At 60.9% G+C, this 137,002-nt stretch overlaps 5 protein-coding genes across 9 annotated transcripts; 4 read left to right on the top strand and 1 right to left on the bottom strand.

The window, feature by feature from the left end:
• The first annotated feature begins 3,114 nt into the window (after positions 1-3,114).
• On the top strand, positions 3,115-11,738 carry ABHD17A (abhydrolase domain containing 17A, depalmitoylase). The gene is made up of 5 exons (XM_036069987.2): positions 3,115-3,264; positions 6,730-7,266; positions 8,510-8,704; positions 10,973-11,152; positions 11,254-11,738. The coding sequence occupies exons 2-5, from the start codon at positions 6,935-6,937 to the stop codon at positions 11,477-11,479; spliced, it is 933 nt and encodes a 310-aa protein (XP_035925880.2). The 5' UTR covers positions 3,115-3,264; positions 6,730-6,934; the 3' UTR covers positions 11,480-11,738.
• A 9,645-nt stretch (positions 11,739-21,383) lies between these two features.
• On the top strand, positions 21,384-33,252 carry KLF16 (KLF transcription factor 16). The gene is made up of 2 exons (XM_036069988.2): positions 21,384-21,996; positions 30,957-33,252. The coding sequence occupies exons 1-2, from the start codon at positions 21,534-21,536 to the stop codon at positions 31,256-31,258; spliced, it is 765 nt and encodes a 254-aa protein (XP_035925881.2). The 5' UTR covers positions 21,384-21,533; the 3' UTR covers positions 31,259-33,252.
• Positions 33,253-40,037: 6,785 nt separating this feature from the next.
• Positions 40,038-63,644, top strand: REXO1 (RNA exonuclease 1 homolog). Of its 5 annotated transcripts, XM_078058087.1 has the most exons (18): positions 40,367-41,878; positions 42,109-42,195; positions 42,562-42,614; positions 53,151-54,880; positions 55,671-55,775; positions 56,609-56,819; positions 58,857-59,020; positions 59,336-59,467; positions 59,583-59,706; positions 60,409-60,522; positions 60,679-60,816; positions 60,951-61,064; positions 61,235-61,308; positions 61,503-61,613; positions 61,996-62,111; positions 62,208-62,346; positions 62,533-62,653; positions 62,732-63,644. In XM_078058087.1, the coding sequence occupies exons 3-18, from the start codon at positions 42,584-42,586 to the stop codon at positions 62,818-62,820; spliced, it is 3,513 nt and encodes a 1,170-aa protein (XP_077914213.1). In that variant the 5' UTR covers positions 40,367-41,878; positions 42,109-42,195; positions 42,562-42,583; the 3' UTR covers positions 62,821-63,644. The 5 variants fall into 5 exon arrangements, with proteins under 5 accessions (XP_077914200.1, XP_035925885.1, XP_077914213.1 ...); XM_036069997.2 differs by having other exon boundaries at positions 40,367-42,195; XM_078058079.1 differs by having other exon boundaries at positions 40,368-41,878; positions 42,109-42,614.
• A 4,161-nt stretch (positions 63,645-67,805) lies between these two features.
• On the top strand, positions 67,806-84,964 carry ATP8B3 (ATPase phospholipid transporting 8B3). The gene is made up of 27 exons (XM_036069989.2): positions 67,806-67,859; positions 68,414-68,505; positions 68,895-69,008; positions 69,946-70,044; positions 70,260-70,321; positions 70,660-70,732; positions 70,826-70,896; positions 71,223-71,305; positions 72,621-72,779; positions 72,991-73,079; positions 73,578-73,768; positions 73,842-74,050; positions 74,913-74,944; positions 75,039-75,195; positions 75,614-75,802; positions 75,880-75,992; positions 77,621-77,785; positions 77,887-77,998; positions 78,857-78,932; positions 79,182-79,299; positions 79,519-79,903; positions 79,985-80,208; positions 82,056-82,139; positions 82,295-82,534; positions 82,736-82,874; positions 83,140-83,267; positions 84,332-84,964. The coding sequence occupies exons 1-27, from the start codon at positions 67,811-67,813 to the stop codon at positions 84,962-84,964; spliced, it is 4,086 nt and encodes a 1,361-aa protein (XP_035925882.2). The 5' UTR covers positions 67,806-67,810.
• Positions 84,965-89,562: 4,598 nt separating this feature from the next.
• ONECUT3 (one cut homeobox 3) lies at positions 89,563-109,067 on the bottom strand. Its single transcript, XM_036069999.2, has 2 exons — positions 107,891-109,067; positions 89,563-89,855 (listed from the first exon to the last, which is right to left on the bottom strand). Exons 1-2 carry the CDS (start codon positions 109,065-109,067, stop codon positions 89,563-89,565), a joined length of 1,470 nt encoding a protein of 489 aa, XP_035925892.2.
• Positions 109,068-137,002: the final 27,935 nt, after the last annotated feature.

The raw sequence follows: 137,002 nt of genomic DNA on the forward strand, positions 1-137,002 counted from the left end.
AAAGTAAAATATTAAAAACAAACAAACAGGGGTGCCTGGCCGGCTCGGTTGGGAGAGCATGCTACTCTTGATCTTGGGGTCATGAGGTCGAGCCCCACGTTGGGTATAGAGATTACTTAAAAAAAATAAAGTCTTAAAAAAAAAAAAAAACAAGCAAACAAACTAAAACCAAACCCAAAGGCCTTTGTACTGGTCTCTGTACCACAGGGCTGCAGTTTTGTTTGTTTGTTTTTTGCCGAGTCGACCAGTCTCTTTATTCGGTTTCCTGTTGCTGCACTTTGAGGATGTTTTTCCGTTTTTCACAATTAGAGACAACAGAGGGACAGACAGCTATGGACAGAACCTCATTCCATATTGTTTGCTTAGATCCTTAGAAGGAGAATTCTTTTCCCACCCCTCCCTCCCTCCTTTCTCTCCTTCCATCAACGTTTATTGAGTCCCTACTGAATGTTAAGCCCTGACCTAGAAACGCTGGAAACACAACAGGGAATGAAACAGATGCAGGTGCCTTTCCTCTTGGAGCTCACTGGCTAGGCTGATGCTTCTAGAACTTTCTGGATGATGGACACATTTTCCATCTGTATCATCTAGGAGCTACCAGCCCCCATGTGACTCTTGAACACCTGAAATGGTCCCTTGCAACTGGAGACCTGAATTCTAAATTTTACTTTTAATCAGTTCATTTGAATTTAAGTAGCCATGTGGCACGTGCAGCTTCCACAGTGGACAGCATGTGGCTAGAATTCACAGCTCCAGGGTGGGAGCATTTTTAAGACCCTAGATTCCTGTGGCCTGTTATCTTCCACATAGGCTGAGTGTCTCAGGTCAGGAGAGAGGGAGAAGCACAGGGCGAGGACTGCCTGAGGTCACGAAGCTGCCATCCACCGTCGCAAAGGCTGTCCTATGGTTTGGGGAATCATCCTCATGCCATGTGTCAGGCATCATGGGGGACAGTTGGGAACATGGTGGTTGAAAGCCTGGGCCACTGCCCCAAGGAGTTCATGGAATATGGGGAAGACAGATGATAAACAAGGAAACAACCCAATACAATGAATGGAGATGGAAGTCCTATGATGGCAATAAAGAGGGTGATGGCACAGGGGTGCCTGTGGTGGGAACTCTGGCTGGGGGTGGTCCAGAGGCAGGGGCTCTCTGAAGAGGTGATGTTTGAGCAGGGGCCTGAAGATGAGGAGGTGCTGGCCCTGGGGCTATCTGGGGACAGGGCACAGCAGGCAGGAGGTGTGGCTGGTGCAAAGGCCCTGAGGTAGGAACAAGCTTGGGAAGGCCAGCATGGCTGGGGCAGAGGGAGCAAGGGGAGAAGGGTCTCTGTGGTACAGAGACCAGTAGGAAAAGTGGGCTAGCGGCTGGACCATCCAGGACCTTTGGGAAGGGAGGAAAAGGCAAGTGACTGTCCTGAAACACGGGGAGCCTTACAACAGCGCTTTTATCTTGGCAGAGTTTTTTTCTGGTCAGTAGAGGGAGCTCGGTAAGGCTGGGCCAACTGCATGTGGATGGGGATGGAGCCTCATCCCCACCTCCAGGGCCCACCCCTCTTTCTCTGATACCTGCTTGTGTTGTCCTGAGGGGTAGAGTGGTGTAGCCCAGACGGAGAGGGGCTGGAGAGGAAGGAGGGCCAGGGAAGGAGGCTGTGGACAGGCCTCTTCCTGTTCAAAGAAGTCATGAGGAAATCAAGGAAATTGGCAGGAGTCTGGCATGGTTGTGACCTTTGGAGCTCAGAAGCACTTCAGCTGACACTGGGAGCCTTGAGGGAGGCAGGTGGGTAGGGGGGCAGAGTCCCCCTGGACAGCCTCCTGGCACGCAGCTGGGGGAGGTGGTCAGAGGAAACCTCAGGAAACCACCCCTGGGCAGTCTCCACTCCTGAACCCAGGTCCTCTCCAGGCCTCTGTCAGGACTGGGGCCCTGGGGGAGGGCTGGCTGGGAGGCTTATCTCTGTAAACAAAACTGAAGATTAGAGTCCCTCGGGGAGGAGTGCGGGCTGGGGCTGCAGGCAGGGGGTGGAAAAGGAGCGCAGGCTGGGGGAAATTCGAGGCAGGGTGGGGGCCTGGTCTGCTCTGTCCCTGTCACCTCTTCCGCAGGCCTGTCCTGACCACTGTCTCAACAGAGGTTCATCAACGAACTCCTGCCACACTCCCTTTCTGCAGCCAGCCCTCATCCTTATCTGTCTCTTGTTTCTTCCTCGTGTAATATTCTGCTCCCTCCCTTCAGTGTGAGCTGAGCCTGGACTAGGGTGAGGAGTATGAGGCACTCCCCAAAGGCACAAAATTTAAGGGACACCAAAAGCTCAGCTGCAAAGATTCATAGGATTTTATTTTATTTTATTTATTTTTATTTATTTGACAGAGAGAGACACAGCAAGAGAGGGAACACAAGCAGGGGGAGTGGGAGAGGGAGAAGCAGGCTTCCCGCGGAGCAGGGAGCCCGATGCGGGGCTCGATCCCAGGACCCTGGGATCATGACCTGAGCCGAAGGCAGACGCTTAACGACTGAGCCACCCAGGCGCCCCGATTCATAGTATTTTAATGCGATATTTAAAAAGCCGAAATTAATGCAAAATAATCCATGATGAACAAAATATCAAGATTTTGGAAAAGGTAGGATCCGACCCTGCACTTGCATGACCTTGCCTCCCTCTCCTCACCCGTTCCAACAAAATTTCCTTTCTTTTTTGATAGTGCATTAACATTTTTATCCCGATGACTGAGTTTTATGGCGCCTCTGTAAATTTTGCTTCCAAAGCGAGTGCCTCACTCGCCTCCCGCTAGCTCTGGCCCTGGAACGAGTGAAAGAACGAATGAATGGCTGTATCTCTGCGCAAAACCAGGGCTGCAATCCGGCGCTCGGCCCGCGCGCCCCGCCACGCCCGCCCACAGTAGCAGGCCTCGCCCACCCCAGGCGTGCCCCGCCCACCCCGGCCATGCCCCGCCCCACCAGCGAGTCAGCTCCTCCCTTAAGCCCGGCTCCGCCAACCACAACCCGGACACGCCCACCCCGCGCATGACCCCGCCCCCCGATCCCCGGGCGCACGAAGCGCCAGCGCCCGTCCGCAGCCCCTGGGCCCCCGCGCGCGTCTCTCGTCACTTCCGGGGCGGTGGCGGGATCGAGGCTCATTTCCGCCCGTGGGGGTGCGGCGGCGGCGGCGGCGCAAGAGGCCGGGCCGGGGCGCCGAGGGACCAACGGACGCACGGGCGGGCGGCCGGGAGCCATGGAGCGCGGCCCCGGGGTAGGGGGGCGCGGGCCGCGGCGGTGAGTGCCGAGCAGGGGCGAGCGCGGCGGCGCGGGGCGACCTCAGTGGCACCCGCGGCCGTTTGGGGAGCTGGGCCTGCCCGCGAGGCCGGGACAGCCAGGTGGGACGCCCCCGAGACCCCTCACTCCTGGGGAGGCCGCGGTCCGGGCTGTAGGACCCGCGGGCCAGGCCGGGCATCGCGGGCCAGCGTTCCGACCCCGGCGGAGCCCTGTCCCCGGTCCTTTGAGTTCTCCGACGAAGGGTGGGCGCCCACCCTCCGGGTGACGCGCTCCCCCCACTCCGGGGCGAGCGCCGTCCGAGTCGTGGACTGCCCACGCCCCCAGCCGCCGACCACCCCCACCTCACCGCCCCCCGCCCGCCCGACACCCGGGCCCGCCGCAGCATCCCGTGGCGGAGCCCTGCTTCCCAAACGTCTCCCGGACGCCTCTGCCCCTTCGCAGGCATCTTCCGGCCGCCTGGAACACCTGGGTGGGCTCCCCGGTCTCCGCTCCCGTTGGATCTCCAGGTTGCAGCCCGGAACACACCGCAGCCCCTAACCCGTGGTGTCTGTCCTCGGCCCAGGACTCCTCCAGGACGGAGTCCAGACTCTGCAGCAGGGCTCTCGGGCGCGGCCTGACCCAACCCTGGCGCCCTCTGGGACCCCTCTGGTCACCTCTTCCTCCCCTTGTCCACTCAAGTGGGAGATCTGCAGTTCCTGGGACTCGCCGTCGCCTCTGGGGTTTTGCTCTGCCCTGTTCCCTGTGACCCGGCCACTTTGCACCTTTCAGACTGCACCTTCTTCCAGGCAGCTTCCCACCCCGACTGGCTGGGTGAGGTGCCGTGGCCATCGTTCGTATTTAGGTCATCCTAGATATTGCAGTTGCTTGGTTCCTTGTTGGTCCTCAGAACACCAGCAGCCCTCACTGGGCCTGGCGGGGGGGGGGGGCTGGTGGCAGAGTGCCCAGTGTGCACTTGTGGACGGAACTGCTGGGGCACTGGGTGCCAGGGGTTTGTGTCCACTGAGTGAAGCAGTGGGTGTGCACTGCCCGGTCAGAGCCCCCGCTCTCAGGGCTCACTCACTGACACTCATAAGTGGCACGAGGGAGGTCCAGGTATGTGTGGCCCAAGAAAAGACTGCCCTCCTTCCCTGTCAAGCCTGGCAGACTCTGTAGCTTCCCCCATTTGTCTTTACCGCTTGCCATTTGCTCATTCGTTTTGCCAGTGTTTACTGAGCAAGAGCAGAGAGCTGTCCTGCCCTCATGGAGTTTCTCTTTGATTGTCCGGGGGGTGGGGGGTGGGGGGGTTGGTTAAACATGTAAATACAAGCTGTGGTGAGTGCTGTGGAGACAGACCTGGAACTATGAGAGCATGGGGCGTCTTGACCTGGTTTGGAAGGCCTCTCCAAGGGCGCTGGAAGGGAGATCCAGAGGGTGGACAGGATAAGGGGCAAGGGCCATCTAGTGAGATTGGGGGAGGGGTTCCCTGGCAGGGCAACGGCATGGACTTTGGCTTGTCTGGGGAGATCGATGGGAATGGGGTACACGGTGAGTGAGGCTGCAGAGGTTGGCCCTTGAGAGGCTGTGGCGGGGGTTCAATTTCTAGCCTGAAAATAGCGGGAGGCCAGGGGCATCCAGAAGAAAGATGGTGTGCTTGGGTTTGTGCTGGGAGAGGAGTGTGGCTGCCGGGCAGAGTGGTGTGGGGTGGGCAGCAAGCAACCAGGCAGTGCAGTGGGCCAGGTGAAAGGTGGCCAGCATGTGGACCAGGTGTTGGTTGGAGGAAGACCTATCAGACCCCACTGGAGGGAGGAGTCAAGGATGACATCCGTGTTTCTGGCTTGGGCAGTGGGGCTTGTCCACCTGGGTATGCCCCTTCATTTCCTCAGTTGCCGGGGGGCTCCTACCTGCCCACCTGGCTCTCAGCCAGGCCTTCCTCCTGAAACCGATATTCACCGGATGTGCAAACGCCAGCCCCTCTCTGCCTCCCCAGCACCAGTGGGGAGGTGTGGATCTGGATCTCTGAGAATATGTTGAAGGGGAGGGCATCCTGTGCTCTGTAGAGTGTCCATCGGCATCCCTGGCCTCCACCCATTCAGTGCCGGGAGCACCCTTCCCCGTTCGTCACAACCCAAAATGTTCCCCCGTGTTGGCCAGTGTCCTGGGGGACAAACCTCCTGCATCTGAGAATGAGAATAATAGTTAATACTTGCGCGTGCAGTGCACATCCCGCCGGGGAGTTCTGCAAGTTCAGGGACACCGTGGCTTTCACAGCTCCCGCCCACTCCCCCCGTGTGCCCCAAATCTGGGCAGAGGCAGGCTGTGGCTCTCTCCAGCCCTTGGTGGCAGATCACAGGTCCGCAGGGGGCAGGTGTGTCCCTGGCCCAGTGGTTTGCGAATGCTCTGGCCCCAAAACTGCACGTGCCGGGGTGCTCTGCTGCTACGACCGAGCTGTGAACGTCCCCCTCGTCCCGGTCTGTAAGGAAGGGCCTACTGCGCGGTCAGGTCTTTCTCAAACCTTCGGGTTCCTTTCAGTGTTGGCAGCGCCGTGTGGTATTGAGTTGCTCTAGTGATTTAGCTGCAGTCTGTGACGTGTACTGTGTGTGTCTCTGAGTCGTGTCCCCCCCCCCCCCCGGCCCCGTCCACTGCCTAGTTCTCTCCTTTACTCCCCCTGGGAGGTGAGAGGTGTCTCCACTGGGAAGTGAGGAGACAGAGGCCCAGGAAGGGAGTGAGCCTTGCCCAAGGCCACAGAGCCCTAAGTTGGTAGAGCTGAAGCAGGAACTCCTTCAGGCTCCAGGGCCCCCTCCCCCCAGCCTGGCCCCGGCACAGGGGAGAGCCATTGTCCCAGCTCAGCCTCTAGATGTATCCTGCTTTTGTTACCAGAGCCTTTGTTTGTTGTATGTCCCCTGCCTCTGGACAGTGCAGTCCTGCCCCGCAAGGCCTGGCCCCCTGGAGCATGCTCCCAGGTCTCTCCAGGCAGCAGTCTATCCTTCCCTTGGCTGCTTTGTGTCACTTGGGGGTGGCCAATGACTCCTTGGATAGCACGGAGATGGGCTGGGGGGAGAGTCTGGGCCAGCTGTGTGGACAGAGGCGTAGGGAGGGTGACAGGGTCTGTGTGAGCCCAGAGCAGGGCTGTGTGGGGGGACAGCTGGGGTGAGCCAGGGTTCTGATCGCCCAGGACAGCCTGTGGGCCAAGGCTGGGCTGACGGGTGGGGCTTACATGGCAAGAGTCGGTGACTGCGCTCTGGGGCAGGGTATAGCACATGCTGGTCTGGTCAGCTTTGGGTCCCACAAGGTCCCTTGGGAGGTACCTGAACCCTGCGGATGACGAGCTGGGCCCACAGGTCCATGGGATGGAGGGTGGAGCAGTTTGGGCAGAAGAGGGTGGACTGGGCTGTGCGGAAGGCCAAGAGGCTTGGTACGGATGAGGTTGGGTCACCCGCCTCCTAGCGGAACCCCGAGGGAACCCCACCTCTCTCTTTTCCCCTGCAGGGCTGCCCTCTGCACGACATGGAGACGCAAGTCTGCGAGGCTCCCGAGGGCTCGGCTTGGACCACGATGGGGCTGGGCTGCGGCCTCCTAAGGGGGCTCTTGTCTGGGGCGGTGGCTGGGGGTTGCCCTCCCCCCTGCCCGCGTCTCAGAGCACCCCCACCCCTCCCCTGCCACGCGAGGCCCACCCTGGGGCCCGGTGCCCGCCATGAACGGCCTGTCAGTGAGCGAGCTCTGCTGCCTTTTCTGCTGCCCGCCCTGCCCCGGCCGCATCGCTGCCAAGCTCGCCTTCCTGCCGCCAGAGCCCACCTACTCGCTGGTGCCCGAGCCCGAGCCGGGGCCTGGCGGAGCCGGGGCCGCCCCTTCGGGGACTCTGCGGGCCTCTGCCGGCACCCCTGGGCGCTGGAAGCTCCACCTGATGGAGCGTGCGGACTTCCAGTACGGCCAGCGCGAGCTGGACACCATTGAGGTCTTCCTGACCAAGAGCAGCCGGGGCAACCGCATCTCCTGCATGTACGTGCGCTGTGTGCCCAGCGCCAGGTGAGTCTTCTGGATGGACCCGGGGTGGGGCCTGGACACCGCGTGGAGGGGTGGGAGGACCGAGTAAGGGAGGCCTGGGAGGCTCCTGGTGCAGGATGGGCTCCGTCCTTGGGCCTCTTGTTTCCTGCCAGAGGTCTCCCTGGAGGGCCAGCGCCCAGGTGGGAGTGCAGGTGCCCTGGGGACTCGCCTTGCCAAAGGGTGGCAGATCACACCCACCAAGAGCAGGCCTCGTTCCACCCAAGGCCACGTGGGACTGCCCTGGGCCCTAAAGGCGGGGTGTCCTTCTGGCTGCAGCCCCGTCCTGCAGATAAGTGCCCCGAGGCGCGGGGAGGCGGTTCCGAGGGGCCATGTCACACCTGCTTGATGAGGGGCTGCCTGCTTCAGGGTCTCGGTGCTCACCTGCCCAGGGAAGGGCTCCTGGGTGCTTGGAGCTCAGTGAGGCCTTGGCGTTCGCTTTGGGGCCAGGGCACCCGAGGCCTGGCAGGTGGCTCAGGCCAAGTCTGACTCCTCCTTTCCAGGGTGTCCTTGGGGCCTGGAAGTTCAGCTCTTCCCTGAGTACCGCAGTGGGAAAGAGGTGGGGCCTTCCAGGTGTTTCTGCCTTTAGAACAGGTGGGGTTCTTACTCCAGGTCTGAGTTCAAAGGGCAAGTGTTTACCTTTTAGCTAGGCTGGGGCCCAGGGGTGCTGGAGGAAGAAGATTGTAGGAGTCCATTGGCCAGGATCCAGCCTGTCGGTGTGGCCTGGGGCAGGTCCTGATCTGCCAGCAGCCTTGCAGGGCAGAAATGAGTGCTGGGGTCATGTTCTCTGGGAGTGGGAAGAGGTGCTGTGAGTAGGGGGCTTTATTCATTTGTGGGGGCAAGGGTGGGTGCCGCTGCCACCTTCTCCGGAAGGTTCCAAGCTGTGGGCATATGTGCGTGCCATCCTTGGGCTGTCAGAGTGCCTCTAAAAGGAGCGATTCCAGAGGAGAGACAGCCGCTGCCCAGGGGGAATACCCGTGGCGGTCACTGTGCTTGCTCAGCCCGCACTGTGAGTCCACCCTGTGCCGAGACTGCGACCGATGGTCCCAGCGGTCCCCTTTCCCAGAGGGGACGTTGGAGGCTCTGCTGGCTGTCCCCTGCCCAAGACCACACAGCCAGGAGGAGCTGGGCTCTTGGTGGCAGAGGCGGCCTGTCTCCCTCAGGACTCTGGTCCGTGGTGGTTGCGGGGCCCTCTGACCTGTCTTCCCCCACCCCCACCCCGCCCTAGGTACACGGTTCTCTTCTCCCACGGCAACGCAGTGGACCTGGGCCAGATGAGCAGCTTCTACGTCGGCCTGGGCTCGCGCATCAACTGCAACATCTTCTCCTACGACTACTCGGGCTACGGCGCCAGCTCGGGCAGGCCCTCCGAGAAGAACCTGTACGCCGACATCGACGCCGCCTGGCAGGCGCTGCGCACCCGGTGAGCCCCCGGCCTGATGTTGGGGTGCGGGTGACCGCCCCGGGCTCAGGCCAGTCTCCCCGGGTCCTGGCCGGTGGCCTGCAGGGGAGGGAGCCCTCCGCGGCCACACTGGGTGGCCCCTCGGTGTGACAGGCAGGCTTGGTGTGCCGGGAGGGGGGGTGGGCACTCTTCTCCTCCTGGGAACCCCTTGCCTGGCAGGGGTGTGGATGGGTGGGGGCTGTCCCTGGGGCAGTGGAAGCTCCGTCTGTACTGGGTGGATGGAGGACGCAGGCCTAGGAGCTGGTGTGTGAAAAGACGGAGATCCTGCAGCGAGGGAGCATTTGATGAGCAGGGTAGAGTGGGGCTGCTTTGTCACGTTCTCAGGGCTGGCCTATGAGGCACGAGCGGCCATGGACTGTGGTCTCCTCTTGGGGGTGGGGCTCCTCTGGGCCTGGAGGGTTCTGGAAGGTTCTGGAGGGTTCTATCAGGCAGCTCGGTGTCTAGCACAGCCCTGGGGGCCAGTGGGAGGCTAACAAGCAGAGGCTAGGTCCTCCCTGGGTGTGGGCCCCCAGCACATACTGTGTGCTTGACTCAGGGCCACCGAGATCTGGGCCACGCCTCCCTTCCTGGACCCCCACATGCTGCTCATCCAGCTCCTGGGCAGCCCCCTTCCCACCCTACCGCTTGCTCACTGAAGCACATTTGCTTGGTGTCTGAGAATCCAAAGAATCCTCTGGAAGGAGACCACCGTGACTGACTCTGACCCTCCTGGAGGTGGTGCCCTGCCTACTGCCTTCTCGGGGCTGCCCCATCTCAGCCCTGCGTGGCCGACCCGCCCCACCCGTTCCTATAGGGACCAAAGTCAGCTTGCCCTGGGGAGGTGGGGACCCTGGTTGCCGAAGTGATGCATCAGGCAGTCCGGGCTGCAGGCCCCAGGAGTGGGGTCCCCTGGCACCACCCTGGCACTGGGGACCCATCCTGGGCGGCGCGGTGCAGGTACGTGCTGCCCTTGGCTTTCTCAGCCCTTCCTGCTGTTCCTGCTGGCTGGGGGTGGCTGGCAGATCACACCCTGCTCTGGGGTGAGGGCTCTGAGCTCTGTCCATTCCACCACCTGTCCTGCTCCCAGCACTGTCTTCCAGAGACCCGATCCCTCAGGGAGAGTCAGTGGGAGGGCAGGAGGCTTGGACCCGAGTGGTGACCAGGGGCTGGGGAGGTCTGGGGAAGAATTGTTGCTCCATCTGGCACCTGTCCTGTTTTTCCAGTTGGAGATGTCCAAGGGTTAGGGCTGGACTGGTGCTCGGCGCAGTGGTGGCCGCTGGCTGAGGAGTGGCGGCCAGGGTGGTAGGCGTGAGGCCAGGCAGCTGTGACCTGGAGTGCTGCCAGGACAGAGACAGGTGTGGATGGCCCCTGGGTAGACAGGGAGGTGGAGTCTTGCCGCCTGGGTAGGTTGCACAGGTGAGATGCAGAGGGGTATCCCCTTGGTATATCAGGATCCAGGTTTGTGGGAGGAGAATCATGGAGGCCTTTCACCCGGGGAGGGTGGCCAGTGGGTCCCCATGCAGATGGGAATGGGCACTTGGAGGCTGTGGAACTGGCTTGGGGCTGGGTCAGCTGTGCTAGGGGTAGGGTGTGGTGCTAGAGGAATCGTGGGGGGGGCGGGTGGCAGGGTGGGGGGAAGGGCTGGGGCCTGGACGTGGGAGGTGGTGCCCACCTCCACGCAGGAGCCGCCGTTCCCGCTCCCCTGTGTTGTACTAAGCACCTAACTGGGCATGCTAGACACCGAGGGGCTGCAAACTGGCTGATAAAATCAAGGGACACAGCTACCATGATTTCTCATGGCCGAGGGGATGGGTGATGCCTGGAGGAAGACAGGTTCCCTGCCTGTGCTCCCAGGACTGGGTGTGTCCCTGGTCAAGTGTGTGGGGGGGGATAGGGGCTTGGTGGGGGGGGGAGCAGGAGAGGCCTCAGGACCCCCCAGAAGCCCAAGCATGGCCTTGGGGCCCTCACCAGGGGCACTCCATACCTGTGATCCAAGTTGATACTGTTGCTGAAACAGGGTTGGGGCCAGGTGGGGCTGCCGCTGGGCCAGGCCCCTGCACATCTGCCCAGGCCCTGCCTCCTCACTGAGCAGACCTGTTCATTGTTGGGGGGCAGGGGTGGTGAGTAGGGGGGGCTCTCCATTGCCTGGAGGCTGCGCAGGGAGAGTGGGGGACTGCCCCAGGAGGGCAGGGGGCAGCAGGGGTGTGTGTGCTGCTTGCCACGCTGTGGCTGACCCTGCCCCACTGCCAGGTACGGCATCAGCCCGGACAGCATCATCCTGTACGGGCAGAGCATCGGCACGGTGCCCACCGTGGACCTGGCCTCTCGCTACGAGTGCGCTGCCGTGGTGCTGCACTCCCCGCTCACCTCAGGCATGCGCGTTGCCTTCCCCGACACCAAGAAGACCTACTGCTTCGATGCGTTCCCCAAGTGAGAGAGGGGTGGATGGGGGTGGCCGTGGCGGGAGGCCAGGGGTGGGGCTTCCGCGGGGCGCTGCGCCGCTCCCAGCCTTGACGTGCCCTGCCCTACAGCATCGAGAAGGTGTCCAAGATCACGTCACCGGTGCTCATCATCCACGGCACGGAGGACGAAGTGATCGACTTCTCCCACGGGCTGGCGCTCTATGAGCGCTGCCCCAAGGCCGTGGAGCCGCTGTGGGTGGAGGGCGCTGGGCACAACGACATCGAACTCTACAGCCAGTACTTGGAGCGCCTCCGCCGCTTCATCTCCCAGGAGCTGCCCAGCCAGCGCGCCTAGCCTGGCCCCGAGCCGTGCGGGGACTTCAGCAATAAGGTGGCGCCTGGACCTTGCCCCCGCCTCGGACCGGGGGCTGCATGTGAAACCCCCCCCCGGCACCCCAGTCCTCCAAGGCAGCTGGAGGGTAGGGGGCCGGGGCCGGGACCTGCCCCAGCCCAGGGGCCGTGGACGATGTACAGGCGCAGAGCTACGCTCTCCTTTCCTTTTGGAAGCAAAAAGAAGGAAAAACGTGAAAACAAATTAAAGATTTAAAATTTTAGGGTTCCTCTCCCTTTTGTGGTTCATGCATGCTTTCTCAGGGCCCAGTGAGTTGGACAAGGGGGCGGGGTTCGCCCCCAAACTCCCAGGACGTTTTGGTACAAATGCAGGGGTGAGGTCGCTGTCCCTGTGGAAGAGGGGGTGGGTTTGGGTCCCATCCGGAGTCCCACCCCTTGAGGCTACTGGTTGGGTGGTGATGGAGGGGTAGGCAGCGTTTGAACCCAGGACCCTTGCCGGCTTGATCCCATGTGCCTCCTGGGAGGGCGGTGGGCTGCCTCTGCTCTGGGGCCGGGGCCCCTTCCACTCCCATGTGGTAGATAAGGACGCAAGGTCTGGGAGGTGCAGTGCTGTCGCTGGGCTGCCTTAGCTGTCCTGCCTGTCCTCACCCCCGTCCCTTGCACAGAGAGCCAAGGGAGCCCGCCCTGGCCCTGACCGGCCCAAAGGCCCAGCAGGGTCTCCCCAGGAAAGGGGGCTGGGACTGGGGTACAGGGAGCACTCCTGCCTTGGGGCCATCGGAGCGTGTCCTCCTGGGGTGCCATTGAAGGCAAGGCTGAGCCAGGGTCTCCCTGGACCTCACCACCAGCCCCTGGAGTGTCCTCTGTGCCGCCCCAGAGCGAGAAGGGTCTCGGAGACGAGTGGCCTGTCGTCCGTGGCGACTTAGCCCGTGTTGCTGCAGCAGGCGGTGGGGAGGCCAAGACCCAGAGCTACTTCCACCCCCTGGTCCGGGGCTTCCTGGGTCCCGCGGCCCCTTTAAGAGAGGGCGGTGCTTCGTTCTGGGGGCGGGGACGACACGGAGGGGGCGCGGTCTGGGCGGAAGCGGAAATGGCGGGTTCCGCGCGCGAAGGTGGCGGCCGCGGCGGCGGCGGCCGACCGGACCCGGGAGGAGGCGGTAAGTGGCCGCAGCTCGGACCCCGGCAGCCCGCCCGGCGCCCGCGTCTTCCTTGCGCGCCTCGACCTCCCGGCCCGCAGGGCCCGGGCCCAGCGCAGACGTCCGTGTCGGCGTGGACAGCGAGCGGGGCTTTGCTCCGCGGGGCTTTCCGTTGCTCGCGGCTGGAACTCCGGACTGGTGCGCAGGGGACTTGGAATGCTCGCGAGGCACCTAAGGAGCGGGCCGCCGTCGCGGGGACGGGGGGTGGGGGCCCGCCCGCCGGGCCGCGCGAGGACGCCCCTCCCTCGAGGCCTGCTGTCCGGACTAACCCCGCCCCTGGGCCTGGGGGGTCCCGGCCGGTCCTTCTCTAACACAGCCAAGTGCCCTGGTCTGGGGATGGGCAGTGGAGCCTGCTGCTGGTGCCTCGTCCCCCCCGAGCCCCACGTGCCCCTCTTGCTGGGAGTCTAGGGCCTTTTTTGATACTAAGGGACGCGAAGAAGCAAAACTGAGTACACGCGAGATGTGTACTCAGTAGAGTAGAGAATGTCTACGGGCCTAGCTCTCATCTGCCCTCCCCACCACAGGGCCTTTGCACAGGCTGGTCCTTGTGGCTGATGGGCCCTTCCTACATACTGGCCTTGTGCAGATGACCCCAGCATGGCTAATGTTTCTCAACGGGTCTGTTGCTACAGTGTTTCTTGCCCAAAGCACAGCCCACCCTCCCCCTGCTGCTCTTGTCACAGAGCATGTTCTTTTGACCCCATCAGGGCCAGAGCTCCACAAATGCAGTAAGTTGAAAACAACTTGTTTAGAATTGGAACAAAAATGTTTTCAGATACACAGAGTAAAAAATTTGGAGTCCGGAAGGGTGTTCGGGGAAGACTTGGCATCCTTCCCACCCCTGACCTCCAAGGCCTGGCTCCCCTCTCCTGGGGCAGTTTCTCCTGTGTCAACAAAGAAAATCTATGCATATACATCTGATGTGTTTACACAAAACTTCACTCCCTTTACCTGGGATCCTTTTAGTCAACATAGCTCGGAAAGTGCTCTCCACGTTCTGACATAGAGATCTGGGTCATTCATTTTAATTGCTGCGCCATATTGTATTAGTACCATATTTATTGTTTCCTGTTGGTAGAAATTTAGGTTCTTTCTAGTCTTTTTGTAACAAGCAATACTAGATTGATTATCCTTGTACAAATGTCTTTGTATCCAAGTAGGACTATTTCTGTAAGCTAAATTCTTTAGTGCAGGAGTGATAGGTCAAAGGGCTTTTCATAGGTCTCTAAATGTGTGCCTGATCTCTTTAACAGGTCATACCAAATTGCCTCCCACCAAGGAAGGAAGGAGGGGCCTAGTGTCCTCCACCCCTGATGCCTGATTTTGCAGATCTGGTAGGGGTAAAATAGTATTTCATTGTAGCTTACTTGTGTTTCCTAGAAGTGAAATGAAACATATCAATAGTTTTGTCAGATTTATTTTTATGTTGATTATTTTTACCACTCATATAATCATTTCAAAATGGGAAAGTGTATTTCTCATAAACATGTACGTATTTAAAAGCCATTTGTATTTCATATTCTTTTTTTTTAATTATTTTTTTATTTTTTATTTATTTTTGAGAGAGAGAGAATGACAGAGAGAGAGAATGAGAGGGGTGAGGGTCAGAGGGAGAAGCAGACTCCCTGCTAAGCAGGGAGCCTGATGTGGGACTCGATCCCCGGACTCCAGGATCATGACCTTAGCCTAAGGCAGTCACTTAACCAACTGAGCCACCCAGGCGCCCCTGTATTTCATATTCTTCAACCATTTTCCATTGGGTTGTTGGTGTTATTGTTTGCTAGGAGCACTTTATGTATTAAGGAAATTAGCCCATTTCCTGTTAAAATCGTTTTTCCCCCAATCTGTAATTTGTTTTTGACCTAGGACTGTGTTTTTTTTTCCCTTCGATTTCTAAAAAATTCATATTATTTCTGCTAAGCATTTAAAATCATTATTAGTCATTATTAGTTTTTTTCATTTATGGCTTCTGCATTTTGTGTCATGCTCAGAAATATTTTCTTTACTCTAAGATTATAAAGCATTTGATGTGTTTTTCTGGAAATGTAACGGTTTCTTTTTTACATATATATTTAAATTTTTGGTCTAATTTTGGAAAGTGCTTCTGGGAAGGAGTGTGGTGGGAACCCAAACTGCTTTTCCAAATAGGTTACCCCGACTCCATTTCCCGCGGAAGCCACTCTTGCCCCTACTGACTGGGCTGTCTTTATCACACGCTGGGCTCTTGAGTGTGTGGGTCTGTTTTCAGACTCTGTATTGTCCCGGCTCACTCGGACTCCATTGTCTTCTTTGCTGAATGTGCCAAGACCCCGTCTCCCCTCGTTAAAGTCGGGAAAATTGTCCCCCTAGAATCCACAGCTGAGGACCCGAACATATTGCGTGTCATAGTAGTTCTGCATGACACGCTATGACAGGAAGGATTCTGAAAGCTTCACTGTGTGTCCCCCTCCCCTTCCCTTGGATAGTCACAGCGCCAGGGGTCACCTGCGTTGAGACTGAGTGCTGGTTGTTCAGTAGCGCCTGCCCGTTGCACGTAAGGGATAAACTGAGGCAGGCCGTTGTTGACCGTGGGCTCCTCAGGCTGGCCTGACCCGCGGGCTCTGTGCCTGGGGGATCACCTCTTTCTGGGTGGAATGCCCCTGAAGGGCTCACCATCAGCCTCTGAGGTGGGGTCAGACCATGCACAGCAGTGATGGGGGGAGGCCAGTGGTACATTCCAGGATGCGCCCCCCCTTCCTTTCTGCTTGGTATGGCCCATGGGCCAGGCTGCCTGGGAGAAGGGCCAACTTTCGGTTCTCCATTTTGTGGATTTTCCACAACACATGTGTTCGCACCCGGCAGCAGCATTCTCCTGCTGCTCAGCAGACCCCCGAGCATGTGCACCCTGGGCAGGGCGCCCCCCGGCTCCCCGTGACACCTGACCTGGCACAGCTTAGGCCCCCGGGTCCCATGGTCCAGGCGTGCCCGGTACCCAGAGAGCCCCCGGGACACAGCCGGGCACAGGCGCCTCTCTGGGGGTCAGGCCTGGGACCTGGTGTGGATGCTGCTCACCCCGGGGCTGTGAATCCCAGAGTGGACTTCACGTGGGGTCCCCAGCACCCGAGGGCCAGGCCGTCCACCCTCCTCTCCTTCCCTCTGGGGAGGACCCTGCTTCCCCGCATCGTCCCCAATAGACTGAGCTGGTGGGACCCACTCTGCTGCCTCTGTCCATCTCTGCCTGAACTGCAGGGCCCCCGAGATTCCCGAGGAGGCCGGGGGTTCTGTTCCCTCCACCACAGTGGCTGTGGCTATGAGAGGAGCTTTGCCCGGCAGGGCCCAGATGTGAGATGGGGCCTCTGGCGGGTGCCCCGCTGAGGACCCCGAGCACCCTGACCTAAGGTGTGGGCGCTCCCGCAGGGCAGGTTCAGGGTCGGGGTGCGGGGCCGGCCTGGGAGCTGTGGGACTGCATTGGAGGGAGTGCCAACCCAGCATCAGGGTCCCCTTCCATTTCAGAGCTCCTGTCTCAAGCCCAGTCAGTCTTTATGACAACCCTGGGTCACCAGGTTGCTGTCCCCACTGTCTCCACTTACAAGGGAAATGGCTCAGGCCAATTTGCTCCCAGAGAAGTCCTGGGACCCCCATGGGGCTTATGGCCTGGGCTCCCATGGTGCTCAGATAGCCTCTGGACACGGGTGCGCCCCTGCCGGACAGTGAGCTCCATGGTGCTGGACCCCAGTGCCTGGCACCAGGCCACCCACAGACCAGAGCCACCTGTGTGTCCGGAGCCGGTGCTGGTGAGACCTGGGGGGTCAGGGCCTGGCTGCCGTCACTCGGCTCAGTGGGGCCGAGCCAGGGTACTCCCTGTGGAGACCACACAGCCCAGCGGAGCACCTCTTGACCCTGTGTGAGAGAAGGGTCTGGAAGAAGTTCCTCTCCCTCAGCAGGTCGGGTGGAGACCAGGGGAGCGGGGGCCTGCCGGAGGCTCTGTGGCCTGGTCCTCCCACGGCCACGGCCTCCTAACTCAGTAAGGCCCGGTGGGGTTCCTTCTTTTTTCCCATTAGAAACAACGCAACAGTATACAGACATGCTAGATTCCCTAGGGGTATTTTGGGGGTACCTTTTTAGGAGTGGAATTGGTGGGTCAAAGGCACCACATTTACAGTTTGACAAGCAAGGGAGGGTAAAACTCCATGGTGCCTCCAAAATGAGCTGCTAATATCTTTTTTTTTAAAGATTTTTTTTATTTGACAGAGAGAGACACAGTGAGAGAGGGAACACAAGCAGGGGGAGTGGGAGAGGGAGAAGCAGGCTTCCCGCCGAGCAGGGAGCCCGATGCGGGGCTCGATCCCAGGACCCTGGGACCATGACCTGAGCCGAAGGCAGACGCTTAACGACTGAGCCACCCAGGCGCCCCTGAGCTGCTAATATCTCAATGCAGCTCTCATTATAAACAGGACTCCTGTGTTCACTCTCCATGTGTATTTTATTTTATTTTATTTTATTTTTTTAAAATATTTTTCACTTTGGCTTTTTTTTTTTTTTAAGATTTTTATTTATTTGTGAGAGAGACAATGAGAGACAGAGAGCATGAGAGGGAGGAGGGTCAGAGGGAGAAGCAGACTCCCTGCTGAGCAGGGAGCCTGATGTGGGACTCGATCCCGGGACTCCAGGATCATGACCTGAGCCGAAGGCAGTCGCTTAACCAACTGAGCTACCCAGGCGCCCTCCATGTGTATTTTAAACATTTATTTATTTAATTTTTAAGTAGGCTCCACACTGGGTGTGGAACCCAACACCGAGCTTGACCTCATGACCCTGAGATCCAGTCCTGAGCTGAGATCAAGAGTCAGATTTCAGAGCTCCTGTCTCAAGCTTCGTATTTGTTTTAAACAAATTCTTCGTATTTGTTTTAAAATTTTCATCTTGAGGGCGCCTGGCTGGCTCAACTGGTGGAGTGTGTGACTCTTGATCTCGGGGTTGTGAGTTTGAGCCCCCGTTGGGCATAGAGAGGACTTAAAAAATATTAAAATTTTCATCTTGGAGTACTTTGGCAGTATGGAGTCCCATGTACCCTTCACCCGGTGCCCCTCGTGTGGATAGCTCGTCAGAAGCGAGAAATTCACTTGTGTACATTTACATTAACTGCCCTCCAGACCTTAGTCCAGTCCCCTGGGCTCCTCCACTCAGGTCCTTCTCTGTTCCAGCACTTGTGTAACCATGTTGTGTCCTTACTCTCTCAAAATCTAGGACACTTCTTCAGTTGTTCCTTGTTTTTCATGACCTTGACAGTTTGGGGGACTGCTCAGGTATTTTGTAAGATGTCCGCTAATCTGGGCTGAGGTTAGACAAGGGTTATGGGTTTTGGGGAAGAACACAGAGTTGAGAGAGAGTAGAGAGTTGAGTCTTCCTGTCATCTCCCATCAGGGGTCCCTGACGCTACCCAGACGTCACCCTGAAGTTGACCTTGATCTTGACCAAGGGCTAAGGTGGGGTCTGCCAGGCTCCCCACACTCAGGTCATTGCCCTCCCCTTCCCTGCTCTGTTCTTTGGAAGTGAGTCCCTGAGTCCAGCCTACACTTGCGGGGGGGGATTTATTTAGAAAATAATTTTTCATATAGAAAAGCATAAAAAAGAAAGGACGCATGGCCTGTAATGAGACTGCTTGGTACCTGCTGACATTTTAAAAGAAGAACAGAGCGGGGCCCCTGGGGGGCTCAGTTGGTTAAGCCTCCTACTGGATCTCCGCTCAGGTCTTGATTTCAGGGTCCTGAGTTCAAGCCCCACATTGGGTTCCGTGCTGGGTGTAGAACCTGCTTAAAAAATTTTTTAAAAATAAATAAAAAGAATAAAAGTAATAAATACGCATGGGTTTCAAAAAAAAAGTCGAATGGTATAGAAAGTATTATTAAAACTATTAAAACCAAATGTAAAGTCTTTACTGTCTTAAAAAAGAAGCTAGGGCCATCCCAGCATGTGTATACACACGTACATATGTTCACGTGTGTTCACACACACACACTGCAGCCTTGGTTCTGAGCCTGTCCTGTCTGGGGCACCTTCCCTGTGGGCACAGGGGCCTGGGGCATCTCTGCTCACCTGTGGCCCCCAGGCCTGCCTCCCCTCTATAGCCAGTGACTGCCCCCTGCCCCGCTCTGGTCTTGCAGCCGGGTGAGTGCCCTCCTGACCCCGTGAGTGCCACCAGAGCAGGGTAGAGACAGGAAGAAGGGAGGGACTGGCTGCCACAAGTGCTCGGGCCGCCTCAGTATTTCCCCCAAACTCTCTGCTGTCTCAGCTTTGCCCACTTCTCCAGCCTCTGCTGGCGTTGATTTCCTCATCTGTGAAATGGGGGTGACAACTCAAAGGGTCATAGTGAGAACAGAGTAACAAAACAAGGCAGAGGTGAGCGTGGGGCGGGGATCAGCGGGCGCTGGGGCTTGTACACACGCGGGCTGCTCAGGGTGTGAGCACGCACGTCCCGTGGGTAGAACACAGGCCCCCGTACGGGGACTCCTGCCTGCAGACCGGCCAGCATGGCCCACAGATGAAGTCCACAGGCCCGAGATCCTGATAATCGCTGGGAGGCATGTCTTGTCCGGAGCCATGCAGCCTGCTGGGGCGACCAGGATGGCAGCCCTGACCCGTCTACTCACACCCTCTGCCCATAGGAAGAAGGCGCCTCCTTAGCCATCACCCCATGTCCCTGTAGCAGCCCTGAGTGCAGCCCCCTGCCATGCCTGCTGGAGGCCCCAGGTGGGGCTGCCTGTGGGGCGCTTCTCCCCACCCCCTTCCTCCACCCGGCAGGCCTGTGCCCACCCACCCAGCCATGCCCTTTCCTGACTCCCAGCTGCCCTGCCCTAGATCTTGAGCCTCTTGAGGGCACATTGTTGGGGGGATTGCTCTGGGCACAATAAACATCCCTGGAAGCAACAGATGGGTCCTGGCCTCTTTCTTGTCCTGCTGCTTGCCTCCGTGCCTGGTGTAAGCTCGGGGTGGGGGGGCCCAAGGTGCTGCTTGCCTTGTCTGAACTTGGGAGAGCCTCTTCTGTGGACTGGGCACCACCTATGGGCAGCGGGGCGCCTGAGGGCTGCTGGGGGACTGGGGACTCGCCCAGGCGGCTCACTCCGAGACCTTCAAGGGCACAGGGCACAGGGGGCCCAGGCCGGCAGGAATGGTGACTGCAGTGCCCGCCAAGTGCCCACTTGGATGGTCCACGGCCTGGAAAAACGGACTGGTCTGTCAAAGGGGCGGTACTTTGTCTGGGCAGCCTTTAGTCAACACTGTGTCTCTAGCTCTTCCCTGTACAGCCACGTGCAGGGTGGGGGCGGGGGGCCCAGACGGGAGCAGACGGGGGCAGGAGCCTTGCCGGTTGGCTGGCGGCCAGCGAGGCGGCAGAATGGAGAGAGAGTCGCGGATGGGGCCGATGGGGCCGGGGTCCCGGCCGCTGTCCACACGCAGGCCGAAGCAGCTGTGCTCCCAGGAGGCCGCTCTGGCCATCGCTCGGCCCCCACAGCCAGCCTAGGAAGGGGCGGGGCCGTGGTCGCCGCGGAGAGGGCCACCCTGTTGTCCCACTTCCGCGTGACCCCGGCCTCGGACTTCTGGCTTGGCTGACCCCGGCCATCTGCGCCGTCCCCATTGAGCTACCTGGCCCGGACGTCCTCAGGGTTTCCACAGGCCCCACTGTTCCCAATCCGAGTCCCAAGGATCCCTGCCCAGCGGCGGGGAGCGATGTTCCCAACCCCGTGTATTGGCAGGGCCGGAACGCTCAGCCTCGCCCAGCCCTTTGCAACCCCATCCGGCTCCTCTTCCCGACCCCCAGACCCCGCTCCTCTCCGGCGGACACCGGCCCTCCCCACCCCTCGTGGGGTGCGCACAAGTGACTCCCGAGGGGGGCGCAGGAAGAGAAACGAACGCAGGTTCGCCGGACACGGCTGGGCGGGGCGCCCCACTCCTCCCGTGCCCAGCCGCGGGGCTCCGGGAAAGGCGAGGGGACTCCCGTAGAAGGGGCGAAGGCGCGAAGGGTAGCGCGGTCCAGCAGGGCCCAGGTCAGGGTAAAGGAGAGGGGGAAGGGTCGCGCACGTGGCCGGGGGGCGGGGCTGGCCGCTTCCGCACCCCCACCCGGCCACGTGGGGAGCGAAGCCCTCCCCCATCGAGAACGGGGGCGCGCCCGGGGCCAGGGTGGAAGCGACCGGGGAAGGGGCGGGCTCCCGCCGGCCGCGCGCCCTGGCGTGGGGTGGGCACGCCCGCGAAGGGGCGGGGCGCGCGCCGAGAAGGGAGGGCTGCGCCGGGAGGGGGTGGGCCGTCCTGTGAGGGAGGGAGGGGCGTGCCGAGATGGGGCGGGGCGTGCCGGGATGGGGAGGGGCGCTCCCGGGAGGGAGGATCATACCGGGGAAGGGCGGAGCTTGCCGGCGTGGGGAGGGGGTACTCCGAGAAGGGCAAGGGGGTGCGCGCCGCAGGGACCGGAGGCGGGGTCTCCGGCTAGGGGCCCCGCGTGGGGACGGCGCGCTTCGAGAAGCAGGCGGGGACGCGCTCCAGGGCCGGAGTGGGCGCGCCGGGGGCGGCTCCTCCGGCCCAGACCCCGCCCCCGGCGGCCGCGCGCGGCTGGCAAGGCGGCGGAGGGCGCGCCGGGCGGGGGGCGTGGCCGCGCGCCCCGAGGGGGCGTCCTCCGGGCGGGGCGGGCCGCGGCCGCCCCCGCGGGCTCCGGTGCGTCAGGGCGCGTCAGGCGGGGCGGGGCGGGGCGGGCCGAGCGCGGGCGGCGGCGGCGGCGGCGCGCGCCGGCCTCCTCCTCCTCCTCCGCCTCCCGCACTCCAGCAGCCGCCGCCGGCCGGACGGGCACCGCTCCCGCCGCCTCCTTTCAGCCCGCTCGGCCCACGCCGCGCGCCCTTGCCCGGCATGTCGGCGGCCGTGGCGTGCGTGGATTACTTCGCTGCCGACGTGCTCATGGCCATCTCCTCGGGCGCCGTGGTGCACCGCGGGCGGCCGGGCCCCGAGGGCGCGGGCCCCGCCGCCGGCTTGGAGGTGCGCGCGCCGCGCCGCGAGGCCGCTCCGCCCGGGCCCCCGGGCCCGCCACCGCCGCCCCCCGCCGCCTCCGGCCCGGGCCCCGCCGCCGCCGCCGCCGCCGCCGCGCCCCACCTGCTGGCCGCCAGCATCCTGGCCGACCTGCGCAGCGGGCCCGGCGCCGCCCCGGGGGGCGCCTCGCCTGCCTCCTCCTCCTCGGCCACCTCGTCCCCGTCCTCTGGCCGCGCCCCCGGCGCCGCGCCCGCCGCCGCCAAGAGCCACCACTGTCCCTTCCCAGGCTGCGCCAAGGCGTACTACAAGTCCTCACACCTCAAGTCGCACCTGCGGACACACACAGGTGAGCCCCGTTCTCCTGGCCCGCGCGCGCGGTCTCCTGCGCCCCTTCCCCCTCCGGGACCCCAAAACTGCGTGGCGCGTGGGGGGCGGGGAGGGGGGCGCGCCCGGGCCGCCGCCGCGCCGGCCGGGAGGGCGGGGCCTCGGTGGGTGGGGCGCGCGCAGGGGGCGTGGCGGCCACGCGGTCGGGCGGCGCGCGGTTGGCGGGCGAGACGGTGGTGGCTGCAGGCGCTCGCGGGGCGCGCGGCGCGACGGGGTCCGTGGGCGGAATCGGGGCTCCCGGACCGTCCCCTCCCCCCTCGGCTTCGTTTCCCTTTTATTTCCTGTCGCGTTCGTGTCTGGGGAGTGGATGCCGTGGTTGGCGCACGCAGCTCTGAGATGGTTCTGTCTTCCCTTCTCCTGCCTCAGTTTCCCTATTTGTAGAGAGGGAGGAGGAGCTGCGTCGCCGCCTCCGGGGTGGCAGCGACAATTCACCCCAGAGGGCAGCAGAGCGCCTGGCGCGGGGGCCGGGGTGGGAGGCGCCCCACACATTTTTTTTTTCCATATGAGTTTTAATAAGGCGGAGGGCGGGGCTGAGAGTGCGGGTCGAGGCCTGAGTCTGGATGCGGGAGTGGGGGGCGGATTTGAGAGGGGCCCTTCGAGGGAGTCAGGTCTCCTCACCGCGTTAGGGGGCAGGGTTGGGGGGAGGTCAGTGACACTTGTCATCTCTCAGTGCCCAGCTGGGGGTGAGGGGATGGCTAGGGGAATCAGGCGGGGGCACAGTCACCCTTACACTGTCACCCCCTCCCTCGTCCCCCTCGGGGTACCGCCCCCAGAATGCTCTCCAAGCTGGGAGTTTGGGTTGGGGGTCAGGGGAAGGTGGGTCTTGCTGGCTGGCCTGGGCTTGAGTATTGAGGGTGGTCTTCCCTTGGGGAAGGGCAGGGGAGCAGGGGGGGGGGGGGGGCATCTGGGTACAGGCGGTGAGGATGCACTTGGATTCCGGCTCTGCCACTTTCTAGCCCGTGACCTATGCTGGGGTTCAGTGTTTCATCTGTGGAAAGGGCGTGAGGAGTTCTGCCTTCTGAGGGTCATTGGGGGGGTCACGTGCAGCCGTGGCGCTGTGGACACACTCCTGTTGTGGAGAGAGTGTGAGAAAGCAGGGCTGGCCCTAGTGGTGTGGTGGGGATCCCATGTGGGCAGCCCCAGGCCCCTTGCAGGGCCTCCAATGCCAGGCACCCTCCTCCCTGCTCTTCGCGCTCTCCGTCTCCTGCGCAGTCCCCATCCCTGTCCACGGGGACCTAGAGGCTCTGCCCCACTTGTGAGCACAAGACAGGATATGCAGCCAGGGCCGACTTGGGGTGGGGTCTGCATTTCCTCCTGGGGCCACCGTCCTTCCCTGAGCAGCCACTAGGTGTTACCCACATATGAAGGCAGTGAGGTCTGTGGGTCTGTGGGCAGGACGTCTGGGGTCCATGAAGATGGAGAGGCGCCTCTCTGGGGACCAGAGGGGAGATTCCGCTCTGGGTGTGGAGCTGGGGTCTGAGCAGGTCCCTGGCTCATTCTAAGTGAGTTTGCCTGTCTGAACAGCAGGGGTGCTGTAGTGGAGAGATTGTCCAGAGAGGGACCCCGTTTCTCCCACTCTTGTGCTCCTACACCTGTCCTGTCACCAGCCCTAGGTCACTGTTGGATGGTGAGGCCCCAAGGGCCTTTTGGACCCCCCCCAGTGTACTGATTTGGTTTTTCTTCTTTTCTGGGTCAGTTGGAGGGGGCAGCCAGGCCACCTCCCACCACAGGTCCCAAGAGACAGTCTCCAGGGCATCCTGGAGTCCTTCGGAGCCTCCATATGCCCCCAAGCAGTGGTGGCCGCCTCTCTAGGCCGGCAGGGGGCGGGGGGCACAGCAGGATGTCAGTATTGCCATCCACGTTTTAAATGAGAAATTTAGGTTCACAAGGCCCAGCCAGGGTCAGGGGGAGTGTCCCAGTGAAGGGTGCGAGTAGTGGGTGGGGCCGGGCAGGGTGCCATCCCTGATGGATCCCTAGCTCCAGTGGGAGCTGTGACTCTGGGTGTCCTGTCTCAAAGCCCTCCTTATAATATGGCCTGGGAACCCAGAGGGCACAGCTCCTGGACGGACCGACGGCTCCTGAGATTGGAAATCCCTGGCTTAGGCACCCTTGGTGTTCTGTCTCCCGAGGGTTTCGGACACCTGTGTGCTTGAGACTGCTTGTTCAGTGTGTCTCCGTGCCCCCCCGCCCCGGACCACAAAGCCCAGCTTAGTGGCTGTGCAGAGAGAGGCCTTTAGCTTTCCTGGCTCCTAGTAGAGGGCGACGCCGCTGTTATGCCTGGCTTGGGGGTGGGGAAGCCAGGCTTGCCCCGGCTGTCCCAACCAAGGCTAGCTTGGTGTTGCCCTTTGCCAGGGATGGGCCTGGGGACAGATGTGATGAGGAATAGTAATTACAAGTCAGCTGGGCCATCCCCAGAGGGCCTTTGGGAGAGAATCCCGCCTTCCCCTGCTTTGCCTGAGGATCAGTCTTCCTCCCTGTAAAGAGAATCCCAATCCCAGCCTAGCTCCATTTTACAGAGAAGCAGACTGAGGCACGGAGCAGGATCCTGGCCAGAGTTGAGTGTGGTACCCCCATCATCCCTGCTCCGCTTGGCATAGGGGGTGGTGAGGCTGGGAGGGCCACCCAGCTGCAGGGGCAGGGCTGTCCCGTGGTCCCCTGGGTCTGGCCTACAGCCCCAGCATGGAGCTCTCCTGTGTGGGGTGGGGAAGGACTTTGGAAGCTTCAGGAGAAGTTGACGCCGTTGCTATGGATACGGAGAGTGAGAGGAGAGATGGGGCGGGGGCGGGAGGAGAGACTGGCTGTCTACTCCTTGCTCTCCCAGCCTCCATATCCGGACTGTTCCCCTGCCCCAGAGTCCCTGGTGCCGAGCAGGCGGTGAGCTGTGCCCCTGCTGGGGTCTCGGGCTCCTTCCTGGCAAGAGGGAGCTCAGATCCAGAAGTGGAGCTTCTAGGCCCTTCCCCAGGGCACCGCGGACACCATTCTCTAGGGGTGTCCTGGGCACCGTGGGGGTTTCAGCAGCATCCCTGGTCGTACCCACTCGATGCCAGAAACATCCCCAGTTGTGACAGTGACACGTGTCCCCTGGGGGAGTTGCAGGATCACCCCCAGGTGAGAACCCCAGTTTTACTCTAAAATCCTGTCCCCTTAAGTTTGAGGAATATTAGGGGCGCCTGGGTGGCTCGGTCGTTGGGCGTCTGCCTTCGGCTCAGGTCATGGTCCCAGGGTCCTGGGATCGAGCCCCGCATCGGGCTCCCTGCTCTGCGGGAAGCCTGCTTCTCCCTCTCCCACTCCCCCTGCTTGTGTTCCCTCTCTCACTGTGTCTCTCACTGTCAAATAAATATCTTTTAAAAAAAAAAAAGTTTGAGGAATATTAGTGAGCATCTAGCGTGTGCAGGGTACTGTGGGGACATCCCAGTCCCTGTGCTCTGACACCCTGGACCCTTGGGAGGGGGGTGACAGCAGCAGTGATGGAGGAAGAGGCCCCTCAGCTGACACCATGGGGTCCTGTGGGGCAGGAAGGGGTGTGTCCCAGGAGAGGGGACCGCACCCTGGCTGCAGGGGATGGGGACAAGGGACTTGGGGTGTGAGTTTTGAGGATGAGGTGGAGGTGTGAGGTGGGGGTCAGGGCAGGTGAAGGGTTCCATTTAATCCCAAGGGCAGGGTGGAGAGTGGGCAGGAAGGCAGGCCCGGCTTTGCAGAGGAAAATCCGTTTATGGAGCAGGGATTAGGGTCCCGCGAGAGGGGTTGAGGAGGGCAGGCTGCCCGCATGGGAGCGAGGGGTGGGCCAGCCCACAGACTGGGTGCAAGTGAGAAGCCCCGGGACACAGAGAGTAGGAGGTGGCTAGGGTGAACCCTAGTTTTTCTGAGTAGCCCAAGGGGGCAGGGTGGGGGTGGTGGTATTCTTGGCTGAAGAGGCCCCCAGGGGAGAGGCACATGGGGAAACTGAGGCCCAGAGGGGAAGTAGCCACCACCCTCCCAGGGCCGAGAGGACAGCAGAGCTTCCCCCCCCTTCCCCAGGCAGAGCCGTGAGCTCCTCTGAGGATGGGGGTGGGGGGGTGTCAGGAGACTGGTGGCTTATGGGGGGCAGGGTAGGGCAATGCCAAGCCTGAGGGGGGCGGGAGTGGCCAGTGAGCTCCACCTGGCTCCCCCGTCCCACGGGGGGGAGAGCTGCTGGAACTGGCTTCAGGTGCTGGTGCTGTGACCAGGCAGTGGGGGAGGTCCCCCAACATTGTGGGGGGTGATAACCACCCGCCACCCAGGCTCCCTGATAAAGGTGGCCCAGATGGCCCGGGAGCTGGCAGATGATACCAGTGCAAGGAGCTGGCCTCCCTCGGAGGGAGGGCGGGGAGTGGGGGCCGCCCTGACTTTAACCCTCGCCCAGTGCTCTTCCAGAACAGCAGGGCTCCCGATGACACATGCTGTGGGGAGGGGAGGCTGTGAGAGTTGTTACCCCTCACCCCCAGGCACGAAGAGCCCCCAGGCCAAACGGGCCAGTCTGGGTGGGAAGCGAGCCACAGCAGTGTGGGTCTTCAGGGAGGAAGGAGGGATGTGGGGCTGCGGGGGGCCGGCCTTTTAAATAAATGGTAGTGATAGCACCTCCCTGGGCGGGTGGGGGGTGGACAAGGTGACGAACACACCATTAGCTGCTGCTGCAGCCCGCAGCCTGAGCCTGACTCTCCGGACCCGTGGTCTCCCCGCAGAGTATGAAGTGTGCACGGCATGTATGTGGGGCCTGTGCCGGCAGCTTGACGGTCAGGTGAGGGGGCAGATCTCACACCTAGGAGATGCTAAGCACAAGGATAGAGAAGCCGAGAAAGGGGACAGTGGAGTGCACCAGTTAGGTAAGGAAAAGCCAATATTAGGGGTGACGGTATACAGGGAAAGGGCAGAGTGACGTGGGGAGAGATTCCAGGCAGCGGGAACATGGTGGGTGAGGATTAGTGAGTGGGGCTGCAGAGAAGTCGAGGGAGGGTGAGGGGTCAAGGTAAACTCTTTCAGCTTTGATCTTGGGTCAGGGAGTAGCTCTGGGAGGTTGTAGGGCAGAGCACAGACTGGGTGGCTCAGCCACAAGCTGATGGGCTACTGCACTAGTCCAGGCAAGAGCTGGGTCTGGAGATATTCTGAAGGGGTTAGGGATGGGATTTGCTGCCAGGTGCCAAGCAGGCCAAGATGAGGGATGGAGATGGCCAGGAGATGCCTGTCTAAGCTCTGGTGGCAACAACAGAGCAGTTGAACGGGGAAACCTACAAGAGGAGTGGGGGATGTGGGGGTGGGTAGGTGGTAAGCCTTGGGTTTGGAGGGGCAGGGCCCAGGGGGGTATTTAAAATCACAGCACGGGGCCGCCTGGCTGGCTCAGTCGATGGAGCATGTGACTCTTGATCTCAGGGTTGTGAGTTCGAGCCCCACAATGGGTGTGGAGATTACTTCAAAACTAAGAAATAAAATCAGACTAGTGGAGCTTCCCATAGGCAGCGGACTTTGTAAAGCCATCAGAGTAGCCAGCTGGAGGTGGACCCCATGCCCTGCTTTCCAGACCTCACCTTCAACCTCTCCCCTTTTCTGCTGCACCTTCACAACTGTTCTTTGGGTTATTTTTTTTTTTTTTTTTAAAGATTCTATTTATTTATTTGACAGAGAGAGACACAGTGAGAGAGGGAACACAGGGGGAGTGGGAGAGGGAGAAGCAGGCTTCCTGCGGAGCAGGGAGCCCGATGCGGGGCTCGATCCCAGGACCCTGGGACCATGACCTGAGCCGAAGGCAGACGCTCAACGACTGAGCCACCCAAGCGCCCCATTTGGCTTCTTTCTGGACTACTCGGGGCGTCTCCGGGAAGCCCCTGGCGCTCCCTGCCATGGGCTGCAGCCCAGCCTTCCCTAGCTCTCCAGGAATTCTCCGTCACCTGGGCCCCTCCCCCCTGCCTATACCCAGTGGGTGGGCATTTGTGCAAGGGTCAGCTGCCCGACACACCTCTGTCCCTACCCCAGGGATGACTCAGGAGGTCATGGTGAAGGTTAGTTGTCAGAGCCCCGGGCTTTGGCCCCTGTCCCATGAAGTCCAGGCGGCCAAGCTGTCTTGGCCCAGGGACCATCTTCACATTACCCTCTATCGGGTCTCCAGGACCTCTTGGCCTCCATTTTTCTGAGCCAGCATGACACTGTGGTGACTCCAACTGTCCCCAGGTCACCCCAGCCCGGCCCAAGTCAAAAGGTCATGTCCACCGGCTCCCCGCCCACCACATCTTCTCCCGCCCGGGGTCCAGTCCGCTCCGGAGCGGCCGGCAGCGGCTAAGCGCCCCCCACCCTGGCTAGTGGACCGCGGGAGGCTGGCAGGGCCTGCTGTCTTGCCGGCATTCGCCCATCGTTGTGGGGGCGGGAAGCCTGCGCACCCGAGTCCCCGCCACCCACGTGTGCACGTGAGCTCCCCAGCAACTGGGTGTGGGGCGGGGCTGGCCGGCACGGAGCCGGCAAGTCGACCCCAACCCCCCCCCCCCGTCCGCCGCCCCCGCCCTAGCGGGAGCGGGACCACGTGAGCGAGGCCGGCTGGGCTGTGGATGTCCCTGCCGCCACCGAGCTACGAGCTACGTGCGGCAGCTGTGTTCCCGGCGGCAGCACGCGCCCTGCCCCAGTGCGCGCTGGCACCGCTCTTGCAACCTGCTTATTGCAAAGTGGAACTGCGGGGAGGAGGGGAGGCTGGGAGGCGGGTACCAGTCCCGCCACCGCCCGAAATGGGGAAGTGAGCCAACTGCGGGGCGCGCCAGCAGCGGGATGGCCCCCCCTTCCCTTCTGCTTTTCCCCGCCTGCGCCCTGCAAGATGGCGACAGGACTGCATGCCCCTCGGAGGGGCATCGCTCCCCCAGGCACCGGGTCTGGCCTAGAGCCAGCAGCCCCGCCCCCCAAACCGGACTCCCTTCCCCCAGACTGCAACCCTGGGGGCCTGTCACATCCAAGCACTCCACCGTCCGGGTGGGGCGGGGGTCCTTTCCCAGGCTGTTTTGAGCTCCGTGGTTCTGTAGAGGATGTCTGTGCTGAGATCCCTCCCCCTGCCTTTGGGATTGTTCCAGGGAAGGGTGCAGCCCCAGAGATTTGCGGTCTGCGAGGTCTTGGGTACACATGTGTACCCCCCCTCCCCCCGGGGTAGGTGACTCTGGCACACCTGGATTCACAGCCTTCCGGGGCATGCCCGCCTGCAGCTGTGAGAAACCCACAAGAAATCTTCATGGGGGGGCTTGCTGGACCCACCTCCTCCTTTGGTTTTGGGGGTGGCCGGCAAGAAGGGATGGGGGAGGGGAGGTTTTAGTCTAGCTCTCTGCTGGGCCACGGGTGATGGTAGGAGCCCCCTCTGCCTCTCCTGACTCCTACCTCCTCCCAGCCCTTCACCCCAGGACAGTCCCTTAGCTTTCAGAGCAGAGATGTTCCTGGCTCCCCCCACAGCCACACGCCTGTCCCGTGGTCCTTCCTGCCGGCTCCTGGTTACCTCTCCTCTGCACTGGGCCACCGTCGGTCCTGTTTGGGGGGCCTTTCTCAGACCCCAGGCCATGCACCCCTCTTTGGGTGTGTTCCCCGACACAGGGTCAGCCTGAATCACCACAGTGCCCAGCCTGGGCCCGGTGTGTAACCCAGGAGGTGACCACCCTGACCCCGCCGTGGCTGCCCCCGAGGCCAGCCCTCTCCCTTTGTACCCGGAGCTCCATCCAGTGCCACAAAGGGTGTCACAGGGGTGTGGGCGCCACGGCCCACGTGCCCACATTCTATCCACACCCCCACCACACACGCACCCTCCAGAACTCCTGGACGAAACAAGGCTGGGAGTCCAGGGTCCCAGGTACCCGGCGCAGGGCGCAGGGGTGCAAGCTCCGGGATCCTCACGGCCCCTTGGCGTGGCGGGGATCCACGGTGGACCCAGCCTAAAGGTGGGGCCCTCGGCGCTCCCGGGAGATGCTGACCATGCTCGCTGGGGGTCGGGCTGAACCGTTCTGGGGCCGACACCCCAGACCGGAGGGGTGGGTGCGGACGGGCGCTTGGGGCTGGCGGCGGCTGGTCGGGGCAGGATGGGCGAGGCCAGCCTGGGAGGTGGGAGGGGTCTGCGGAGGAAGTTGCCGGGTGGCGGCCCGCCCCTCCCCTCCCCTCCCCGTCCGTTCCGCGGGGGCGGGGTGAGGCCGGTGGCCACGACCTCCAGGCCCTCTCCTTCCCGGCGGCGCTGTGACCTGCGGGGGGGCCGTCTCTGCCAGGGCCTCGTGCCCTTCCCCACCCTCTGCCGGGCTGTGGGGCTGCAGGTGGCCCTGGGGGGCCCTTCACATGTCCCTCTCCCTCTAGAGGGGCCACAAGGGTAGGTGGGTGGACCGGGCATGGGAATCTGCCCAGACACCACCCCACACAACACCGACTTTGCGCCCCGGATGGTCATTTTCAAAAGGTGAGGGTTACTGGGGTCGCGAGCACCTGGGAGCCTCTGGTATGTCCCCCCCCCCCCAGCGGAGGTGGGGACAGGACCCATTTGCATAGGGAGAAGCCCCTGCAAAGCCCAGCATGCCTTGGGAGCGGGCGCGCGCGCGCGCGCGTGCATGCGTGTGTGTGTGTGTGTGTGTGTGTGTGTGTGTTCTGTACACCAGGAGATCTGTCTCCCAGGCTGTGCCGGGGGAGTGGGGGCGGGCCTGGTAGAGCTCAGCCTCTGCGGGTTCTACTTTTAACCCACGGAAACTGCTGCTGGAATTACTACAAGTTCCTAGGAAATAAAGGGCAGGAGCGTTCATTAGGGGCTTCGTGAGATGAGTGGGGGTGTTCTTTGCACATTTACACGTTTTAAATTCACACCCAGAATCCCGCCTCTAGAACCAGGTGGGCGCGTGGGGAGACCAATGACCAGGATCCTGTGGGTGTCCCCCAGCGCTGACTGTCTGTCTGTCCTCTGTCCCCTGTGCCCAGGCGAACGCCCCTTTGCCTGCGACTGGCCGGGCTGCGACAAGAAGTTCGCGCGCTCCGACGAGCTGGCCCGCCACCACCGGACGCACACCGGCGAGAAGCGCTTTCCCTGCCCGCTCTGCTCCAAGCGCTTCACCCGGAGCGACCACCTGACCAAGCACGCGCGCCGCCACCCCGGCTTCCGCCCGGAACTGCTCCGGCGCCCGGGCGCCCGCAGCACCTCGCCCAGCGACTCGCTGCCCTGCAGTCTGGCGGGCAGCCCCGCGCCCAGCCCCGCGCCCAGCCCGGCCCCCTCTGGCCTGTAGGGCCCTAGTCCAGCCCACCCTGCCGCACCCCTGCTGGGCCTGGGCATGGAGCACCAGCAAAACGCCTGCTGTCCGCAGCCAGGGGCGGGCCACGGACGACAGCCAGCGTCCCCGACACTGGACCGGGGGTGGCCCTTGGGAGGGGTGGCTGGGGCCCGCGTCTGTAAATAGCCATGTTGGATAACTCTCTTCCCATGTGTTAAACAGGAACCCCAGGTGGGCGGCCAGCAGGCGCTCCCCTACCCGCATGGCCACCTCCCTGCTTTGGAGAGGGTGGATCTGGGGGGAGCGGCCCAGGAAAGGGGCACCTGACCAGTGCTCAGACTCTGCCCCCCCAGCCCCCCTCTCCAGGTTGGGATGATGTGTGCAAAGAGCCATAGATGAACCAGGGGTTACCCCGGCACCCCCCCCCACCCTGCCCGGGGCCCCTCACCCCACTGAAAGCCATTGGAGATGTTCAGGGAACTGGGGTGCGGCCCCAGCCGCCCCCATCCGGGTACTCAATCTCAGGTGTCCACAGGTTCTGCCCTGCCATCCAGCTCCCCAGCAGTGGGGGCAGGGTGGAAAGGGGGGAGGCAGGGAGGGGGGAAGGCAGTAGGGTCCAGGTTTTGCTCCTAAGACTGGGATAGGGAGGGAGAGAAACGGGTTCTTCCAAAGAACATTTTGACTCACATGGAGGGGAGGTGGGTAACAGGCTGCAGTTGGGGCAAAGGCCTCCTTATTTATTTTCCTCTGTCTCTGCTGGTGGGAAGGAGGGGGGCAGTGAGCTGCCCCTCTCTGGGTGGGTGTGTGAGTGTGTGAGTGAGGACTGCTCCTGTCAGTCGAGTCCCCAACTTTGGCCTTCCACAGCATCGTGTGACAATCAGTCAATCCCTCCTGTTTGGGACCATGACAGCCATTGAGCATAAGGCACCCCTTCCCTGCAGGTGGAGGTGTGGGGGCCGGCTCCATCCTGCCACCAGCCCTTCTTCCCGGCAGGTACCCCTGGTCACATGGCCCCTGGACCAGAGGTTGGGGTCCTGCTTGCGAGGCAGGAAGCATGAGGGCTGACGCCTGCACCCCATGGGATAGCTCGTTTTTTTGGACCGGGTAGAATATTTTTTCAGGCACCAATCCCTTTCTTGACCTGGGCCCCATGGGTGGTCCGTTGTCCTCAGGGGGTGTGGGTGTTGGGGGAAGGTCTGCGTGATCTGAACTTAGGGTAGGGAGGGGTAGGTGCTGTGCGCTCTCCTGGCGTATTCCCGCTGTGGCTTTGGTTGGGTTTCATTTTGGACAGGGACTGAGGACCCCCGCCCTAGAATGGGAGAGGACCCAGGCTCCCTGTCCCAAGACCCTGAAAGGACCTGTGTCCCACTGTTGGCTGCAGGAGGTTTGTGACACCTATGTGTGTTCCAGAACCTTCCTGTCTCCCCATCGGGGGCTGGGGTTTTGGATGGCGTTGTTGTGGACCAGACCCGGCCTGGCAGGATCCAGGGATGGGTCCTGGGGGTCCTGGGGAGGAGGCCAGGGAAGCCCTTTTGGAGCTGGACTGGGAAGGGTATTCTCGCTCAGCCTCTGGGCGGATCCTTGCCGGGCTGGTCCATCTGTACCCTAAACCCTCCTTTCCAGCAGTGTTGGTGAAATGCCTTAGTCTGTGGGGGCAGGCTGGGGTCCCATTTTCCCCGTGTCTTTATGGACGTCCTCTTGATTGTCCCATCCCTGGCTGGTGCCTCTCCACAGGAGGTGGACTGTGGGTCTGAGGGCCCAGGAAGCTGAGGACTCCTCCCTGGCCCCTCCCCAGTGTCCAGGGGCCTGGAGAGACCTGTGCCCCTCCTCCCCCAAGGAGCTCGAGGTCATTGGGACCTGGTTCCAGCCACTTAGCTGTGGCATCTCAAGGATGGGGTAAGGGGGGAGGGCCCCGAGGGACTTGTGCTTTCAGGGGGCGCCCCCACTTCCCCCTGTCCTGCCTGGCCTCTTCCTTGTATTTAATTAAACAAGCCCTTTTTTAAACCCGACTCTGGTGCCTGTGTGGTTTTTCCCACCTCTGGCCTCCAGCCGGCCAGCCGAGTGCCCGTGTCCCACTCAACAGTGTAGCCCCCAGGTCACCAGCCTCCTGCCGGGGGCCCTGAAAAGACCCCACTAGCTGGGACACGAGACAACGCGCCCTCAGCCCTACGGCCTGGGGAGGGGGCTGCCGCCCCGCGTCACGCACGCCTCGCGCAGCTGCGCCCCCTCCTTCCCGCTCCGTTACCCGGCAACGGAGGCGCGGTGACACGGCGCCCGGGGGCGTCCGGCGCCCGCCCCCTTCCGGCTCCGGGAGCTGGGGGTGGCCGTGCCCCTGGGGCTGCTGGTGGGCGTGACAGCGCTCGTCCCCAGAGGGTCCCCGGGCCCCGCTGTCCCCGCGCCGCGCCGGGCTCGCGTGCCCAGCGGGTCTGCTCACGTATCGCACGCCTGCCGTCCGCCAGCTGCCGATTGGAGGGGACCGGGCGGGGGAGCCGCTTCGGGAGGAGGGCTCAGCGGCCCCGGGAGCATTGAGAAGTTGGTGAGGGTCTTGAACCCCTTTCCTAGGAAATAGATGCCCAGATTCCCGCGGTCTCCAGAGCCCCGAAGGCGGGTGTGGCTCCGGTGGGGGCGCACAGACCCTCCCCAGGGGCTTCCCCGATTCCGCCCCGGGGAAGGCGAAGGCCCCGCCATCTGGTGGCCGCCCCTGGCACTGCACCGCCGGCTCCCGCCGAGCCCTCCCCGGGGTCCTGCCCCTGCGGCCGCGCAGGTCGCCACAAGCTGGGCAGGGGGCCCTCGTCCTTACTCGAGGACGGCCTCCCTGTTGCATCCCCCTAGCCCCTGCTTCACTTTGTCCCCTTTCTACTGGCTTCTGCCCCGCAGGCTCGCAGACATTGCTCCTTGGACCCCCATCCCACTGTCCCCCTCCGGCTCCAGCTGGCTTTTCTGCCCCTTTGGGCAGAGTCCCTGGAATTCGGGGTCCACGCACGCAGCCCCTCCCGCCTGTCTCTCTTGGACACCATCCCACGTGCTCTGAACTGTTCGAGATGTCCCCTCCTGCCTTGGGGACGCTCCCTGGTCGTGAGGCCTCGGGGACCCCTGACCCTCCCGGATCGCTCGCACCCCGGGCTCAGGGCCCCCTCTCGCTTTGCTCCTTGTACGCTCACGTCCCCTTATGTGCCGACGACGCTCCCTGGTCGGACCTCCACTCGGACCCTCGATGTGCCCACTCCCCCCGCCAGGCTGCCCAGTCCCACCTCCCCTTCAGGCATCGGCACCTCCATCTTTCCAGGTGGCAGGCCAAAATCCTTGGGGTCACCCTTGACCTTCACTCTGTCTCTACCCACGTCCATTCCATCCGGAAATCTCCCTGGAGTTCTATCTTCAAAGCACATCCCAAATCGGCCCACTTCCACCCCGTCCTGTGTCTCCACTTAGTCCACCCCATCATCGCCCACCCGGACCGGGGCAGCCCCCTCCACCATGGCCTCCCGGTCGCCCTACAGTCCGTCCCCCCCTCAGTGGCCACCAGAGGGCGCCAGTGAGCACCGAATCAGGCCCCGCCCCCCTCTGCTCACAGCCCTCTGGGGCTCCCACCTCCCTGGGGGAAAAGCCCAAGTCCTCACCAATGTCCCCAAGGCCCTGCACGACCTGCCCCCGTCCCCTCCCTGCTCTCCACTCCTCCCTTTCTCCCCCTTGCCCACTCTGCTCCAGCCACGCGGACCTCCTCTCTGTTCCTCCAACATGCCTGCCCAGTGCTGCCCCAGGGCCTTTGCACAGACTGTGCCCTCTGCCTGGAATGCCCTTCCCCCTCTACTTTCTTCAGAACTGCTCAAATCCCAGCTTCTTCAGAGGACTACATGGACCACCTCTTCTCTCAGCCTCATACCCTGTTCTACTCCCCCCCACCCCAGCACTTAGATCACGCTATCTCGGGGCGCCTTTGGCTCGGGTCATGATCCCGGAGTCCTGGGATCGAGTCCCGCATCGGGCTCCCTGCTCAGCGGGGAGTCTGCTCCTCCCTCTGACCCTCCTCCCTCTTGTGTTCTCTCTCTCTCTCTCTCTCTCTCAAATAAATAAATAAAATCTTTAAAAAAAATCATGCTATCTCATTTCCTTATTTCCTGTTCTCTGTCTGTCTCCCCCACCGGGAGCACCACCCCCACCAGGGTGGGGGTCTTTCCCCCGTTCAGCAGTGTTTCTAGCCGTGTGTCTGGCGCATAACAGGCACTTGGTGAATATTTGCTAAATGGATGCCTAAGGCCAGTGAGCCTGGATAGAGACTAGGTGGGCTTCACCTCACACACCTTGTCAGGTCAATGCAGGGGCCCGCCTTTCTGTTCTTGGTGATGACAGGCGTTGAGGGACCCCTGCATGAGGGGCCCGGTCCGGTGGCTGAGGTGGGGAGAGCAGTAGGCTGGGAGGGGGTCCCGCGTGTGCTCACAGGGGTCCGTGGCAATCACCAGCTGGTGGACCGAGGGTGACCTACTGTTCACACAGAGCCTGGGATTTGCAGGTTTTTGGTGACATCTCCCCACGTTTTAAACATGGGCAACAGACAAATTTACATCATTTGAAAAACTCCTACTAAAAAAAAAAACAACCCTGGTGCTCAAACACACACACCGAAAACAAACACATGCGTGTCCACAGCCGCACAGTCCACGATGCCCAGATGCCCTTCGACAGAGGGACGGACACACAAAACGGACACACACGGGCATGGCACTTGGCCGCAACCAGGAGCGAGGCGCCCACACGCGCTGCCCCGGGGACGGACTCCGAGCCCACGACGGTCAGGGAGGGAGCCAGACACGGAGGCCACACGGGGTGTGAGTCCACGTGGGTGACACGTCCAGAACAGGCTCATCCACGGACGGGAAGGGGCCTCGTGGGGGCCAGGGGGGCTGGGGAGGGGATAGCTAGTGGGGACGGGGCTTCTTTCTGGCTTCAGAATATTCTGCAGTTACATAGAGGTGATGGTTGCACAGAAGAGTGAATGTACAGAATGCCCCTGAATTTTCACTTCTAAAATGATTAATTATGGGGGCGCCTGACTGGCTCAGTCAGTGGAGCATGTGACTCTTGATCTCAGGGAAATGAGTTCAAGTCCCACCTGGGGTGTAGAGATTACTTAAAAATAAAATCTTAAATAAAATAAAATGATTAATTTTGTTAATGTAAATTTCCCCTAAATAAAAAAGGAAAAATCCACTGCATGGAATAAAACAGAGGGGAGATGGGCGCCTGGGTGGCTCAGTCGTTAAGCGTCTGCCTTCGGCTCAGGTCATGATCCCAGGGTCCTGGGATCGAGCTCCGCATCGGGCTCCCTGCTCAGCGGGAAGCCTGCTTCTCCCTCTCCCACTCCCCCTGCTTGTGTTCCCTCTCTCACTGTCTCTCTCTCTGTTAAAAAATAAATAAAAAATCTTTTAAAAAAACCAAAAAACAAAACGGAGGGGAGGATCTGCCCAGGACGCCCTGTGGGAGCTGCCTCCCGTCTGTCTCTGCTGCATTTCTCATTTTCATCACTAAAGTCTTACCCCAGGTGGCACGCATTAAATGCAGTTTTCTGCCCCCATTAGAATGGAGGGCAGATTCATTCCTTCACATTGATCCATTTTACAGATATGTGTTGTAGATTCTGTGTCCAGCTGGGTCCTAACCCTGAGATCCCTGGGTTGATGAGGGTGGAATGCAGGCAGGTGTGAATAAAATCCCTACATTGTTGGGAGAATGGGAAGGTTTGTGAGGCTGCCATGGTGGGAAATCCCCAGGGAGAGATGTGACTGTCAAGCGGAGAAACCCACCTGCATCCTTCACTGCTTCCAACCCTCCATGGCTCCCCATCGCCCTCCTGGTTTGGACAACAAGGACCCTCACACATTCACAGCCTCCAGTTGTCTCCTGCCTGGATGCCTGCTCAAGAAAGAGTCGCGTGCAGGGGCACCTGGGTGGCTCAGTCGGTGAAGCATCTGTCTCGGGCTCAGGTCATGATCCCAGGGTCCTCAGATGGAGCCCTGTGTCCGGCTCCTTGCTCAGAGGGGAGCCTGCTTCTCCCTCTCCCTCTGCCCCTCCCCCTGCTCATGCTCTCTCTCTCTCTCAAACAAATAAATAAAATCTTAAAAAAGAGAGAGAGAGAAAGAGTCCCATGCCTAGAAACCCGCCTGCAATATTGTATGCACCCTTGTTAACACTTACTGCATTTCAAACCAGGGACTCTCAGGGTTTCAAACCCTGAGTGCACTCAACTCAGGGTCACAGAGGCAAGGGCTCTCTGCCCTCAGGACACACTGGCTAGCCAGGAGACAGACTTTGGACAAAAACTGAGATTGTGTCCTCTGGAGAGTCATCTCTGACCCTCCTCATCCCACCTGCCCTCCATTGCTGTACTTCTTAGTTAATTAATTTGTAATTGTGGTAAAAATACATAACATAAAATGTTCCATTTTTAACTCTTTCTAAGCACACAGCTCAGTGGCATGAAGCACACTCGCCCTGTCGTGCGACCACCCCCACCCTCCGTCTCCAGAACGTTCCATCTCCCCATACAGAGACTCTGTCCCCGTGAAGCACGGACTCCCCACCCCCTGCCCCAGCCCCGGCTCCCACCCTCTCCTCTCTGTCTCTGTGGACAGGACTCCTCTGGGGACCTCCTGGGAGTGGGGTCCTGTGGGGTGTGTCCTTCAGGGTCTGGCTCCTCTCGCTGAGCCCAGTGTCCTCGGGGTCCCTCCACGTCGTGGCAGGTGTCAGGGCCCCTTCCTTTCTTCTTCAGGCTGAATAATGACGTTCCATTACATGGATATACCACATTCTGTGTATCTACTCATCCGTTGCTAGATATGGGCTGTTCCCACCTCTTGGCTACCGTGAATCCTGCTGCTGCGAACAGGGGTGAGCAACTATCTCTTCAGGACCCTGCTTCCCATTCTTTTGGATATACACCCAGAAGTGGGATTGCTGGGTCATAAGGTAGGTGTACTTTGAACTTTTTGAGGAACCACCATACAGTTTTCCAGAGTGGCTGCACCATTTTTTAAAATTTTTTATTGTTACGTTAATCACCATACATTACATCATTAGTTTTAGATATAGTGTTCCATGATTCATTGTTTGAGCATAACACCCAGTGCTCCATGCAGAACGTGCCCTCCTCAATACCCATCACCAGGCTAACCCATCCTCCCACCCCCCTCCCCTCTAGAACCCTCAGTTTGTTTCTCAGAGTCCATCGTCTCTCATGGTTCGTCTCCCCCTCCGATTTCCCGCCTTCATTCTCCCCCTCCTGCTATCTTCTTCTTTTTTTTTTCTTAACATATATTGCATTATTTGTTTCAGAGGTACAGGTCTGTGATTCAACAGTCTTGCACAATTCACAGCGCTCACCATAGCACATACCCTCCCCAGTGTCTATCACCCAGTCACCCCATCCCTCCCACCCCACCCCCCACTCCAGCAACCCTCAGTTTGTTTCCTGAGATAAAGAATTCCTCATATCAGTGAGGTCATATGATACATGTCTTTCTCTGATTGACTTATTTTGCTCAGCATAATTCCAGTTCCATCCATGTAGTTGCAAATGGCAAGATCTCATTCCTTTTGACGGCTGCATAATATTCCATTGTATATATATACCACTTCTTCTTTATCCATTCATCTGTCGATGGACATCTTGGCTCTTTCCACAGTTTGGCCACTGTGGACATTGCCGCTATAAACATCGGGGTGCACGTACCCCTTCGGATCCCTACATTTGTATCTTTGGGGTAAATACCCAGTAGAGGCTGCACCATTTTGTAATCCCATCAACATGCAATGGGTCAGTCTTACAATTTTTTTATTTTTTATTTTTTTTAAAGATTTTATTTATTTATTTGACAGAGAGAGGCACAGCGAGAAAGGGAACACAAGCAGGGGGAGTGGGAGAGGGAGAAGCAGGCTTCCCGCGGAGCAGGGAGCCCGATGCGGGGCTCGATCCCAGGACCCTGGGACCATGACCTGAGCCGAAGGCAGACGCCCAACGACTGAGCCACCCAGGCGCCCCAATTTTTTTTTTTTTTTTAAAGTAAACTGCATGCCCAAAGCTCGAACTCACTACCCCGGGATCAAGAGTCGCAGGTTCTACGACTGAGCCAGCCAGACGCCCCATTCTCCTAATTTTTCATTACGATGTTGGCCTCCCCCGCCCCCCCCGCCCCCCGCTGTTGAGCCTCCCCTCGCCCCACCCCACCGACCCTCACTTGTCTGGTTCTACGCAGGTTCACCCAGGGCAGGTCCCGGCAGACAGCAGGCACTCGGTGTCGCGGGAACACTCGAGCGAACGAGGATTCCCGCGGTGGGCATCACACTGCCCACAAGCACGCATTGACAGCCAAGCGGACCCCAGGGCAGAGGTGAGGTCCCGGGAAGACGCGCCCGCAAGACTCGCCTCGTCCAGCAGGGGGCACTTCAGGGCAACATGCTAATAAAACGCCAATTAAAAGCAAGTGCACGACCGGGGGTCCTGAGGGATTTTTTTTTTTCTGATCAGGCGCGCGGTGGACAGCCCAGGCGCCGTCGGGGCCTCGGGCTCAAGATGGCTCTGCTGCCGCTTCGGAGGGCCGGGCGGCGGCGCCGGCGAAGCTCCCGGAGGCTGCAGGCCGGGCCGCCCGCGTCCTCCGTCCGTCCTCCCGCGGCCGCCTGTCCCGGCCCTTGCGTCCGCGACGCGCCTCGGTCCCTCGAGGGCCGGCGTTTCTGGTCAGGCGCGCCGCGGCCAGCCGCTCCCGAGGTCCCTTGCGGCGGCGTCCCGGGGGCCTGCGGGGGCCTCGGAGCAAGATGGCGGCGGCGGGGTCCGTGAGGCGCGGGCGGCGGCGACCGCGGCGCCAGTGAGCGGCCCGGGGGCCCGGGCGGCTCCGGGCCGGGGTCCCGCTTCGGGACGGACCATGCTACGCTCCACCGGTTTCTTCCGGGCCATCGACTGCCCCTACTGGGCTGGGGCGCCGGGGGGGCCCTGCCGGCGGCCCTACTGCCACTTCCGGCACCGCGGGGCCCGGGGCCCCGGCGCTCTTGGCGGCGGCGGAGCGGCGCCCCCCGCAGCAGGTAATGCCCGAGCAGGGCTCGGCTCCCCGGCCCAGGCCTAGACGCCCCCACTGGGGCCTTCCCGGCGCCCGGTGCTCGGCCCCGTGCCCTCGCCACACGCTGGTGGGCGTCGTCTCCCCAGCCGGGACCGGGACCGCCCAGCCCCGGGCCCGGCGCACGGCGCGGGATGTCGGCGAGCCTCCGTTTCCGGGAGCATACGATGTAAACGACGAGGGCCACGCCGTCCTAGAGCTGTCGCGAGCGTGGAGTGAGCAGCGCCGGCCGAGGGCTGCGCGCCGCTGACACCGGGCGGCAGGCCCCGAGCTCCCCGGTGGGGGAGCCCTTCCCGCCGCTCCCCCGGCCCCCGGTGCTTGCGGCGGGTCTGGTTGTGGCCGCGCTGTTGCCCCTCCGCGTCTCCGGTAGCGGCCCCCGCTGTCTGCAGGCGTGCGGTTGGGAGGGTCCCGGAGCACCTACTGCGTGTCAGGCGCGACTGGACGGGGAGTAAGTCCAGCCCGAGTGATGGACGGGAGGGGGACTAGGCTTGCAGGGAGTGAGCTCCTTTCCGTTGCGCGGAGGATGTTGATGGGCCGCACGTCGTGTGCTCGTGGTGACTGTCCTTGTTACGGCGGAGTTGGTGGAAGCTGGGAGGAATCGGGCAGGCTGCTTGTAGGAGGCGTGGGGTTTGAGCTGAGGTTTTGAGAGCGGGGGGAAGAAGGACGTCACAGGGAAAGGCTCGGAGGGAGGGTTAAGGGGTGGCATTCCTTCTGAGGGAAGCTCGGGCTCCCACTGGTGACCTCCGTCCTTCGGGACCGGCTCCCCCTTTCCATCAGACCCAGACCCCCTCATTTGGTCTCAGTGTCGAATTTCCTCTGTGTCTTTCCCCGTAAAAAATGATCGTTTCAGAACCTTCTTCAAAAGAGGAGTGTGCTGGCTAGAGTTAAGTAATAGGCCTGTTTTTCCATTTTGTCAGGAAAAGACAAGTAGGATTTTCTAATTTCTCACATGAGTCCGCTTAGCTCTGTGGCACCTGCAGCTCTGCAGCCAGCCCGACGCAAGCGTTCGCTGTCTGGTTGCACACCCGTGCTGGGCGCGGCCGCCGGGAACCTGCTGCGGAGGAGAACACACACGTGTGCCCGCTGGCACCTTAGCCTCAGGTCGTGCTCCTCCCAGCTCCAGCGGGGCCGCGGAGGTGGGGGGCACACGGGAGCCGGCGCCCGGCTCTGCTGTGGAAGCGCAGCGTCTTGACTCCGTTTATCTATCTCTTGGTACTGTGTGCAGTGCTTTGCAAGGAGCCCCGATTTCTGGGTTCCTCACGGTTAGTCCAGGGAGGGCAGGACCACACCCTTATGCCACTGACGGGGGGACTTGCCCCAAGTCCACATGCTGCCTTTCAGCCTTCTGAACTCTGGGGTGTTGATTTCTCGCCTCATGTGTTCTTCCCACGGTAAGTCACTTTTTACATTTCTTTCTGCCTCACAGATGCCCAGTTAGTTTCCCAAAGGATCATTTTTGGGAACCTGTTTGGTGATGTAGTTCTGTCTGCCCTGCTTGCGGTGGGAAAAATGCAACTGCCTACCCCTTTTCCCAGTAGGTCTGCATTTTCCTTTTGCAGGAAAGGAAAGGAAGGGGGGAGGCCTGCTTTGGGGTGGAACACTGCTTCCCCTGCAGAGGGGCAGGGTCACATCCCAGCTCAGCCTCTTTCTTGCTGTGGAGCCTCTCTGACCCTCTGTTTCCTTTTCTGCGGCATGCTTATGGGGTTGCTGCCCTCTGAGGAGGCCAGGGGAGAGTGTGTGCCTCGTCCTTTCCCTCCCTTTCAGCTTCCTCTGCTCCAGATTTTGACAAGCCCTGTTCCCTTTTGGCTGGAAGAGGCTGCAGCAGTCCAGATGTGCACGGCCCAAGCAGAGGTGCTCTGGCAAGGGTGGGCTAGGCCAGCTCTGCTTGGACTCATTTTTAAGCAACAAAGTTGCTAAGGTGCTGGGTGGGAGCCGCCTGCAGGTGGGCTGTGGGGTCCCTGTGAGGCCCAGCACCTCTGGTCTTGGGCCAATGGGCACCTGAGCCTTTCGGCAGAGTCTGAGGCCCGTGAGGGGGCTGGGCCGGGGATCCTGTTGCTTCCAGCCCTGCAGATCCAGCCCCACGCCCAGCCCACCCCATGTGGGCTTTAGGACTCCCACTTCCAGGCTCGGGTGTGGTATTGTCCAGTTGTGGCAGCACACGCTCGGGCAGGCTCTCTAGGACTCTCAATGGTAGGGATGATTGTCCCCATTTTACAGATGAGCAAACTGAGGCCCAGAGATGGGGAGCCACTCCTGTGTGCGCACAGCCGGTAAGTGGGGGATGGGATTGAGTCTGGGCAGTCAGGCCCTTGCCGCACTCCCCGCCTTCCTGCAGTGCGCGCTGCCCAGCACCTGTGTGTCCCCCCCACACACCAGGGCACCCACTGTGTGTCAGGCTCGGCGCTGTGCCTTGGGGGTGGCGGGGAACAGCGAGACCTGGGAAGGACGGAATTGCAGGACTTGAGCGCTGAGACCTGAGAACAGGCTGGAAGGCAGGAGTGGTCATGGCTGTGTGGTGGGGGCAGCCCTCCCCTGGGCCTCACATGAGGCCCTTGAGGGCCCTTTATGGTCTGGAGAGCAAGCGCTGCTTCTCGGGGAACGGAGGCAGAGAAATAAGCACTTCCCCGCAGACGGTGCGATTTATTTCCCCTGTGAGCTGCCTCAGAGCTGGAGGGCCACAGCCGCAGGAACAGGCAGCCCCCGGGGGATGACTGTACCGAGCAGGCCCATGGCCATGCTGCCTCTCAGCTGCTCCCTCTTTGGGCAGGGTGCCATCGGGTTTCATTTGGGGGCGACTTCCCACCATCCCGTGATGGTATTTTCTGAGATGGAATGGAAGTGTGGTCTCCTGCATCCAGCACTTTCTCATTACAAGTGAATGCTGGGGAGATTTCTCTCCCCGATACTGAGAAAGAACGGATTCTGAGAAAAGGTCAGCAGAAAGCAGCATTGCCTTCGTGTCTGGAGGCCTGGCCAGGGTATGCAAGGAGCCTGGAGTGCCTTTGCTAGCTGGGGGGCAGTGGGGCCTCCTGCTTAGTCTGGGCGGCGCAGGGGGGTGGGGGGGAGCTCTGAAGCTGGTTGGAGGAATAGTAGAAACTGGACATTGGGGCCCGTTGGGGCCAGTCATGCTCTGGGTGGGGAGCATCGTGGGCGCTGTAAGGCACTGAGCACATCCACCTGCTCCGTGCCAGGAGCACCCCCAGTCGTGACACCTCCTACCCCGGTTGTGACAACAGATGTCCCTAGACATCGCCTGGTGTCTCTTGGTCATAGGCTGTTTCTTGCAGAGGCCACTTTCTAAGCGTCCCCCCTGCCCCTCCCAAGATGCCGCAGCCCCCAGGGACCCAGCCTTGCAGGCCTCCCAGAGGAGACGCCTTCAGCCCCGCTGGTGGTGGTTCTATTGTCTTGTTGCTCTTGGTTTTCTGTCAGGATGGGATTAGAGGCGAGGTGCTGGGGTTTGCAAAGCACCAAATTCACCACTGACACCAGGCTGCGTCACCGTTGTGGTTTTGGGCAGAGTCCCAGCTGGTGAAGCCCACATGTTGCCTCTGTTCAAAGCACCTTTCTTCACGACTCGGAGTAACAAAAACATTGGACAATACTGACAAGTCAGAGGAAACGTGTTTTGGAAGTTGCCCCGAGTCCTGCATCTGCCTGCATGCTGGGCTCCCTCCCGGCCTCCCACAGAAGAGGCTTTGTGGCTTTTGTACGTCGTCAAGATCCCGCTGCACTGATTAAGTTGGACTCTGTTTTCTGAGGCGAGAGGCCATCCTGGGACTGTGCCCCCGGCTTCCTGTACCTGGCAGCCCCTCCGGATGACCTGAGACCCTTAAAAAATCCTGCCTTCTTGCCCTGATCTAGGCTTGAGCCACACACGAATAGCTGCGGTGGGTATCTGAAAGTGTTTCTGCTCCGCATTAGCAGAGCAGTGGGTCTCTCCCTGAGGTCCTGCCCCAGGGGATGCTGAGCAGTGTCTGGGGAAGCTTGTGGTTGTCAATTCAGGGGTTCTCCTGGTGCCGAGTGGGTGGGGGCCAGGGATGCTGTTCAGCCCCCCACAGTGCCCAGAGTGCCCCTTCCCCTACATACACAGATTCATCCAGCCCCGAACGTCCGTGGTGCCAAGTGAGATTGGGGAACCTGATCGGCACCCAGCCCCTGGGCAGGGTTGGTGGGGACAGCCAAGCCAGCTGAGGGGAGCTCGGGGCCTGTGCGTGGTGCTTGAGCATGCCCCCACCCGAGTTCTCCAGGGGTCCAGAGGAGAGGTGCAAGCGTCATGGCTGGCTTTCAGCCCTCGCAGGGGGAGTGCAGCCCCAAATGAAGGCATTCTGGCTTCACTTTCTGTTGTGCAGAGAGCCTATCCTGGGGGGTGGCCTGGCCTCCACCTGGTCAGCATTACCGCCCGTGCCTCAGCCCTTCTGTGAAATGGGTAATGACTTGGGCCCTCAGTGGACAGCGTCATGGGAACGTTCTTTGTCCCCTCCCGCTTCATTGTCCCCTCCCGCTCCCTCTGCACTCAGGGTCCCCTTTACAGAGCCATGCTTGGTGCTGCCGAGGTGGGCGTGCAGGATTCTTTCAGCTCTGCGTGCCTGTGCAGTGGGGAGGCCGGTTGGTGTGATCTGATTCACAACCAAGAACTGGATGCTAAGAGGGAAACAAAGAGCCGGAGGAGGCGCTCAGGTCACTGGAGCTGGGAACCATCCGGGCGGATCGCAGGGGGTTGTGGAAGGGTCTCCTGGCTGCCTGCTCTTCTCCTCCATGATAAGCTGCATCCTCCAGAGTTTGTGCCGTGGTTGGCTGGTGCCTTTTGAGGAAGCAGGCATGCGTGCTTGTCATTTGAGGGCCTTTGGTCTGTCGGCTTCCCCTAAGTATTGAGGTCTTCTGGAAATGGCCATGCGGAGGGCCTGGCCACGGCAGGCTGCATGGGGGCAGGCAGGAGTGGAAGCCGAGGAGCACCTCTGGGGGAACTGCCCTCGCGCTCGTGGCTTTCATTTGCTAATGGAAAACAGGGTGGGAAGCTGCTTAGGGTGCCCAGGACTTGGGTGCTCTGAGGGTGGGGCTTGGCTGTTTCACAAGCCGTGGTCTTGGCCTGGACCCGTGTTTACACGCAGGTACCCCTGGGCCTTGGTGTCTTCTGGATTGTCTGAATTCGGCATGTACCTGTGGGCTGGCGCAGGGTGTGGGAGGCACTTTGGAAGCTGAGGATGGGTGTCCCCAAGCACAGATATGGGCTGGGGTCCAGGAGAGAGAGCAGTTGGCCCTGGGGTTGCAGAGACATCAGGCAAGTGTCCCCAAGCAAGTGGTTCCTGAGCTGGGCTTTGAAGGATGAGTAGAAGTTTGCCTGGTGGCTGGAAGCAGGGGTAGGGGTGGGGGGATGATAATCCGGGATTGGGGCTGGGAGACAGGGCAGTGGAAGGCCTGGAATGTTCTCTTGTGTAGTTTGGAGGGACTGGGGGTAGGGGGGAAGGGAGGTTGCTCCCCAGCATTGCTGCCACCCCCAGCGGCTCCAGCAGGGGTCACTGTTGTCACGCTGACTCGTGATGGTCCTTCTGGAGGCTGCTGCAGTCTGGCCAGTCCACCCCAGACGCGGCGATAGAGGGCTGTGCTCGGAGCCGGTTGGCTTTCCTGTGTGGCTGCTGGGGGCTGTCTGTGTGTGTCTGGGGGAGTGGGTGCGCTCAAGGCACAGGGGGCCTGTGGCCCTCGGTCAATATTTCTTTCATTCACTCACTCCACGAACCGTTGCAGACGTTTGTGCTGGCCAGCTCACTTGTGGCCGGGGTGTAGAGGGGAGCCAGGCGGTCAGCATGTTGAGCTGCTGGACAGCAGGGGACAGGAGGGGCAAGGCCCAGGAGGTGACAGGGAGGGCTCGTCTGAGTGGTACTGGGACTGCATGCACTCCAGGCCCGTCCTGGTCATGCTTGTCCCTGTGTGTCCTAGAGGCCAGATCTGTCCCCTCCCAGTTGATGCGCACACATCACAGTTGTTTGTCCTGAGAGATCTGTGTCCCCTTCTCCAGTAAAGTGGCCTGGAGAGCCCTCAAAGGGCAGGAATGTGGGTACTATTCCAGGAGATGGACCTGAAAGCCCTGGGGCCCCCCTCCCCATGCACCCGTGCCCCAGCATTGTGCTGGATATCTAGGGAAGAGAATAGGCCTGTCCGAGCAGCTCAGTGCAACCGGTTCTGCAGGGAGGATCTTGGAGGGCTGCCTGGAGGAGTCGCTGAGACAGAGGCCATCAGGCTCTGGGCAGGAAGCTGGTCTCAAGTATGAAGGAGGGGTGGGGGCTGGCCCACCTGGAAAGCCTGCCCTCGTCACTCCTCCGCAGCATCTACCTTTGGGGTCAAGTAATAAAAGCCACTGATGCTCACGTGTGACCTTGGTATGTGGGCTCTTTCTTGGGGGACACAGCTGGCTCCCCTGTCTTGGCTCCACAGTCCAGGAATGGCCGTGAGAGGTGTGGCTTTCCTTCTCCCCACCCCCCGCTTTACCCTGAGGATGCTTCGGTGTTCCTAGGCCTCCGGCCGCCCAGGGCACCTCCTAGGAGCCTCCGTTGTGGAGGAAGGTGACCCCCAGGATACCCACTGGCACCGTGTTTGGGGAGTTGGAAGTGTACCAGGGCCAGAGTGAGAGAACTCTTGAAATTTTCTGTGTTGGGGCTATGAAAGCGATGTGGTGCCCCTGACGGGTGATGAGGGCAGCAGAAAGCAGACCCCTCCAGCTGCCCCAGGGGAGGCCCACTGCAGCCTGACCCCAGCCTGATCCCTCCGCTGCTCTTCTCTGTATTTCTGAGTGCTCTTTGTGTTTTTATCCTGTCCTGGAGGCTTCCCTCCAGGAAGTAGTTTTGCGGCATAGCTGAGCTCCCCTCATCTTTACAAGGGCCAGCAGGCTCGGCGTTGGGCTGACTCTCGTCCCGGTCCTCCTGGGACCAGGCCTTAGGGGTGGGGCAGCCCAGGAGCGGTGTGGCCAGTGATGCCCAGAGAGAGCCCAGTTAGGTGGTGGTCCCAGGGCTGGCTAGGGCCCTCTTTTCTTTCCTCTACCCTGGAGCCCTTGCACTTGCTTCTGGGGTGGGGGCTTTAGAGCTGAGGGGAGAGGGCAGCGAGGGGCTGTCCAGGGCTCGGAGCTTTGAGCCAGTGTGTGGAGCTGTCCAGCATCATCAGTCTGCCCTGGGGGTGGAGGTGGACCTGGACCCCAGGCCCTGCTCCCCCCGGCACAGCCCAGCCTCCTTCCTCATCAGGCACATAGCAGGTGTCCCCCCACATGCACTCTTGAGCACCTGCTCCTGTCGGCTGTTGCTCTTCTCTTCCTAGGTGTCTGGGGTGCCCCAGGCAGCCCCAGGACTCTCCCCTCTGCTCCAGAACAAGTGAATGGCCAGGTACTTTCACCCTGGGCTTCAGGCTCCTGCGCCATCCAGTGGGCATTTGGATGTCCCTGAGTGGGGCGTGAGGGCATCTTACCCTGGGGGTGGGTAGGAAGGCCCTCAGGAATAGAGACTCTAGGCCTGCAGGGGAGTAGTGATGGCCAGCTCTTCTGAGGACCTGGGGGGCTGTTCTGCCCCCCCATTGGGGGGTGGCCAGAAAAGCCAAAAGGGAGGGGTGGGTGCTCAGACCTTCTGAGCCCCAGTTGGCTCTGCCCCCCATTCCAGCCAAGCCAGGGCTGGTGGGTAGCTGGTGTGCTTTCTACCACCGTGGTCTTACCCGGGGGCATTCTGCCCTTCTCCTTGCACGGCCTCTGCGCCATACGCAGCTCCCGGAGCCCGGGTGGGTTTGGTCTCTCTGCTGACTAGCCCTGCTGTCCTGCTTATCTCCAGGGCCGCAGGGCTGTCTCCTCCCTGTGTCCTGCTGCCCCCACGCAGGGTCTGGAGGCCCTGGCTGCCCATGGGGTTGGAGGAGAATTCTGCTGAGGTCTTATCAGAGCACGGAAGCCACAGTGGGACCACTGTGCAGCTGTGCTTATCGTCTTCAGACCTTGGGCAGCGCAGGAGGAGGGCGGGGGCGACAGCCAGCCCCTTGGCAGAGAAGGTCGGTCAGCAGCGCCAGGACTCCTTTCCGGGTCAGGGAGGACCCAGGCTCTGCGGTCAGCCCTCTCACCGGCTGGGTGAAGCTTAGGGAGCAGCCTGGCCGGCCAGGGCTCGGCCTCCTTATCTGTGGAGTGGGCAGACTCGGGGCAGGACGATTGTGAGGGAAGGCCTGAGTGCCTCCTGGGGTTCATGGTGGGGCTGGAGGACCTCCCCCAGTGGGGCCTCTGCGCTTGGCTGTCTTGTTAATTCCACATGCCTTTGTGGGAGGGTGCGTGGCATTCTCTGGAGCCGGGGTGCGGTGGGAGCAGAGGCACAGATGGGGCCCAGGATAGGGTGTTTCCCGGCAGAGGGGAGGTTGGGAGGGATCGGAGGCGGCTGCCCAGGACTCAGGAAGCAGCGCTGCCCTGTCTGTGGCCCACTCAGCCCCTTGTGGTCTCCACAGTGACCCTTGCCCAGCTCCGGATGGGTTTTTGCACTCAGGGACCCAGGGCCCCGCACAGTGGGGGTTTGGCCTTTCCTTGTGGGGTCGGGGAAGCAGACCTGGTATCCACCGTGCTGGAAGCCTGTCCCAGAAGTGGGCCGTCAGAAAGAGTGGCAGGACGCCAGAGCCAGGGGAGGGCAGCTCTCTCCTTCAGCAGGGCAGGTCCTGGTGGGTGTGCGGCCTTGGTGGGCACAGAACCAAGGCTCAAACGCCTGAGGGGAAGGCTGGGCCTAGGTGGGCTGGCGGTAGGGTGTGGGTATGGGAAGGGGTATTTGGTGACTTTTTCCTTTTCCAAAAAACAGCCTAATTAATCTTGTTTACCGAATGCATGCTTACCAGGTGCAAACCCCCGAGGGAACTGCCCCTTGGCTTCCATCCAAATGAATTTCCTGATAATTAGAAGGTGCCTTCCAGGGTGCCCCATGGTCCTTCCTGAGCTCTCTGGGTGCCACCTACCCAGAGCCTTCTGATGTGCTCCCACGGGCAGGTGGGCAGCGTCCCTGGGGCACCCTGCCGCTTGTAAAACATTTTCTTGGGGAGCTTCTCGGTTCCGATAGGCCCAGTGAGGTCCTGGCCCTCCGAAGCAGGGTAGGGCAGGGGCTAGGTGCCAGGAAGGTCCCCCCTAGAAGCCTCAGGTAACCTTGGCTGGGGCTCAGCGGGCCTCTGTCTGCAGGGACCAAACTCTGGGCCCCATGTGTTCACTTTTAAGCCACAAGGTTGTAACAGAGTTCCTGGCAGCTGTGCTGGAAGCTTCCAGACCTGTCTGGAGCCCCTCAGGCTGCTGACACTGTCGCATGGTACCAGTGGGGGACCTGAGGCCTCAGGGGGCAGGGGTTGGCCTTGACCTTCTTAGGCCCACTGAGGGCGGTTTCTTCCGCTTTGTGGTTGGGGAGGCAGCCTCCAGCGGGGGCTGAAAACGCTCCACGTGGGCAGAGCTTCGGGGATGCTCATATCAAGGGGCTGGGTGCTTGGACTGGGCTCAGCCGGGAGCTGCAGCCCCTTCAGAGTCTGAGCTGCTGGGACCCCTTCCCATCTGAGAGGCCAGGCTACCTGAGGCTAGTGGGGGTGGAGCGGTGGGGCTGCCCTTAGGATGCCGCCACAGGCTCTGGGGTGGGAAGAAGACAGCCTTCCTCCTCGCGCCTCTGCCTCAGACCCCCCCACTCCCCCCGAGTTAACAAGGCAGCCTTCGGGCCTCTGCAGGCCCTCCTCTCTCCCTCCTTTGGGGTCTCCACCTAAGCACAGATTGACTTTGGGGAAAACCCTCCCTTTCAAAATGTGAAGTGGCCTGAAGTCCAAACTCTGACCTAATTACTTTGAAGCAGGGCTGAGGGGCTCCTTCCTGGCTGGTGTGCGTATTGTTGTATGTATGTATGTATATATGTATGTACGTATTTATTTACTTATTATTAGAGTGCGCGCACGAGCATGAGCAGGGGGAGGGGCAGAGAGGCAGAGGGAGAAGCAGACTCCCCACTGAGCAGGGAGCCCGATGCGGGGCTCAATCCCAGGACCCTGGGATCATGACCTGAGCCGAAGGCAGACGCTTAACTGACTGAGCCACCCAGGCGCCCCCAGATGTGCATATTGTTTGTAGCCCTTCTCCCTGGTGAGGGGTAGGGAAAGACCCCCATCTGTTCATCCCCAACCAGCCCCTGGGGGAGGGGTATTCCCATGAGGGGGGCTGGGCTGGATGTCCCCTTGAGATCCGCCAGTCAAGCCCCTCAGTGGACATGCCTGGTAAGTGCCCCCCCAGCTTGTGGCCTGTCTGGGCCTCTCTCTGCTGGCAGCCAGGACTTCTGAGGCATTGGCTCCTTTCTGTTTACTCAGGCGGAGTTGAGCTGGAGGGGGTCTCCCATTGGTGCCTTCGGACTGGTTGTGGGTCAGGGTGGGCAGGGAGGGTGGCCCTCCACCTCTGACCAGGGGTGGGTGTGCGTTCTGTCCCCGGGCTCCCCACCCCATATCCGGGAGTTTTCAGCTGTGAGAGAGGGCACGAACTGACCGCCCCCCTAGGGCCCTAGCTCGGCGGTGGTGGGTGTTGGACTTTGCCTCCCTGGCTCGGACCCACAGTCCTGGCGCTCCTTGGTGGTCTGAAGCATCACTTTTTCTAAATATAATCAAAACCTAGATTCCAGGTTAAATGCCAGACAACACACCCACAATGATCCCTTCCTTCCCTCGGGCCCCAGGCAGAGGCCCAACCACCAGGCCCTGCAAAGCCTCCTCTCCTGAAGGCTGGTGGCCAGCCACGATTTTCTTTACCCTGTGCTCTCGCTCCGCAATGTTGCTGGGAGTGTCCTGGGGCTACAGAAACACGTCACCGCAACCTGGGTGCCTTAAGGCAACAGACTCCTCATCTGACAGTTCTGGAGGACAGAGGTCCAGAATACGTCCCCCTGGGCTAACGCTGGGTGTGGGCAGGGCTGGCTCCTTCTGGAGGTTCCAGGGGAGACGCGGCTGTTACTCTGCCAACTGCAGGGCAGGAGATCTAGCCAGGTTCTCTTTCAGGACTTTCTAGAATCATCTCTGATAAGATTTCTAAAAAATTGTTATTTGAATATAGTTGACACACAATGTTATATTAGTTTCAGGCATACAACTTAGTGATTTGAAAAGTTCATACGTGGGCAGCTGGGTGGCTCAGTCAGCATCTGCCTTCGGCTCAGGTCATGATCCCAGGGTCCTGGGATCGAGTCCCGCATCCGGCTCCCGGCTCAGCGGGGAGTCTGCTTCTCCCTCTCCCTCTGCCTCCTTCCTCTGCCTCCTCCTCCTTCTGCCGCTCCCCCTGCTTGTGCGCGTGCTCATGCTGTCAAATAAATGAAATCGTGAAAAAAAAAAAGTTTATACATTAGGTTATTTTTTTTTTTTTTTAAACAGATTTTAAAATTTCAGATAGGAGAGTGCCTGGGTAGCTCGGTTGGTTAAGCGTCTGCCTTCAGCTCAGGTCATGATCCTGGAGTCTAGGGATCGAGTCCCGTGTTGGGCTCCTTGCTTGGTGGGAAGCCTGCTCCTTCCTCTGCCCATCACCTCGCTTGTGCTTTCACTCTCTCTCAGATAAATAAATAAAGTCTTTAAAATAAAATTTCAGACGGAATTTCTAATGATGAGCTCTTTAAATTCTGGAATATTTGAACATGGTATATTTGAATATGCTATGTTATTCCTTTCTTGGAACATTGGGCTTTGTTTGTTTATATTTTATTTAGTTTCTGTTCTTCTGTCTGTACGTGAGTCTCCTAGGAGTTTTTGCAGACAGTGGTTTCTTTGGTTGTGCTGGGCTCGGAGCTTAGGCCCTGGAACGCGGTACCTAACCGGAATTATCTATCCCACAGCCGCTGGTGGAGGTGGGGACTCTTCAGGTCAACGTAAACATTACAAGGTCAGGACACCAGGCCGGCTCCGTAGGAAGAGCGTGCGCCTCCTGATCTCAGAGTCGTGAGTTCAAGCTCCGTGTCCGGTGTAGAGGTTACTAAGAAAACGATAATAAACTTTTAAACAACAACAACATTAAGAGGACGTAGGCTTTGTTGTCCACCCCATTTGGTGTTTTCAGAATGCGATTTGAACATACCATACTTTTCTTTTTTTATCCCGTGGGACGGTGGCGTGGCAAGCCTTCTGCCTCCCCTTTTCCTTAGGAGCACTGTGGGGCTCCCCAGCGTGGGCGTCCGTGTTCTGGCATCTGCACGGCCCCGTGGACTTCACTGTAGGGAGTCCTACAGGGGACACCTCAGGGGTGGCCCTCTGCTCCCCGCTTTCCCAGGCCCTGGCCCTGGGGAGCCTGCACATTCCTGCCCCGCCCAGGGCCGCGTCTGTGCCCTGCCTGGCTGGCAGGCCCTCCGTGCACACCGTCCCAGCTCCGGCCTTCAGGAAGTAGCCTGCTGCGGCTTCGCTGTGGGCTGGGCCCACGGACTCCCATTCTCGCCTCAGCTCCCGGATTGCACTTGTCCAGTCCGTCAAGTCTCCATCCGCTCCGTTGTGCCGGTTGGACGACCCGTGCTGGGAGGTCTGGGGACCAAGTGGCCGTGCCTCGGGGGCCCGGTTCTGCTTCCTCACTGCGCCTGTCAGTCGATGCAGGATAGGGCCTGCATGGGGAGTGGGGCGCGCTCCGGAAACCTTGACCTGCTGGCAGATCGTCCCTGGGGCTTTGCCGGAGGCCCAGCCCCCAGTTGGTTCTGGTTCTCTGCTGGTCCGACGCCTCTTCCCCTGCTGGCCTTGGGGGTGAGGCCCAGACTGAGGCAGTGGCCAGCGTTGGCTCGTGCGCCTGTGCTTTAATGGGCCCATTCACTGCTCTTTTCCCCCACTTCCCATTTCAGGGCTTGGTTATGATCCGTACAACCCCGAGCTGCCCAAGCCCCCTGTGCAGAGGGAGAATGGAGCCCTGGTCAGAGGGGATGAGCCCCGCTCGGACATCCTGGAGCTGGAGCTGGTCAATCAGGCCATTGAGGCCGTGCGCTCGGAGGTGGAGCTCGAGCAGCGGCGGTACCAGGAGCTCCTGGAGACGGCCCGAGAGCACAGCTCCGCCGAGGCCCCCGCCGTGGCGCCCCGAGGCCCTGCCGCTTGCCCTGCCGCTGGCCTGGACGAGGACGCCTTTCCACTGTCCTTTGATTACAACCCTGGTGGCCGCCCTGGCCTCTTAAGCCCTGATGCCAGCTACCAGCCCACTCCTCTGGCCGCCGCCGCCGAGGCAGGCAGCAAGTACTCGCTGGCCTCTCTGGATCGGGCGCAGGGCCATGGCGGAGGGGGTGGCAGCACCCTGGAGTACGTCCCCAAGGCTGTGAGCCAGCCCCAGCGATACGGCCGCCCCGTCCCCAGCAGCAAGTACGTGTTGGACGACTCCAAGCCATCCACGGACCTGGAGTACGACCCACTGTCCAACTTCTCCGCCCGGCTGCTCAGCAGGGCCAGTTCCAAGGACGACAGGGCCCCCAAGAGGCCCAGGGGCTCCCGGGGTAGTGAACCCTACACGCCCGCCCTCAAGAAGCCCTGCGACCCCTTTGCTGGCTGCGACGCCAGGTTCTCAGACTCGGATGATGATGCCGCCGCAGCTCTGCCTGACGTGCCCATCACCACCAGCCCCCCGAGGTCCCAGGCGGGCCCCGAGAGCAAGGCCCCCGGGCAGCCAGGCTCCAGGGAGAGCCAGGACGCTGAGGAGGGCGGCCTGCGGGAGACCAAGGAGATGGCAGTGCAGTATGACGTGGAGGACCTCGGGCAGTCCCCCAAGGGTCCCGGGGGGACACCCGTGGCCAAGCCCAGCTCCCCGGCCAGGGCCTCCCGGGAGCCCGGCGGCTCCAAGCAGGGAAGACCCAAGAAGAAGAAAAGTGGGGCACTGCCTGCCCCTGGCCACAAGGACGGCGTCCGGAAGAAGGACAGGGGCAAAGACGGAGAGCGTGGGAGGCCAGCCGGGAAGCCCTGTGCAGACAGGAGGGGCCCACAGGCTGGCAGCCCCCGGCATAGGGCCGAGCAGCCCGAAGGGACCAAGAAAAAGCCATCTTCGGCCACCCTGGTGGCCAGCTCAGGGAAAAGCCGGCCCGACCGCGGGGGTGTCCACCAGCTGCCAAACAGGCCCGGCGGGAAGACCGTGTCGGGGAAGCTGGCCGAGCGGAAGGCCCGCTCGCTGGACGAGGGTGCCTCCCGGGACCCCCCCAAGCTGCAGAAGCGGGCCCTGAGCCACGCAGACCTCTTCGGGGACGAGAGCGAGGATGAAGGCCCGGGGCCCGCGGCGCCCCCCGCCGCCCCGCCCCACCTCAGCTCCACCTCGGACTCCGACTCCGACTCGGACTCGGACAGCAGCCTGGGCTATTCAGCGGCTCAGGGGCCGCGCAAGCGCCTCAAGGCCCCCCCGCCCGCCCGGCCCGCCCCCGCCTCCCCCTCCTCATGCTCCTCTTCCTCCTCGTCATCCTCCTCTGGGGTGGGCGGGAGCGTGGACTACGCTGCTCTGGAGAAGGAGGTCGACTTTGACTCCGACCCCATGGAGGAGTGTCTGCGCATCTTCAACGAGTCCACCAGTGTCAAGACGGAGGACAGGGGCCGGCTGGCCCGGCAGGTGAGCCGCCTCCACAGGGCCTGTGGCTGCAGTGGGGGCGCTCCCGTCCTTCCTCGGTCAGGAGCCCTTGGGGACTGCCTGCGGACCCCCCCGCCCCCCAGCTTGCCTTGTCCACAAAGAGGAGGCTTGAGGCCCACCCGGCAGACTCCCGGGGCGGTGTTCTGAGATCCACAGAGACCAGGCAGAGTTGTGCAGTGCATTGCCCACCTCTCCCTCCTCCCCCTGTCCCCTCCCTCTCTCCTCCGTCCCCCCCAAACCCGGGCTAGCCCCAGCCTTTCTGGGTCGGCCGGCCAGTGTCCTCAAGTCGGCCACCAGAGGGAGCTTGCTTTTCCACAAAGCTCAGAAAACTGCGGCTTCTGGGAGGGTCGCAGGGTCCCTCCCGGGCAGCCCTGTCCTTCACTGCCCTGCTCTGTTCACAGACCTTCCAGGGGGTGCGGGTCAGATTTCTCCACCTGGTTCCTGTGTTTCTGAGCTGCCCCGCGTGAGCGGGCGAGGGAGGGGACCAGGAGGCAGTGGTCTGGGTGGGAGGCCACTTTGGCTCAGGCCCGTGTCGCACTTGGGGCCGGGGTGTGTCTGCAGGAGATGTGCTGGGGGGCCTGTTTCCTCACCTGTGAGTGGGCGGGGGTTGGAGGTGAGGGCCCCACATCGTGTCTCAAGACCTGGGAGCCCCTCCCTCGAGTGCGTCACTGCCTTCCCACCTCACCCCGTCTCAGGTCTGGGAGCCCGCTGCATTGGTGTGGGAGGTGAGGCCCGAGAGGGAGCCTCGCTGAGGGACGGATGTGTGTTTCAGCCCCCCAAGGAAGAGAAAATCGAAGACAAGGGGCATTCGGGTTTGACCACTCTGTTCCCTGGGCAGAAGAGGAGAATTTCTCATCTCTCCAAGCAAGGCAAGGAGGTAAGAGTCTGCTTCTGGGTCCTGGGTAGAAGCTGGTAGGAGAGAGGCCCCTGTCTGCGAAACCGGATCCCCGTGTTCCCCGGCCGACGAGCTCCTGTGTCCTGGCACAGAAGTGCCTGGAGCCCGCCTCCGGTCTTCAGGCTGCGCTCCGTACTGGGGGAGTCGGCCACAGCGCAGGAAGGGCGACGTGAGGGGCGGCTCCAGAGCGGCCGTCCTCCAGCAGGGTCACACAGCACGGTTTGGCGCTGGCTGGGAGATGTGCCGTGTGATCCCAGAGAGGTGGCCCAACCTTTCTGAGCTGGTATCCACCGTGAAGACAGGGAAAGTGGTTGGTGGCTGAGGCAGCTAGCATAGGAGACTGGGGCAGAGGCTGGGGCTCCCGGCCAAGCACCTGGGAGCTCTGGTTGATTCAGTCGCTGGAGCCCTCCCCTGGTGAAGCTGGAGGCTAGAGAGAATTGAAACAAGCGGGATTGGATTGGTGTGCTAATCCAATCAGGGGGCCCAGGGATTCCCACCCACGTAGTGGGTGTGCCTCTTATCAGGGCCAAAGGCACGGCCTGGGCCTTCTGAAGGCAGAAGCCGAGAGAGCAGGGCCACGGAGGTGCTCCACTCCGGGACGGCGAGGCAACATGAGCTTGAGGCCCAACATGTTGAGCTCCTTGGTTCCCGCCTGGGTATCCAAGAGCTCAGAAGGCCCCAGGGCAGCTGGACATGCCCAGGCCCTGGAGCCCCGGCCTTCCTGCCCATGGCTGTACTGTCAGTTTTTTGCCCCACGTGGCCTGCTCTGGGTGTCCCCAACCTACAGCCACACCCTGGAATTTGTCATCACCCAGGCAGAGCCTGTGAGGAGAGGCCCAGCTCCCCCGGCCCGGCCTCCCACCGCCCAGGAGGTATGCTATCGGCGGGCCCAGCAGGCCCAGAGGGACTCTGCTACCTGGCTCCAGGCTACCCAGCAGCCGGCTGAGAAGCCCTCTTCCATCCATATCTCAGCCCCTGGCGAGAAGAGGAGGATCGCCCATGTTCCCAACCCCCGTCTGGCTGCCGGTAAGTCCCAGGGCACAGGGGTTGGGCGTGATAGGAGGGGCCCAAGGCCAGGCTCCACTTCTGCCAGCGATGGTGGCCTTGGACAGGGCCCAGCCGGGGCCTCAGCATGCTTGTCTGTGAGATGGGGATCAGGGTCTCTCCGACCGGTAGCAGGCGGGCCTGGTGCAGTGCCCAGCGGCTCTGGGCCTTTCCTGGCTTTGGTGCTGGGCTGCTGGCTGTGGAGAGTCGGAGGGGTGTCTTCTCCTATCCCTTGTCTATCAGACCCAGAGCCTCCCTCTGAGGCCCTGACCCAGAGGTCTCCCTGTGACTCTCCCTCTGTCCCTGCCCCTGGTCTTTGTGTCCTTGCCTCCCCCGGGCTCCTGGGGTATTGGAGGCGGGTGGCCCGGTGGGGGCCGGTCTGAGCGTGGGCACCGGGCCCTAGACAGCGATGCCAGAACAGGGAGCTGGCTGCAGGGTTGTGTGTGGGGTGGGGCACCTGGCTCCTGTCCAGGTGTGGCTGGAGGCACTCAGCTGACCTGGGGGGCTCAGGGCAGTCTTGCCCCCTCCTCCTGCTCTGAGGGGCACGCTCCACACTGCGGAAGCCTGGTCACGCCTCCGAGGTCCGACAGGTGGGACATTCGGTGGGTGTCTCTGGGTCAGCGGTGTCTGGAGCAGAGGAAATGGGAGGGGGGCTCAGGAGGGCTTGTTCAGATGCAGTCAGCCTCTCTGGGGGAGGCCCCTGCCGTCTGACCAGCTCCCAGGGGACTCCCTTGCTGCTATTCCAATACCCCCTTGATTAACTGGGGCCTGAGGGGCGGCCCCATGAGGTAGTCCTACAAATGCAGGCGCCCGTAGCCACCGCTGCTTTTCCCTGGTGCCGGAAACCTTCTTCAGCATAAGCTGTTGCATTCTGATCCTTCCCCGCCCCGGAACCCCCCGGTTAGAACCCGATGGCGAGGGGTGTTGGCTGAGGTTCTTGAGCAGCGGGAAGGGCAAGGACCCTGAACCGCATGGGGCCCGGGACGTGGCTCTCTCACAAACCCACAGCTTCTGCCCGCAGCCGAGTCGCACGGGTCGGTCCTGGCACACGGCCCTCGCCATACACGCTGGGGGTGGCGTCAGCCCGCGGGGAGTCCGGCATTTGTAGGCACTGGGGCCACCTCCCTGAGCGGCCGTGGGACCCACCTGAGGTCTCAGGAGTCCCGTCCGATGCTCCGGGGGCTGGGTTTCCTTTCCACGTGTGCCCAGGTGCTGCCTGAGAAGTCTGTCTAAACGAACCTAAGAGCTGTCTTTCCATCCCTGAAAAGCGCACGTTTTCTGCCCCGTCAGCAGAGGCTGACCCTGGTGTCCGATGGGCCACAGCCGGCTCGTGGTGCCAGCGTCCTTCCCAGGAGGCCGGGGACCCGGGCCCTCTGCTCTCCGTATCTGCTCCCGTTCATTTGTCACGGCCGGGCCCGAGAGCAGGGCTGGTCTGAGGCCCCGTGCACGCGTGCACCCAGCCCGCCTCCCCTAGCCCCCGCCGCCTGCCTGGAGCCCTCGGAAACGGCCCCACAGGCGGGTGCCCTCCTCCCTGGGGGATGGGGGGGAGGCAGGAGACTGTTTGGTTTGTGACCTCATCAAAGGGAGAGGCAGAACACAGGCCACGGCGGGCAGGCCGGCTGGTCACAATGACCGGGCCGGGGACATCCTATATTCTCTGGTCCTCAGCCCAGGAGCCAGGGCCTTTCCTCCCTCATACGTCAATGCCTCGGAGTTGGGGGTCGGAACATGTGGCAAAGGCTCCCCACGTGCCCTGCCACTCGCCGGACCACCCCGGCGGCGACGTTGCCTGAGCCGGCCTCCAAAGCCCCATTTGTGTTTCCCCCTTCTCGATGGACTTGCCCGAAAGCAGATAGAACCTAATGCCATTCCGCAGCCCGTGTCCCACAGCCCGGCCCTTCCCCCTGTGCTCCGAGATGCACGTCCTGCTGGCGCTGAATGACCGCGGCTGCTTGGTGCTCTGCAGCTCGGTGATGGGCGTGCTCTGCTCCCGCACTCACGGACCCTGTGCCCCGCCAGCCCCCACAGGTACCAAGAGGGCCCTCGCCGCCAGCAGCAGCCAGCCTCCCAGTGGCCCCGAGCCGGGCAGCCAGCCCCTGAAGGCGCGTACGTTGTCGGGCATGGCGTCCAAGACCACCACCACCGTCACCCCCAAGCGCGTTGCCCACAGCCCATCCTTACAGGTGAGTGTCCTGCTCCCCGCGGGAGCCTCCCCTGCCCACTCCCTCAGCTCCCCCATCGCTCGGGGCAGCTGCGGTTCAGAGACACTGAGCGGGGGGCACAGGTGCTTCCTCCTCCCCACCTGCCCTCAGTTTCTCCTCTGTCCACACTGCTGGGGTGGTCTGTTGGTGCTGATGAGCCAGCGGCCACCCTCCTGGTCACCGGAGCCCAGAGTTCCCAGCAGGGTCCACTGCGTGTGTGATGCCCCGTGGGTTTGAGAAATGGCGTCAGAGGCCCAGGCTGGGACATGCCACCTCCAACGGGTCTGTCTTCCCTAGAGTTTAAAGAAGCCCGTTATCCCCAAAGAGTTTGGGGGCAAAGTCCCCACGGTCATCCGTCAGCGGTATCTGAACCTGTTCATGGAGGAGTGTCTCAAGTTCTGCTCTTCAAACCAGGAAGCCGTAGAGCAGGTGTGTGACCCTGGCAGGCGGCCGCTGACCGCAGGCTGGCCGGGTCCTAGGCTGAGGGGCTGCTCCCGGGCCCCAAGCCCAGGACCCCAGGCCTGAACAGCACGTCTGTCCCCAGGCACTGAACGAGGAGAAGGTGGCCTACGACCGCAGCCCCAGCAAGAACATCTACTTGAATGTCGCCGTGAACACCCTCAAGAAGCTGCGGGGCCTGGTCCCCAGCTCCGCGCCCGGTCTCAACAGTAAATTGGGCGGGGGGAGAGGGGGTGGCCGGGGAGTTCACGTCTGGAAGAGTCAGCTTTGTGCCTTGAGCGCAGGACCCCAGGCTCCCCAGGCGAGGGAGCGGGAGCGTGGGGCCCCGGCCGGCTGGCTCTTTGCCGCTCGGAGCGTGGGGACTGTCGGACAGAAGGCCGCGGGAAACGCTTGGTGGGGCTGGCGGCCGGTCGGCAGGCTTCTGCGGACGATGATGCCGGCCCCACGGCCTCACCAGCGCCTCCTCTCGCTAGTAACCACCCTCCTTGGCTAGCTGGCGCTCTCGAGCCGAGGGGCCCCGCTCATGGGACGGCCTCGTCAGAGGCGCAGCTCCCGGGGCCTGCTCCGCACGCTCAGCTCCGGGAGGACGTTTCTTTCCTGCCTCCGAATGCACATTGATCCGTCAGTGCGCACACCGCCCCACTCTCCTGCTCCCGCCTCCGCCCCCACAGCTCCTGCGGGCAGCGTCCACGGAGCCCCCGGAGGCCCTTAGGTCGTCCCCGTCCCTTAGGACCACCACCCGCAGCTGCTTCCAGAGGAGTTAAGGTGGGGGCAGGGTGGCTGCCCCCAGGTCACAGGCGGTCAGGCCTCTCCTGACTGGGTGCTGAGGAGCCGGCCAGGGGACAGGCCACCACGGAGGGCAGGGGTGCACCCGGGAGTCTGAGCGTACTGTACCCTCCCCCCACTTCCAGAAACCGGCGGCCGGAGGGTCGTGTCCCATGAGATGGTGCTGGGGGGCAAGTTGGCCACCAAGACCAGCTTCTCGCTCAGCCGCCCGAGCAGCCCCCGGGTGGAGGATCTGAAAGGTGAGCCCGGTCCCTCCAGCGGTCCGGCCGGGCCACTCGGGGGCTCAGCGGTGGCTCCTGTGGCAGCATTCCCGCCCCGCCCCCGCCAGGCCTGCTCGCCTGCCCGGCCCTCCCCGGCCTTGCTGTGGGATGACCGCCTGTCCCGGTTGTCCCCAGGGGTCGCCCTGTATGGCCGCCTCAAGGAGTATCTGCTCACCGAGGACCAGCTCAAAGAGAATGGCTACCCCTTCCCGCACCCCGAGCGGCCAGGGGGCGCCGTCATCTTCACGGCTGAGGAGAAGAAGCCCAAGGACGGTGAGTGGGCTCGAGCACCCATGCTTGGGGGGCGGCTCGCGGAGGGCCTCTGGGTAGAGGGGGCGCGAAGGTGAGCAAGGGACAGACGCAGGGGGCTCGGGGCCTGATGCCTCGGCCGTGCGGCTGCCTCACAGCGTCCTGCAGAATCTGCTGCCGCTGTGGTGCCGAGTACCTCGTGTCCCCGTCGGGCCGCTGTGTGCGGGAGGAGGAGTGCTACTACCACTGGGGGCGGCTCCGCCGGAACCGAGGTGAGCCCCCCGCGCCCCCAAGGAAGGAGGCTGGAAGTGCCCGCCTCACGGGGCCCGCCCTCCTCTGCTGGGAAGCCTCTGCCCGGGCCGTCGGGTGCCAGCGTCGTGCGTGGGAGGCGTGGGGCGGGCCGCCTGGGGGCCCCCGGCCCTGACCGCCACCTCCCTTCCAGTGGCTGGGGGCTGGGAGACTCAGTACACGTGCTGCTCGGCCGCCATCGGCTCCACCGGCTGCCAGGTCGCCAAGGTAGGTCCCCCGGGCGCTGCTCGGCGCTTCCCCGCCTGGCCGGAGAGGAGCGCGGCTGGGCCGGAGCCCTGACCCCCTTCCCTGTCCTGTCATCCGTGTGCCTCTGGCAGTGGCCTTGGAAAGGGGGGCATCCCCTGGCCCCCGCCCGGCCCGAGCCCACGCCGGGCCCACCGGCCTTCCCGTCTCACTTGCAGCAACACGTGCAGGACGGCCGGAAGGAGAACCTCGAAGGCTTCGTGAAGACTTTCGATAAAGAACTTTCGGAAGATGCTCACCCAGGGGTCTTCGCCCTCGACTGTGAAATGGTGAGTTGCGTGCCGCGCGTGCTCGTGGCGGCCGGGCACCCGCACCCGCAGCTTGGAGCCGGCGTGGGTCTCAGGATAGAGCAGGTGAGGGGAAGAGCCGCGGGCAGCGGCGGGTGCCGGCCTCGCTCTGGCTCGGGCTGTGAGAGCGGGCTTTCCCCCCCGCCAAGCAGAAGCTCTGGCTTCGGCGCTCGGCTCGCCCCAGGCGCGCTGACGACACGGCTGCGTTTACTCGGGACTGGCGTACGCACCAGGGGGCTGCTGGGGCTTAGTGAGGGCACCCCGGGTTCACGCCTGCTCCGGCTCCCAGAGGAGCCCCCGGGAGCTCCCCCAGAGCTCGGGGTGGGGCGGGCGCGTTGTCACATGAGCCCTCCCGGCCGCGCAGTCCTACACCACGTACGGCCTGGAGCTGACGCGCGTCACGGTGGTGGACACGGACATGCAGGTGGTTTACGACACCTTCGTCAAGCCAGACAACGAGATCGTTGACTACAACACCAGGTGCGGCCCCGACCCCCCACTCCCCGCCCGGCTCCGGGCTCGGGAACCCCAGATCCCACTCTAGCTACCCTCAGGCCCCAACTCTGCCCACCGCAGGTTTTCAGGGGTGACCGAGGCTGACCTCGCCGACACGAGCATCTCGCTCCGGGACGTCCAGGCCGTCCTGCTGAGCATGTTCAGTGCCGACACCGTCCTCATCGGACACAGCCTGGAGAGCGACCTGCTGGCCTTGAAGGTACCGCCCGCCCCGGGCTCCGCTTGCCGGGGGTCCTGGGAGGGTGGCCGGGGCTGTCCTGGGCCCGGGGCCCTCAGCAGGGTGGGGGGAGGGGCAGGAGTTGGGTGGTCCGACCCCGGGCACCTTCCTACCCTGGCTCCCTGGGGCCTTGGCCCCTGCGGTCTCTGCCCAGCCGCCCGCCCGCAGGTCATCCACAGCACCGTGGTGGACACGTCCGTGCTCTTCCCGCACCGCCTGGGCCTCCCCTACAAGCGCTCCCTGCGGAACCTCATGGCTGACTACCTCAGACAGATCATCCAGGACAACGGTGAGCCGGCGGGCGGTGGGCGGCGGGGCCGGGCCTGGGGGGCGCGCCCACCCTCACGCACCCCCTCCCGCTGTGCAGTGGACGGGCACAGCTCCAGCGAGGACGCCAGCGCCTGCATGCACCTGGTGATCTGGAAGATCCGAGAAGACGCCAAGACCAAGCGGTGACCGCTGCCGCCTGCCCGCCTTCCCCGCAGCCCCGGCCCGGCCTCTACCCCAGGCCTCTTCCAAAACAGTGCAATAAATCTCGAGAGCTAACCCTGTCCACGTCGCCAAGACATGGAAACAGAGAGAGCGGGACGAGCCGGCGGCACGAGAGCCCCACGCCGAGACCACCTGGAGCCCTGCCCCCCACCCGGCCCCTTGCGCCGCCCCCGCCTTCTGTCCTCTGGAGACCGCTGCTGACTCCCGGAGGAGGCCGGGACAGACCCCCCCTGGCCCCCCCGTGGGCCCCGCTGCGTCCCTGGCAGCCAGACCTCCTGCCCCTCCTCCTGCCGGGCAGGCTTTTCGTGGGTGTGTTTGAGACAGGGGTTTTTTTTTATTTTGTATTGTTATTTTTATTATTTGTAATTTAAACTTGACGACTCGCACAGTTGTCTTTTCCCCGCCTGGAGAAGCAAGACCCTGGTGCTGCCTTCCCTGTTGGGGGCGGGGGAGGGGGAGAAGTTGGGGGGCCGGGAGCCGACAAGCTGTCCCCTTGGCAGCCACCAGGACCGAGAGTCCAGCCTGGCCTGGGCCAGACGGGTGGGAACTGGCCTCCCCGAACCCACCTGGACTCCGTGACCTCTGGGAACCAAGCCAGCCCCCCTGTCACCCCCCAGGGCCTCGCCTTCCGGACCCCTCCAGGGCCCATCAGCCTCTGGACCCTGTCTTCCTGCCAGAGCCCCACCCTCCCCAGGGGCTGTGTGTAAAGGCCTGCAGCCTCCCCAGGGCCCTGAGCCCCTCTCCCCCAACCCGAGGCAGGGACGGAATAAATGTTTGTATGGATTTTAGCTTGCGTGGCGTCTGGTGGTGTTCTTGGTGCCAGGTGAGCCCCGCGGTCAGCACCTGTGCCCCTAACCGGGAAGCAGCACACCCTTGTTCATCTTTCTGAGAACCGTCCCCGGGCCTGCCAGCCTGGCCTGGGGATGCAGACCTGGAGCCCTGGGGGCCTGGGCCCCTGGGGGTGCTGTGATGGTGGAGGCAGTAACCATGTCCTGTGAGTGGGGTCCACCTTGCTGGCCCGGGGGGTGGGGGGCTGGGCGTGGAGGGTCCCGGTGGGACCCGGAGAGCCACTGTGCCTTGCATGTCTGAGAAGCTTCCATGGAAAGGGAAGGGTGGCCGCTCACCGCCGTGTGCCTGTTTGCTGCTCCCAGGACATGCTTGTGTGCACAACGCCCAGCGATGGAATTGGCGGCTTTGTGAATTATGGTGCCTCTCGGGGGTGGAAGGGCCAGGGCTGCTCGGGTCTCCACCTTTAGTTCATTTATAATGGGAAGTGAAGCCAGAAATAACCTCGTGGAGGGGCAGGTACCGGAGTGCCCTAGGTCTGGAGGCAGGAACACACAGGTGCTGGAGGGAGGGCTGCCTGGAGGAGGCCCCCTGCATCTCTGTCAAGCTTCTGCTGCAGGCCCAGAGAGCAGGGTCCCAGGCTGAGGACACAGCAGCCTCTGCCCCCAAGGTGTCCTGGGCCATCGCTGCCAAGGACTGGTTGCCTCTGGATCCTGGGGGGCCCTCCAGGGGGAGTGTTGACCCAGCCACTGTTGTGTCCCCCTGACGTTCTTGTGACCGTCTGACTTTCTCCCACCTCTTCTGTAAATAAGTAGTTGTTTCCTAAATAAATGGCACGGCCAGTTTCTGTGTTTTTGTTTTTGTTTGGAGAGGGGGCAGCGGGAGAGAGAGAATCTCAAGCAGGCTCCATGCCTGGCGCGGAGCCCGACGCAGCGCTTGGATCCCAGGACCCTGAGGTCAAGACCTGAGCTGAAATCAAGAGTCGGACCCTTCACTGACTGAGCCACCCAGGTGCCCCCTGTTTCTGCCTCCCCAGAGCATACCGAGCCCCCCAGGGAGACCGGGAGGAGGAGTGCAAGCTTTCAGCTGGCCGAAGATGCTGACTCTTGGAGGCTGCAGGGCCTTTGCAAATCCCAGGGAGGGAATGGGGTTCGCGGACCCAGCAAAGTCCCTCCTAAAGACTATTAGAACAATTTGTGCAAGCGCCCCCCCCCCCCCGCCCGCCGCCGCCACCACCACCCCAGGGTCTTTCCCATTAACCACGGGGACGGGGCTGGGTGTTTGTTGAGTGAATGAATAAATGGGAGGTTTACCTGCTCTCCCCTCCCCAGGCCAAGGAGGGTGTGCAGACCAGGCTTCCAAGGAACAAGGAGTAGGGGGGTTGCTGCCCTGATGGGGGAGGTCACATCCTCTGTGCTGTTCTCACCACACCATCACTCACTCATTCATTCACCCAACATTTGCTCACAGGTGTTGCTATGAAGGGCTCCAGGCCCCAGGCAGAGACGGGAGGCTGGGGCATGGAATCAGGTGCAGGTCCCAGGTCTGTTGGATCAGGAATGCGCCAGAGGGAGGGATCCCAGGACTAAGAGGGAAGGGTGGTGAGGGTGGGAAAGTGCAGAAAAGGCGGGAAAGTACCAACTACCTTCCTAATTTTCACACTTCAGACGGTTTCTAAAAGTGAAAATAGGAAAGACAGCGCTCAATCATCTCTTCTGCCTGCCCAAGTTTGCCCCTTCCCTTGAACCCCACTCAGGGAGGCCCTAGAGTCAGCAGCCCCTCCCGCCCTGGCTCAAGTTGCCCACCTCTGGGGCCTGGCGATGACCCTGCCTTATGGCTGTCTCCCACGCCTGTCACCTTCAGGAAGGCCCCCGGAGCCCTGGCCGCCCGCTGGGTGAGCACACACCGGGCCAGAACCTCGTGGGCTTCCTCTAACGTCCTCCCCAGCCCTGGCCCAATACTACACCTGCATGAAGGTGCTCATTAAACAGGTACAGGATGAGTGAGGGACAACCCAGGCACACAGCTTAGACCTGTGATCACCTGTGCGGCTTTCCTGTGTTCCTAGCCCCACTCTGGCCCCGTCCAACCATGGCCAGGTCCAATCCACCCTACCGAGACCCTGCTCCTAAATTACAGGTCCATTAGTACTCTGGGCCTGCTGTGCAAGGCCCCGCCCACTGACCCTCCCCAGCCTACCCCTACCTTGACACCCCTCAACTCCTTGCAAAGCCCCAACCCTGGATCTGGGCCCGCCCCTCCTCTGGCTGGCACCGCTGCAGAGACCGCCCCAGGCTCCACCTCTGCCCGGAGCCCCCTACCTGGCCCTCTCCGTAAGGCTCCGCCCCGCCTCGCCCGCCCCTCGGGGCCCGCCCATTTGCAGAACCCCGTCCCCAGGCGGCCCCCGCCCCGGCCAGGCTTACAAAGCCGCCCCGCCCCCTCCGGTACCATCATTTACATAACCCGCCCCCAGGGCTGCCTCCGGCCCCTCGGGCCCGCCCAGCTGTAGAAGGCCCCGCCCCCATGGCGGCCCTGGCCCCGCCCAGTTTTAGAAGCCCCCGCCCCCAGGGCCGCCCTGGGCCCGCCCCCTCCCGCGCCGCGCCCGTGCCGCCCGTTTCAGGCCGGTTGGCACCGGGCTAACAGCTGCGCCACGTCCGCCTCCCCGGCCACCCGCGGACCGCCCGGCCCGGCCCGCGCAGGTGAGCGGCGGCGCTCCCGCTGCTGTGCGTCCCCGGGCGCCCGCGCACCCTCTCTGGACTCCGCCCAGCCTGAGGGTGTGAGGTCGCGGCGGCCGCGGCGGGCGTCGCTGGAGGTTAGCGCGGGGCGGAGGCCAGTGGGGGAGCCGCAGCGCCCGGGGTCTTGTGGACCCAGGTCTCCCGTCCAGGGGGGCTCCGGCGTCTGGCCACCGCCGCTGCGGGATGCTCGAGGCTTCTGATGAGCTGGACGTGGGAAGGAAGGGGGAGCCAGCACTGGGGGAGGGGGCGTCTTCTGCCCCCACACGAACTGGGAGTGGATTCTGCCCTCCGGCCCCATCTGCCCCCGCTGGGTCTCCCCGGCCTCTGGGTCCCGCTTGGCTAAGCCTCGCTCACCCCGGGCCTCACTTTTCCTCATTTGGTGAATGGGCACTGGCCCAGCTCGGGCTCCCGGGAGCAGCGGAACCGGCTCTGAGCCAGGTCCTCCCCCTCGGGGCCTGGGGACGCTGTTGACTCAGAGGCCAGCCCTGAAAGTTTGACTTCAGCAGGCAGCCCGGACAGGGAGAGAAGCAGAGGAGAGAGGGGGGATCAGACCTGGGATGGGGGGCGCTCCAGGTGGAGGGGGAGCCCAGAGGAGGCACCTGAACGAGCGTGGACGGTCTGAGAAGTATGAGCTGAAACCAGAAGGGTGAGGAGGCACCGGCCGGGCTTTGGGCAGAGCTACTCGCGGTGGAAGAAACAGCCGGTCAGGGGCTCCGGGAGGCGGGGAGCTGCTGCGTGCTTGGGGGGGTGGAGGGTCACATGGGGAGCTGCTGAGGGTCCCCTGGTTAGACTCAAGTTCCTGGCATGGAAGGGCAACAGTCAAGCATGAGCTGGATGGTGGGAGCGTTCCAGGCTCGTAGAAGGCGCCGTGTCTGCCCCCATCTTCCCCATCGCGGTCAGCTGCCCCAGGACCACGCTCAGACCTCTCTGAATAGCTTGACCCTCATATACACCCTTCCAGATCTAACATATAACCGTGGGGCCCCACTTAGTCAGGCAACAAACACTGATGGAGCACCTAAGTGGGCTGAGCATGTGTGTGGTGCAGGGATTGGGGCGGGAGGGGGCGCAGGACGACCAGGGAAGGGGTGGGTGTGGGCATGCCGGGAGAGGTGATGGGGTGGGGAGCAGTGGCCAAGAGGGAACCCTTCCTCCTAGGGGTTGGGCTCTAATGTGGGAAGACGAGGCAGGTTGCTAGCTTGGGGGCCGCTGGATGTGAGGCCGTTGTAGGTTTGGGGGTCAGCCTGGGCCCCACTGGGCCTGAGGACACCCGGAGAAGGACACAGCCAGTGGCTGGTGGTCGTGGGAGGTGACACTTCAGAGGGCCCACTCTCAGACCGTGAGTCCCCAGGTGGGCAGAGAATGGGACGATGGTCCAGCAAGGGCTGGGCCCCTGGTGTGACTTTGGGCCCTCTCCCCACAGCCCCACCAGCATGGGCAGTCTCTCCTACCGAGAGGACTTTGAGGAGGAGAAGAACACAGGTGCGTGTCCTGAGTCTGGGCGAGGGGGCGAAGGGGCATCACAAAGTGTAGTGGCTGAGGTGGGGGGACTGAGGAGGCTCCCCCAAACCCACACAACAGGCCCAGTGTAGGGCTCTTGTTTGGTTATAAATAGTCCCAAACCTGATGACTGAATGCCAGATTGGGATTCAGGGCCTGCAGCCCATCACCTTGGAGCCCATCACTGGGCCTCAGTTTACCTCCTCTGTAGAATGAATGGGTGTAAATGGGTCTCCCAGAGCCTGTTCTTGTAGCCTAGGTGGTGGCCCAGGGTGGCCCAGGGTGGCCCAGCCTAGGGATTGGCCCAGGCCAGGGCCCACTCCTCGGATTCCCTCTGGCTCCTGGCAAGCTTCCTGGGGGTTCGGGGGGGGAGGCGGGGGCTGCAGGGGCCATCCCGTTTTTTTACTGGCTCCCTGGCCATGCGCTGAGTGTCCCCAGTGCTGGGTCCCCTGGGGGCCCATTAGCCCTCCGCTGGGGTGTCGTTAGCCTGTGTTTGTCCGCGGCCCTGCACGATGCCCTGCTCGCTCTGGCTTCAGCATTCACCTGGGAGGTAAAAGCCAACAGCAGGGCCCACAACAGCCAGTTCAAGAAGAAGAGCTTCCTGTGCTGGCAGAGGCAGAAGTATAAGGTGGGCAGCCCCGGTCTCACGGCTCCAGCCTCCCCCACAGCACCCGCACCCCCATGTTAACCCTGAGGGCTGGAGCCTCGCCACTGTGACGAGTTCGTAAGAACCCTTGAAAGTGCAGTACGTCCATGGGGCTCTACCCCAAACCCCTTGCATGTGTCTCACTCTAGGGAATACGGGGGCCGTGGCTCTGCCCCGTGGGTCTTCGCACCCAGTGGGGCTCAGAAATGCCAGCTTAAGGCTTGGCATTCAGCGGGCACTCAGTAAACTCGGGCTCAAGACCTTGCATTCGGCAGGTGTTCAGTCAATGCTGGTGGCAGCCAGAGGGCAGGCAGGGTAGGTGGGGGGGCCCCCTGGCCTGGGGTGCAATGCTGTGCCGGCTTTCATTCCAGAGCAATGTCATCTACACTGCCAAGTACAACGTCTTCTCCTTCTTGCCCTTGAACCTGTGTGAGCAGTTCTGCCGCATCTCCAACCTCTACTTCCTTTTTATCATCATTCTCCAGGTGTGGCAGGGTGGGGGCAGCCCCAGGGGTCAGTCCCCGCTCACGTTGCCTTCTCCAGGGGCCCTCCCTGACATCCCTTGCCCCAGGGTTCTGTAGACCCAGGGCAGTTTAACTGTGCTCTTGTCTGGGTGCTTAGTGGGTCAATGTCTGGCTCCCACACGCATCGCTGGGGCCCTGCTGCCCAGGGCGGGGCCTGGCACAGAGGGGTGCTCAATGTATGTTGAATGATGAAGGTGCATGCACGGCTCGTTCAGGTCCAAGGAGCTGACCCCAGAGGGCAAGGAGGAAGCAGGGGTCAAGAGCATATTCTCAGAACCTGCCGGGCCACTTCCCACTGCCTGGGTGGTCTGGGCATGGGCACCTCCCTCTCTCAGCGGGGGGGCAGTTTCCAGAGCACCCTGACCCTCACCCAGCATCTCATTCCGTTCTGAGTAAAGATCCAATAAAAACTTATTGAGCACCTACTGCGTGCGGGTCCTATGCTAGGCATCGGGGACCTGGCAGTGACCTTGACACCTGTTTTCAGGTGGCTTGGGGACTGGTGGGGTGACATCACACCACGTGGTGGGCACCAGTGATGGGGACAGGGACTCCCCACCCAGGCTGGTCTATGGGCCACTGGAGGAGCTGATGGGGAGGAGCAGGGTTACTGGGAGGGGAACAGTGAGCGTGAAGGCCCCGAGGAGGGAACAGCTTGGGCTGAGAGGGCTTCCTGGAGGAGGTGACATGGGAGCTGGGCATGGAGGGGAGGAGGAGTGTGCTGGGGAGAAGTTCTGGAGAAGGACCAGTCCTGAGGTTTGGCCCTGGGCTGAGGTGGTCAGCAGGTGGACCCAGGAAGCCAGGTTGGAAGGCTGGGGGTTGCTTGGTGGGAGGGCAGGGGGAGGCGGTCAGGGTGGTGCCTGGGGGACGGACTGGCATGACCCACCCGCCACGTCAGGGTTTCCCCGAGATCTCCACGCTGCCCTGGTTCAGTCTCTTTGCCCCGCTCATGGGCCTCCTCATCATCCGGGCCACCCGAGACCTGGTGGATGACATCGTAAGTGTGGTTGGGGGTGCGTGGCGCGGGGGCGGGTGTGGGGGGAGGGCACTCACACGGGTGGAAGCAGAATCTGCCTCCTGCTGCTGACGCCGCGCGCTCTGGACAGACGCCCATGTGGACGGCTTGCTCTGCACCTGGGCCCTTACCTGGGGGGCCTGGGGGCCTGGCTGGGGGTGGGGCCGTCCCTCTGACCCGCCCCCCCGTCAGCCCAGGGGCGACACAGAAGTGACAGGATCGTCAACAACAGGCCGTGCCAGATCCTGGTGGGGAGGAGGTGAGGCCCGTGACCCCGAGGGCGGTGGCGGGGGAGGGGGGTGCCACAGGGAGGAGTACCTGGTTGAGTCCCATGGGACCCGGCCTGCCCTTCCTAAGTGGCTACTGTCTCTCAAGCCTGGGATGGGCCCTGCGGTGGGGGCGGGGGCTGAGGGTCTAAAGGGGTGGGGGGGAGGGCCTGGAAGGGACCAGGTAGTGGGGGGTCAGCGAAGGCCGGCCCTCTGGCAGGACTGGGGGCGGGCAGCTGCCGGTGGGAGCCCTGCTCTTTGAGCTGGGGGTGGCCAAGGCTGGGCGTGGAGGGGCCCCCTCTCACACCCGCCACCGCCCCCACCACCGCAGCTTCCTGTGGAAGAAATGGGCGAACCTGCATGTGGGAGACGTGGTGTGTCTGCACAGAGACAACATCGTCCCGGTGAGTGGGCGGGCTCCAGGGGGGGGCGGCTTCCTGCTCCGTTGCCTCTTGCCCCCTGGCAGTGCTGTTTCCTCTGACCCCCTCCCCACCCAGGCCGACCTGCTCTTGCTGGCCAGCTCGGAGCCCAGCAGTCTGTGCTACGTGGAGACCGCAGACATTGATGGGTGAGCAGGGGCTCATCACTAGGGCTTTAGGGCTCTGGGTGCAAGACCTTCCCCGACGGCCGGAGAGTTGGCACGGCGAGCCCACTTGGACGTTCTGGTCATTCGCCCCATGAACACTCGTGGGGCGCCTGCAAGCCGGCAGGGCCAGTAAGATTAGCCCCGAGCAAGGGACCCCCCTTCACGCCGACGTTCCCGGAGGCCCCAGTGTGCTCCGCGTGCGGCCACGCTGAACGCGGGAAGTGAGGCAAGGCCCTGCCCTCTGGGCCTCAGCCTCCCGGTGGGCAGCTGGCACACAGTAGGTGATTAGCTCCCCATCTCATCACCAGGGAGACCAACTTGAAGTTCAGGCAGGCCCCGCTGGTCACCCACCTCGAGCTGACCAATATAAGGAACATGGCTTCCTTCCAAGGTGAGAGTCAGCAGACCCGTTTGCGCCTCCTGGGCCTCCATCTGCCCCTCTGTGCAGTGGGTGCAAAAGTTCCCCACCTTGCTGGGCTTGGGGGACGGCTATGGGGTGTCTAGGGGGTGTTGGGGGCCAGGACGGCCTTTAAGAGGTGGGCTTGCCCCGGGCCTGTTTCTCGTCCTCTCAAACGACGCAAGCGCTGGGCGTTCCCTGTTGTCTACAGCACGAAGGGCAGCATTTTATCCGGCATTACGTCCTACTTGTAGCGCACGGCCGCTGAAAGCCAAACACGTTTGGCTGTTTAATCGAAAAGGCAGTCTGTGGACGCGGGCTAACGACCTACGTACGGGTGGCAAAGCCCACGGGACAGGGAGTCCTTGACGTTTCTTATTTTCTGCCTGGAAAGCAAGACGTTCCGTAGCTGTGGACACAGTTGGTGTTCGTCGTGCCCCAGGGGAGGCTTGATTTTTTTCCTGGCTTGTTGCAAAGGCACATCGCTGCAGTGGGTCCTGGAGCAGAATCTGTGTCCTGTGCTGGTTGCCTGTCTGTCACGATATCCAGGGAAAAGGCTGGCTTGTGTGGAGGGCGGCCGCACGGGTCCCGACCCCTCCCTCTAGGCCTCCACCTGCCCCAGCTGCCCCAGGGAGGGCTCCTGCAAGGCGTGGCCCCACCTGGCAGAGGAGGAGCCTGGGCTGGAGAGGTGCCGGGAGGAGCGGGCTCGCCCCTTGGCTCCCCTGCCCCCCCGCCAGGCCTGCCATTTCTACATTGGGACAAACCCAGGCTCTCGGCGCCAGAGCAGGCCTGTGGCCCCCCGGCTCGCTCCCTCCCAGGGCCCCAGCCCACACCTCATTGTCATTTTGACCCTGCCCCGGGCCAGCCTGTGACCCCGAGTGTAGTTTCTCAAACAGAAGTGGGGCTGGAGATACCCACTCACTGTGCGGTGGTGGCAGGAAGAGTGCCCTGCATTTGTCCCCTGTGGTGGCAGGGTGCTGGATGTAGGTGTCCTTTCCTTCTTCCCCTCCTCAAAGGTTTCCTGAGCACCTCCTGTATGCCAGGGGCGGGCTGGGCTCTGGGGCCTCCGTGTGACCGAGACGAGGCTGGCGCCTTCTCCCACGGAGCTCACAGACATCAGGGACACCAGCCCCAGTGACATGCCGGGGTCATACCCATGAGCGGGGGCTCCACGGGGAGGGCTTGTCTGAGGAGCCGTGAGGCCAGTGGGGCGGGTGTGGGCCGGGGCAGGCCCCGTGACGGTGGCCCCCTGCTTGGGTGGCCCAGCCCAGCCGAGCCCTTGGCTCCCTGACCGCCCACTGGCCCACAGGCAAGGTGGTGTGCGAGGAGCCCAACAGCCGGATGCACCACTTTGTGGGGTGCTTGGAGTGGGGCGGCAGGAAGCACCCCCTGGACAGCGGCAACGTGCTTCTGCGCGGCTGCAGGGTCCGGAACACGGACACCTGCTACGGGATGGTCATCTATGCTGGTACGGCCACCGGGCTGTGCGGGGGGCGGTGGGGGCTCCGCAGTCACGGGCAGGAGGTCCCCGGCCGGGCCCGGCGGAGCCAGCAAGCACCCTCATTGCGGCTGGAGAAGGGAGTGTCGTGTGCCGGTGGACGGACGTGGGGGCGGCTGGAGGGGAAGGGGGCGGCGAGCAGATGGACGGGCGCAGGGGTGAGTGGACGCAAACCCTGCAGGTTTCGACACCAAGATCATGAAGAACTGCGGCAAGATCCATCTGAAGAGAACCAAGATAGACCATCTGATGAACAGGCTGGTGATGCTGGTGAGGGGCCCCTGCCCTGGGCGCCGGGGAGGGGGCGGGAGGGGGAGGGGACGCCCCTGCTGTGCGGGCCGCGCAGCCTGATCCCAGGACAGGCCTGTGGGCCAGAGTCTTCCTGTGAGGTAACAGTCAGGTAGGAATGTCCTTAGGAAGTAAATGTTGATCTGGATGTTCTCCAGACGTGCAGGAGGCAATGAAATGCTCGCCTCCCTTCCACTGACAGTTAATGGTCCTTAACTTTTGGCTTAATTAACTTTATCTCCTTTGAAGTTATCATAATAATCATTTAATAGCAGCCACAAGGCCTGATGAGAGCCGCCTGCAGGCCCCCCTGCACCCCCTTGCATCCCCTGGCCCCAGCCCCCTCTGCTGGGCCCGTGGACAGGGCTGGCTGGGGAGGGGGCCGTCCTCGCGGCCCTGCGGGTGGGTCCCCGGGGTGTCCGTGTGCCGCCCGGGGCTCCCTACCTGCTCCCGCTCCACCGCCACCCTCCCTCCCCGCAGATCTTCGTGTCCCTGGTGCTGATCTCCCTGGCACTGAGCTTCGGCTTTTGGCTCAAGGAGAAGGAGTTCAAGGCCAAGCACCACTACGTGCCCTCCGGGCACCTGCACAGCGTGGCCACCGAGACCTTCCTCATCTTCTGGGGCTTCCTCATCCTGCTGAGCGTCATGCTGCCCATGGCCATGTTCATCATGTGAGTCCGGCCGCCCCACCCCCCGCCCTTCTGTCAGAGTGGGGGCATCGGGCGTGACCGGCGTGCGTTGCAGGGTCGAATTCATCTACCTGGGGAACAGCATGTTCATCAACTGGGATGTGCAGATGTACTCTGCGCCGCGGGACGAGCCCGCCAAGGCGCGCAGCACCAGCCTCAACGACCAGCTGGGCCAGGTGGAGTACATCTTCTCGGACAAGACCGGCACCCTCACCCAGAACGTCATGACCTTCAAGAAATGCTGCATCGGGGGTGTCATCTACGGTGGGTCCCCTGCCCCCTGCAGCGCCCAGGAGTCTGCCCTGCCTCCGGGCCGGCGGAGCGTGCTGGGGGCCTCGGGCGGGCAGCTACGGACGCGGGTGTCCACTGTCCTCACACCTGCCCCACGGCGGGACAGGACTCTTCTTTGGGTTTTCACAAACAAACCTTCCGCGTGGACACTCATCAGCATTTCCAGGTGTCACGAGAGAAGTCTTTCTCGGTTTCCTCCCAGTCGTTTGGAAACCAGAAAGCCACCGTCAGCTCAGAGACCACACAAACAGTGGTGCGCGGGGCCTCATCCGTCCTTGTCGTAAACTAGGGCACGTGGAGACCAGGGGGTGAAAGAGGGCCCGCCCGGGTGGTACGGGGGAGACAGGAATGGGCCCATGCCCTCCTGGAAACTCCACCCCACCCTCAGCCAGGGCCCGAGGGGCGATAGGGAGCAGCGGGGTCTGTGGCGAACAGCATCTACCCCCAGCCGGGTCTTCTGATGTTTCTAGAAGGGCTGAGGACCCAGGTTTTTATGTGGAACCACCAATTTTTCCAAAGTAGGCAGCGAAGTCCAAGTTGTAAGAAGATAACCATGAAGAGATCAAACACAGTGCACGCTCCGTGAGGCTGAGTTCTGCCCTTGGCTGTCCTCTGGGACCCCCAGGAGCTGTGGCTGCCTCTTGGCCTCCTTTGTGCGGAAGGCAGAGCTGAGGCTGGGGGTCCTTGGTTGCTTGGGGTGTCGGGTCCAGAGCCCCAGGCCCAGCTTGTCCGCTGTATCCAGTGGCCCCAGGAAGCCTGACAGTGGGGATTGGGGGCTGTGGGATCCCCGTGGGTCCAGGAGAGCTGAGGCCTGATGGGGGGGGTCTTTCCCCAGGCCCGGATGAAGAGGAGGAGACCCCACGTAAGGTGAGCCCTTGCCACCCTGCAGTGCTGGACAGTGGGGGGCAGGGGCGATCAGGGACGCGCCCACAACCCACCTGCCCCTCACCCCGCCACACAGGAGAACCCCTACCTCTGGAACAAATTTGCCGATGGGAAGTTTCTTTACCGAAACGCGAAGCTCATGTGCGCCGTTCGGGACAATGAGGACAAGATGGTGCGGGAGTTTTGGCGCCTGCTGGCCATCTGCCACACCGTGATGGTGCAGGAGAAGGACAGTGAGTGCGGCCACCCTCGTCCCGCCTGGGAGGGTGCTCAGGCCCCGGGGCCCCTGGCATGCTCCCCTGGCCTTAGAGATTGCCCAGCCCCATCACCAGGGCTCCTCTCACTGTCCCAAGCCCTGCCTCTTCTGGATCTCGGGGTGTCCAGGCCTGTGACTCGAGATCTGTTCTTGCTGGGAGGGAGAGGCCCTTCAGACCGGGGCCCAAGCACCCCCCTTCTTTTACGGGGCTGAGAGGTCATACCAGCCCAGGAGACCACCGTCCCGTAAACGTCTGCTGACTGTCTACTGGGTCCATTTCCTCCCCCGTGCTCTGGAGATGGAAGTGGGACCCGCCATAGATGAGTGGCGGGTCCTGATGGAGGGCAAGCTCCAGGGAAGGCGCCCTCCCACCCCATGGTTCCCTCTCTGACCAGACCAGCTGGTGTACCAGGCCGCATCCCCCGATGAGGAGGCGCTGGTCACGGCGGCCCGGAATTTCGGCTACGTGTTCCTGGCGCGCACACAGGACAGCATCACGGTGATGGAGCTGGGGGAGGAACGGGTGTACCAGGTCTTGGCCATGATGGACTTCAACAGCATACGCAAGCGCATGTCAGTGCTGGGTAAGTGCCCGTGCAGGGGAGAGTGTGGTGGGCCGGCAGGGTAGAGCGTGTGGGCAGCCAGGCCTCTCCCTCTGCAGTCCGCAACCCCGAGGGCTCCATCTACCTCTACACCAAGGGCGCTGACGTGGTCATCTTTGAACGCTTGCGCAAGAAAGGCATGAAAGAGTGGACCACAGAGGAGGCCTTGGCTGTGAGTCCCTGTGGGAGGAGAGGCTGTGGGGGGCAGGGGGCAGGAGGTGAGGGCACAGGGACAGGGAGAGGGGGAAGAGGAGGAGAGTGTGCAGAGAAAGGGCACGCACCAAGGCTGGCCGTGTACAGTTGTCCAGGTTGTGCACTGCACAACCCCCCGTGTCTGCGCACGCGCGCACACACACACCAACACACACGGCTGGGAAGGAGCTGAACTCTAAGCTGTATCTGTCCAGAGGGGACATCTTTTTCTAAGTCACACAAGGACACCCTGTGGTTGGACTTTGGCCCTGGACACTGCCCCCCTTCTCCTAGCCAGGCCTGGGTTCTAAGACATGCTCAGCCCTCCTTGCCTCAAGTCTTTTGCTCCATGGGTGACGCCCAAATTCCTCCACCCAGCTGTTGAGGCTCTATCTGTCTGTCTCCTACTGGTCTCTCTAGCCTGGTATCTCCTTGCCCCCAGGGGATTTTCCAGGACCCCAATTTCTGGCTTGCAATTTGCCCCATGCTCAGATGATGCCTCAAGACCTTTGTACATATAACCCCTCTGCTTGGAATGCCTTCCTCCACTCTGTCACTCAGGATCTTCTGGTCCTCAAGCCTCAGATGCAAGATCACCTCCAAGGAGATTTTCCTGCCCCAACCATAACATAGGGCTGTCATGTCATGTCCGGCGTCCTCTCTCTGGCCCAGCCCTGACCCTATAGGGCTTCCTAAGGGCTTTGCTAGGTCTCCAGCATCACCTAGCCCAGGGGCCAATGGGGGTGTTTATGGAAAGAAAGTCCTGCGTCCCTCCACTTGGAGCTTCCCACAGTGCCCTGCTCTGCTGGGAGTGGGGGGTGGTGTGGAACTCTGCTGGAGGAGGGAGTTGGGTGGCCGGCCTCTGATCTCTGACTCTGAGCTGGGGAAATGCATACAGAATAATGACACGGAGTCCAGGAGCTCGGCAAGATGGCTTGGCTCAGCTGCTTTGTAGAACAAATAGGTAAACTGAGGCACAAGAGCAGCGAAGGCCTGTCTGGTTCTTCGGATGTGCAAGGAACCCCTGTTGTGCCCAAGCCCGGCCTTTCAGACCCACCTCCAGTCAAGAACAAAAGCGAGACCTGGGGCTGCCCACTGGGGCAGAAAACCTGGGGCAGGGTGGGGGGTGGGTAGGCAGAAAGTAAGGAGCCATGAGGAGTACCTTCCTTGGGGTGTCCCAGAGGTGAGTGGGTGTTCTCCTGGGGGGCCTGGAGACGGAGTCCCACATGATCCTTACTGTTCCCGCCCCACCCCCAAGAGGCCCCTTGAGAAGTGAGGCAGAGTGTGGGGTCCAGACATTCCTAAGTCGAGGGACCAGAGGGAGGGTCCGGGGCTGCAGGGGCCCTGACTGGGGAAGGGAGGGTCTTTGGAACAGCTAGAAGTTGCCATGCGAAGCGAAGGGAGGTGTTCCTGGCAGGAAGAAGGGCAGGGGCAGAGGTGTGGAGGCCAGACAGAGCTGAGCATGGTGGGGGGGGGGAGCTAGGCGGTGGTCGGGGGTCAAGGTTTGGGGGACCCAAGCGGGGAGAAGGGCTGGAGGAGTGTCAGGGAGGCAGGGTGTTTGGTGACAAGGTGGTGCCAGGGCCCACCCACCCAGCCCCCCGCCGCCAGTCCTTTGCTGAGCAGACCCTGCGGACCCTGTGCCTGGCCTACAAGGAGGTGGACGAGGATGTGTACCAGGAGTGGTGTCAGCGGCACCAGGAGGCCGGCATCCTGCTGCAGAACCGGGCCCACGCCCTGCACCAGGTGTACGAGGAGATGGAGCAGGGCCTCCAGGTGTGCAGAGCCCGGAGGGCGGGGGCCCCGGCACCCCCCCCCCGCCAGGGAGCCGAGTCCCCACTCAGTCTGCCTCCTGCCCCCTGCACCCCACCCCCCAGCTGCTGGGAGTCACGGCCATTGAGGACAGACTCCAGGACGGCGTCTGCGACACGATCAAGTGTCTCAAGCAGGGGAGTATCAAAGTGTGGGTACTCACAGGGGATAAGCAAGGTGGGTCCCAGGGCGGCCACGCCCAGCGCAGAGAGAAGGGGGATGGGTGGGAGAGAGCTCCTCACCTGCCTGTTGCGCCACCAACAGCCTGTCCCACGTGCCCGGGCTCGGCATTGCCCTCCACCTTGCCCCGGGAGGGGAGAAATGGGAACCATTCAAAATGCTGGGGTCTCCCCGCCCCCCGACACCTCCTTGGGGTGGGTTGGCACTGTGCTGAGCACTTCCTGAGCGTTTGGCCCTTGTTACGCCTGTGTGATAGATGGGCCAAGCAGGGCTCCAAGAACTCTGGGGCGCATGCTGGAGGTTGCCCAGGGACTTGGGTCCTGTGAGCCCCGAATCTCCTCCTTTCCCCTGCGGGTTCTTTGGGGCCCCCTGGCCGTGTGTGCCAGCAGGGCTGCGTTAGGACTTACGTGCGCACCAGGCGTATACACACAAAATACTTAAAATGACATTTGCAGCTGACAAATATCCAAGCCGGATTATCTTTTTTCTTTTCTTTTTTTTCTTCCGATTTTAAAAGAAATTAAGTCATTTTTGTGGGTTCTCAGAAGTGCCCATGGGGCCTAGGCATGCCATGTGCAATGACCCCTTGGCCCTGGCCACCAGACTCCCTTCCTCCAAGAGCCTCGCTGGCCAGAGGACCAAAGTGGGGGCCCTTTTGCTCAGAGCTGCCGCCAAAAAATCAGGGCTGGCTGTCATTGGCTGGCCCGAGTCACGTGCCTTATTCTGACCCAATCCTCATGGCCAGGGGGCGGGGCATGCTGATGTGATTGTGGGGGCCTGGGTCTACCCAGCAGGGTGGGTGTGGCCCCCGCGGGGGGCGGGGCTGCCGCTGTGTTGAACCGGGCTGGTTTGCAGAGACAGCGGTGAACATCGGTTTTGCGTGCCACCTGCTCTCGGACAGCATGCTCATCCTGGAGGAGACGGAGATAGTGTAAGGGGGGGAGGGGCGGGGCGGGGGTTGCACCCATGCTCATTCTGGAGAAGGAGATCGTGTAAGGGGGGGAGGGGCGGGGGGGCGCGGGTCGCACCCGTGGCCCAAGAGTGGCTCCCGGGGTCTGCAGAGGGCCCTTAGTCTCTGCCTGGCTGGACTCCCACGGCGGGGGGCCAGGTCCAGCCGGGAAGGGGGTGGAGGGAAGCCTGTGCCCGCCGGCGCGGCTGAGCCCCCGCTGGGCCCCCACAGTCGCATCCTGGAAGCCTACTGGGAGACCAACAGCAACGTGCGGGGTGGCAAGGGCCGTCGGAAGAAGAGGTTCCTGCCACAGGTCAAGATGGCCATGGTCATTAGCGGGGAGTTCCTGGTCAGTGTCCGCTCAGGGCCGCCGGCAGAGCCCCTGGTACTGGGGAGGGGGCTGGGAGGAGCAGCAGAGAGATGGTTCTCGGAGGGGCCAGAGCAAGGGAGGGTCGCGGTCAAGTCCAGCCTGGCGCTGGGACGCGAGGCCGGGAGGAGGGCCGGCTGGGGCGCTCCCGGAGCGGAGGCGTGCACGCAGAGTGACGCGCCCCCTGCCCCCGGTGGCCAGGACCAGCTGCTGCTGTCCCTGCGCAAGGAGCCCCGAGCGCTGGTCCACAAGGTGAACAGGGACGCGGACGAGTCCTGGCAGGAGCCCGACGAGCAGAGGACGGACTTCCTGCGGGCGCGGCGCATATCCCTGATGTGGCGGACCCTCGGCATCCAGCTGAGGGGCACGGGCTTGGCGCCGCAGGTCACGGACTCCAACACCAGCGAGAGCCCCGACGTGCGGCGGGAGCGGGCCTTCGTGGAGCTGGCCTCCCAGTGCCAAGCGGTCATCTGCTGCCGGGTGACGCCCAAGCAGAAGGCTTTGATCGTGGCGCTGGTCAAGAAATACCAGCGCGTGGTGACCCTGGCCATCGGGGACGGCGCCAACGACATCAACATGATCAAGAGTGGGTGGTAGGCAGCAGGCGGGGGGGGGGGGGGCAGCCGGCTGGGGGCGGCCGGGCTGACAGGCTGCGTGTGCCCCGCAGCTGCGGACATCGGCGTGGGGCTGGCGGGGCAGGAGGGCACGCAGGCAGTGCGGAGCAGCGACTACGTGCTGGCCCAGTTCTGCTTCCTGAAGCGGCTGCTGCTGGTGCACGGGCGCTGGTCCTACATGCGGGTCTGCAAGTTCCTGCGCTACTTCATCTACAAGACGGTGGCCTGCATGATGGTCCAGATCTGGTTCGCCTTCTACAGCGGCTTCACCGCCCAGGTGTGCTTTCCATAGCCTCCGCCAGCGCGGCGGCCACTCCCAGCCTCCGTGCCCAGCATTCTCAGGGATATTTGGCAAACTGGAGCTCTGAAGTGAGGGCAGGGCAGATGCTCCGATGTCCATCCTTCCAGTGGGCAAGAGGGGAGAGCTAGGACCCCAGAGAAGAGAAGAGTGTGGGGGCTGGGTCCCTGACTACAAGGCTCTAGGCAGTATCATGGCGAAGATGAGAGGTGCTCTCTTGAGCTTTAAAAGGGTCCCAGGCCCTGATTTTTCCCTGCGGAAGGAAATCGTCTGCGAATAGCCAGCTGTGAGAGGGAGTGAGCTCCCTGTCACTGAAACCCAGGGGTTTGAGGGGGAGCTTTACAGAGGCACCCTAGATAAATATATATTGTTTGTTCATTTTACTTTTTATTTATAGATATTTTTCAGATGTTTCTGTAAGTGGAATTGTTTTCTTAATTTGCTTCGGGGATTGTTCCTTGCTGGTGTATAGAAACACGAGTGAGTTTTTGATTTTCGGTCTGTGCCCTGTAACTTTGCTGAATCTGTTTATTGGCTCTAGTAGCTTTCTTGTGGATCCTTTTGGGATTTTTCTGCATATAGAATTATGTCCTCTGCAAATAGAGATAGGTTTACTTCTTCCTTTTCTATTTGAATAGCATTTATTTCCTTTTCTTTCCTAATCGCTCTGGCTAGGACTTCCAGTGCAATGTTGAATAACAGTGTTGAAAGCAGGCTTCCTGTTTTGTTCTGGATCTTCGCAGGACAGCGTTTAGGTGTTTGGTTTTTTTCCCCCCACATTTGTTAACTGGAAGAACTGTTGCTTCTCCTCTGTTTATTTATTCAGTATTTACTTCTATCAGGGTAGACTCATGGGTATTTATTTTACTGTATACTTTGTTGCTCAGATTGTCCCTGATTTGTCCCGTTGACATGTGCCTGCCCCCCTCTGAGTACACCCCCCACCTTCTGGTGCCGTAGGAGGCTCCGCGCTCGTTTTGGATTTCCCTGCTGCAGCTCTGGAATCAGCCATTCCCGTAAGGAGTCCTGGCTCCTGGTAGTTAGATGCCAAGCTCTAAGTGCCAGGTGTGCTCGCAGGGACTGGGATGCTAGCAGATCCCTCTCTCAGTTGACAAGAGCGGCAAAGTGTACACGTATTGACCCCGTAGAGACACACACTGGATCTGTCTTGTCCGTATCTGTCCAGCCTCGTCTCTATGTTTGTGTATATTAAAAACTACGAGTTCACAGCAGTCCAGCTGATTCCAGTCCCACGGGACAAGGCTCAGCTTAGCCTTTTCCATGTACTCATTTGTGAGTCTTTTCTCCAACAGTGAGAAACTTCATTCTTGTAAAATTTCTTATTTTTAACTTTTTTGTTCAATACCAGAATGCACATAAGGTGGTTTTCAGAGCTGATGCTCATGTTCTGTTAACTGGATTGGATTCATCATCAGGAGAGCTACTTGTCCGTGAGGGCTCTTCCACATAGTGATCCCCCTAAACCTAAAATGACCCAAACCCCCCACATCCTCTAGCCATTTTCCCTCCTATATTTCTACATTGAAGCCATCCCATTAAAACAAGGACTCAGAGGTGCAGTTTTGCAATAATTGGACCCCGCTTTTCCTCTCTGCCTTTTATCTTCCAGCCTTCATCAAGCCTCATGTAGCCCAACCCTGGTTTAGCACCAACCTTCATTATAACTTGACCTCCCAGCTCACCTGGAAGCCTCCCCAGGGGTCCAGCTAGTTTGGGCGGGTCTCCTTGGGTAAAGACTTGTTTCTCTCTCTGGCCACTGGCCGGCTGAAGGCTGACCGTGTCCCCCTCCATCTCCTCCCCACCAGCCTCTGTATGAAGGCTGGTTCCTGGCCCTCTTCAACCTGTTCTACAGCACACTCCCCGTTCTCTACATTGGTCTCTTTGAGCAGGTGAGCAGATCCAGGCCTTGTCTCCTCCTTCCCTGGAGATGCTCCCATATCTGCCCTGCAATTCCCCCCCCGGGGGCCTGGCACGGGGGTGGGGCTGTCCCCAACTCCCCACCTGGTTCCAAGAGCCTGCCACTCCCCCCATGCCCCACCCCCAGGACGTGAGTGCCGAGCGGAGCCTGGAGCTGCCCGAGCTGTATATCGCAGGCCAGAAGGACGAGCTCTTTAACTACTGGGTCGTTCTCCAGGCCCTCGCCCACGGCACAGTCACCTCCCTGGTCAACTTCTTCGTGACCCTGTGGGTCAGCCACGACTTGGCCGGGCCTGTCAGCTTCAGCGATTATCAGTCTTTCGCTGTGGTCGTGGCCATGTCGGGCCTGCTGTCCATCACCATGGAGGTAGGCAGGGCCGCCAGCCTGTCGCACCCCAGGGGGGCCTTGGACACGAGCCACTGAGGTGTCCCCGCTCAGTGACCCTGCCAGGGGGCCTTAGCAGGTGGCCTTCGTGGACCCTGGGGACTCAGCCCCCACCCACTTCCATGGAGCCCTGCCCCGGGGTTCCTGGCACCACGCTGGCCTAATCCTCCCTCCCCTCTTCAGGTCATACTCATCATCAGGTACTGGACGGTCCTGTCCGTGCTGGCCATTTTCCTCAGTCTCTGCTTCTACGTGGTTGCAACTTGGGCCAGCCAGAGTTTCTGGCTCTTCCAAATCTCACCCAAGACCTTCCCATTTCTGTGTGAGCCCCCAGCAGGGAGCGGGGTGGCGGGCCCCGGAGAGGGGTGTATCCACGCCCGAGTGCCCCCGGTGCCCCCTCCGAGCCTCTGTGTTCTCAGCTGTGCAGGGGTGCCATGCAGGGGGGTTGGTGCCTTCTGGGCATCTGCACAAAGGTGTCCTGGGGGCAGAGGGAGAGGTGGGAGGTCGGGTGTCAGGAGGAGGGGGCACCCAGCAGGCTCTGGGGAGGCTCCACCTGGGGCCGGGCTGTGACCCTGACCCGTCACTAGATGCTGACCGTAACGTGCTGTCACACCCCTCCATCCTGCTGGTCATCCTGCTGAATGTGTCACTAAACACCCTGCCCACACTGGCCCTGCGTGTCATTTGCCAAGCCCTCAAGAAGGCAGGCCCCGAGGTGAGGGGGCTGGGGTCCCCATCGCACACTCCTGGGACCCCCTCAGCCGGAGCCTGTGCAGGGAGCAGAAACTCCAAGACACAGGGCTGGGGGTGGGAGGAATGGAGACCCAGGCACACACAGTGCCCTCAGGGGGACCAAATAACAGGCCCCAGGATCCACCCCCAGATGTTCGGGGCTTGGGGGTCCAGATGACAGAGCAACTTGGGAATGGTTTAGGGAAGCGAAGGGACTTAGAAGCACCCCAAGTGTCCATTGAAGGATGAACCGGTAAACACAGTGCGGTCCATCCCGACGCGGGAACACGCTCCAGCCTCAGGAAGGAAGGGACCCCGGCACCTGCTACGACGTGGGGGGACCTTGGGGATACTGGGCTCAGTGAGAGGAGCCAGACCCAGAAGGACACATCCCGCAGGACCCCACTCCCAGGAGGTCCCCAGAGGAGTCCCGTCCACACAGACAGAAAGGAGAGGGTGGGAGCCGGGGCTAGGGCAGGGGGTGGGGAGTCCATGCTTCGTGGGGACAGAGTCTCCATGTGGGGAAATGGAAAGTTCTGGAGATGGAGGGTGGGGGTGGTCGCAGGACAGGGTGAGTGTGCTTCATGACGCTGAGCTGTGTGCTTAGAGATGATTAATACGGTACATTTTGTGTTATGCATATTTTACTACAATGAAAAAAACCCAAACCTAGAAGGGAGGGTTGCAGCTGGGATGGGCCCTAGAATTGACTGGAATAATGGACCAAGACATGGCCAGAAACCTGCCACCTTCTGCCCCGCGGGCTGGACACACGGCTGTCCAGGTGCGCCTGGCCTGGCTTTGCCACCAGAGGGCACCCAAGGCCCCTGGTGGCTGGTCGGGGTTAGGTCCCGGGGAAGGACTCATGGGTTGGTCCAAAATCAGTCTCAGAGAGGACTCTTAATTGGCTCAACTCGGGTAGGGAAGGGTCAGTCGGTGGTGGCCAAGGAAGGGCTCTGAGTGGTGCCCGCTGGGGGCAGGTGAGCCGGGAGCAGCCAGCGGGGCGCCGCGGGAGCCTTGTGACCTTGGCTGTCCTCTGCTCTGCAGCAGGAGGAGGAGGCCCCGAGTGAGGAGGTGATCACGGGGGAGCCCGGGCGTTACCTGCACCGGGGGTCGCGCGGCCGGCGCTCCAGCTATGCCTTCTCCCACCACGAGGGCTACGCGGACCTCATCACTCAGGGCACCATCCTGCGGAAGGCGCCGGGGGTCAACAGCGACATGCTGGTTGACCAAACAATCCCATCTGAAGAGGAGCTGTCCCCAGGCATGAAGGAGTCGTTCCGGTTCTCCAGGAAGCTGTCCCTGCTGGGGAAGAAGAGGCACCCGCACCAGGGCAACGCGTCCTCGGGGGAGACGTCGCCGGTCTGCGCGGTGAGCTCGACGGCCCCGGCGGGCAGGCCGTGCTTCCCCGGCAAACGCGCGGCCGCCCCCGAGAACTGCCCGTCCGGGCACAGCCAGCCGGCGCCGCCGCGGGACCAGCGCGCCGCGTGGAGGTCCGCGCTCCGTTCCTGGAGGAGCCGGCCCTGCGGGCGGCAGGAGTCGCTGCAGCCGCCCGGGGAGCGCACGGCGCCGCCGCGCAGCCAGACCCTCCCGGCCGTGGGGCCGCCCGCACCCGCAGCCCCGGGAGCGTCCTCCGCGGACGCGCCCTCCCGCTCGGGCAGGAGGCTGTCGTCCCTGTAGTGGCCGCCGGTGCCCCGGGGCCGTGCACCTGCTCGCACGGGGCCGCCCCCGGAAGACGAGGCTCGGCGTCCTCTTCTTTGGCGAATAAACCGGGGTCCACCCTCCCCCCCGGGCTCCTCGAGGCTCCTTCTTTTCCTAAACTGGGGCGTCCTCGGTTCAGAAACCCGCACACTGACCTCTAGTGACCGGGCGCGGGATTTGCAGGAAGAGCCCCCGGCCCGGCCCCCAGCCCTTCTTCAGCCCGCGCCGGCTCCCGGGGGCTCCCGGGGGCCCTCCCAGGGCACGAGGTCAGGTCCAGCCCTGGGCCCTGCAGCCTCGTCCCCGACCACGCTGCCCCGGTGGCTTCCCCTCAAAGGAGCCACCTTCCGCTCCAGGCGACTCCCCCCGCCTCCCGGCGCCCCATTCCTGCCCCCCTGCACCGCCCCCCTTCCGCCAGCACACAAGTCCAGGTGAATGAGTAGAAAATAATTTATTGGAGAAAAACAAAACAACAAATCCAGCACAGCAATGGTTAACAATGACGATTTTTTTTTTTTTAACTTTTAAGCCTGTCACCTGAGGGTGGGAAGGCGAGGGCTTCTGTGCCCTCTAGCATTTGGGGGGGTGTCTCCCCAGAAAGCAGCCCTAGTGTTTAGTCTTGGTTAAACACTCAGGGCCACACGGCCACGTGGCCCTCCCTCATCCCTGGCTGCAGAGAATCCCCCCAAAGACCAGCCCTTGGGGGGCATGCCAGGGCCACAGCGGGGAGCCCAGGGATCTGGGGGGGGCGCTGGTGCGGCTCACACTGCTTTGGTTCCAGAAGTGGAATGGCCCAAATCCCAGGCAGTGCTGGGCTGGATGGGGGGGGGAGGTCCTGGAACATGCCTCCCCCCTCCCCTCCCCCCACCCGCCCTCCAGTCTGGGTCCTCCTTCCTTAAGGGTGAGGGGCTCCTTCTACTACCCCAACCCCCCCCTTCCTGGGGCCAGTCTTGGAAGCTCCCACTAGTGGGAGCTCAGCAGAAGTGCAGTCAGAGGTGGGGATACTGCCCCAGAGCCCCCTTTCATGGATAGTTTTGGGGAGCTCTCTGTTCTCTAGGGTCCTGACATGGGCTGGGAGGGAGGGCTCCACAGATGTGCACCCCCCCGCCCTACATCCCAGGCCAAAGGGTAACACATCCAGCCCAGGGTCAGGGAGGCTGAGGGTATGGGTGGAGTCTGGCTGAGTGCCTGCCTGGGGCTGGGGGTGTCTCAGGAGGGCCCTTGGGATCTCGGGAAGTTGGGGTACACCCTGGCCCCCACCACCCTGGGCGACAAGACTCGAATTGGCTGATTGTCTCTCTCCTCTGAACAAGACACTTGGGAATTCATGCTCGCGTGAAACCAGCTGGGTGGGGGTGGAGGGTCCGAGGTGGCAGCAACACCCACTTGCACCCAAGAACCAGGAGCAGGAGGCCCAGGATCCCCCACCCGGTTGGCACAGGCAGGTGGTGTGTGGGCACCGGGGGGTCTGGGTGCGGAGTCTGGGTCTGGGTCTGGGTGCGGAGGCCCTGCGGCCTCCTCCACCTTCCTGGCAGCCCGAGGCCTCGTCCCCCTCCCGCCGCCGGACACAGATCCTTAGAAAGGGGGGGAAGGAACACAGAGCAGGGAGAAGGAGCACCGACGGAACTCAGGCATGAAACACAACCATGCGACACGGAACCCCGGGGCTCTGACCCGGCCCGTCCCACCCCACCCCCCGCCCCACCCACCTAGCACATTAGTCATGCATCAAATCAAATTCCATTGTCTTTTTTTTTTTTGATTTTTCTTACTTTTTTTTCTTAAATTACATTTGAACACAGAACACACAGAATAATAAATACTCTTATAAGACATGACTCCAAAAAACGAGGAACAGAACACGCCAGAGAACAGAAAGGTACACTCTCTCTCTCTCTTCCTGTCTTTCCTAAAGGACTCGTTTGAGTAAGAAATCTGTAAACGCCGGTCCCGCGCGCCCCACCTCTCGCCCCCGCTGCCATGCCCTTGGCCTCTGTCCACCCGGTTCTCACTGCCCTGACATTCAATATGTCTCCCACGGAACTCTTCAAAGAAATGACATACCATTGTCTGCAAAATTATAATTTAACGGTATAAAGCTTCAAGTCACGTATTCCAAAAACTAGCTAAGGATTTTTTTTATCACATAAACTATACATTAAATATTTTGAGGTATTTCAGAGAAAATTGTCAAAGGCTCGAAGGAGCTGTGCCAGAGGTGTCATTCCCCGCATGGAGAATGGTCTTTGGTATGTGACAACCAGCCGGGTGTCAGGGAGAGCGGGGTGGGGCCGGGGGGCGCTGGGGGGGCCTGGGGGTCAGGGCCCCTGGAGGGGCTGGACTGGAGCTGGTGTGGGTGTGTGTGAGTGTTTGAAAGGGACCCCGGAATCCAGGGATGCTTCTGTGACCCGGGCTGGTCGTGCTCGACCCGATCTGATCACAGGTCACCATAGCTAGAAACTTCCACAACCAGAACGGTCCCAAGCCAATTCCTAACTATCCATCAGGGGACAGAACAGAGACCTCTGGCCTCTGATCCTTGGACCTTAAATGCTGGGAAGAGCAAGTGACTTACCCAGCATGGGGTGTCCCAGAAGCCCTGTCCCCTGCAAGCAGGCACCCCGTCCAATGGGGCCACGTGACAGTGAGAGGTGGAAGGAAGGGGTCTGGCCACCCAGACTCCAGCGCCCAGGACCACCCCAGAAAGGACAGCAGGGCGTGTGTGTGTGGGGGGGGGGGGTTGGTTGCTGAGCGGGAACAGGAACTCTTAGGATTCTGCCCTAACACCCAAAGGTTCTAGAAGCATCACTCAGATCGGTTGCTTAAAAAGCTGGGAGAATAGCGAGTCGATAAGGACAAGAGAACATTTCACACACATCTTTGGTTCCAGAAAAAGGCACTCATCGACCTCAGTATCCTCTCTCCCTCCCTCTCCTTCACTTCTCCCTCTCTCTCTCCCTGTCTCTCTCTTCCTCTCTCCCTCTCTCTCTCACTCTCTCTGTCCCTCCCACCCCTCCCTCCTCTCTCTCTCTCTTCTCCCTCCTTCCCTCTCTCTCTCTGTCTCTCTCTCTGTCTCTCTCTCTCTGTCGTTGCTGGGGAGCGGGGCACACCTGGAGGGCAGGGCCGGGCAGGCCCTGGGCCACACCTGGTCCCAGGCGAGGGAATTCCAGCATCCAGCACAGGTCCTTGGGGGGAATCTTTGGTATCAGGCGTGATTTATCCAATCACAGACAAGAACGTTTGAGTGAGGTAGCCTTTACCTGGGGGAGGGGGAGGGGCATTTCACTAGAAATGTCTTTTGCATTCTCAAGGGGGGAGGGGGTGACTACCTCCCTGGGAGGCAGTGGATGGGCGGGGTTTTGGGGGGTGAGTTTCCTTCTAGCCTCCAGATCTTGAACCGTGGGGAGGGGGGGTTCTCAGGATCCAGCTGCCGGCCAGCCTTGGAGGTCACCTTGGAGGTCACCAGGAAGGGAAGAGAGACGAGCAGGGGGGTGTGGGGGGTGCTCATCTTCATTTCTGACCTTTCCTTCTCCCTCGTCAATTTTTTTTTTTTTTTTTGGCAAAAAATGGAGCAAGCAGATTCCACCTTCTTCAGCATCTTCTTTATCCCTTTGGAGAGAGAGTTGCAAGCACAGGCTCGCCCCCTGCCTCCCCTTCAGGCCCAGCGCGGCAGCCCTGAGCGCTGGGAGGTGGTGGGTGAGTTCCAGAAGGTTCCACGCAGGTGGCCACGCCATGGCCCCAGCACGCAGGGATTCCGGGTGGGTTCCCACGCTCTCTCTGTGCTGGTTTCTCCTCGTGGAATCTGGATGGGTTTTTTGGTTTTGTTTTTTCTGTTTCCCGGGGTCTGTCTCTCCCTGTGTGTCATCAAGGTGCCTAAAGGTAAAGTGAACTGACAGGGGGCGCCGGGAAGGAGGCGTCTGGAATGTACCCGCATGTTCGAGCTTGCCGCCCCCTCCAGTCTGGGGCGGGCTGGGGGAGGCTGCCCGCCTGGGGGCGCCGGCCGGCTCCGCTGCGACCCCTCCCCAGACGTTAAGGCAGGCGATTCTTGGCACAAGGAACCCTGGTGGCCGGGGGGCAGCTGGGTTCTCGGCTGTGGGGCGGTTCTGCCGGCGGAGGGGCTGGTCTTGGTGCGGGTGGGGCGCTGCAAGGACCCCCAGCCCGACGGGGGTTTTTGGCGACTTTGGAAGGGGGGGACCGCTGGGGAGGAGGGCTCCTCCGGCCTCCCTCCGTGGGGGCGGGGGCTGGCGAAGGAGGGGTTATTCTCAAAATTCCTTCTAATACCCGGTTTATATTTCTAGTATGTGCTTCTTGACCCGCTTTCGGGGACGACGCGGGAGCCCTGGTTTTGCCCGAGGCCCTCTGGGCGTCCTGAACGGAGGGAGGCGGGGAGCCCCTTCTGCCACCCCCTCCCCTCTGGGGGGTGGAGGGCTCCCTTTGGCCTGGAGGGGACGGGGTGGGGAGGAGGGGCCCTTCTTGTGCACTGGGCTGGGGGGGACGGGCTGCACCCCTCCAGCGCCCCCCCCGGGGCGGGACCGGGCCGGCGGGGGGGGCGGGGGGGCGGGGCGGGGGGGCGCGAGGGCTCAGGCCTTGGAGAAGGTGGCGGCGGCGCCGGCGGGGCCCGCGGGGGCGGCGCCCGGCTCCTCGGCCCAGCGGTTCATGCAGCGGCGCCGCGCGTTCATGAAGAAGTTGCTGACGGTGTTGAGCTCCAGGCCGAGCTGCTGCGAGATGGTGACCTGCATCTCCTTGGACGGCCGCTTGTTCTCCTTGAAGATGGCGATGAGCGTGCGCCGCTGCAGGTCGGTGAACACCAGGCGCTGCTTCTTGGGCTGAAGCGCGCGCTCCTTCTGCTGCTCCTGCTCCTTGCGCTTGCACGCTGCGGGCCGCCCGGCGCGCGGGACGGGAGACAAAGCGGGGACACGGCGTGAGCGCGGCTCCACGGGCCCGGCTCGCCCTCCTCGCCGCCCCCGGGGCCCCGACCCCGCGCTGCCGCGTCTCGCGGCCGCCGGGACGCTGCGGGACATTGTGTGCGAGCTCTGTGGCTCAGTTAGACGGCGTGGGAGAAGCCGTGAATTACCAGGTCCCTGGGGTGTGTCCCCGACCCCGGTAACCCCCCCACACACACCCCAATGACGGGAGTACCAGCCTGTGCCTCCTTTCCCGGGCTGTCGGTCAGGCCTGACCAGCTTAGGGACCCTGTGTCGTGAGGCTGACATGACGTAGCCCTGACTCGGGGACCCAGGCCTCCCACCCGCACCTCCACCCCAGGAGGCTGAGGCCCAGACCTGGCCTCCCTCAAGTGCCCAAGGGATCCTCTGGAGCTGGGAGGATCCAAGGAAGAGTGGGGGGATGCAGCACCGACCCCCCCACCTCCGCTGGGAGCAGAGAGAAGGCTGCAGGAGGCCGCCCCATCGCGCCCCACCCCCACCCTGGCTGGTGGATGCTTGCAAAGGGGAGTGGGCAGCACCTCAGGGCAGCTGAGCAGGACCCCAGGCTGCTCCGCGGGCCCCAGCTCCAAAGTGGACCCCTCTCCTCAATGCGGTGGAGCCAGGGGGTGGAAAAGATGAACTTCACCAGCCTGCACTGGCTCCCTCCCTCCAGGGGCTCTATCAGAGTCTCAGTTTCTCCACCAGGTATTAGTCAGGGGCTGCAGGAGGTGAAGAGCCTGCTCCCTCCTGCCTCCCCACCAACTCCTCACCCCAGCTAGTCTGTCACCACCCTCTGCTATACTAGCAGAACCCTGCACCCAGCCTGGTGACCCACTGAGACCACACACCAAACTGGCTTTGTTTGGGTTCCGGAAGAGTCTGAACCAGATGGCATGCCAGATCAATGTCCACACACATCTGTAAAAATAGATTACTCTTCCCTGTGCTGTGGCTCATTTCTCAGTGACAACGGGTTCTCCCAGGAGAACTGACACCCCACTTCACTCCCTGTCTCCCCCTGACCTGAAACACACAGCACTTCCAATGGGCTCTTTCAGGTTTTATGATTAAATAAGGGTGATGTTTGGAGATTACTGGACAGTTTAGAAAAGCCTCTAAGGAGAGAGAGAGAGAGAGAGGAGCGAGAGGGAGAGAGGGAGGGAGAGAGAGAAAGGGGGAAGGGGGACGAAGGGGGAGAGAAGGGAGAGGGAGAGAGAGAAGAGAGAGGGAGAATGAGAAAGGGGGGAAGGGGAGGGGAGGGAATAGAGAGAGAGGGAGAGAGAGATAGGAGACAAATGAGAAAAAACGTAGGAGGAGAGGGGGAGGACGCTCTTGGGAGAACCAAGTAACGGACAAAGCAGGCAAAGCTATAATGAATACTCTTGGAGGGGTAAGAGAAAAGTGCTATATCCATGAAACAAGAACAGGATGCTGTTCAATAAAAAGGACAATGAAAAGGGAAGACAGTACTCTTGAATTAAATATATAATCGCTGGAATAAATCAACGTAAGGACCGGAACACAGCGTTAAGCAAGTATCTCCGGAAATAGGACAAGGCAGATGCCAAGATGGGAAATGAGAGAAAGATGACAATAAAGGGTGGATTGGGCAGGCTGCCATCTGATTCAGAGGCAATCGAAAACTAGAGGAAGAGATTACCAAATAAATAATGAAAAAAAAAATCCATGTTTGAAGGACACGAGAGTCCGCTTAAAAGAGCCCATGAAGTGCTCAGCTCAATGGGTGAAAAAAGATACTCCCTGAGGCTCATCCTTGTGAGATTCCTGAGACCCAGAATAAAGAGAATAAAGTAAAAGCTCCCAGAAAGGAAAGCCAGACATCTGGGAGGGACTAAGGGTCAGAGTGGCTTTGGCTTCTCAAAAACTAGGAGATGGTGAACGAATGCCTTCAAAATTCTGAGGGAAATTCTATTCAGCTAGAATTGTATACCCAGCCAAACACCAAGCAGGAGGGTGGAATAAAGACAAAGTCAGACAAGTCAAAGTCTCCAAAAGTTAACTTCTGTGCACTCTTTCTCAGAAAACTCCTGGAGGATGTGTTTCACCAAAATGAGGAGGTAAATTAAAAAAGTAAAATGTGGGATTCAGGAAGTGTGACTTTCCTACCGGAAAAGGAGAGGATCCTCCAGATGATGGAGAGGGCAGAGCCTAGAAGACCATGGAACAGAGGCACTCAGGACATGGAGGGCAGCCCCATCCAGCACCAAGGGAAGTGGAAAGGGGACATGACCTAATATGTGTGGAAAATCCTATTGAGTTGGTTTGCATTTTGTTGGGGAGTGTGGGAAGAACCTGTGATAGGCAACTACTAACTCCTTGAAAAACAAACAGTTGCACAAGAAAGAAAAATGAAATCCTAGTACTCTATGTGGCTCAGATGTGGACAATATTCACTGAAAACATAATAATGTAATGCTGAATATTGATTTAAGCAAAAGACTGTATTCATAACAATACTGAGAAGCTGACAGTGGGAAAGGGTGTGGTATGGATATGGAAAGATGGTGAGGCAAAAGGAGGCAGATGAACAGTGCACCAGGCAGCCTTTTGTGTACAGAAGAGGGAAGCAAAAACATAAGCTCATATTTTGTCTGCATTAAGAAACATTGGAAAGGAGTGAGAGGACCGGTCCTGACCTCCCATCTCCTTGGAACTTGGCCACCCTGTTCAAGGGTCAAGGGTCAAGGGAGGGACAGAGTCCCCCATTCTTTCAAAGAGAAAGCTGAGTCTCCAGCATCCAGTCCAGGGTAAGAGTCAAGACTCAGCCCCAGGCCTTTAAATTTCAAAAGAGGCCCTTCTTGCCCACCGGTTGTAATCTTCAATTCATTAATTGATTCACTTGTTCCTTCATTCACTTAGTTTACTCACAAATACATCATACATTTACAGTAGGGACAAAGATACAAATGATCCTCAGAAAGCTCATAAGAGGGACACCTGGCTGGCTCAGTCAGTAGAGCATGCAACTCTCCATCTCAGGATCCTGAATTCAAGACCCACACCGGGCATAAACCTTACTTTAAAAAAAAAAGAAAAGAAAACAAAGAGAGCTCACAAGAGCTTTACATGTCAAGAGGCTTACATGTCTCTTATCTTTTAATCCTTATGATAATTTCATAAGGCAGGGATTGTTCTCCTTACTTACTCTGAGAAGGTAAGCCACTTGCCCAAGGTTGCCCAGCAAGTCCCAGCATGGGCAGGACAGGAACCACGGTGGACTGGCCCTGGCCCAGAATGGGAGGGAGGTAAGACATGGTTCGCCTCTCTCCCCCTACTTCCCCCTTCTCCAATCAAGTGCCTAATGGGGGCCCTAGAGGCAGGGGCTGGGGGAGGGGCCAGGCCAAGCAGAGTCATGAAAAAACTTCGTGTTTTGTCGATCACAGCAAAAAGAGGCTCCCCTCTCCCCCCTTCCCAGTGTTCAATCTAATTACAGCTCCTCACAGCCCCAATCGATCTGGGCTCCAGTCAGAGCTGTTTACCAGGAGCAGCTTTTGTCCTGGCTTCCATCCCCCACAGCCCCCCAGAGCCCAGCCTGGAGGCTCAGAGGTGTGAGTGCCAGTCGGGAGAGGCAGCCCAAATGCCCCCCATCAGCGAACCTGTCACCATCCCACCTTCCCCTCATCAGCATCCTGTCTGGTGCCCGAGATCACTCCCACCAGCCCACCACTGCAGTCCTTGTGTCACCTGGGCACCCCAAGAGGAGGACAGGTGGTGGGTATGAGCCCCTTTGCAGAAGTGAAAGCCCAGACTGGGAGAGAAGGGCTGGGGAGAGTGCCTGGAGGAGAAGGCTGGACTTACCCACAGTGCCAACCACCAGGCTCCTACTGCGACGCCACTGCTATGGCCACCTCTTCCACGAGGATCTCCACTGGGGACCGCCACTGTGGCTTCCACTCCATCATCTCCTCCACCGTCACCTCCCCCACCGCCTCTGCCACCACCTGCACCAATTCTACCATCACACCTCCTCCACCATCACCTTCTCCACCGGCAACCCTTCCACCTCCATCACCTCTTCCACCTCCTCACTGCATCACCCACCACTTGCACCAATTCTACCATCACACTTCCACCACCATTGCCTCCTCCACCATCGCCTCCTCCACCACCTGCACCAATTCTACCACCATTGCCTCCTCCACCATCGCCTCCCCACCACCTGCACCAATTCTACCATCACACCTCTTCACCATCGCCTCCTGCACCATCACCTCCCCCACAGCCTCCCCCACCCTGCACCAATTCTATCATCACACCTTCTTTACCATCGCCTCCTCCACCATCGCCTCCTCCACCACCTGCACCAATTCTACCACCATCGCCTCCTCCACCATCACCTCCCCCACCACCTGCGCCAATTCTACCATCACAGCTCCTCCATCAACGCCTCCTCCACCATCACCTCCCCCACCGCCTCCCTCATCACCTGCACCAATTCTATCACACTTCCACCACCATCGCCTCCTCCACCATCACCTCCTCCACCACCTGCACCAATTCTACCACCATCGCCTCCTCCACCATCGCCTTCCCCATCGCCTCCCCCACCACCTGCACCAATTCTACCATCACACCTTCTTCACCATCGCCTCCTCCCCCATCACCTCTCCCACCGCCTCCCCCACCACCTGCACCAATTCTACCATCACACCTCCTCCATCATCGCCTCCTCCACCGTCACCTCCCCCACCGCCTCCCTCACCACCTGCACCAATTCTACCATCACACCTCCTTCACCATTGCCTCTTCCACTGGCATCCCTTTCACCTCCATCGCCTCCTCCCCCATCACCTCCTGCACCGCCTCCACCACCACCTGCACGAATTCTACCATCACACCTCCTTCATCATCGCCTCCTCCACCATCGCCTTCCCCATCACCTCCTCCACCAACTGCACCAATTCTACCATCATCGCCTCCTCCCCCATCACCTCCCCCACCGCCTCCCCCACCACCTGCGCCAATTCTACCATCACCTCCTCCACCACCTGCACCAATTCTACCATCATCGCCTCCCCCATCACCTGCACCAATTCTACCATCATTGCCTCCCCCATCACCTGCACCAATTCTACCATCATCTCCTCCACCATCACCTCTCCCACCACCTCTACATCCCTTTCGTCAACATCTCCCATCACCTCCTCCCCCATAGCCTCCTCCCCATCACCTCCCCTATCACCTCTTCTCCCATCACCTCCCCCATTGCCTCCTCCTCCATCATCTTCACCACCATCACCTCCACCTGCATCGCTTCCTCTACTATCACTTCCACCTCCATCGCCTCCTCCACCACCTGCACCAATTCTACCAACACGGCCTCCTCCACCATCACCATCACTTCTGCCCCATCAACTCCTCCACCTCCACCTCTGTCATCTCCACCTCCACCACTGGCACCACCACCTCTTTCAACAGCATCACCTCCATTACCTGTGCATCCATCACCACACTGACACCACCTCTGTCCTCTCACCTCCTCTACCTGCAGCCCCACCATAATGACCTCCACTGCAATCACCTCCACATCACCTTTGTTTTTATGGCCACCCCTGCATCCCACCTCCTGTTTGCTTCACCTGCACCAGCACCTCCTCCAATATCCTCGTCTACACCGTGGAGCCCCATCACAGGGGCCACCTTATATATGCCCAGCACAGGAGGACTCGACCCTGAGTCCCTCACCAGAGGCTCCCAGCCTGTGGTTGGGGGGCAGGGAGTGGCCCCAGACACAGATCCTCACCAACAACCATGGTTGCCATGGTAGCTGGGAAGGAACCAGCTGGCTACCAGACATGCTCCGGGACCCTGGGCAAGTCAGCCCCCCCCCCAGGGCCTCAGGGTCCTCATTTGCAAAATAGGGACACTCTGCTTCCTTCACACATTCTTCATTGCACATCAGCTCCCCCTCCCCCACCCCCACCCTGTCACCTCTCTGCTCTCATCTCCTCTGCCCCCCTTTTCTTTTCTTTATTTTTGCATAGCATTACAATGATTCACCCACTCTATCCAGGGGCCCCCTCAAGTGTGGGTTTGGGTCCTCCCTCCATGCCTCCAGGGACTGAGAAGCTGATATTAAGAACCACTGATTCTGAGATGCTCTGATCTTAGAAAAACTGGTGTCCCTACCCATCCCACCTCTCTCAGTCTCTTTGGAGTCCAGGGATGAAGACGATCTAGTGCTGGGTCCCGGGTGGTCCCAGAGGCCCTGGAAAAAGATCACAGGTGGTCCAGAAGAGACTGAGAGCCCACTCCCAAGTCTGAACCCCTCATGGGTACCCAGCAAGTAAGCCAAGAAAGGCCCTGTCCAGCAGGCCAACCCCAGCCCACGGCAGGGCTCCAGGTAGGAGGGGCTGAGGCTCTGCTGGTCCATATCTAGGTGGGATCAAAAGTGAACTGGGGGGACCCTCAAGTTCCAGATGAAAACCCTTTCATTTTAGACCCCCTGGAACTTGCCTACATAACACCTCTCTTCTGCCTGCTTCTTACCTTCCTAGAAAGTTCTGGGGTCAACAGATCACCCCCTCTCACTGGTGCCCCTCCATGGGCCAAGAGGATGGTCAAACCCTGCTGAATTATTGCACGGTGCCTGCCCTCTGTGCCTCTGTTTCTTCAAATGGAAAATTGTCTTAATCGTGGTCTCTGCCTTGCCCAGCTACGGGAAGGGATTTAACCAGAAAAGTCTTGAATATCATGGTGGGGCTGAGATGAGGTTCTGAGATCCCATCTAGGGGTCACGTGGCCATAAAGTCCCCCCCACCCACCTCAGGTCTGGCCTCAAGCCTCTGCATCTCTCCCAAGATCTTCTGGGAGAGGGCAGAGATGGAGAAATTGAGGTAAGGTGTAGGGATTCCCCAGCCCGGGGAATCCTATACATCTCTCAAGGCCCAGGAGCAGGGACCCTTCCCCCAGGAAAGCCTTCTTTTCACCCCAGAAGAGTGGAGTCAAGCCTGAGCTGGAGTTCCTTCTGTTGCCCTACACAAAGTAGGTCCACAGGAGACAGCCTGCTGGGTGTGTTTGTGCAGTGATGACACTCCTGTGTGGGTGGTGGGCCAGTCAGGGGAGTGGGACCCCCGGAGCACCCTCAGCAGCGTGCACCCATCTGAAGTCAGGGAGGGAGCAGCTGCGACCTCACATTCAGTCACCCCTCAGTGGGTGGGAGAGAATCAGGGCTGCGTGGGGGAGAGCGGGGTCGCACCTGTTCACCCCCAACATCTTCCGATAGCTATGCTATTCCTTCTCTCTCTTACTCTCCTTCCTCCTCCTCCCCTGCTCCCCCTCCCCTTCCCTCTCCTCCTCCTCCCTCTTTCCCTTCTCCCATCCCCTCCCCCTCTTCCCTCTCTCCCTGCTCCCCCTCTTCACTTTCCCTCCTCTCCCTCCTCCTATCCCCTCTCCTTCCCATCCCTCTCCTTCCTCCCCTTCCTCCCCTTCACCCCATCCCCTCCCTCTCTCCCTGCTCCCCCTCCTCCCCTTCCCTCTCCTCCTCCCATCCACTCCTCCTCCTCTCCTTCCTCCCCCTCTCCCTCCTCCTATCCCCTCTCCTTCCTGTCCCTTTCCCTTCTCCTGCTCCTCCCCTTCCCTGCTCCCCCTCCTCCTTTGCCCTCCCCCTCCTCCCATCCCCTCCCCCTCCACCCTCTCTCCCTCCTCCCCCTCCTCCTATCCCTTCCCCCTCCTCCCCTTCCCTCTCCTCCTTCCATCCACTCCTCCTCCTCTCCCTCCTCCCATCCCTTGCCCCTCCTGTCCCTCTCCCTTCTCCCCCTCCTCCCCTTCCCTGCTCCCCCTCCTCCCTTCCCCTCTCCCTCCTCCCTCTCTCCCTCCTCCCCTTCCCTTTCCTCCTCCCATCCCCTCCTCCAGAGGTCCACTGTGGTCTGGGCCATGTAACCAGACAGCAGTGGGTGATTGGTGGGGAGGACTGCCCCTGCTGTGCCTGTCCTGGGCCATCCCTGGACTCCAGTGGGCTGACCAGGCAGGCATCTGTCTGTCCCCCCAATCCTATTGGGGGTGTCCATATGGGGGCTGTCACAAATGCCTGGCGAGGTGGAGGGCTATGTGTGATTGTGGCCCTGTGCGTGGGCTCTTGGCATGTGTAGCGGGCTTTGCTGCAGTTGGGGGGTGTCCATACATAAACCACAGGGGTGCGTAACCGGGACATCCTGTGACCCTAGCAAGAGTCGTCCACTCGATGGGCTGGAATGTGGGCAGTGGCATGGGTATGTGGAGGGGTGCTGGAGGGGAGAGCCCAGAGGGTGTGGCTGGGTCACCAGGTGGTGGAGGAAGACCCAGGGGCCAGCAGACATCTGCATGACAGGTAATTATTAGGCGGAAGCAGCGTGAAAAACTGGAGGTGTGATGTGCTGAGCCTGGGTGGCAGCAGATGTGCGTGGCACCCCCAGGGCAGCTCAGTGTCTGAGTGGGTGGGAGGCAGCCCAGGGACCATCTAGACCCTCAGGATGGCTCCTGTCTACCTGCCTGCTCCCGGGCTGCCCACCCACGCCTTCACCAGTCCCCGTCCGTGGAGACACGGGGCCTTGGCTCTATGGGCTCAGGGGCCTTGAACACACACTCTGGGCACACTGGTTTCCTGGTTTATCAGGCAAACACAGCGACCCCGTGATCCTGATCCTGATGTCCCTGTCTGTCAGCGGGAGGGAGAGTTCCTGTCGTGCAGGGGGCATGAGGATCTGAATGAGTGCCGCAGCGGGACCCTGGACCCATTCCTTTCTTCCTCGCTTGCTTCATACATTTATCCAGCACCTACTGGGTGCCAGGTGCTGGGGACAGCTGGGAGCAGGACAACCTCCCTTCACACAGCCACAGTCTGATGCCTAAGACATGTCACTCCAGTAATCCCACGGATAAGTGGAAAGCCAGGGCTGACTTGGTTCCAAAACAGGGCGCTGGCTGCCTGGCTCAGAGCAGGGAGGGGTGGAGGTGGCATATGAGTGGGGGCTGTGAGGGGGGAGATGTGAGCCCAGCTGGGTTCTAGGAGGCCTCCAGGTGGGGACAGGGCTAGGTATGCAGGTGGGCCTGGGCACCTAGCCCGGGTCTTAGATGGGAGGGGGAGTCTAGTGGTCTAGTGAAGCCCTGAGGACAAGAAGAATGAGCCAGACCGGCAGCAGGAGGGCTGGGTTTGACAGGGAAAGACAAGAGCTGGACTCTGGCGCCAGAATTCAGCAATGGGGGCACCTGTCTCTCAGTCTGTGCCGTGCCCAGGGCAACAACTAGGCCGCTCTGTGTGCCCTCTCCCCTGCTCCCCTGCACCCCTGCACCGAGCGCCTGTCCACCTGGCTACAGGATGGGGGGTGTGGGAGCAGGAGCGGGAGTGGCTGTCCCCTCCCCTCCGGCCACCTCCTGTGCTCAGCTTAGGCTTCCAGGAGCAGACAATTCAATACGGAGCCTGGTCTCCGGCTGGGATGATGACCGGTTTCCTTGGCGACGCGTCCCGCCCCAGCCACCAGCTGCCCAGACTGAGATGTGGGGAACACTGATGCCCCCACCCTGATGGCTTGTCCCCACTGGACTGAGCTGCCCTGAGCCTCCCCTGTGGCCTCCCCAGTCCAGAGATGGTGGATGACTTGCCCAAGGTCACACAGCGAGTCACTAAAAGGGGCCTGGAGTCCATACACTGACGCTCTTTATCTATACCCTGCACCCCTGGGGCAGCCTGAAAGGGGTTCCTATGATGGCGCTCAGAGTCATCTCCAAGGAGCCAGGTGCAGAGCCAGGCCCCTGTCCTCAGGCAAGGACCCTCAGTGGCCTCAGCAGCCCCTCCTCATCTGTCTTCACGGCCTGTCCCCTGTCCACTCGCTGCCCCTTCCTCTCTTTCCCCTCCCCTAATTGCCCTGGCACCTTGTTCCTCCAGCCAGCGCCTGGCCTTCGGGGGAGGCCTCACCTCCTCTCTCTACTGCTCCCCCAGATGGGCTTTTAATGGCCACGTTTTCAAATTAGTTCTGAGCCTTCCAAAGACTTATCAGGGAAATGCGTGTTTCCTCAGGGATTTGGGGCGCCTTTCCGGGGCTCCATCTGGAAGTTGTAGTGCCTGAGGCTGGGGAACTGGGGTGTCTAGGGGCAGCTCACACTTAGACTGTGAGCCGTGGAGACTCCCCCCCATTCAGACACCCTCCCACAGGGGCAAACTGAGTCAGTGCCCAATACACCTGTCCCCAACCTGCACACAGCGTTTATTTTTAAAAACCTATTAAGAAATCACAGTGGCCAGCAGTTGGAAATGGATTTGAAAAAGATGACCGGAAAGGAAACAGTGATAAGAAAAAAGAAAAGAGAGGCCAACCCAGAAAGGGGGGCATGACCCAGCACTTTAGTGATTAGGCAACTAATCAACACAGCAACTCACAGAACACGGTGCCCCGCGCCCAGTGTGGCCAGGTGGGGAGAAGGGCTGACCGGGGCGAACCATCTGGAACAGCCTGACTGTCCTCTGGCTAGGAGGTGGCCAGCAAAAGAGGGAAATGGCCCACGAGAATAGGACGTAGCCCGCAAAAATGATCCTGGAGGCACTCTCTTTCCTGATGTGGAATGTTCTGGGTGTCATGGAGAAGGAAGCAAAACAGAACCGACTTTCCACCACATTGTTTTAAACAGAGGAAAAGGAAAATAGAAGGAATGAGCACTTGTAGCTGCAGGGTTAGGAGCAGCCTCTCTGTAGAAGGACAAATAGAAACTGGGTTGCAGGAAGGAGGGTCATGGAGGACGCAGTCTTGTTCCACATAAATTTGGAACCAGGCGAATGTGTCCACCATTGAAAATAATAATACAGCGTTGTTTAAGGAGGCGGGCGGAGGGAGAGAGCAGCAGCTTTGTCGTGGCTCCGACTGCTTCTGGAGCCTGTTTCTTTATCCAATTCCTGCGCTCCCACTGGGCTGGGGATTCTAGTCTCCATTTGGGGAAACAGAGGGGCGCAGGGGCAAGCGACGAGTCCACGGTCACAGGCCTCAGACGTCATCTTTCCCCCGCCCCCCCAGGTTTTCCCTGGGCGCTCCCGCCCCAGTCCCGGGGAGTCCGCGCTCCGTGGTCCGCGCTCCCCGCGCTGCGCCCACGACGCCCGGAGCGCACAACCCAGCGCTCCCCGGCCGCCGCCGCCCTAGCGTGTGTGTCGTACAGGGGTCTGGGGTCTCCTCACGTCCCGCCAGGCTGCGGACGGCGAGTGCACTGCTGGCTCCTTTCGGGTTTAGGGGATCCGCACGCCCGCAGAGGACAGAGGTGCGGAATGCGGCACATCTCCGCGGCTGACCTCCCCGGCAATGCGGGGCGGCGTTCGCCTGGTGGGGGAAATTGAGGCACTGACGTCTCCCCCAACACCCGCGCGCAGATGCGCCTGACATTTGGAGAAGGGCTGACCCCTGCTGTCCCCGCATTCACCCTCCCCCATGACTGTAGTTGGATGCGACCCTTTCTCAACCCCCAAGCACTAGGGAGTAGAGCTGGTCAGTAACTGTCTAGATGCACGAGAGACAGGTGTTCCAGCAAGCCCAGCTGGGGGCGCATGGATGACCCAGTCGCCAGCACAGGTCTCGGGAGAGAGAAGGGGGTTCCTCCCGCGGTCCCGCCCGGCATGCCGCCTTGAATACGCCAGATCCAGATCTGAGCAAGAAGACGGATGGGGTTCCTGAGCCAGAGTCTGCGCCCCCGTTTGTCCTAGTGCGAATGTGTGCGTCCACACGGGCCTCCCGAGAACATCTCCACTTGCGTCCCAGTGCTCACCTACGTTTGCGACCCCTGCACGTCCCTTCCGCAGTCTGCGCCCCTCATGCGTGCATCTCCTTGTCCCTGTTTCCATCTGCTGCGGATCTATGACTTGTTGGGTCTAAAGGGCCCCCCTCCCCACATCTACCCAGGAGGCAAGAGTCCACAGGAAGAACGGTTTGGTTCTTAAGCGCACCGACCCCTACACCTACTTGGCAGGGGGGAAACTGAGGTCGCAGGTGCCCCGCACTACGCAAGGTCCCGTGGGTCTCCCAGACAGCCCCTGGCTCCTGGCCTAGCCTCTCCCCTCCCCCACTAGCGCTGCCTTCCTTATTGATCAAGGGCCATATTTAATTAAAAACTTGATTCAAACCAGCTTGAGCTCCCCTGGTTAAGCTGGGCTTGCTGCTACATACAAAGACGCAGGCCAGCCGCGGGGGCCCAGCATCCCTCCTTACAGCTACTCTGGGGCTTCCCCACCTCCTGTCCTTTGTCCTTAAGTGCCCACCAGCCAGAAGTTAGGGCATCTGTAGGCTGTGGGCAGGGAGTTTCCTCTACATCTTAGGGTCTATGGGGGGCTATGTGGCAGGATGCTAAGCAGAGGTGTGATGAGCTCCAAAGTGACCGTAAGAAGCCCCTTCTTACGATGCCCTGGAGAGGGCACCAGGAATGGGAGTGGAACCCGGAGCCCAGCGAGGAGGAGAAGGAGAGGGAGGCAGCACCAGAGGTGGGTCACTCAGACTAGAGTGGTGATGGCTGATAGAGAAACAGCACAGGCATGGGAGAGAAGGTAGGGAGGAGAGTGCCCAGTTCTGAGATGTTAGGCCAAGGGGGACTTCGGAATAAAGGAGTGGAAAACCAGCTTCAGCCCCTCACTGTGCAGACCCATTTATGTGCTTAACTGTGATGTGGGGGTGACTGTCCCTGTCTCGCAGACGGGAAGGGGTTATTGGGCTTGGGGCTCAGGGAGGGCTGGAAATGCAATGCTGAGCTCAGGATTACCCTGAGGGCCAGCTTGAGTAAGGGGGTGGTTGGCCAGGAAAAGCAGAGGCAGGGATGTTGGTGGCTCTGAGTTGGATGGGAGGAAGCTGGGACCTGGTCCCCACACGGTCTCCCTGGGGGGCTCAAGTGGGCCCATGATCCTGTCACCCTCAGAGGAGCCCAGCCCCCACTGTTCACCTGCCTGAGGGTCATCCAAGCTGCTTCTAAACTGGAACTTGCCATAACCTTGAGAGACATCCTCCTGTCCTTGGCCTCAGTCTCCTGAAGCCTCTTCCAGCCTTTGTCCCTGATGGACCACCTGCCTGGCATGTCCCCCTATTTGCAGGAGGTGGGAACCTGGGCATCTCAAGCCCTGCTTTCAGCCCCTCCAGACTCAGCCGAGCAGGGGCTGCAGTGCCCTGTTTGCTGCTGGGGAAGCTGAGTCTGTTCTCCCTCCTGCTGGAACTGGCCCCGTCTCACACCGTGTGTGGGGCTTTGGCAATTGCTTTCCTTTCTCTTGGCCTCAGCTTGCTGGTCTGTAAAGTGGGCACAAGAATCACATCCAGCTTCAATGGTCATTCCAGATGATTCCATCTCTTATTCCTGGTGGCTAAGCCAAGGAGAGGGGGGAGGGCTTCCAGCACCCCAGACAGCCCCCTCCCCATCTCGGAGTCTGCCCCTCCCCTCTGCCTCCCTGTCTGCATGGCAGGAGCACAGAATCACTGAACCTGGGCAGGGTCCTGGGTCTGTCCCATCCAGGTCTTGTGGCTTGGAAGGAGGGCCTGGTTTGGGGAGGGGCGACCCAGGGTCGCCCTGGGCATGTTGCAGAGCTCACAGGGCTGTGGTACACACAATTCCAGACCTGGTCTCCCTCACCCCATGCATCTCTGTGGGAGCCTGTGGTGTGTTCCCCCCGCCCAGACCCCTCCTGGACTCCCTGTCCACTCTCTATGCATCTCCCAGATCCCGGGCTGCTGTGGGGCCCCCCCGAAGATGAGGAGAAGTGCGTGTGGGGAGTGGTTAAGCAAGGTGGCCTCAAGGTGCAGGGTCTGTGAATGCACACGGAGGGTCTCCATAGGGAGCAGTTGATAAGAAAACCTCCACAAGCCCCTACTAGGTGGCATCTTATTCAGTCCATTTCTCAGATGAGGAAACTGAGTCTCAGAGGCTCACCCCTCACCCCACCAGTCAGTGAGGGAGCCCAGGTGAGGCCCAGGTTGTCAAGTCCCCTGCTGGGATGTCTTGGGGGGATCTGTAAGATGTGAGGGCTCCTTGCCGCTCAAGGTGAAGTTTTTACAGAGCGGCAGGGGTCCTTGGGTGGGTGCTTACAGAAGCCGCACGGCCAGCCCTCTCAGTGGGACTTGGTTGGACCTCATGGGCTGGGTCCCTTCATGCTCAGAAACCCCCGTCGCCCCCCCCACCCCGGTCTCGGAGGGTGGCTACAGAGTGGGGGCAGGGGCTGGGGCAGGCACTGCCTGCCTCACCCTGGGTGGAAGAGCTGGTTTGCCTTTTCCTGTCCTCTACTGTCCCCTCCAGACCCCCAGCCTGGCCGCATGCATCTCGGTTGCAGAAATGGTCCCCTCCTTGCCTCAGTTTCCCCATGCTGGTTTCCACCACCCCTCAGGGTTTTGGGCACGTGACTCACCAGTGAGGCAAGAAGGAGGACAATTGCCTCCATCTGATATTTATTATATATATTTTTCTGATCAGTTACAAAAAATACTTTTCCTCCAGAGTTGCAATTTAAACAATATTTGAAGATGGCCAAAGCTATCGACCAGCGGCAGTGATGAATTAGAGACGGTAATTCGAATTCATCGACCACCCCGCCCCAGCCGAGAGTCCCCCCACCCATCCCCCAGTCCCTGTCCCAGAATTCCTGTTTGAGCTAGAGCCAGAGAGGCTTCCAGGAGGAGGCAGCTAGCAAGCCTCACACTCCCAGGACCTTGGAATGGGGTGGGAAGCTGATGCCCCCGGTGGCAGTGGGGTTAGGGGGCTGCAGGATGGGCCTTGACCAGGCTAGCGGGTCCCAGAATCTCAGAATGTTAGACCCAGAACCTGGCTCCCACCCCCCCATTTTACAGATGGGTAAACTGAGGCACGGAGAGCAGACAGGCACCGGGCAGTGGGGTGGACCCTGAGGTCCACCTTGCCAGATTTCTCAGGCACTTCAGAGAAACAAAGACACCATCCCTTTCCCCCTGGGCCCCAGATGTGGGAAGGAGAGAGATGGGGAGCTGGGGAGGTGGGTGGGGAGAGACCCAGGCTGAGGGGACCCCACTCAGCTGCCCTCTGGGACTCTTGGCTCTTCTTTTCAGTGCCTTCCCTTCTCTGTCTCTGTCTCTCTCCCTGTCTCTCTTTGTCTTTCTGTTTCTGCTTTGGTTTCTCTTTCTGTCCCCATCTTTGTTTCTGTCTGTTTCTCTGTCTCTGGTTTTGTCTTTTCCTTTCTCTCTGTTTTTGTCACTCTGTCTCTCCCTACCTATCTCTGCCTCTCCGTGTCCATCTCTCTGCGTGTGTCCTCCTGTCTCCTGGCCCCAGCGCCCGCGGTCACCCGGGTGGTCCCGCCGGGAGAAGCGAGCGGGGAGGCCGGAGGCAGGCGAGCGCGGGCGGGACTGGGGCGCAGCGCCCGTCGAGGGGTGAGCAAGGGCGGGGCGGCGAGTCCTGCCGCGGAGGGCTGGGGGGGCGGGGAGCGGCGACCGGGGGCCCCTGGGGGCGCTTCAGGCGGCGCGTGCGGGGCGCAACGTTTGGGAGGGGGACGCGCCCCGCTGCCTGCCCCTAACCGCCGCGATTTGCCGCCACTTAACCGCTTTTCATTTGCGCAGCGACCGGAACTAAAGGCCTCTGAGCCGGCGGGCGCCTAATTAGCCCTCGCGCTCGGCCGGCCACCTCTGACTCCCAGGCCGAGCCCCGTGGTGTAGACGTGGCCCGGAGCGCGCGCGAGTTGCGGGGGGCGCCCAGGGCCGGGCGCGCGGAGCAGGCAGGTCGGTGGGGTCACCGTGTGGGCAGCGCCCGGAGGAGCAGAGGACAGGCGGCCGGTCCCCGAGGCGTTATCCCCAGCACCCCAGCGCCCTGCCCGAGGCCCGACCCCTGCGCTCACCCCTCCTTGTCCCCCTGTGCTCCTGAGACGGCCGCGGTTCGGACGTTCATTTTCCAAAAGGGGAAATCGAGGCGCACGGAGGTAAGACTGCTCGCCAGAGCCACAGAGGCCGGGGAGGCCCTGCTGGGACGCAAACGAGGTCTTAGTCTCCCCTCTTGCAGTTCTACCCGCAGCGGGAAGCGATGCCCCAAGTGCTCGAGCCGCAGGCCCCGCCCGGGGCTCCCGGGACTCCTCGCCTGCGGTCTGTCCTTCCATGCGCCCTGGCCGACCTTTGGGGGGGGACCCTGAAATGTGCGGCTGAATACGTGAATGGGCCCTTTAGTTCCTTAAGGTGACAGTGAGAAAAATGGAAAGTGATGTGTGTTCTTTCGGGTGCGCCCAAGCCGGACACCATGTGCCCTGAAATACATGCGCTGGGGAGGAGGCAGAAGGTGGATGCTATGGTCCAATGGTCCACGTGTTACGCCACGTGTCGGTCGCCACTTCGTGTCTGACACCTTGGAGCGAGGGCCGTGGCCAGAGCGTAGGGGGTGTGCTTTTCGGCGCTACCTGATGTCACCTACATCCCGCAGAACCGCTGTGGCTGCGTGTTGGCCTGACTGAGGGGCCCTGTGAGCACACCCATGTCACTGCGCGTGGGATGGGGAGCAGGACGGAACAGGTTTTGCCCTCACACGAGACCTGTCTAGGTTCCTAACACCATTTCTAGCATGTCACCTGCCACATAAGAAGGAAAATTTATTTTCCTGTTCCCTAAAGTGGAGAATCTAAGACGCCTATAGGAGGCTCAGCTAGTCGCCTCACTCTGCAGAAGGGGGAAACTGAGGCCATGTGTGAGTGCAGACTCCCCCACCCCCCACCTCACCCCCCCCCCCCGCGTTGTCCGGTATGCCTGGGGGAGACCCCTCTCCATCCCTCAAGGAGGCCCCTTCTCCCCAGCCCCCCCCCCCCCCCCCCCGTGGACTCCAGGCTCAAATCCTTCCCTGCCTCTGTGCTCCAGGGGCGCCTAGTTTGAGAGCCAGCCACTCCAGCTCCACTTGCCCCTGTGTGCAGAGAAGCGATCGATCCAGCGACGGAGCCGGTGACGGAGCCGGCTATTGTCCCCACGGCTGGGGCAGCCGCAGCCCCCTCCCCCTGCGGCCAGGGAAAGACACCCCCCTCCTGGTCAGGCCCATCGTGGGACAGTGGCAGGGGCTCTCCTGCACCCCCAGGCACCCAGGAGAAGGGGGCCTGGCCAGGCCCCCTCGCTGGGGGCAGGTGCGGACCCAGCTGTTGTCAGCTGGGATGGGGGGGAGGGAGCATGGTCCCCAGGGGGCCGGGGGCTGAGAGTCAGCCAGAGAGAGAGAGCCGGAGAGAGCTACGGGGAGTAGGAGAAAGAATGAGGAACAGGAGCAGAACCAGAGCAAGCGAAAAATAAATAGACACCAGTCTGTCCCGACAGACAGAGGTAGAAATGAGGGAAACACAGAACGGAAAAGCCAGGCCGCCAGGAGTGCGCGTACCCGAGCCAGAAGCAACCGCGCAGGGCGGGCGGCCGGCCGGGGTGTGAAGGCCTCCGGGCCGCGCGGGCGAGGGTCCCCCGGGCCGCCCCTCCCCCGCCCGTTCTCGGGTGACCTTTGCCAGCGGCCGGAGAGGGGGAGGGGGCTATTGATCGCTGAGGCCGAGCTACAAAGAAGCGCGCGCTGGGGCCGAGGGCTGAGCGCTGACCCGGCCCTGGCCGCCTCGGCGCGGGCGCCCGGTGCACGGTCCCGGCTCCCTGCCCAGAGCTGGGAGCGCAGCCGGGGGCTTTTCGGGAGGAGAGGAGTGGCTCCCGGAGCGGACAGCAGCGGCGCATCTGGGGCACAGCACCTCCCCCCGTCCCCCCCCAACACACACACAATGAGCGACCTTGCAGGTTGCTTCGGGGATCCTCCCCACAGTGTGAAAGGAACCAGGGTCCCCTCCCCGTTCCCGGAGGGGCCGGGCGGGCTGCTAAGGGTGGGGGGGGGGGGAAGGCGGCACAATCCCTTTCTCCCTTTCGGCCAAAGTACAGACGGGCAGGGGCACAGATCACACTCCAGCCTCCCGCCAGGGAGTCGTGAGCCAGCCGGCGGGGCTGGGGTGCCCCGCGGCCGCCCTGCTTGGTGCTGGGGAGCCCCGATCCGGAGCCCCGGGGTCAGGCGGTGTGCGCCGCGCTCCTACCTGCTAGGCGCAGCGCCGACATGCGCTGGAACTCGGGTTCCTGCAGCCACTTCCACATCCTGCGGAAGGTCTCCCGGCCCGACTTGAGCTTGCTCCACGGCTTGGGGTTGCGCAGCAGGTCGGAGAGCGTGCCCTGGGAGCGGCACAGGATGCGCTGCGCGAAAATGGCCTGCGGGATGCTGTAGCGCTTCAGCTCGGCCGTGATGCGCTGCGCCACCTCCTTGGTGTTGATCTCCTCGGCCGCCGCGCCCGCCCCGGGGCCGCCGCCGCCGCCCGCGTGGGACCCGTGCGCCCCGGCGGCCGCCAGCCCGCCCAGCGGCGCCAGCAGCCCCGCGGTGGCCCCGCCGCCGGCCCCGCCGCCGCCGCCGCCGCCGCCGCCGCCGCCTCCGGGCAGCCCGCGAGCCAGCGCGTCCTCGGCGCGCCCCAGCAGCGCGGCGTGCGGTTCGAAGGCGGCGGGCGGCAGCAGCTTGTCCCCGGCCAGGTGGCCCGGCGCGCCGTAGGCGGCCAGCGGCGGCGGCGGCGGCGGCGGCGGGGGCTGCGGGGCGCCGTGCAGCGCGGGCGGCAGCGCGTTCGGCAGAGGCGACAGCGGCGACCCCATGGCGGGCAGCTCCTTGCCGTAGGGCCCGTAGAGGTGGCCCACGGAGGCGAGCGCCGCGCGCTCGTCGCGCATGAGGGTGAAGCTGCCGCTCACGCTGGCCGCCAGGCGCTGCGGCGGGGGCGGCGGGGGCGGCGCGGCCGCCGGGTGCGGGTGTGCGTGGGGGTGGCCGCCGTGCGCCCCGGCCACCGCCGCGGCGGCCGCGTGCTGGTGGAACTTGTCGGCCACGGCCGCGAGAGGCGGCAGGTGCTGCAGGGGCGTGAGCGTCGTGTAGGTGCCGCCCAGGCCGGGCGCCTCGCAGGCCATGCCCATGGCGGGGTGGAGCGGGCCGGCCAGCTCCCCGCGGAAGTCGGCGCCGCCACTCGCGCCGCCCGCGCCGCCCGCGCCCCCCGCGCCCCCGCCGCCGCCGCCGCCGCCGTCCAGCAGGCTCGCCATGCCGGCCACCAGGCCCGGGCGCCCGGGCGCCACCAGGCCGCGGTGCTGCGCCGCCGCCGAGCGCGCGTGGCCCGGGCTCAGCAGCTCGCCCGCCTGCGCGTGGGCCACGCCGTGCAGGCCCCCCAGGCTCTCCAGGCTCAGCTCCATGCTCGGCCGCCCGCCCGCCCGGCGCGCTCAAGGCCGCCGCATGGCCCCCGCCCGCTCCCCGGTGGCTGCGCGCGAAGCTGCCCGGCTGCGCGGCGCACCGCCCGGCCCGGCTGCGAGCGCGGCCGCCAGGATGTGGCGGGGGAGCGGCCGCCGGCGCCCGGGCCCGGGTCTGACGTCAGCACCCCCGCCCACCCGCTCCCCTGGCCGCCGCCTCCCGCCGCCTCGCTCTCCGCCCGCTCCGGCCCCCTCGAGCGCCAGGCCGGCCGGAGTGGGCCAGACTCGGGCTTCTGGGGTCCCCTGCCTCGGTGCCCGCCCGCGCCCCGCCCCCCCTCCCCCCGGGGGCCCAGCCGTGAGCGGGCTCAACGGGCGGGGTTCCGAGGGTATACCCCGCCGACGTGGGGCTGGGGCCCTCATCCCTGCCTCTCTTTTTCTGTGTCTCTCCCCAGAGGGTCACGAAGGTTCCTTTCCCGCCTGACGCCCCCCAGCCCATCTCCAGGGAGTGCGTAGGAATGTGGCTGGGTGGGAGCCTGCCATCTACCTGTTCCCCCCCCTCCACTGGCGCGCACCTGGACCCCAGGAGGCAGGTCCCTCTGCAAGCTCAGCTTCCCCTATCTGAGCACTCTACACGGAGTCACAGCCCCCTTCCCATCTCTCTGGGGGGTGTGGTGCTGAAAAGCCAGGTCCTCCTCGGGCTGGGTCATGGCCTGTTTGCCCCAGATGTCTGGATCTGCTTCCAGGTGTGGGCTCCTGGAACTCAGTTTCCCTAGCTGTACAGTGGAGCACCTGTCCTCAGGGGTGCCAAAGGTACCTCCCACTTCCACCTTCTTCTAGTTGCCTCTAGCCCCAGCGTGGGAACAGCTTGGGGGTGACCCTTAAAGAACCCCCATCCTCTTCCAGAGACGGCGGGCAGAGGACATGTGCTCTCTGCTCCCTAAGAAACCCCTGCCTCAAACGCCAGGGTTTCTCTTTTGGGTGGGGAAGCAAAGGTGCTCCTTTTCCTCACCACTTGGAGACAGTTGAGGCCCAGGGACCCCTGGGAACTGGGGGAAACAGGGAGCCTCCCACACTCAGAGAGACATCCCCTTCTATGATCCCTCCAGTGGGGTAAGATGCACCCCTGTGACCAGGCCAGACCCCAAAGGGTGCCCCTGTCTCGAGGCCAGAGTGGGGGAGGGAATCCCCAAATCAACCCCACCCCTTCCTCCTTCCCCAGATCATCGGCCCCACAGGGTAACCTTTGGGGGGAAAACTAGCCAGGCCTCTGCCGAAGCGCCCCCCCCAATCACCCCCATCTCAGCAGGAGGACCTGGGGTGTAAGCTGCCAGGGGAGAGAAGACCCTAGCAGAGAGCCATCCCCCCTGCTCCCGGCAAACTGCTGGCCACCCCTCCCCCCACCTTCCACACCACCCTCCTCCCCTGTGGATGTGGACCTGCTACTGAGCTCGGCCCCTGCGCAGAGCCCTCTCTGTGTCTGTTTTCCCTTCCACGATGCGGCGGACAGTGCTGTCCTGCCTGCCCTAGCTTTGAGCCAGACGCACAACTGTGCTGACCACCATAGTGGGAGAAGGAGGGGTGCTATCTCTAAGCACAAGGGAGCTGGGATGACCAGGAACCCCAGCTTGGAGGGATCAGACAGTGGAACGGCCTGATCCAAGTCCTGGGGTCGAATGGGGTTAAAGGGGACCTCGGTCAGTGTTTTGTGCTTAGGACTCAGCATTTAGTAGCCACCTACTGTTTGCCAGGCACACACTTTCTCCTCACCCAGCCCTGAGGGGGAGTCAAGCCACCATTTTCCAAGTGCCTTGGGCCCAAGGTGGAGAGTGCCATGGCTTGTTGCCCTTGGTTCCTAGGAGCTGTGTGAGTGCTAACACTCCCCCAGGTCCAGGTCCATGGGCTTTTCCATTCCGGGGTTTCTATGTAATTCCAGGTTATATATTATCACACCCATCTTCCAGGTGGGAAGACAGAGAGGGGAGAGGGGCAGGTCCAGACAACTGAATATCCCCCTCTCCCATGCAGATGGAGCCTAGGAGGCGGGTTTGACAGTGCTGAGCCCCAGCCGGAGCCCCCCAGTCCTACCCTCCAACAATCACAGGTAATTAAAAATAATCGTGGGATCTAAAAATCAATCAGCCTCCATAAAATGATCACATCCCAGGCCCAAGAAGTGCAGATCAGGCGGGCGGAGGACTCAGGGCAGGAAAACAAAGGTGGAAGGAAGTACCCCCAAATGTCCACCCAGGGGTACACCATGGGGTTCCCGATCATGCAGCCTTTTGCTTCCTTCTTTATATATTTTCTCTGGCTCGATTATCACTTCATTTTTATAACAAGCATGTGTGGCTTTTCTAACGAAGAAAGAGTCCATTTTGAAAGAAAAGACTCCAGCCAGTGGCTTGGAGACTGAGGCCCCTCCGCTCTGCGGCCTCCGGACACCCCGAGCGCCTGGACTCGGCAGGGGCAGGGCCGTCGGCCCAGGCAAGCGGCCCCCGCCTCCTTCACGCTGGCCTGGACTTGGACTCCCTCGGGGAACAGGGATCTCGCTCCCCACAGAATCTGCGCTCCTACCGGGAGATTGAACAAAAATTTGCGGGCATCCAGGGAGGAGTCCCCCTGGATGGAGGGAAGGAGGCCCCCTGGAACCCCTGAACCGGCTTCCTCCACCAGCGGCCTTTTAGTAATTAGTAAAATAGAATTGAGCCGGCTACGGGGCAGGCGGGTGGCTCAGGCCCTGATCGATCTTGGGTCATTAGGCAAATTGCGGGCGGGGGAGGGGTGGGCTGGATGGGGGCAGGGAGACCCCCATCCTCGCTCCTACCGGGACCTTGGCCACGTCGCGGAAGCTCTCCGGCTTCAGTATCCCCCCCGCAGAAAAATTGGAGATCGACCCTGAGATCCCGCGTCTGCGCGCGCTGGGCTGCCCCCGGCCGACGCCCACCCTCTCTGTGCCCAGCTCGGACCTCTTCCCCACTCGGGGAGCCCAGCAGTCCCTGCGGCTTCAACTACACCACCCTCCCAAGCTCGAAACTCTCCTGTAATCAAGTGTCGTCCATCTCCTCTCCCCTGGTTCTGGCTCCGCATCGCAGCTAAAAATAGGAGGGGAATATACCCAAGGTTGTCCCTTTCCGGGCCTCCCCTAGGTCCCTCCACGGTCCGAGGCTGATTTTGTGATTCGGTGTGTCCCCACGGAAATGGAAGTCGCCGGCCGCTGCGCACCCCTGTTTTTATTAGAGCAAGGTTTTAATAAATAGTGGCGATGAATAACCCCCCTCCAGCCCCGCCCGAGCCTGACATCCGCGCCGGCCCCCAGTTCCAGCCCCCCAAACCTGCGGACGCCCCCAAATCCTGGCCGGCGCGCGCCTGGTAGGCCCGTATCCTCCCGCCAGACTTCGGCGCCTGGCGCCTTCGTTCGGGCGGGGTCAGAGGACTTTATTTAGATTTTGGGGGGAGGGTGCCAGGCTTTTCAGGCCTGCCGGGGATCCTGGCGGGGCTGCGCGCGCGGCGCGCGGAGGTTCCACTTTCGGACACTGGGCTCGGGGACATTCCGAGGGCCGGACCTGGGCCGCCACGACGTTGGGGCTTCGCCCCTGGCGGGCCGGACGTCCCGAGCTTCTCGCTGGCGGTCGGCGGCGCCCGGGGGCGCTGGCCCGCGGGGTGGATGCTCCCGCGGGCGTGTCAGCGACAGCTGCGCCCGATCGATCCCCGCGCCCGCCCGGGCTCCGTTGCCCCCGCCGCAGCGCGCGGCTCCATCGAATCCTCATCGCTCCCGGGCCGCGCCGCCCGCCGCGCTCTCGGCAAACACGACTCTTGTTTGCGCGGGGGCACCGGGGCTGGGCATTCGCGGGGCGCGGGTGTGTGTGTGTGTCCCTGGGGCCCGGGGTCCTCGTCCCCTCCCCTGGCGGCCCGGCCTCCGGCGGCCGGGAGTTACAAAGACACAGAGGAGAGAATTTCCCCCACCCCACCACCACCACTATACTCCGGGGTGGGCGGTCGAGGCCGGGCCGGGGAGGAGCCGCCGGGCTCCCGGACCGCCGTCTCCGCCTCAGTTTCCCCATCGGGACAGTGACCCGCAGGGGCTGAGGGATCCCAGGGCGCCCAAGGTCTGCTCGCTCCTCTCCCTCCTCCTCCACCTGCTTTCGCTTCTTCTGCCCGCAGCCAGCGCGGCGCAGGTCCGGAGCCGGGCCGGGGGCCGAGCCTGGGACTACCCGGTTGTAAAAAGGGTGAGGCCCAGTTGGAGGCTTAGCCAGAGGCGGCCGGGGACACGAATGCGCCCCCCTACGTCAGGCCCCGACCCCTCTTCTCTCGGCTTTGTCGAGATCACCCCTCCTCCTTCATGAGCTAGTGAGGAGACTACGAGTCTGCCCAGCAGTGAGCAGTCGGGGAAACTGAGGCCAGGCCCGCAGGACGCGGGTTGCGGTCTTCTGGAGGACGGGGTCGGGGGCGAGGCGGGCTGGGGAGCTGGAGGACGCCCCACCGCCAGGCTCCGCTGACCGCTTGGGGCCCGGGCGCTGCCGGCGGAGGACTTCCCCGGCGCAACGAAACCCGCTTCAGGCGCGCGGCTCCAGAGGGGCCCAAGAGCCACCCCCGCCGCCAAGCTCCGGCCTTTGGCGGCTGAGCGAGACCCCCGCCCCATCGCAGCCCCGAGCGCCCTCTGGTCCTTCCCGGAAGGGAGGTTCCTTCAACAATTAAAAATGTAAATATATATGTTTAATCCACAATGCTCTCTGCCTTGCAGAAAGGGGCATGCGGATCCTGGAGCCGGGGTTCGCGCGGGGCCCGGCGGGTGGGTTTGCGGAGGCTCTGGGCTGGGGGCCCCGGGCCGGGCTGCATCCGGGCGGCCCTCGGGGCGCTTTCAGGAGCCGCCTTGGCCCAGAGCCCCAGCATGCTGGCTTCGACACCCCGGAGCATGCGGCCACAGACACCCACCCTCCGCACGGGTCGCCACACGGAGGCCGGGAGGACAGGCCTGGGAGAGCGCCCACCTTCCAGACGCGGAGACGGAGGACCCAGCCGGGAGTGAGGACGACGCCCCTCCTGCTCCGGGAGGGTCCGGGGGGGCCTCCGCCCCAGGTAACCCGGGACGGCATCCGGCTGCAGAGCCTCGCCCTGACCTGGCGCCCCATTAACGTGCCATTTATCTGAACACATGGCACGCTTTCCGCTTGGCCAGGAAGTAGGGGGAGGCAGAGACTCAGCACCACCATCCCCAAGGGCTGGCGGCCCCCCACCCCCTTGCTGCCTCCCAGGGTGTGGGGCGGGGCCCTCTCGGAGGGACACTGGGAAGTTGAGACTGGGGCCCGGGGTGCTCGCCCACCAGGCAGAACCTACAAGTCCAAGCTGGAGGCAGGGAGCTGGGCCACTCACTGGATTTGAACAAATCTCTCAGTTCAGCCCCCACCCCAGAGCTGAGGTCTCTCCCCACCCTCCCGGTGTAGCTCCTGGGCTTGGGGAGGGTGACAGACTACAGAGTTGTCCTTCCTTCTGAGTAAGGACTGGGGCGAGGGCAACAGCCTTCCCAGCAGAGGACCTTGATGCTGAGTTTTGTGGAATGTGTAGGAGTTCCATCAGGTAGGTGAGTCAAGGTCTGAAAGACCCCTTAGGATCTGGGGCAGAAGGGGCTGGGGCTGGGGCTGGGAGGTTGGCCTTACCAGTCCCCAGGTTCCTCACAGGCCTTCATTAAGGAAATATTTGTTGAATGAGTCAGTGAGATAAAGCGGGGAGCAGAGTGGGGGATGGTGTCAGAGCCAAGCCTTAAATGTCAGCTGGGGAGGCCAAACAGGAGGGGGCCAGGCAGCCTTGAGAACAACTCCTTCCAGACTCAGTCTGCACAAATGGAGCTCACGATAGATGCGGGGCGGGGAGAGAATGAACCCGACCCCATATCAGTGGGTGTGGGGGAGGCAGAGCTATTTACTCCTGAGCCTGGTAGGTTCCTCCTGCTGAGGGGAGGAGACTGTTCTCCCTTCAACCCAGAGCTACCTCACTCCTTCCTGCCCAGGAGGTGCGGGGGGCGGTCCCAGATTTCCCCAGGGGAGTAATGCACCCAGCAGAGCCCCAGGTCAACTGCCTGCCCCCTCCCCATTGTGCCTTCTGCAACCTGGGGGAGGTGGGACTCTGAGGCAGCCACTCTAATTATACCCATTTTCCAGAGGAGGAAACAGGTGCAGGGAGTTTCTAGGATCTGCCCGAGGCCCGCAGCCAGGAACCAGTCCCAGGTCTGCAGGACTGGGTGGCCTGGCTCTGAGCCCTAACGGGCTGTCCCAGCTGACCTTGTGCGTTGCAGCATGGGTTTCAGCTACACAGAACATTCCTCTGACCTAGTCCTTTGGACAATCCCAGGGAACCCATGCCCCCCCCCCACATTTGTGGGAGGCAATGGGAAGAGACCAGAAGAGAGAGCCCACCCACACTTGCAGGGGTCCCCTCCTCCAGTGCTGGGCTGCTCACAGCCTGGATGAAGGTGGGGGGGGTCCTGTGGCGCTCCTGGAGCCTCCCATGCTGCCCACCAGCCAGTGAAACATGAAAGGGACCCAGGGAGGGAAGGGTCAACCGGGCTCCTCCTGGAAAAGTCATGGCCACCCCCACCATGAACGCTGGGGCCTGACCCTTGGGGGAGCCCCAGGTGGCAGAGAAGCAGAGCTGTGAGGTCTGGAGGGGCTGAGGGCGGCCTCAGTTTCTCCCGCTGGTAAGGAAGGGGAGTCTTGATGCTCCTCTTGTCCACCTCCCTGGCCCCTCCCCTCCCCCACTCTCTCTTCCTCTCTGGCCTCCTCCCTCCTTCTCCCTCCCCCTCCCTCCCTCCCCTCCGCTGCTAACAGCTGTGACTGTGGGTTAGCCCACCTCCCTAACGAGCACCCAGGCCCCTCGGAGCAGTCCCCATGGCTTCCATCTGTAATTGCCTCCATAATAAATCCTGCACTTTGGCTGGTAGGAACTGGGGGCTTCCCTCTCTCTCTCCCCCTCACTTTTAAAAAACACAAACACAACACTACATTTCTCTTATTATTGAACTCCCTGTGCATCAGAGGCAAGAAGACAGGCCCCTCTCAGCAGCCTCTCCTGGGACTTGGCAGAGAGCGGAACTTCCTCCAGCCCCTACCTCCCCTCACCCCTGCCTGGAGGGGAGAGACGGTGGGGGGGAGTAAGGCACCAGAGTGAGAGATTGGGGACATCCTTCTGGCATAGGCCCATCAGAAGGGCCCCCTGATCGGAGGGGTCACAGCACCTGAGGGACAGGAGGGGTTGGGAAGGGCTGAGGGTCATCTGGTCGACCCCTTGCTTGTTTTCCAGGTGAGAAAACCTCCCAGAGCAGGTGCCTCTCAGCTGCCTGGGAAAATCAAAGACCTTCAGCTCCCAGATGCAGAACGAAAGGTGGGGTGCGGGTGGATGTGCGTTGGCAGAGCCCCGCTCAGTGGTGCTGTGGGGGTTTCAGCCCCCGAAGGGTGGCTTCCTCCACTTGCCCATTTCCTGCGTGGGGAGGCTGAGTCCCACCTTGGCTGTTTTGTAGGGCACCTGACCCCTAACCTCTGGGGTGCCATCCTCCCGTGGGTGCCTTGTTGCCCAGGGGTGAAGGCAAACATCGCCGGGGGCCTTTTTGCTGCCGCAGGCTTCGCCCCTGCATGATCAAGGGCAAGTTGTGGGTTCCCAGTGCAGCGCCCCCTTGCACACCTCATGGACCCTTCCAGGGGCTCAGTTTGCTTAGCTGTGAAATGGACATAAACCACACACACGGGGCGCCTGGGTGGCTCAGTTGGTGAAGCGACTGCCTTCAGCTCAGGTCATGATCCTGGAGTCCCGGGATCGAGTCCCACGTCGGGTTCCCTGCTCAGCGGGGGGTCTGCTTCTCCCTCTGACCCTCTTCCCTCTCGTGCTCCCTCTCTCTCATTCTCTCTCTCAAATAAAAAATAAAATCTTTAAAAAAAAAAAAAACCCACACACACGGTGCAAACTTGAGTGCAAGTGGGAGAGACTCAGAAAATGCTTGTGACCGGTGCAGCCACCGAGCTGTGTCCTTGCCCCAGACGGAGTGAGCGAAACCAGGTGGGCAGTGAGGGCAGGGGACCCAAAGGACCAGGGCCAGAGCCTGGGATTTCAGCAGGGCCTGGGAGGGGGGAGGGGAAGAGGGTATGGTGGGGGGCCGGTGGGGGGCTCCTCCCTGTCCCTCCAGACTGTGCAGCTTCAAGCCACTGCCCGTGGGGGCCCTCGGAGCGGGTCAGTACGTGCCCCTACCGCACGGGAGGTTCCGGCAGGCAGCACGAGGGCCCACAGCGGCCTTGGGTTAAGCAGCCTTGGCGTCATGGGTTTGCTCTGGGGTCCCTGGTTTGCTTCTGTGCACACCCCCCCATCTTCTGACTCCTCTCAGCGGGGTGGAAGTGAGGGGGCTGTGAGAGAGAGTGAGTGGGGCAAGCCAGGCAGAGACAAGCATCCCGGGCGCTGCTGCATCCCTGGGCATCATCAGAGACTCTGTCCACCTCAGTCTAGCACCCCCCTCACCAGCCTGGCTGGTGGGCAAAGCCAGGGCGATCATTCTCATTTTACGCGTTAGCTCTCTGGCTTCCTTGACAATTACAGAAGTGGGGTGTGGACTCGGGCCCCGCTGACGGACTCTGAGTAATGCACCCACTGTGTTGTGCCTCAGTTTCTCCATCCAGAAATGGGGATCACGTTGAACTCTTGTGAACTGACACAAGTTAGGGGCATGGCCAAGGCCCTGGTGCGTGGTATGTGCTCACCACATTAACCATCCTTCTAATGCAAACTCGGGGCTGGGTTTGGAAGGGTGGGCTTGGCCAGAAAGAGGCAGCTCAGGAAAGAGGATGGCTCAGATGGGGGGTTTGGGGAGTCTGAGGACAGCACCTCAAGAGGGCCCTATGCTGATCCCACCCTGTCCTATAAGATCTTCTCTGCTCCCAGCACCGCGGGCTCCCCTCCTGGTGGCCTGTTGTTTCTCTCTCCAGCCTGGGAGTCCCTGGAGAAGGCACAAAGAGGGTTCGGGGTGCCCTGGTGTCCGGCAGGGGCCTGTGCCCGGGAAGGCCGCTCTATTGTACCTGGAGGGTTGGGTCAGGGCCTGTCCAGTTCAGGATGACAGCTAAACATGCAGCATAAGAAAGCACACGCCATGGCCCCCACCTTCCCCTGGGGGGCTCAGGAGGGCTGCTGGGCCAAGCTGGGCCCTGGTTCAATGGCTGGAGGGGTCCCGGGCCAGCCTGGGGTGTGGATTTCACGCAGCTCGGGCGACTGAGTTTCCCTGAAGCAGCATTACTGTCCTGGCCGCAGATCGATGTGTGGGTGGACGCACGTTTGTGGATGATTATTTATGCCGAGGGCAGCCCCACATCCCAGCTCTGGGTTCAGGATCAGGGGAGGAGGAGGTCGCTGCCTTGCGGTCTTCTGCTGGTTGATGCAACCTGCTCAGAGGTCGCTTTGTCTCTGTGTGTGTTTTAATTGAAGGTGTACGATGCCCTTAGCCCAAGCTCTCAAAAGCTGATCGTCTGGAACTGAGCCCAGCTTCTGTCCTGATTCTCTAATCTTTTTCTTTGCTGGGTTCTTGGGCTAGTTCTCACAACTGCTCTGGGCAGTGTCGCCCTGTCCACACCAGGGAGGTACAGTGCTCAAATGCTGTCCTTCTCGGTCTGCTTGGGGTCCAGGAGGTTGAGGCAGAGGGGTTGCAGAGAGGCAGGGCAGCCCGAGAAATAAATGAGAAGTGAAGTGGAGAGAAGCTGTAGCTGGAATAGTCCACTAAACCTGCATCAGGTGGTGCTAAACCCTTGCCACAGCTGGGCCAGTGTTGGCTCTGAGCTCCCCTGCAGGGAATGCAAAAAGAGAAACACTTGCAAGTATGTACATATCTATGGCCATTCATACTTTTGTAGCCATCAGAAGGCATGGCCATGGCCCTGGGTGGTGAGTAGAATGCAAGCTGCCATGTTATTAGGGGTCTGGAGGGAACCACATGTTGGGAGTCGGCTGACGTGTTCCCGTGACTGCGAGCACCCTGCTCCCAGACAATAGCTGGAAAGAAAACGGGGGACGTCAATCCTACAACCACAGGACTTGAATTCTGCCAACAACGATGTGAGCTTGGAAAAGGACCTGGAAATCTAGGAAGGATTTCAGCTGGGCTGGCACCTCGACTGTTGCCTTTGGACAGAGCAGGGGACCCAGTTAAGCTACGCCCAGACCACCGACACCCAGAAACTGAAACGTAATAGAAGTGTGTCGCTTGAAGCTGGGAGACTTGTGTGTTTATTACTCAGCGGTAACTAATGAATACATGGGGACATGCTCTTGCTTGCTGCATTTTGATCTGCCACCGGCTCAGTGAAGGTCTCCTGCTCCTTAATTGATCACACAGATACTCATTGGCACTTACATTTACCGAGCACCCTACTGTGTGCCAGGCTCTGCACCAAGCTTTTGACCTGGGTCTTCTTGGCTCATCCTTTCTCCAGTTGCAGGAAGCTGGGATGCTTATCATGCTCATTTTCCAGATGGACAGACTGAGGTCTGGAGGTTTGAGTGAGCCCTCCCAGAGCACACAGAGAGTAAGTGGGGGCTGGGGGTCTTCTGGCCCCAGTGCCCCCGCTGCCCACCCCTGGAGGTTTGGCTCATGTCTGCATCTCAGCAAGCTATTGGCTGGCTTCCCCTGGTGCAGTAGCTCTCAGACTGAGAGCCCCACCTGCTGAATTAGTGCCCCTACATGTGGGGTATCTCCAGACGTGGGGGACTGGCTGTCCGGCCTTTAATGAGCCTTCCAGGGGATCCTGCTGCGTACTTACATTGAGAACCACTGAGAGAGCAGATTCTACTATTTCATGCCTCAGGACATTTGCACAGGCTGCTCCCTCCAGAGGAATGCTGAGCTCCTCACTGTCCCTCTTTGCAGAGACCACTCTTTCTAGTCCTCCAGGTCCCATTTGCTGTCACCACCTCAGGGAAGCCCTCTGGCTCCCATACTCAGTCAGCCCCTCACTGTTTTATGATCTCACACTTCTGTGTCTGTCCTACAAGGGTCTTGTTACGATTTGTGGTGATATATATTTTTTTCCTGGAGTGTTTTGCTTAGCACCCTTCTCTCACACCAGACTGAACTCCAAGGGGGCAGGGGTTCAGGTCTGCCCAAGCGGTGGTTGCAGCCCCAACACCCGGCACCCAGCCTGGTATGAAGTAGGTGCATAGTCACTGGGTGATGTACAATGAGTGGATGGATGGATGGAGGGATGGACGGATGGTGGGTGGGTGGGTGGATGGATGGATGGAGGGATGGATGGATGGTGGGTGGGTGGGTGGATGGATGGATGGTGGGTGGGTGGATGGGTGAGTGGATGGATGGATGAATGGATGGACGGACAGATGGGTGGAAGGATGGACGGACGGATGGATGGGTGGTGGGTGGGTGGTGGATGGGTGAGTGGTGGATGGGTGGGTGGTGGATGGATGCATGGATGGGAGGATGGATGGATGCATGGATGCATGGATGGGTGGGTGGTGGATGGATGCATGGATGGGTGGATGGACGGATGGATGGATGCATGGATGGGTGGGTGGTGGATGGATGGGTGGATGGGTGGGTGGGTTGGTGGATGGACCTCCCTACCTTCCTGCTTCTCAATTGCCATGAGAGAAAGGAAGGCAAATTTCAAACAACTTGAAATGTATCTCAGCCTGCAGCCGCCAGAAACACCAGCTCCCCTGGCAGGGCGCATCGACCCACCGTGGGGCGGCGAGTGTCTGGCTTTGTGGAGGCGGAGGTGGGGGGCTCGAGGAGGGAGGGGGCTGCGCCAACCCGCTCAGCAGCCATCCACCCCTCCACTCTCTGCAGACACTGGGGCAGCCAAGTGAGGGTCTGCCGATGGGGGCTGAGGCGGGGGTGGGGTGTGCGGCTTCTGCAGCAACCAGGATGGAAAAGCCCTCTCGACACACAAAAGCAGGAAAGGCACATTAAGCCCATTATCAATATTTTGCCTGGAAAAAATACAAAAAGCATTTTCTTCTCTGAAAAATTAATATCCTAGAAGGGGGAGAGGCTGGGTTTGATGTCTGGTGAATGGCAGGAGGGTGAGGCTTTGGTCTCCCCCCAGTGAGTGCCTGGGTCCGTCTGTGCAGCCCTCCCCCCAGCCTACCCCCACCCGCTCCTCGTCCTCGTCCTCGTGGCTGAGCCCCCAGCAGGCCTCCAGCTGCAAGCCTGACCCTCCGTTCACCCCCATCCTCCCCTGGAGTGGGGAGCCCACCCAGCTCTTCCCAAGTGGGCCACGTTCTTCCATCTCCCTGCCCGTGCTTCTGCTGTTCCCTTGTCCCTCTGCTTGCCCCAGGAATCTCTTAGCCTACCTGCAGAGCCCAGCTCCAATGCCCCCTGCTCTGTACACCTTCCCCTCCCCTCCCAGATAGAGCCCTTGCTGCCCTTCCCCACCCCCAGCCCCAGCACCTTCACTCCCCTTCAGGGACCCCCTAGCCTGGGGGCTTCCTGAGAGTCTGGCCAGAGTTGGGCCTCTGGGACCGTGGCATCACCCCACATAGTGGATCAGTATTTGTACAATTGTGGGTGACAGTGCTCCCACCCCCCACCACCAGAGGCCTTCTCCCCTCCCCGCCTCCCCCTGCCCAGGAGGCCCTCAGGCCTGGAGAGAAGATGCTGGAATCTGGCCACATTCTTCTCCAGTCTCAGTTTCCCCTTGTACAACAAGGGGTTGGGATCCAATTTGAAATTTTAGAAATATTCATGTACTCGTTCATTCAGCCAACACTCACCCCGAGCCCCTTCTGTGTGCAGACTTTGCAGAGCTCTAGATGCTGAGGAAAATCGCGGCCTGTGGCAGGAACTCACAGTTTACAAACAGCGTTGACCTCTGCTATCCCCATCCTCCCCACCTCCTGAGGACAAGGCATCGTTTTGACTTTAGTGAGGACACTGAGGCCCAAGGAGGTCCCAGGAGGCCCCTACGGACCCTCCAGGAAGCAGTGGGGTCTATCTAGGGGACATCTAGTGGAGGGTCCTGTTGTGGATGCCCTGACTAATGGGGACCCCTCCAGAGCTCCGGAGACGGGCAGGGAGCTGTTCTTGGTGCTGAAGCCAGAATTGGAGGCTTTGGGCCTGGGGAGGGGCTTCCCTCTCAGCCTGGCCATTGGGGATCCCCCTCTTGCCATGGGGCTCAGACCCCATGGCCACCATCCTTGGGCAGGCTGGACGGCCCGGTCCAGTCACTGGGCCTGTCTGCTGTCCAGGTCATCACCACTGCCTCCCGAGGGGCTCACTCCAGCCCTGCATGCAGTCTCGTCCCTCCCCGGCCCTACGGCTTCTGTGCCCTCGCTCGATCCTGCCCGGCCCCTCGCATGGGCTCAGCCCTGGCCCCACAGGGCTGGGAGTCCCCGAGCCTATCTCTGCCCCACCCTCTGCTGGGTGAACAGACAGAGGAGGATCTCGGCATCTGGACACTACTGTGCGACCCCATATGGACCCCAGTCCCTCTGTGTACCCCAGCCCCCCACCTCAAAGCATGAGATGATCAGGGCTGTAGGAATTGGAGCCTGGGCTCGAGTGATCTGGGAGGACTTCCTGGGGGAAATGGTCCCACGAGAACCTGGACAGGTAGCAAGTGATTCTCCTTCCACCTCCCCACCTCCCCACCTCCCCCCACCCTTGAGCTGAGCTCGGAAGGCTGAGGAGGGGGCAGCGTCTCATCCGACTGGGGAGGAGAGAACAGAGCTCATTAGAGCAGGGGATCAGGCACGCAGCTTCGGCGGGGGTGGGGGAGGCACTGACGAGAGAGAATATTTTATCGAGGCGGCTGCGATCTCTCTTCCAAGGCCAGCGGCCCCTCAGATATTGAGTATCCCTGTCGATGCCGGTAGCTGTAAGTGGAGGAAAAAAATCGCTTAATGGGCTGCTTGAGCCTCGCTCAGGTGGGTGGGTGCCGGGTGGCTGAGAAAAGAGGGTGGCGCTGGACCCTTAAAGGGGCCTCTTCTCCCCCTCCCCCAGGCTTGGGGGGCTCGGGGAGGGGGCTCCAGACGGCTGCTCCCAGGGCCTGCGTTCCTGCTGCCCACCGTGGTGGAGTCTCTGCTTAGTTTCATCCTTACTGCACCTACTGTGTGCACAGGGAGCAGGGCAGCTCACAGTCCAGGGGTAGCAGATCTTACAGCACCACCCAGAATCACAGGGGCTGGGGGCGGGCTGGGGGCTGGACAGGTGGCCCGGGGACTCCCCTCAGAAGGCAACCTGTGCCCTGAAAGCCACAGGTGGAGCAGGTGTCTGTGAAGACAAGTGGGAACAACATTCAGGCAGTAGGAACAGTATATGCAAAGGTCCTGTGGTTGGAGGAGCTTGGGGTTATGGGGCACTGCATCACTGAGAGGGAGGGGCTGCCAGGACAGGGGTTGAATTACTATTATTTTCTTAGTGAAAATAAACACTGTTTTTGGATAAGCTGATGGTAATATCTAATATCATAGACCGGGAACTGAGTTGTAGATATGAGCTGCCCCCACCTCCTTCCCGCTCAAAGCTGTTGAGCTAGGAGGACAGAAGACAGGGGTCTCAGGGAATGAGAGAGTCTCCGACGAGATCATTTGAAGCGGAGACGGGGCGGGAGGACCCGGGTTCCCCTGTTACTGCCAATGTCAGGAAAGCCCAGTCACAAAATAGGATCTTCACAGTTTTGTTACATCTTGTTTTTGAGCAAGTGATAGGCGCACGGGGGACAAAATGTAAATCACCACAACAATTATACAGGGAAAAATAAGCCTCCCCCTGGGCCTCACCCTCCCGGGCCACCCTGTTCCCGGCTGCGTGGCGACCTCTGCCCTGTGGTCCCCTCACGCCTGGGAGAAGTGGGAGAGCATGGACCACTGTACCCATTCTCAGATGTCAGCATTCTCCACATACTTTTTGGCACTTGTTTCTTTTCTTTTTCTTTTTTTTTAATAGACTCTCCCTTTGAGAATAGCTTTAGCGGAGCAGCATGGGGGATTCTCTCATACACCCCTCCCCACTTTCCTCCATCGCTAACTGTGTGGTGCACTTGTTATAATTAATGAACCAATATTAATACATCATTATTAATGGTTATGGTGTGAATTGTGTCCCCCGCAGAACCTGCCAATGTGGCCTTATTTAGAAATAGGGGCTTTGTATCTGAACAGGTTAAGATGAGGCCATTTGGGTGGGTCTTAATGTGACAGGACCGGTGTCCTTATAAGAAGGGGACGTTTGGACACAGACACATACCTGGGTAGAAGCCACGTGACCATGCGGGCAGAGATGGGGTGACGCGTCCACAGACCGAGGAACACCAAAGGTGGCCAGCAAACCCCGGAAGCGGGGAGAGCCTGGGACAGATTCTCCCCCACGGCCTCCAAAGAACCTGAGCCCTGACTTGGACTTCCGGCTCCAGAGCTGGGAGAGAATAGATTTCTCTTGCTTAAGCCACTCCTTTGTTTCGGCAGCCACAGGATGCTCGCACATTAACTAGAGTCCAAACATTAAAGTTCTCGCTCTGCCATGTACTTTCTATGGGTCTTCATTGCATAAGATTGTGCGCCCACCATTGAAGTGTAACAGGGAGGGTTTCCCTGCCCTGAAAACCCTCTGTGCTCCACCCATTCCTCTCCTCGCCAAACCCCCGGCCACCGCAGATCCTTCTGCCATTTCCAGAACGTCCTAGACCCGGAACCACATGGTGTGCGGCTTCTCAGCCCGGCTGCTCTCACCCAGGGATGTGCGCTGAGGTTCCTCCGTGTCTCTGCCTGGCTCGATGGCTCATTTCTTTTCAGGGCTGGATAATATTCCCTTGTCCGGGTGGAGCCTGGTCTATGTGTCCATCTGTGTCCCGAAGGGACCTTGGTTGTCCGGGTTTGCGCAACTATGAAGCTGCTCTAAACATCCGTGTGCAGGTTTTTGTGTGGACACGAGTTGCCAACTCCTTTGGGGCAGGTAGGCTTTTCACCAAGTAGACCTTAGGAATACTTAATGCTTTGCCTCTGTGCCGCGCCCCGCCTGCGACTTACCTACCCGGCATCCTGTTGTTGGCTCTTTAGGTTGTTTCCAGATTGTTGCTGGACCAGGGGATGCTGCAGAGAACAGACTCTTCTGTAAATCCTAGCACCCTTCTGTGCGTGTACCTGTGGGGTAAATTTCTAGTGGAACACATGGGCCAGGGGAAGTCAGTTACCTTTTATTGAGCACCTACTGTGTGCTGGGCATAGTTATAAGGGGCTCGGGACCCAGCAGGGAAGGCGGTAGATAAAAAGTTCTTGGCCTCACCAAACTTGCATCTTGAATTTGCCCTTTTAATTTTGTTAGATGTTGGCACATTTGCCTCCCAGAAAGATCCACTTATATTGACCTAGTGACCAAAAGTGTATCATTGTAATTGTGAGTGTGTGTGTGTGTGTGTGTGTGAGAGAGAGAGAGAGACATGGGGCTGTGAGGGGGTCCCAGTGTCCCCTCTCCTCCTGGACTCATGGAGATGGAGGTAGGGGGCACCTGGCCCAGGTCCCTGGAGGGGCAGGAGAAGCCAATCAGCAAACATGTCAATCACTTGATCAGTCGAATTGGGTTAATAAAGCAGCCAGATGGGGAGATGACTTTGGAAATCCATGCGCCCAGCCGGATCCAACGGGGACAGTGTTCCAGGGCAGCTGACCCCTGTCAGGGCGGGCGCGGGGATGGGCTAGGAGGCACACCCTGGGGTGGGGAGGCCTGCTGTCCGGGCCTCAGCTTCTCCATCTATCAAGGGGGCCTCCACACTGGTAATGGTGCCAGGGTGCTGGGCGCGTGCGGCCTGGGCCAGTAGCCTCACGGCACAGGGACGCCTGTCCAGTCGTCCTGCCCTGGGCCCTGACGCAGCCCCCTGCCCTCAGAGAGTGCCAACGTTTACCACACGAATGCATAAGTAGAACCGTGGAGTGTTCTCCCAGGCGAGGCACCTGGGGACCCGCGAAGGTGGCGCCCGAGGGAAGGTGAGCAGGTAAGCAGAGGGCAGGGACAGACCAGAGTCCCCGAGGTGGGGACAGCAGGAGAGCAGACAGACCCAGGCAGGGACAGAGCCGCTGCAGGAAGTGGGGAGCCAAGGCGCACTCACACACACACCCGCACACTCGCACAAACTCGCGCAAAACCTGTGTTCCCACACACGCCCTCACACACATATCTGCACATGCATGCACGCAAATATCTACACAGGCATGTGCGTACGCACACTCACATGTAACCCGTCACCACCCCCATACACCTCACATGCACACACACTCACACAAATACACACGGCACGCACCCCGTGTAGGCACCCACACACTCTCACACACTCATGCACACACCCTCACATGTTCGTGCACACACACACACACACAATAAGTATGGATGCACCCACACCACACACATGCACCCACTCACACCTTACATGCACACACACTCAAAATACACACATTTGCATACAGCTTCTGCTTCCCTCCCCCTCACTCCCTCACACAATGCACGCACACCCACTCGTGCCCATTTACACACGCACACAAGGCCCCTGCTCACACTCATGCACGCACACGTACACAACCCCACACTCGTAATCTGCTCGCACAATCCTACACTAAAATGCACACGGAGTCACACCCCCACTCGGACACACTCACACACATTCGTTCAGAGCTGCCGTTGAGCCATTCACATGTTCCAGACCCAAGCAGCCATTTTCAAAATAGCTCATCCTTTGATAAAATCCAGCTTTTTCATCTTGCACACGCATCGGCTAACCTCCGCCTCCCTCCTCCTCCCCACTCAATAACCAGGTTAAAATAAAAATTGAATTCCTGCATCTGCTTTCAAAAATAACCCCCACACAGCCCACCGGTCAATGCAGCCTTCCTCAGCTGTTAAGAATTAGAAATGCAAAGGCCTCGGAAGGGGGCTGGACACTCCTCAGGTGCAACATTATGTGAAAAATAAAATGGCATAAATGCAAAATGTTGGTGGAGGCGACATGAAAACTGCAGCTCTGTACAGTGTGTCTGCGGGTGGCACCAAGGCCAGGGACACACCCCCCCCCCCCCCCGAGCAAAATGACCACAGCTGATTTTAGGTGGGCAAGGCTGTGGCCAACGGATTTGTCCTCTTCCAAAGTGGTAATAGCAATGCATTCAGAGTTTCCTCCTCTGTAAAACCACGCTGACATGGGTGGTGTGTGGGGGGGTTAATTGAGATCATTTAAACAAATCCCTCAACACTGAACTTGGCACAGCATGCATACCACAACTGTTGGGCATGCTAAATTATAAAAAAAACAACAACCCAACAACAACCTACCTATTCACAGCAAGTAATTCAGTCTTGTTTTCCACCCCTGAAGAAAGAAGAAATGTTTTTTTGCCCCCACACAGGAAACCCTAGCATTTTATAAACAGCATCTCTATCTTTACAATAAACTTTTCTTTGACCAAATTCACGTGTTCATTTTAATAAACCCAGCTACTTGCTGGGGGCTTTGGGATTTTGTTTCTTGACTGAGCTGGAAGGTTGAGGGCACCGCGCCCCCCAATAACCAGTGTCTTTCTGAAGTCTGCTGCCTTGAGCCAGGGCCTCGGCCTCCCGGACTTCTCTGACGGGAGCTGCTGCTCAGGCGCCAGGATCACACAGCATCCCGGCACTTCGATTGCAACATCACATTTTACTTTAAACCGCTGTCCCTCCTCACAGGGCTGCGGGCGCTGAGTGTGGGGGACCTGAGCACTGGATCAATGGACACACGTGCTGGCTTTCTTGGGGGGTGGGGGCGGGCCGCGGGGGGGGGAATCCGAAGCCCCCGGGCCTCACTTCTCGGGTACAGGTCCACCTCCAGCCCTTGGGTCCCGGTGACTCGGGGCGAGCCCCTGGGCCAGTCTGGCTTTTCCCAGCGCGGGCAGGGGTCAGGCGGCCGGGGAGATGGCGCGGCAGCGCGGAAGCCACGGCCCCGGGCGGGCTGGGGGGCGCGGGGAGAGCCGGGCAGGGGTCCTCGCCGCCGCCTCGCCCCCCGCCCCGGCCACGCCGCCGCCCCCACCGCGGGAAGCCGTGCGGCCCCGAGATAAGAAACGGGTCAATAAACTTTTTTTCCGAGGCGGCCCGGGCTGCTCCATCCTCCCCGGCCCCCTTCCCGCCCGCAGCCCCCTCCGCGCGCCGGGAAAGGTCAGACGGGAGGCGGCATCGACCCGCGCCCGCAGCCAGGCCCCCGGCCACGCCGCGGCCGCGCTGACCAACTGACCACGCGCCGCCCGGGAGCCCGGCGCGCCGCCGGCCAATGGGAGCGCGCCGAGCCGCGGTTGCCGGGCAACGCGGCGGGAGGAGGGGCGGGGCCGGCGCGGCGAGGGAGCCCAGGCGGCCGCGATCAATCGGGCGCCCGCGCGCATGCGCGGCGCGCGGCCGGGAGGGATGCTGCAGCCGGCGCCCAGTGGCCATCGATCGCCGCGGCCCGAGGCGCTTAATAAGCTCGGAGAAGGGCTTAAGGGAGGGGTCCGGGTGCCCCCGCCACCCGCCACCTCCTCCCCTCCGGCTCCCGTCAGTAATAATAACAACAACAGCAGCAAGGGCAGCTCACACTCACCCGGCGCCTCCTTCTGCTGGACCACAGCGTGGAGCATCTCCCAACATCCCATCCACGGGGTCACTTGGCGCCCGGCTTCATCCCGGAGGTGTACGCTGGGGCACTGAGCTGGGCACGGCATCCCCACCCCCCCCCCCACCCCCCGCCCACCAGCTGAGCGGCCTCACTGTTCACACCTGTAACGTGGGGTCAAGATAGTACCTGCTCTGGGGGGATCCGTGGGGACTCAGTGGGCATCAGGTGGGGAGGCCGAGGCCCGGAGAGGGGAAGTCACTGGCTCAGAGACAGCAGCTGCCCCAGAACAGGTCTGTCCCCACTCCTCCTCCTGCTTGCTTTTCTCTGCCTCGGATTCGTTTTCTGCATAGTATTCACTGAGCTGGGCACAGGGCTAAGTGCTTTGCATGTGTCGAACGCATTGGTCCTTGCAAATCCTATGCGTTGGATAAGTTATCCCCATTTAATAGATGATGAAACAGGAAAAACAAGGCCAGTGTGTTGGTACAGGTGAGGCCCTTCTGGTCCCCTTCCTTTCACCTTCTCCTCCTCCACTCCCTCCACTTCTCGGTCTTTTACCTCCTCCCGCCACCTCCTTTCTCCTCCTCATTCCTCTGAGGTCTTTGGTTTTAAAGCCCAGAGGTTTTCTGGGCACTGGCATAAAAAAGGAGGTCTTTGAATCCCGGGCCAGACTCTGCTCAGCCTCACATGAGTGAGGGCTGAGGCTGGGGAGGAGGCACAGGGTCAGCCGAGGTGCCCTAGGACCTTACTGCCCCGAGTCCCCATGTCCCCTCCCATGCCAAAGGTCCTCCAACCTGGCCTGTAGGCCTGCTGTGTGGCTTTGAGCTGCTGACCTGTCCCTTCCGAATCACCATTTGCCATCCCTCCTTAAAGGCAGGGTCAGTAATGGTGTTGAATGAAGAGTCCTGGGAGGCATGAATGTGGTGGGAAACATAAGGAGGCCGGCACCCAGCACCCAGTGCACCACAGGACTTCCCCTGCACCTTCCTGCCCTTCTCTTCCCTTTTCCAAGGTTCATGGTGTTTTCTTAGGACAGCTGCAATGAAGTATCACAAACTCAATGGCTTAACCAGCAGAGATTTATTCTCTCTTGTTCTGAAGGCCCGAAGTCTGAGATCAAGGTGTCTTAGGGCTGTGCTCCCTCCAGAGGCTCCAGGGAAGCGTCCTTCCAGCCTCTGCCAGCTTCTCAGGTCCTTGGCAGCTCTTAGCAGTCCTTGGCTTGTAGATGCATCACTCGGATCCCTTTCTCTATCCTCCCCTGGCTGTCTTCCGTCTGTGTCTTTGTGTGTCTCTCCTCTTTTTATAATGACACCGGTCACTGGACTTTGGGGTCACCCTGACGTGGGATGACCTTATCTTAACTTGATTACATGTGCAGACTGTATTTCCAAATAAATCCATGTTCTGAGGTTCTGGGTGGATGCGAGTTTGGGGGGCATGTTATTCAGTTCACTACCGGTGTGCACAGGGGGAGGGGGCTGTGAGAGTGGTCTTCTCCAGGGTCCCAGGAATTGTTAGGCAGAGCTGACTCCGGGCTAGGACCCTGGGAGAATGCCGACAGAGCCGGGGGCTCTAACAAAATGGGTTTGTGTGACCTCCAGCTGTCACGTGGTCTGTGCCTTTCCCTTTATCGTGTGGGCGTATTTCCACATCTTTAGAATTTCTCCTCCCCCGTTGTCTTTAATAGGCACCCAGCATCCCACCCACGGAAGAGGCATGGCTGTTTGTCAACCCCCCTCGTTTGGGCAGCAAGGCCAGTCCCAGCGCACTTCCTTCTGGGAAACGGCAAAATGGCTTCCAGTGAGTGTAACAGGTTGACCTCACGTGGGGTTGAGAGCATGGAGATTAGAGACCCCCGAACCTGCGCATCTCAAACTGGATACAAAACATTTGAAGTGCCCTGTCCCATGGGGAGCCAGCATCCCCCGAACACAGGCAGGCTCCCAGTGAGGAGGATGGGCTGCTTCACCCTTGTCTAGTGTTCTTTCCAGGTGAGGTGAAAACACATCACATAAAATTCGCCGTTTTAAAGGGTACGATTCAGCGGTGCTTAGGACATTCACAAGGTGCTGCCTCTGTCACCATTACCCATTCCTAAATGAAACACTGTACCCCTTATGAGCCACCCCCACCCCTGGGCCCCGGAAACCACTGCCCCACTTTCTGTCAGGATGAGCCTGTTCCGGACGTGTCACCCACGTGGAATCACATGCCGGGTGGCCTTCTGTGTCTCGTTCCCTCCGTGAGCGCTCATGTTTTCATGGTTCATCCACATTATAGCACGTAGCAGAAACACATCCCTTTTGGGGGTGCCTGGCTGGCTCAGTCGGTGAAGCGAGAGACTCTTGATCTCAGGGTTGTGGGTTTGAGCCCCACGTTGAATGTAGAGATCACTGGAAAATAAAATCTTTAAAAAATTATCTTTAAAAAAAGAATTTATTTTTAAATTGTGGTAAAATACACATAACATTAAATTCACCTTTTAACCATTTTTTTAAAAAGATTTTATTTATTTATTTGAGAGAGAGAGAATGCGAGAGAGAGAGCACATGAGAGGGGTTAGGGTCAGAGGGAGAAGCAGACTCCCCGCCGAGCAGGGAGCCCGATGCGGGACTCGATCCAGGGACTCCAGGATCATGACCTGAGCTAAAGGCAGTCGCTTAACCAACTGAGCCACCCAGGCGCCCCCACCTTTTAACCATTTTAAGTGCACAGCTCAGCAGCATGAAGCACACTCACACCGTCCTGTGACCACCCCCACCCTCCGTCTCCAGAACTTTCCATCTCCCTAAACTGAGACTCTGTCCCCGTGAAGCACGGACTCCCCACCCCTGCCCCAGCCCCGGCTCCCACCCTCTCCTCTCTGTCTGTGTGGACGGGACTCCTCTGGGGACCTCTTGGGAGTGGGGTCCTGCGGGATGTGTCCTTCTGGGTCTGGCTCCTCCCGCTGAGCCCAGTGTCCTCGGGGTCCCTCCGCGTGGTGGCAGGTGTCAGGGTCCCTTCCTTCCTAAGGCTGGAGCGTGTTCCCGTGTGGGGATGGACCACACCATGTGTATCCTTCATCCATGGATGGACATTTGGGGTGTTTTCACCATTTAGCCATTGTGAACCATGCTGCTGTGAACTGGGGTGTGCCTCAGCGACTTTTGACCGTATCAGTTTCCATGTGGCAGATCCTGGGGCAGTGAACAGGTCCCATGTGGGGTCAAGCACCCCCATCCCACCCCACATGGGACTGAGCCTGGCGATCCCAATGGAAAGGAAGATGCCAGGAGGGGTCCTGGGCAGAGTCCCAGGTGTGGGGGAGGACCCCCCTGAGTCTGAATCCTAGCCATGTGGCCTTGGGAAAATCAGTTCCCTTGATTTGGGCCTCAGTTTCCTCATCTGTAAAATGGAAGCAGTGAGATCCTTTACCCCCAAGCCTCAGCACAGTGCCTCTGTGATGCAGAGCAAGTCTCCAGTAAATGATTCTTGCTGCTGCTGCTATTATCATGTTTTTGAAACAGTTCTTTAGTGGTATCCTGACTGCCAGACCCTCAGAAGCCTCATCCCCTGTCCCGGCTCTCCCCTCCCTTCAGGCATCCCCAGCCCTCCAGTCGCACGCAGCATAAGAATGCTGTGGTTATTTCTGATTTACCCCGGGCCCCCGAAGAAATACATTTTCTTCAATTATTAATCATCGAGGTGTGAGAGATACAGAGGAATGAAATTAGCTCCCTGACCTTTGGGGAGAAGGACACAGGGGTGGGGAGGGGGCGGCCCCTGCTCCAGCAGAGGTCCCGTGGGGGTCCTGGGGTGTGGGTTGAGACTCCAGGGCAGGTGAGGGAGGTGTCCCAGGAGTTGGGAGTATGGAAGGGGGGTCTGCTGAAGGGAGATGGAGAAGGAAGCCACTGGTCTTCCTTTTTCTCCCTCCCTCTTGGGGGCCGGTGGGGATGCAGGGTCATGCTGCATGTGGGTTGGGCTCTGGCGGGGCAGGACCCCCAACTGGGCTTCAATTTCCTAGCTATTGGAGGCAGGTTCTGCCTCTGCGTCCCCCCATCCCCACCCCGAGCCCCCTCCCAGTCTCTGCCACAAATGTCTCACTCTTCACCTACCTCCTTCTCCCTCACAACCCGCAGCGGACCCTCCCATGTGCCAAGACCCCCTGGGAACCCCCAGTCCTGGCCTGGGGGACACACACCCAGACAGAGCTGGGCCCAGGGGTGGGATCTTGGAGGCTGGGAGGGGTTCGGGAGTGTTGGTTGGGGACAGAACTCCAGCAGGAGGACAAAGTACAGGTGGGTGACAGCACCAGTGAGAACAGCTGGGCGGTGCTGGAGCCTGGGGCAGAGCTCAGCGGGATGGCTGGCCAGTGGTTAGATTTGCAGCTGGACGGGCCATGGGAGATGGGGAGCTATGGGAGGGCTTAGAGCAGGGGAGAGGTGGTCCAGATCGGACTCAAATGTTCCCTAGGGGAGGGCGCCTGGGTGGCTCAGTCAGTTAGGCAGCTGCCTTCGGCTCAGGTCATGATCCCAGGGTTCTGGGATCGAGTCCCGCATCAGGCTCCCCGCTCTGCGGGGAGCCTGCTTCTCCCTCTCCCTCTGCCTGCTTCTCTGCCTACTTGTGTTCTCTATCTCTCTGTCAAATAAATAAATAAAATCTTAAAAAAAAAAAATGTTCCCTAGGGGAAAAAAAAGGAAAAAAGAAGAAAAAGGTCCCTGGGGAGCCAGGGTGGGGTCAGCCCAGGAGGGACTCCTGAGGAAGAAGGGCCAATGGGCACTGGGGGGTGGGGCAGAAGAGGCCAGGCCACGCATGAGCCTGGACCAGGCAGCTTGGAGGGAAGGAGTCACTCCAAACCCCAAGAGGCTCGCTATTACCTCTGGGCTTGAAAACCAAAGCTGCACCAGACCTTACTCCTGCCCCTCACCCTCCTGCCGCCTTTCCTCGGGGTCTCCTGAGTACCCCAGCTTGTGTCCAGCCTGCAAGCCTCAACACGGGCTTTTCCCTCTGCCCAGACCCTTTCCCCCAGAGGAGACACACCCCAAAGATGGAAGGAAATGCAGAACCAGTCAGCTCTAAGGAAGTCAAGGATTCCCCACCGCGCGTGTGCTACAATACCCATTTTTTAGGGAACGCAACCGAGGCCCACAGAGGGTAAGAAACGCACTCGAGGTCACACAGCCTGGTAGTGGAGGAGCCAGGTTTTCTGTCTTAATTCCATGTCACCCAAAGCCCCTGGAGAAGGGTTTGAAGACCAGGCCACCGCACACGGGCCTGCCACGGGGGCGGGTCTGAGCGGCTTTGAGGACAGCGTGGGGGGGGGGGGTCGGGAGCGGGGGGTAGGCTGTCCCTGCTCTGCACACCGGGAGCCCGGTTCTGCATGAACACAGCGGGGACGCTCTCCCGGGGCCCCTGAGGCTGGAGCCTGCGGTGCGCGGGGCAGGTGCGCGGCCGCGGTCCCGCGTGGGGCCGGGGCAGCCGCCCGCCCTTCCTCCCAGCTCGCTGCGGCGGCGCCGATCAGCAGAGAGCGATCGATGGCGTATTGAGCACTTTTCAAGCTTCGGTGATTTTCGTGGATTCAGTGTAAACCGCAGCTTGGGCCCCCGCTCCCATCGACCTCGGGCGGAGGCGCCCCTCCCCACGATCTGGCGCTGACAGCTTCTGCTGCCGGGCCCTGCGCCCCCGCACCCCGCACAAACAGACCTGGGTGGGGGCTCGGACAGGCCAAAGGGAGGGGGAGGGTCAGTGTGGGCAGAACGGGGCGGGCGGGGGAGGGGGAGAGGAGACTGGGAGCCCTGGAAGGTGGGGGCAGGGGGCAGTGGCCAGCCCGAGCTGTTAGATGGTCCCTCAGGACGGAGGCCAGGCTGGGAGAGGGCAGAGGCTGGGTCTCTGGGCTCCCTGGCCTTCCAAGAATCTCTCCCTGCCCGGAATCCCACTCTTCATCCCCCAGGCCTAGGCCTGGTCCCAGCTCCAAACCCAGTGGCTATTCCTGCTTCTTGTGATACTCCCCTATAGGTCTCCCCTTCCTCTTGGCCCCCTGGTGCCATTCTCTGCAGACAGCGCTCCTGAGCCAGCATGAGATTCCCTCCCACAGCACCTGATACTTGGGAAGGGATTTCCATAAGGCATAGAGGCTGCACATTGTGCTGTAGCCTGCGCAGAATAATCCCACCAAAGCTGCTTTGTGCACCCACCTACCTGCCCACTCATCCACCCCTTCACCAACATGTCCATCCATGCATTCATACATCCACCCCACCTGCCCATGGATTCACTCACCAGCCCACCCATACACCTGTCTTTTCACCAAGACACATCTGTTTAGCCATCCACCCATCCGCCCACACAAGCCAACAAAGCATACCTTCACCACTGTACCCAACAACTCACCCATCTATCCATCACTCACCCACTCATTGCTTCACCCATCCATCCTCCTACCCATTCATCCATCCATTTATGTATCCTTTTAGCCATCTACCTATCCATCCATTCATCCACCCACTATCCATCCCCTCATCCACTCATTGAATCACCCATCCAGGCTTCTACCCATTCACCAATCCATCCATCCATCCATTCACTCATCCATTGATTCACCCAACCATCCTCCTACCCATTCATCCATTCATCTATCTATCCTTTTAGTCATCCATCCATCCATCCACCCATACGCTGATTTATACATCCATTCTCCCACACATTACAGAACTATTCACTCATCTACCTATCCACTCACCTATCCATCCATCCATCCATCCATCCATCCACCCAGCCATCCATCCCTGCACCCACCAAACCACTCACCCAGCTACCCTCGCATTCACCAATTCATCCATCCATTCATGCATCCATATATTTATCCTTTTAGCCATCCACCCAGTCTTCAAGCCATACATTCACCAACATACCCAATGACTCATCCATGAATGCATCCATCTATTCATCCATCCATCCATCCATCCATCCATCCATCCACCTATTGATTCACCCATTTATCCTCCTATCCATCCATCCATCCATCCATCCATCCATCCATCCATCCACTCATCCATCCATTTACCTATTCATTCTCCTACACATTACCTACCTATTCATTCATCTACCTATCTATTCACCCATCAGTATAGGCATCCATCCATCCATCCATCCATCCATCCATCCATCCATCCATCCATCCAATCCATCCACCAAATCACTCACCCATTTACCCATACCTTCACCAATATATCCACCCATTCATGAACCCATTTATCTATCTTATTAGCCATCCACTCATCCTTTCTCCCATCCATCAACCCTTCCACACATTCATATACCTACCTATGTACCCGCTCATCTACACACCCATTTGTTTATCATTCCTGCTACTTAACCATCCATTCAACCACCCTCTTATACATCCACTGATTCATTCACCCTTTTGTCCACCTGTTAATCCACCTGCCCATCGATTTACATATCCGCCCACCCACCCACCCATCTATTTCTCAGTTGACCTATCCATTCATGTCTACCACAAGCATTTTCTGTGGTCATTTCTGGGCCATTCTGATACTGCACTCTGGGGATAAAAGTGAGTCTGCCCTGGTTCTACCCCATGTATTCCCAGACCAAAGACGTTGCACCCACATGAAGAACTAGGTTCAGACCAGACAAGGGTGGACATGAGGTATCGCCTCATCTGAAGGAGGTGCCATTTTACAGACGAGCAAATCGAAACCTGCACAGTTCGTGAGAGGGCATGCCAGCTATCATCTTTGTGGTGGTCACAGCAAGACTTCTGTGGCCACCCCACAGGAATTGACCGTGGTTGAGGCTCACTCTCTCTCTCTCCTCCTCCCTGCTGCCCTCACCCAGGGCTGCCCTCTCTCCTCTGTCTCTGCCTGCCCTCCCCTTCAGTAAATCTTTACTGAAACACAGCAGGGAAAACGCGGGTGAGGCCCACATGGAGCTTATGTTCTAGCTGGGGAGACAGGGCAAAAAAAACAGCAAAGAAGCAAAGAAATAGAATAATTTGCTGCGAGGCTGATTCCAGAGCTCTCTGCTCCTGGCTGGACGGGCACGTGGGGACAGGTGCCTGCCTGTTTCCTCTTCTCCCGGCCCTGGGGGATGCTGAGCCCAGGGTACCACAGGCCCCAGAGCTGGGGAGGCAGCCACAGAAAGCAGGGATGGGGGAAGCTGCCATGTCACAGAGAAAGAAGGAGGCGGCGGCTCTGAAACCCCCTTCATAATTAATAAATGAAGAATATGGTTGTTAATCGATGGAGCTGTGAAGAGAATATTGATTCCAACCTCGCGCTATTTTTTTTGTGCCGCTTAGATTTTTACACCTCATTTAGAACAAGGCTTCCCCGGGGAACTCTTAAAACCAAAAGATATTTG

This window comes from Halichoerus grypus, chromosome 1, assembly GCF_964656455.1.
Source record: "Halichoerus grypus chromosome 1, mHalGry1.hap1.1, whole genome shotgun sequence".
Lineage (NCBI taxonomy): Eukaryota > Metazoa > Chordata > Mammalia > Carnivora > Phocidae > Halichoerus > Halichoerus grypus.

Coding starts and splice junctions, on each gene's coding strand:
- ABHD17A (XM_036069987.2), top strand. CDS start 6,935: ATGAACGGCCTGTCAGTGAGCGAGCTCTGCTGCCTTTTCTGCTGCCCG. Junction 8,705..10,972: donor TGGCAGGCGCTGCGCACCCG/GTGAGCCCCCGG, acceptor CCCCACTGCCAG/GTACGGCATCAGCCCGGACA. Junction 11,153..11,253: donor TGCTTCGATGCGTTCCCCAA/GTGAGAGAGGGG, acceptor CCTGCCCTACAG/CATCGAGAAGGTGTCCAAGA.
- KLF16 (XM_036069988.2), top strand. CDS start 21,534: ATGTCGGCGGCCGTGGCGTGCGTGGATTACTTCGCTGCCGACGTGCTC. Junction 21,997..30,956: donor GCACCTGCGGACACACACAG/GTGAGCCCCGTT, acceptor CCCTGTGCCCAG/GCGAACGCCCCTTTGCCTGC.
- REXO1 (XM_036069992.2), top strand. CDS start 40,156: ATGCTACGCTCCACCGGTTTCTTCCGGGCCATCGACTGCCCCTACTGG. Junction 59,707..60,408: donor CTCCGCGCCCGGTCTCAACA/GTAAATTGGGCG, acceptor CCCCACTTCCAG/AAACCGGCGGCCGGAGGGTC. Junction 62,347..62,532: donor GCGACCTGCTGGCCTTGAAG/GTACCGCCCGCC, acceptor GCCCGCCCGCAG/GTCATCCACAGCACCGTGGT.
- ATP8B3 (XM_036069989.2), top strand. CDS start 67,811: ATGGGCAGTCTCTCCTACCGAGAGGACTTTGAGGAGGAGAAGAACACA. Junction 71,306..72,620: donor GAACATGGCTTCCTTCCAAG/GTGAGAGTCAGC, acceptor ACTGGCCCACAG/GCAAGGTGGTGTGCGAGGAG. Junction 82,535..82,735: donor TGCTGTCCATCACCATGGAG/GTAGGCAGGGCC, acceptor TCCCCTCTTCAG/GTCATACTCATCATCAGGTA.
- ONECUT3 (XM_036069999.2), bottom strand. CDS start 109,067: ATGGAGCTGAGCCTGGAGAGCCTGGGGGGCCTGCACGGCGTGGCCCAC. Junction 89,856..107,890: donor GTCGGCGCTGCGCCTAGCAG/GTAGGAGCGCGG, acceptor GGCGGCCCGCAG/CGTGCAAGCGCAAGGAGCAG.